Below are 144,179 nucleotides of genomic sequence, written 5' to 3'. Positions count from 1 at the left end.
AGCATATAAAATTATAAAAGGACTAGACAAGCTAGACGCAGGAAAAATGTTCCCAATGTTGGGGGAGTCCAGAACCAGGGCCACAGTCTAAAAATAAAGGGGAGGCCATTTAAAACTGAGATGAGAAAAAAATCGTTTTCACCCAGAGAGTTGTGAATTTGTGGAATTCTCTGCCACAGAAGGCAGTAGAGGCCAATTCACTGGATGAATTTAAAAGAAGGTTAGATAGAGCTCTAGGGGCTCAAGGAATAGCTCTAGTGGAATCAAGGGATATTGGTTAGAAGGCAGGCATGGGTTACTGATTGTGGGTGATCAGCCATGATCACAATGAATGGCGGTGCTGGCTCGAAGGGCCAAATGGCCTCCTCCTGCACCGATTTTCTATGTTTCTATGTTTTTTTTAGAACGACTGTTTTGTGTCTAATTGTCTCCCTGAATTTATAACTCTCCATGATTTCCAATGATCCTGAGTTGAAGGGTTTTCCAAATTCTCCAATACTTTGTAAAATAGAATGGTATAGGTTTACCAGCATCATGTAAGTCTCAGGGACTGTTCCTACAGACAAAATGAACTTTTTTGTTGTTGAACATTGCTTCTTTCTGGGCATCTTTACCTTTACCCTACATTTCATTAACAACAATTATCTGGGAAACATTTCCATTCTTTCAATGCGTGAATTAAAGGGCTCCACTTCTTTGTTATAGCCCCCAAGCAAAATAGCTCATATACCTGATCTGGTACTGGCCTGTTGCCTTATACTATCTGCAGCTCTGACAGTTATAAGGGTGGTCTGTAAATTTTTTGATAAGAAATCTCTTGCCTTCATGAGATTGTCAGGCCCAGATCAGCTACACGAATTCCTGTCTCACGCAGTGTTTCAATCCGAAATGCCACCTATTCCTTTTCTCCAGAGATGCTACGTAACCCGGTGAGTTACTTCAACATTTTGTTCCTTCCAGCATCCACAGTTCCTTCTTACACACTAATATCTGACTTGAATTCTACTTCTAAATGCACGTGGCTCTATTTTCTACTGATTAGAATTTTGGATATGGATGTAAAACAAAACGTTTACAGGATAAAACATTTGATGTGCATTCCTTAGTTACTGAACTCGACAATTTGAATTAAGTACAGCAAGAGGTCTTCTTCCTATATTTTTCAAATAAATCTGTGTTAAATTATAAATTTAAATTTATATTAGTGGATGATTGTAATTCAAATCCATTGTTGTGCATAGGTCTACCTGGAGATCCTCACCTTATTAACAGGTCTAGTTCACCTGGTTAAGTTGTGGAATTTGCAACAGACATTCATCTATTGCAAATGTAACTGTGTCTTGAAAACATGATCAGAGTTTGACATTGAATTGGATAAGGATCTATTCAACAGTCAAGGTTTTGTTCCTTTCTCTGGTTGACAGAGAAACTTGACCTCCCCGAATCTGTATTTGTCTAATATCTACAATTCAGAAACATAACCTTTTATTTATTTCCATGTCTAGGTTTTCTGCCTTTAACCTCTCAGTCTGAAATGGCAAAAATCTTCCAGCATTCTCGGCATGTGGTATCAATCATGTTTGCAATTTTCTACAACAGACTAAATGTGGCCTGGTGCAAATACTATTTTTTTAAGCACAGTTCTCAACAATGAGACTGACAGGAAGAATATTGAGAAACCTAATTACTACATCTAATGACTGTCTTTATTTGTGTTAAAGTTATACATACAGGCTACAGAGACTGATGAAAATTTTGTTGGATTTGAAAATTTGATACGTTGGAATCAGAAAGATTTTTTGTCCAGTTTCCAAATGTTAAACTTTCTTAAAATATACCAAGTTTTCAGAACTTCTGAAAATCATGATACATAAGGTGTTGGTAGGAGAGCCAGCAAAGACATCAAACATACTTTTACTTTGTTGGGTAAGTGTGTCAAAATCCATGAAAGACTAAATTGGAAGTATTGACAAATCCAAGACACCATCACTGGTTGAATGCATCTGCAAGCGTTGATAATAAATTCAATAGGTATTTATTTTTCAACAGCAGTGAGTTGAATTAACACCCAGCATGTTGCTTGCTGAGCAACATTGAGCCAAGTATTCGTATCTGATGGTTACCTTCTCATTACTTGTTAAGTAGACAGCTGCCATAGTAAAGAATCAAGTCAGACCAATGACTGATCTTTTAGTATGTGATGATGCAGAGCAACTTTGGTGAATGTATGAAGTAGAAGAGTAAAAGGGTTGCTTCATGTGGTTCAGGACATATACAGAAAAGAGACAGAGATCAGTCTCCTTTTTGCTCTTGGCTGGGGCAGTAAGGTGCACTGCTCCACTGAAGGAATGTAGAGAAAATGTTAAGAGATTGCCCCAGAAATAAGGAAACTAGGTGTTTTTTAATTGGTTCCTGGAAAATAAATATATCATGTTTGCCTTTGACACCACAGATGGATAAATAAATAAATGTGCCCTCACACATACCACACTTACATAACTAAATAAATCATGCAATTAAGATGGAGGAAGGCAACCTTTACAGTGGGATTTTTTATAGGAAAGCCAAGACACACACATGCGCACACTCTCACATTCTTTCACACTGTCCCATGCATATTCCCTCTCTCTCCCTCTCTCTCCCTCTCTCTCCCTCTCTCTCCCTCTCTCTCCCTCTCTCTCCCTCTCTCTCCCTCTCTCTCCCTCTCTCTCCCTCTCTCTCCCTCTCTCTCCCTCTCTCTCCCTCTCTCTCCCTCTCTCTCCCTCTCTCTCCCTCTCTCTCCCTCTCTCTCCCTCTCTCTCCCTCTCTCTCCCTCTCTCTCCCTCTCTCTCCCTCTCTCTCCCTCTCTCTCCCTCTCTCTCCCTCTCTCTCCCTCTCTCTCCCTCTCTCTCCCTCTCTCTCCCTCTCTCTCCCTCTCTCTCCCTCTCTCTTTTTTATCATCCTTACCATTATGATTTTTTTTCAGTAATATTTTGTAGCATCAAAATACATTTCAATTCAGGGTTTCTTTTAAACACTCTCGATCCATACTCATGTAAAAACGATTTACCCTATCATGTCTATATTGAGTCTAAACTAACAAACAGAAATTAATCCTACGTTTTGCTCTATTATTTATGCCAGCTCTCAGAATAGTCCCATCAATCCTGTTTCCCCTATTATTTCCCAGTAACCTTTCTTCTCTCTGACAAGCCCATCAACAACTGTGGAACCTTCTGCCACCCACCTACAACATGGGTAATTTAACAGCAGCCAATTAACATTGGCATGTCTTTGGGATGTGGGGGGAATCCAGAGCACCTGGCAAAACCCAAACATTTGCAGCAAGAATGTGCAAACACTCCTCACGGACACCAGGATCAGGACACCAAGGTCAAAATCATATTCAGATCCATAGAGGCAACAATTCAAACAGCTGCACCGCCATGCCACATGCAATGGTCAATTCAAAAAGCGTTGTATTCTGTATCACTATTGTTGTTGTAATTCTAATTATTAAAATGCAACACCCTATTATGCCATTTCCAACCCAGTATACACAATTTTAGCTATAGGTTCCCATGCTTATGCAAATTTACTGAAAAACAAGAAATATATTATTGACTGCTTTGATTGCTCTTTGTTGGCAGTTTCTACAAATTGTGAAGTGGATTTTGAAATTGTTTTCCCACTTACGCAGAGTATCTTTGAAAGTGAAATCAGGTCATCAGTTGAATCATTATCCTGCCTGTCTGACTTTAGCCTTCACTGATTAGCCTTTTTCATTCCAACAGTTCTACCCTTTGATGCTTCATTATCATCTTATTATTATAATATGATCTACTTGCGAACTATCTGATGTTTAGTCGCAAAAGTTCTTCTATTCTAAAGTTATATATTTGTCAATGTTGATTTCCCTAAAATATTGCTGCCTCCCTTGTTAGAAACATAGAAACATAGAAAATAGGTGCAGGAGTAGGCCATTCGGCCCTTCGAGCCTGCACCGCCATTCAATATGATCATAGCTGATCATCCCACTCAGTATCCTGTACCTGCCTTCTCTCCATACCCCCTGATCCCTTTAGCCACAAGGGCCACATCTAACTCCCTCTTAAATATAGCCAATGAACTGGCCTCAAAGATCATATAGCAGGAAGGATTTGTGGATTTTTTCAGGAAATTGTTTTCTACTTTGTTCACTTCTACCTGAAGATGGTGTATTTCATTCAACAATCACCAACAACATTTCTTTGTTGCATTTGAAATTCTCTCTATAGTTCTATAACTATCCTCATTCTATGACACAGCTTACTGACCTACAATGAATGTAAAATATTCCATTATTTCCCTTCTTTTAGAAATATGGGATGTGGTTTTAACACAACCACAACTTTATGTGCCATATCTCCTAAATATCGGCAAGCCTAAGTGCAGACTTGAAATCGTCTCGTTGAACACCTCCGCTCTGTCCACCTAGGCCTACCTGATCTCCCGGTTGCTAAACACTTTAACTCCCATCCCATTCCCACACTTGACCTTTTCTGTCCTGGGCCTCCTCCACTGACAGAGTGAGGCCCAACGCAAATTGGAGGAACAGCACCTCATATTTCACTTGGGCAGCTTGCAATCCAGCGATATGAATCTTAGGCAGCTTACAACCCAGCGGTATGAATATTGGTTTCTCCAACTTCAACTCTTGCTCTCCGTCTCACCCCATCCTAGTTCTCCGACTAGTTTCAGTGTCATCCTGATTAAATATTACTGATTGTATGCCTCGTAGTCACCTTCCCTTCAGCTAACAATGTAGCATTCTACATTTCCTTGATCATTGTCACCATTGATCTGTGTTTCCACACCTTACCCATTGATATCTCTGTGCCTCCCTCTCCCCTGACTCTCAGTCTGAAGATGGGTCTCAACGCAAAATTGCACACATTTATGTTTTTTTAAATCATTTAACAAAATGTGGTAAATTCAGAAATTATTGCTCATCTCTCTCTGTTATTGATAATGTGGCAGTTAACCATTTTGAAATACAATCGTCCTCCCAGTGAAGGTACTTCCACTTTAGGAAATGCTAGAAATATTCAGCAGGCCAGGGCACAACTGTGGGAAGAGAAACATTTCAGGTCGAAGACCCTTTGTTCGAACTGACATGTTCTAATGAAGGGTCTTTGACCTAAAATGCTAACTCTGTTTCTCTTCCTGCAGATGCGGCCTGACCTGCTAAATACTTCCAGTATTTTCTGTTTTTTATTTTATTTCCAACATCTAAATCTTTTGGATTTTACAGATGTTCCCAATATTGGGTACTGGATTCAGGGATTTAAATTCAGTGACAATGTAGGCATGGTGATATATTTTTTGTCACAAAGGTTTGTGACTTGGAGGGGACCTGCAAGTAGTGTCTTAACTTACTTGGTGCCCTTATTGACAAGAGAGGTTGCAGCTTGGAAGGTGTTTCTGGAGAAGCCCAGCCAAGTAACTGCACTGTGTTTTGTAGATCGTACGCACTGCAGCCAGGTTGAAACAGTGGTCAAGGAGTTGAATATTTAGTGTGGTGGATAGATGCCAAGCAAGTGGCTGCTTTGACCCAAATGGTGTTGATTTCCACGATTGATGTTAGAATAGCAGATATCCAGGTAAGTGGAGAGTGTTCCATCCTATAGATGGTGGGAAAACCTATCGGTGTCAAGAGTTGAATCACTCATTCATATTGCCTTTCATATTTATATGGCTGGTGCAGTTGGGTTTCTGGTCATTGGTAGCAATGAAAACATTGAAGGTGTGGGCCTTAGTAATGGAAATACCATTGAGTGTTAAGGGTAGGAGGATAGACTCTCCCTTATTGATTGTTACCTGGTAGTTAAGTAGCATAAATGTTCCGTGCCACTCATCAATCCACACTGGGTATTGCCCTGTGTATGCAGGAAAGCACTGCTTAATTTTCATGCAAATAGATTGTATATTGTGTAATCATCAGTAGCCAACCCCCCCCCCCCCCCCCCCCACCTATGACTTGTGCAAGGCAGGTCATTGATGAAGCAGTCTCTAGTCCATTTTCCAATTTTTGTCATTCAATCTTCCTTTAATTATCTATCCAACCCAGTTGTGAATGCATTCCATAGTTCTTTCCAAAACGCACCAAGTGGAATCATATCAAATCAAGTTTATGGTCACATGCACAAGTGTGGTGGGGTACAGTTAGAATGAAAATCTTGCTTGCAGCAACACTGCAGGAGCATAGGCCCCAAAAATACACAAAAACATAAATTATAGGAGGCAATGAAAAAAGACTGTGCAAAAACAAGACATTAGTGGAAAACACAATTAGGAAAACACGTCCATGGTAGTGCATAAGATGAGCTGTAGTGTTCTGTTGCTGTCAGGATTAGAATTGAGCAGATTGGTTCAAGAACCTGATGGTTGTAGGAATGTATCTGTTCCTAAACCTGGTGGCGTGGGACCTCTTTACCACTTGCATGATGGTAACAGTGAGCAGAGGGCAGTGCCTGGAAGGTGGCAATCCTTGAAGATAGATGCTGTCTTTGTGAGGCAGCACCTCACGTAGATGCCTTTGCTGGTTGGGAGTGCTGTGCCCATGATGGGCTGGGCTAAGTCCATTACTCTCTGCAGCCTTTTGTTTTTCTGTGTATTGGAATTGCCGTACAAGGCCATGATTCAACCAGTCAGGGTATTTTCTACACTTCATCTGTAAAAGTTTGTTAGCGTATTTGATGACCTCCAAATCTCTTCAAGTTTCAAAGAGAGTAGAGTGCTGGGCCCAGGACATGTCATCGGAGATGTTAACACCCAGGAATTTGAAGCTGCAAACTTTCTCCACTGCTGATCCACTGCTCTCTCCACTGCTGACCCATGAAATCTGACATGTGGCCTCCTGGCTTCCCTTCTCTGAGGGCAACAATTAATTCCTTGGTTCTGCTGATATGAGCAAGAGGTTGTTGTTGCAGCACCACTCAACAATGTGTTTAGAGTTTAGAGATACAGTGTGGAAACAGGCCTTCAGCCCACCGAGTCCGTGCCGACCAGCGATCCCCGCACACTAACACTATCCTACGCACACTAGGGACAATGTCCAATTTTAACATGCCAATTCGCCTACAAGCCTGTACGTCTTTGGAGTGTGGGAGGAAACTGGAGTTCTCGGATGTCACAGGAAGAACATATAAACTCCCTACAGACGACACCTGTAGTTTGGATCAAACCCGGGCCTCTGGCGCTGCGAGGCAGCAACTCTACCGCTATGCCACCGAGCCACCCCTTGGAGGTGTTCTTTCTCTTTCCCGTACACTGGCTTATCACCACCTGTGATCTGAGGTTTCATTTGAGGTTTCCTGCTATAAACCCGCTCCATTCTTCCCCAGGCCAGGGTGACTTCAATCTACATATAGATTGGGTGAACCAAACTGGCAGGGGTGCTGAGGAAGAGGATTTCTTGGAATGTTTGAGAGATGGTTTTCTAAACCAACATGTCGAGGAACCAACGAGAGAACAGGCCATTCTAGACTGGGTATTGAGTAATGAGGAAGGGTTAGTTAGCAGTCTTGTTGTGCGAGGCCCCTTGGGCAAGAGTGATCATAATATGGTAGAGTTCTTCATTAGGATGGAGAGTGACAAAGTCGATTCAGAAACAAGTGTTCTGAACTTAAAGAAAGGTAACTTTAAGGGTATGAGGCGTGAATTGTCCAAGATAGACTGGCGATTGATGCTGAAAGGGTTGACGGTGGACATGCAATGAAAGGCATTTAAAGGTCGCATGGATGAACTACAACAAGTGTTCATCCCAGTTTGGCAAAAGAACAAACCAGGAAAGGTAGTGCATCCGTGGCTAACAAGGGAAATCAAGGATAGTATTAAAACAAAAGATGAAGCATACAGATTAGCCAGAAAAAGTAGCATACCAGAGGACTGGGAGAAATTCAGAGTCCAGCAGAGGAGGACAAAGGGCTTAATTAGGAAAGGGAAAATAGACTATGAGGGAAAACTGGCAAGGAACATAAAAACAGACTGCAAAAGCTTTTATAGATATGTCAAGAGAAAAAGATTAGTTAAGGCAAATGTAGGTCCCTTGCAGTCGGAAACAGGTGAATTGATCATAGGGAACAAGGAGATGGCAGACCAATTGAACAAATACTTTGGTTCTGTCTTCACTAAGGAAGACATAACCCGTCTGCCGGAAATAGCGGGGGACCGGGGGTCTAATGAGATGGAGGAACTGAGGGAAATCCAGGTTAGTTGGGAAGTGGTGTTAGGTAAATTAAATGGATTAAAGGCAGATAAATCCCCAGGGCCAGATAGGCTGCATCCCAGAGTGCTTAAGGAAGTAGCCTCAGAAATAGTGGATGCATTAGTGATAATTTTTCAAAACTCTTTAGATTCTGGAGTAGTTCCTGAGGACTGGAGGGTAGCTAATGTAACCCCACTTTTTAAAAAGGGAGGGAGAGAGAAAACGGGGAATTATAGACCAGTTAGCCTAACATCGGTAGTGGGGAAAATGCTAGAGTCAGTTATTAAAGATGTGATAGCATCACATTTGGAAAGTGGTGAAATCATCGGACAAAGTCAGCATGGATTTACCAAAGGCAAATCATGTCTGATGAATCTTATAGAATTTTTCGAGGATGTAACTAGTAGAGTGGATAAGGGAGAATCAGTCGATGTGTTATATCTGGACTTTCAAAGGCCTTCGACAAGGTCCCACATAGGAGATTGGTTTACAAACTTAAAGCACACGGTATTGAGGGTTCAGTTTTGAGGTGGATAGAAAATTGGTTGGCGGACAGGAAGCAAAGAGTAGGAATAAACGGGTCCTTTTCGGAATGGCAGGCAGTGACTAGTGGGGTACCGCAAGGCTCAGTGCCGGGACCCCAGTTATTTACAGTGTATATTAATGATTTGGACGAGGGAATTGAATGCAACATCTCTAAGTTTGCGGATGACACGAAGCTCGGTGGCAGTGTTAGCTGCGAGGAGGATGCTAGGAGGCTGCAGAGTGACTTGGATAGATTAGGCAAGTGGGCAAATGCATGGCAGATGCAATATAATGTGGATAAATGTGAGGTTATCCACTTTGGTGGCAAGAACAGGAAAGCAGAGTATTACCTGAATGGTGACCGATTGGGAGAAGGGGAGATGCAACGTGACCTGGGTGTCATGGTGCACCAGTCATTGAAAGCAAGCATGCAGGTGCAGAAGGCAGTGAAGAAAGCGAATGGTATGTTGGCATTCATAGCAAGAGGATTTGAGTTTAGGAGCAGGGAGGTTCTGCTGCAGTTGTACAGGGCCTTGGTGAGACCGCACCTGGAGTATTGTGTGCAGTTTTGGTCTCCTAACCTGAGGAAAGACGTTCTTGCCTTAGAGGGAGTACAGAGAAGGTTCACCAGATTAAACCCTGGGATGGCGGGACTTGCATATGAGGAAAGACTGGATAGACTGGGCTTGTACTCGCTGGAATTTAGAAGACTGAGGGGGGATCTTATAGAAACATATAAAATTCTTAAGGGGTTGGAGAGGCTAGATGCGGGAAGATTGTTCCCGATGTTGGGGGAGTCCAGAACCAGGGGTCACAGCTTAAGGATAAGGGGGAAGTCTTTTAGGACCAAGATGAGAAAACATTTCTTCACACAGTGAGTGGTGAGTCTGTGGAATTCTCTGCCACAGAAGGTAGTTGAGGCCAGTTCATTGGCTATATTTAAGAGGGAGTTAGATGTGGCCCTTTTTGCTAAAGGGATCAGGGGGTATGGAGAGAAGGCAGGTACAGGCTACTGAGCTGGATGATCAGCCATGATCATATTGAATGGCGGTGCAGGCTCGAAGGGCCGAATGGCCTACTCCTGCACCTATTTTCTATGTTTCTATGTTTCTATGTTAGCCTCCTTCTGCAGCAATAATTTCATGAGAGAGATAGGAATGTTGCCAGGCCTCTCTCAGTGGGTGCAGAAGGAAAATTGGACTTGACCCTTGATGGGAAATGCCGCCCATAACTCTGTCCACGTGAACCTGTTTATTTGAAAATACGGCTGAGAGAGAGAGAGAGAGAGAGAGAGAGAGAGAGAGAGAGAGAGAGAGAGAGAGAGAGAGAGAGAGAGAGAGAGAGAGAGAGAGAGAGAGAGAGAGAGAGAGAGAGAGAGAGAGAGAGAGAGAGAGAGAGAGAGAGAGAGAGAGAGAGAGAGAGAGAGAGAGAGAGAGAGAGAGAGAGAGAGAGAGAGAGAGAGAGAGAGAGAGAGAGAGAGAGAGAGAGAGAGAGAGAGAGAGAGAGAGAGAGAGAGAGAGAGAGAGAGAGAGAGAATGAGAGAGAGAATGAGAGAGAGAATGAGAGAGAGAGAATGAGAGAGAGAAAGAGAGAGAGAATGAGAGAGAGAATGAGAGAATGAATAAGAATATCAGCTAACCTTAGCTGTTTCAGAGGTCACCTTCCTGTATGGGAATCAATGACTTGTGTTCATCATCCGCTGTTTAAGTAGTTGGATTTTCAGGTCACAAATGGGCCTGATCTGTCTGTAAAGCTAGATTCTCCCTGCACACACAATACCAAACAGATCACAATGGTGCCTGTAAAGGACGGAAGTTATTGCCAGAAGTGCTCAGCTGTTAAACTGAGATCATCTCATCTCTTTCTGAAGCAACGGCACAAAGCACATTGAGACAATCACTTTTTGTCAGGCTGTCAGATTAGAAAATGTGGCATAGAATAGCATAAGCAAAATGGAAACTTCTCAGTTACACCGTGGAATCTTAATTCCTATCTCATCAGCCTGCTGTCATTTATTTTCAAGTATGATGGACAGGACCAAAAATAATTTATATGCCACAAGGGAATTATAAAGAACTCTTCTGACAGGTACATTTTGTTGAACGCTGTGTAAAGAAATATATAAAGAGCCATCTCATGTCTTTTAACAGTGGCTTAATGGTCTCTACAATTGCTGCGAAGGTCAGATTTGTGCTTTCTGTGAGAAAAATAAAACATTTAATGGTGGGGTAACATTGCAAAAGGTATTAAGTTTGGTGACGGCACAACGCTGGAATTCAGCTCAGTGCTGTGTTTGGTCCTTTCTGGTGTAGCAATGTATGTATCCTCAACAATTTGAGCTTCCCAGTCCCTTAATTGCTTTTCTGGACAGTGAATTTTTGGTCAACCAACTAATGTACTTTATTGCAGGAGCAGAGAAAATGATTGCTATGCTGTTTCATTTAGCCATTGCCTTCTGGGATCATGCAGTACAAAGGCATTCTCAACCGGAGCATCCACCTTTTTCAACCTGTGCAGCTCACTACCATTCTTGTGCAGATGATTGCCCTTTGTTTGGCAATGCAGGGATGGGAGATGGAGGAAAAGTAGATTATCTTTTTCAAACAAGTTGGAGTAGCTCAGTGGGTCAGGCAGTATCTCTGGAGTAAATGAATAGGCGACGGGACCCGACTGGAAACATCTCAACCGAAACGTCACCTATTCCTTTTTTTCCAGAGATGCTGCCTGAACCGCTGAGTTAGAGTCGTCGGGTATTACAATAGGCCTTTTGGGCCATACTTTCCCACACCAGCAAAAATGTCCCAGCTGCACTAGTTCCACCTGCCCGCATTTGGTCCATATCCCTCCAAACTTGTCCTATCCATGTACCTGTCTAACTGTTTCTTAAATGTTGGGATAGTCCCAGTCTCAACTACCTCCTCTGGCAGCTTGTTCCATACATCCACCACCCTTTGTGTAAAAAAGAAATACCCTCAGATTCCTATTAAATCTTTTTCCCTTCACCTTGAATCTATGTCCTCTGGTCCTCAATTCACCTACTCTGGGCAAGAGATTCTGTGCGTCTACCTGATCTATTCTACTCATGATTTTATACACTCAAAGTTACTCCAGCCATTTGTGTCTGTGTTCGGTTTAAAACAGCATCTGCAGTTCCTCCCTACAAATGATCTTTTTCAAAGACTGTTGATAAAATAGATCTAAAGTTAAACAAATCCTGTGCGGTTGAATAACCAATTTATAGTTTTCTTTTCCAAAGACAATTCTCAGCAAGGACTAGATACCCAGGGCACCTGAAAAAGGGGTTTCAGCTTTGGTTTTCTTTCTGAGGAGCCAACTGCAGGATTCCCTCCTCTAAATGAATCTTAATAAAGCATGTTAAGTTTTCCATTTCATGTTAGAGCTACTGTGTCTGTGTCAGATCATTTTCCTCTACCATTACTAAGCTGGGGGGGTAGTGTGAATTGTGTGAAGATGCAATAAGGCTGCAGGGTGACTTGGACAGGTTGTGTGAGTGGGCGGATACATGGCAGATGCAGTTTAATGTAGATAAGTGTGAGGTTATTCACTTTGGAAGTAAGAATAGAAAGGCAGATTATTATCTGAATGGTGTCAAGTTAGGAGGAGGGGGAGTTCAACGAGATCTGGGTGTCCTAGTGCATCAGTCAATGAAAGGAAGCATGCAGGTACAGCAGGCAGTGAAGAAAGCCAATGGAATGTTGGCCTTCATAACAAGAGGAGTTGAGTATAGGAGCAAAGAGGTCCTTCTACAGTTGTACCGGGCCCTGGTGAGACCGCACCTGGAGTACTGTGTGCAGTTTTGGTCTCCAAATTTGAGGAAGGATATTCTTGCTATGGAGGGCGTGCAGCGTAGGTTCACTAGGTTAATTCCCGGAATGGCGGGACTGTCGTATGTTGAAAGGCTGGAGCGATTGGGCTTGTATACACTGGAATTTAGAAGGATGAGGGGGGATCTTATTGAAACATATAAGATAATTAGGGGATTGGACACATTAGAGGCAGGAAACATGTTCCCAATGTTGGGGGATTCCAGAACAAGGGGCCACAGTTTAAGAATAAGGGGTAGGCCATTTAGAACGGAGATGAGGAAGAACTTTTTCAGTCAGAGAGTGGTGAAGGTGTGGAATTCTCTGCCTCAGAAGGCAGTGGAGGCCAGTTCGTTGGATGCTTTCAAGAGAGAGCTGGATAGCGGAGTGAGGGGGTATGGGGAGAAGGCAGGAACGGGGTACTGATTGAGAGTGATCAGCCATGATCGCATTGAATGGCGGTGCTGGCTCGAAGGGCTGAATGGCCTACTCCTGCACCTATTGTCTATTGTCTATTGTCTATTACTAAGTGCGTGCGTGCGTGTGTGCGTGTGTGGTTGAGCATACTTTTTCTCATTTCACGATCGGCCCTCTATGCTTTTTAATCAATTGCTTACTTCCTTTCCCTATTCTCTCTCTGTTCCATCTATCTATAGCTTTAGCGGTCAGCTCGTTTAATGCTCCACTAATCTTAATAATGATGAATTAATAATGCAGAAACTAATAAAGCTCTTTGGCTAATCATTGTTTAAAATTTCACATCAAATTATCCCAGATGAATCGTGAATCAAATGATCTATAATTGTTTACGAACATATTGCCACATGGCACATGATACATGGATAGGACAGGTTTGGAGGGATATGGACCAAAAGCGGGCAGGTGGGATGTGTAGCTGTGGATCAGCCTGCATCGGTGGGAAGAGAAACAGAGTTAACATATCAAGTCATACTCCCTTCTCACCAAAGGACTTAAATTTGAAATGTTTCTCTTCCCCTAGATGTTGCTTGTGCTGCTGAATACTTCCAGCATTTTCTGCTTTTATTTAAGAGAGTAGCATTTCCTGTTTCCATTTAAGGAAACACAAAACAGTAAGATGCTTGGAAGTGCAGTGGAATCTATTGCAGTAATTGTCTATCCTCTCTTCATTTCCATCAATCTACTAATGATGGTTTCATAAAGTTTCAAAAAGCACAGTAAATTTGGATGCAAAGTTAAAAATATTGCAGCTGTCAAAGATAGTGAAGGGCAGACGTGTTTCCATGTACTCTTTAAAATTACCACCTTGTTAAACTGCTCTCCGTTATTCTTGGTATTATTTTCATAATGTAATTACTTTCAAAACCTAAGTATTCAATAAAAGCGTGTACTGATGCATCCTGGATATTATCAGTTGGAATAGCAGTGTGTCTTTGTTCAAACCCAGACTGCCAGTTTCTACTGTGCATTGAAAAGGAGATTTGAGATTAGGTTAAGTAACATTTTCCACCTCAGAATTAACATGTGCGATATTTGAGGGTTATATTTCAGATTTTTACTTGTTTTATAAGGTTGCATGGTGTCTAGCCACCTTTCTGTTGAAAATAGCAGGTAATCCATTTTCACTTCATCCTCGGTGTGAGTTACGTGGCAGCAAAGACCACAACTTCATTATGAAATTGTTAGCAACATGCTGAGGGTTTCCTTGAGGTCAGCACCCACTGTGTCGGCACAACCTTGACTGCAAATTCAGCTGAACTTTTGTTCACCCCCAGAGTTTTAATTTCACTCTATGTATTGTAAATATAAAAGTGTGGGGTTTTTTCCAAGCTGGATTTTGGATGAGAACATATTTTCTGTTAACTCCTCTTGTAGTGTAAAATGCTGACAAGTGTATGCATACGGTGCAAAATAGACTGAAAATAAACCATTTACTTGGATAAGGAAATGAAATATAATAATCCTTCAGTGTGAGCAACTCTGTTGTGCTGGGATTGAGTCCCAAGCATTCAATAAAACCCATGTAGTGAAGGCAGTTTGTTAATTCCTTGGACTAACTGATCAGTTTACTGGGTTCTTATGACTAGACAGACAGACATGCAGTTTATGTAACCCCATTACCTCTAGTCTGTCGACAGAGTCAACACTCTCACAACACACTTGCAGATCTCCAGCCTGATGACCCAGCGCCAAAGTGATACACAGAGAATAAAGAGGCTTTAGTAGTAGCCGGAATTATTCACATTGCCTAGAGCAGTCAGGGTATCTTTTTCTTAGGAGGATATTATGTTTTAAGATATTTTGCTTTCAGCACACATGAAAAAGGTCTAATTTTAGATAAATTTAACAATGAAATTGCATAAATAAAGTTATCATGAACAACAGAAAATCTTTTCATGTACAAAGACTTTGCAAAATTATAGCACAAAGTTTAACACATCAAACATGCCTTTGAAATATTGAAATGTTTGTCTTTGCGATGAGAGTGTCAATTATTTTTAAGCAATAAAAACATTGAATGTTGAAATGCCTTTTGCGATGATGACAGGATAGAATTCTTGGCACATGTGCACATGAGGAGCTGAGGAAATAGAGAGGGAAAAAGGGGCCTTGGGTACGTGCAGGGATCTCTAATGGTGGCGCCATAGATAGGTAAGTTAATGAAGAAGGCCACCACCTTTTCTACCTTGCTTTCGTTAGGCAGGACATAGAATATAAGAGCTAGGAGATTATAGTACAATTTTATAATACATTGAAAAAATACATCAAATGCCAGAGTAACTCAGTGGGTCAGGAGAACATGGATAGGCAGAGTTTTGAAGGTCGCCTATCCATGTTCTCCAAAGATGTTGCCTGACCCATCGAGTTACTCCAGAACTTTATGCCTTGTTTGATAAACCAGCGCCTGCAGTTCCTTGTGTCTATATCTTTATAAGATATTGATGAGGCTGTAGGTGAAGTATTGTGTACAGTTCTGGTCACAACAGTGGACGTTAGTCACTGCATTGGAGAGGGTGCAGTGGAGATTAGCCAGGATGTTGCCTGAGATATTATGGTTTCATTTATGAGGAAAGACTAGATAGAGTTTGGTTTCTTCAGAGTGGAGAAGGCTAAGGGGGGGAGAGGGGACCTTATAGATATATACAAAACTATGAGGGGCATAGATGGAGTGTATAGTTTTTTTCCCTATAGCAGACCCATCTAAAACCAGAGGGCATAGGTTTAGAGTAAGGGATGAGAGACAGATTTCAAAAGTCAGTTGCTTTTAATAGCAGCTGGCTTAGAGTCATATAGCACATAAAAAGCCTTAGCCCAACTCATTCATGGCAACCAAGTTGCCATATCCAAACTAGTCCCATTTCCCTGAGGTTAAAAGGGGATCTTTATCACTATCTATCCATGCTCTGGTATTTTATTTCATTCTTCACATGTTTAAATTATAATGTTTTATTTTTAATTGTCTCCTGTATATCTTGTTACTTGCGAGCAAAGCACCAAGGCAAATTCCTTGTGTGTGTACATATTTGGCTAATAACATTTATTCAATGCAATTCAATTCAATGAGTTACTCCCAGGACCTTTAAGTAGTAGTTGGACAAGCAAGTGCATCACCAAGGCATGGAAGATTACAAGCCAAGTACTAATCAATGGGATTGGCATAAATGGGGCCTCAGTCGGCATGCATAACTGCACCTGGGCCGAACTGCCTCCTACTGTGCTGAATGACTCTACTACTGGAAAGGCATTTCACTGCTGCATCCAGCCAAAGTTACTTCCCTTCCCAAGACCTGGGATACCTGAGCCCGCAGCTATTAAAAGCAATTGTCTGTTGAAATCTGATGCACCCTGCCTTAATTACATGTATAAATTACTAATCCTTGTTTCAAAAGCACGTAATTTCCCTGCTTACTACCCTGTGCCAGTTAAGGCAGAAGTGGTAATGTTCACTTCAGCATAAGGCTCTTTTCAAATGTTTCATGATTTAAGTACCCTCCCCACCCTTTTCTTGTTCACCTTGTTGAAGGCAAGGGCTTTTGTCAATGAGTTAACGTTTCATGAATGAATCTTTCATAAATCAGTAGGACTAGATTTTCATCTTAAATATTCCTTGTCCAGAGCTTTAAACTGCAACACTAGACTTTGGGAACATGAGGCATATGGCCACTTTCATGACACTCATTAATTTATCGCAGGTAGTTTACATTAGTAGGCTTTTTGCTGCGCATTCATTTTTTTATTTTGCTGATATTGTTTGTATGTGACTCAGGTTTGCAAGCTTGAAAGGAAATCTGAATGGAGTAGGTTAGCTACTGAATGGAGTGGATTAGCTACTGAATAGACCAAATCTAAAAATGAGAAATTATACCAAATCCAGTTTAGATGGATTCCAGTTCAGTCTGAAGAAGGGTCTTGGCCCGAAATGTCACCCATTCCTTCTCTCCAGAGATGCTGCCTGTCCCGGTGAGTTACTCCAGCATTTTGTGTGTATCTTCAGTTTAGATGGGTTGGTTGATTGTTCCCTCAGTCAGTTTTCTTTTCTGAATTGAGCCAGGATGGTCTCACTCCAGCTCATAATAAGATCATGTGGCGGCTGGACATGAAAATCTTTAAATGGCACCAGCCTTCAAATGTTGAAGCTTGGAAATCTGCACCACTGAAGCAATTGGAACAATTAAAGTGTTTGACCAGTCTACATTTTTGAAAGGATTAGTACATGCCAGTAGTTATTAAAATAACATTGGTTCACATTCATGCATGTGCATGTTTGCATTCACTTATCTGCAGTGAATTGTTTCACCAGATTAATTGAAATGGACTGTTTCAAAGTGTATTTATTTTACCTCCTTCCATGCACCCCATTCCTTTCCAGCTCATTAGACTTATCTTTGTGACGGCCAAAGTCTGTGATATTCAGAATTGTAGGGAAAACATTGTCAGAAAGGAAGATACTTACACCCAGTGTGGTCCTTAAGACGTTGCCATGCATTGTCTAGTATTGCTATTGCCATTGTTTTATTATTGTCACATGTAGTGAGATACAGTAAAAAGCATTGTTTGTGTGCTAGCCAGTCAAATTATTCTATACATGAATACAATTATGCCTTACACAAGTACAGCAGGTAGTGCAAAGAGAATATTACCAGAGGGTAGAATATAGTGTTACTGTATTGTGATGTTACAGTTACAAAGAAAAAGTCCAAACTCTGCATTGAGGTTGGCTGAAGGTCAGGACGACACCCTACCTTAAGGGAGGACCTTTCAGTAGTCTGATAATGACAGGGAGGAAGCTGTTCCTGAATCTGGTGGTTCATGCTTTCAAACTTTTGTATCTCAGGAATGACTCGGGTGAAAAAGGTCCTAGATTATGTTGGCTGCTTCCCAAGGCAGCATGTGAGGAAGCTTAAAATGTAGACGATGCTGATGATTGGGAGACTGGTCTGTGTGATGGACTGGGCTACCCCCATAACCTTCCGCAATTTCTTATGGTCTATGGCAGAGCTGTTGCCTAACCAACTTGTGATGCATCCCGATAGGATACTTTCTAAGGTGTATCCATAAAGGTTGCTAAGAGTCGTTGGAGACATGCCAAACCTCCTTCTGTCTTCTGAGGAAGAAGAGACTATGGTGTGCTTTCTTTGCCATAGTCTCAATGCAGTTGGACTAAGATAATTTGTTGGTGATATTTATGCTCGGAACTTGAAACTCTCCAAAAGTTGAATGTCATGTTTGACATGATTCAATCTGATGATGGTTGCATTCCTAATTTATTCTGAGTTAAATTAAACTTCAGGATCCTCTTGCTTGGTTAATGGTACTTTGAACATGCTGATCTTTTCCCCTTTGAAATGTTGGGATGCCTAGTAATTAGCCAAAAACGATTACAGACTTGAAACATGGATTCAATTATACAAATAATGACCAGCAAAAATATTTAGATTCTAAGCTTTTGTTCAATGATACTTTATTGTCACGTGTACTCGGTACAGTGAAATACTTTGTGTTGCATACAAGCCTGTAAAATCATATAGCAGACCTCACCTAGGTAGTTGTTGTTGTTTGTCCTTCGGGTTCGAAGATGACCATGACTTCATTTTCCGTTGGAGGATTGGTGACTGTGGGTCCGGAAGTAACTGGTGAGGCCAATCCGGGCCCGGAAGGCACGCCCACACGTAGGACACAAATGGATGGGTGCTGCAGTGGAAGTGGAGGTAGCCCGGGCCTTGCGCGCGGTGCGTTTCCTCTGGGCCTCTGCAGTGCGTCTGTTCTCTGCTGCACGGGCTCCTGTGGTGAGCTTGCAGCGCCAGGTTGGATGTTCCAGAGTAAGAGACTCCCAAGTGCTGAGGTTGATGTCCAAGTCTTTGAGGGACACTTTGAGGCAGTCCTTAAACCGTTTCTTCAGTCTTCCTACTACCTAGGCAGTACGTAAGTGTTGTCACATTTCTGATGCTGACAAGATTACAAAAGTAATAAAGTTACACTGAATAATAGCTCAGCAGTTCAGGTAGCAACTCTTGAGAACATGGATAGGTGACGTTTCAGGGCGGAATCCTTCTTCAATGTAATGTGTTTTTGGAATTTGATAGTTATGTGTTTTAATTTTCTTTCAAGACCCGGGTATAGCTGCAAAGGCTAATATTCAGGCAGTAGTAAGTGGCTTCCTTGATAAGGTGAAGTCTGTATTTAAAATAGAAAGAATGTTGACCTCAGAGTAGTAATAGCAGCGCATTTGGAAAGCAGTTGTAAAAGCAGCGCATTTGGAAAGCAGTGACAGGATCGGTCAAAGTCAGCATGGATTTATGAAGGGGAAACCATGCTTGACTAATCTTCTGGAATTTTTTGAGGATGTAACAAGTAGAATGGATAAGGGAGAGCCAGTGGAGGTGGTGTGTCTGGACTTTCAAAAAGCCTTTGATTAGGTCCCACACAAGAGATTAGTGTGCAAAATTAGAGCACATGGTATTGGGGGCAGGGTCTTGACATGGGTAGAGAACTGGTTGGCAGACAGGAAGCAAAGAGTAGGAATTAATGGGTCCTTTTCAGAATGGCAGGCAGTGACTATTAGAGCGCCACAAGGCTCGGTGCTGGGACCCGTTATTTAAAATATATATATATATTAACAATTTAGACGAGGGGATTAAATGTAACATCTCCAAGTGTGTGGATGACACAAAGCTGGGTAGCAGTGTGAGCTGCGAGGAGGATGCCATGAGGCTGCAGGGTGACTTGGATAGGTTGGGTTAGTGGGCAGATGCATGGCAGATGCAATATAATGTGGATAAATGTGAGGTTTGGTGGCAAGAACAGGAAGGCAGATTATTATCTGAATGGCGCCAGATTAGGGAAAGGGGAAGTGCATCGAGACCTGGATGTGTTTGTACATCAGTGACTGAAAGTAAGCATGCAGGTACAGCAGGCAGTGAAGAAAGCTAATGGCATGTTGGCCTTCATTGCAAGACGATTTGAGTTTAGGAGCAAGGAGGTCCTACTGCAGTTGTACAAGGCCCTGGTGAGACCGCACCTGGAGTATTGTGTGCAATTTCGATCTCCTAATTTGATGGACATTATTGCTGAAGAGGGAGTACAGCGTTGGTTCACCAGTTTAATTCCTGGGATATGGCAGGACTGACATATGATGAAAGAATATCTTTCACTTTTATTTCCAACGAGCAGAATTTTGTTAACCACCACTTCAATTATCAGTTAAGTAGCTAACTGAATGAAAAATGGAATTCCCTAAATGTGGTGAGTCAGCTGGACAGTGTGGTGAAGTGGTACAACATGATGCAGCTGTACCAGATATTGGTCAGACCAAACTTGGAGCACTATGTGCAGCTCTGGTCACCCTGCTACAGGAATGATGCCACAAAGTTGAAAAGAGTGCAGAATAGATTCACCAGGGATTTGTGGATGTATCATAGAGAGGTTGGATAGGCTGGGAAAATATTATCTTTGGAGTGTTGGAAGCTGAGGGGTGACTGTATTGAGGTGTTTAAGATTACGTGGGAAATGAGTAAAGTGAATGCTCACAGTCTTTTCCCCCAAAGGTAGAGGATTTAAATACTAGAAGGTACGTTTAGGTGAAAGGAAAGCGATTTAAGAGAGGCATCACGGGCAACCTTTTCACTCAGAGTGGTCTGTATCTGGGATGAGGCCAGAGAAAGCTGTAAAAATAAATAAAACTACAACTTTTGAAAGACATTTGGACAGACATATGTACAGTGCATTCAGAAAGAATTCAGAGCCCTTCACTTTTTCCACATTTTGTTACGTTACAGCCTTATTTTAAAATAGATTAAATTCATTTTTTATCATCAATCTACACACAACACCCCAGAATGAAGAAGCGAAAACAGGTGTTGAGAAATTTTTGCAAAGTAATTAAAAAGAAACAACTGAAATGTCACATTTACATAAGTATTCAGACCCTTTACTATGATACTCAAAATTGAGCTTAGGTTCATCCTGTTTCCATTGATTATCCTTGAGATGTTTCTACAACTTGGTTGGAGTCCACCAGTGGTAAATTAAATTGATTGGTCATGATTTGGAAAGGCACACATCTGTCTATATAAGGTCTCACAGTTGACAGTGCATGTCAGAGCAAAAACCAAGCCATGAAGATGAAAGAATTGTCCGTAGACCTCCGAGACAGGATTGTGTCGAGACACAGATCTGGGGAAGGGTATAAAATAATTTCTGCAGCATTGCAGGTCCCGAAGAGCACAGTGGCTTCCGTCATTCTTAAATGGAAGAATTTTGGAACCACCAGGACTCTTCATAGAGCTGGCCGCCCGGCCAAACTGAGCAATCGGGGGAGAAGGGCCTTGATCAGGGAGGTGACCAAGAACCCAATGGTCACTCTGACAGAACTCCAGAGTTCCTCTGTGAAGATGGGAGAACCTTCCAGAAGGGCAACTATATCTGCAGCACTTCACCGGTCAGGCCTTTATGGTAGAGTGGCCAGACAGAAGCCACTCCTCAGTAAAGGCACATGACAGCCCGCTTGGAGTTTGCCAAAAGGCACCTAAAGGACTCTCAGACCATGAGAAACAAGATTCTCTGGTCTGATGAAACTAAGATTGAAATTTTTGGCCTGAATGCCAAGCATCACCTGGCCATTACCATACCTATGGTGATGGTGGTGGCAGCATCATACTGTGGGATGCTTTTCCTCGGCAGGAACTGGGAGACTAGTCAGGATCGAGAGAAAGATGAATGGAGCAAAGTACAGAGAGATCCTTGATGAAAACCTGCTCCAGAGCGTTCTGGACCTCAGACTGGGGCATAGGTTCACCTTCCAACAGGACAATGACCCTAAGCACACAGCCAAGACAATGCAGGAGTGGCTTTATGACAAGTCTGTGAATGTCCTTGAGCGGACCAGCCAGAGCCCGGACTTGAACTCGATCGAACATCTCTGGAGGGACCTGAAAATAGCTGTGCATCGACGCTCCCCAACCAACCTGAAAGAGCTTGCGAGGATCTGCAGAGAAGAATGGGAGAAATTACCCAAATTCAAGATTCTAAATACAGGTGTGCCAAGCTTCTGGTGTTATACCCAAGAAGACTTGAGGCTGTAATCGCTGCCAAAGGTGCCTCAACAAAGTACTGAGTAAACGGTCTGAATATTTATGGAAATGTGATATTTCAATTATTTCTTTTTAATTACTTTGCAAAAATTTCTAAACACCACTTTTCGCTTTTTTATTATGGGGTAATGTGTGTAGATTGATGATTAAAAAAAAAGAATTTAATCCATTTTAAAATAAGGCTGTAACATAACAAAATGTGGAAAAAGTCAAGGGGTCTGAATACTTTCTGAATGCACTGTGTAGGAATAGTTTAGATAGATATGGGCCAAGTGCAGGTAAATGAGATTAGCCCAATATGCCATCTTGCTCGGCATGGACAAGGTTGGCCAAAGGACCTTTACTCTTGACTCTAAAAATTGGTGCAATGATGAACTGCATTGCATTATTTCTTGGAATGTCATACCCTGTTCAAACAGTTTATTGGTAATTGATGTGCTTATCTTCCCTGAAGAAAAGGTGATGACTGAAAAGCTTCTAATTCTGTCAGTGCTCAGATTTACGTAGTGCCTTACTAGACACAAATCTTATCAGTGCAGTTGCTTCTAGGGCATTTTGCATGAGTGACTGAAGTATATGCCTTTCAGTTAATACCACCAGAGGGTCTTTAAGTGGGTTTGTTTTCACTATTTGTAAAAATAAAAAAAAGTTGCATGTGACAGCTACCTAATACCTTACTTGCCTCCAGTGATCCGTCCAATACACCATAAATATGCAATGAATTTACCCTACTGCAAGATATCGGAAAATGTTTCCGAAAGTGTTGAAGTTACCAGTTATTTTCCAGGCCCAGAAATGCAGCATATGTATCAAAACAAAGTCATACATGGACAAAGTTTGTCTTGTAAATCAAGTGACATCAAACTCGACTTTAATTTCGACAGTTATGAGGTGTTGCATTTTGGCAAGTTAAATCAGGGCAAGATTTACATAATAAATGGTTGGGCCCTGGAGAATATTGTAGTAAAGAGAGATCAATTGTGCAAGTACTCAGTTTCCCAAAAGTGGCGACATGTGTAGTAGACTGGTGGTGAAGAAGGCGTTCGGTATACTTCATTGATCAGGGCAGTGCAGGAATTAGGACGTTATGTTTCAACTGTACAAGTCTTTCGTGAGGCTACACTTGGAGTGTGCAGCTTTTGTTGCCCCACTATACAAAGGATATAATTAAGCAGGGCAGAGTTCAAAAAAGATTCATGTGGATGTTACCAGAACTGGAGTCATCAGATGCTGGATATGCTGGGACCTATTACCCTGGAGGTTAGGAGGCTGAAGGGTGACTTCATAGAGGTGTAGCTCAGGGTAGGAGAGTCAAAAATGATGATACAAAGATAGTTGGAGGGGCAGGTAATGTAGAGAATGCAGGGGCTCTCAAGGTCAAGATCAGTTTATTGTCACCAATTAAGGTACAGTGAAATTTGAGTTACCATACAGCCATACTAAGTGAAAAGCAACAAGACGCATAACCACAAAAGTTAACATAAACATCCATCACAGTGGATTCCACAATCCTCACTGTGATGGAAGGCAATAAAGTTCAATCTGCTTCCTCTTGTTCTCCCGCGGTCAAGGCAGTCAAACCATCCGCAGTCGGGGCGATCAAAGCCACCACAGCCGACGATGGAACCCCCCGTTGGAATGGTTGAAACTCTCTCCACGGCATGGAGCTCCCGAGTCAGCCTCTTCTTACCAGGGACTGCGGGCTTCACGATGTTAAAGCCCACAGGCCCCGCAGTTGGAGCTTCGATCCTCGGCAAAGGGATCGCAAGCTCCGTGATGTTAAAGCCCCGCAGACTCCTGAGGCTTGGAATGCCCATCTGTCTCCAGGAAAGGCCACCAACTCCACGATGTCAGGCTGCAGTAGGGACTAAGATACGATACCGAATAAAAATCGCATCTCCGTCGAAGGAAGAGTTTGAAAAAAGGTTTTCCCTAGCCCCCCCCACATAAAATAAACCAAGGAACACTAAAACATACTTTTAACACATACTAAAAATAACAAGGACAGCGATTGTTGGGGAGGCAGCCACTGCTAGTGGCGCCACCTGGTGCAGAAGGACTTGGACAGGCTGGGAGCAAAGATACTAGAGGAAGATGGACCACTCCGCTGAAATCGTGTATACTGAAGTGTAGTACGCAACGGTGCCATTTTAGTAGGCAAAAACCACCATTTGCTATGCCTCTCGCAGTGTAATCAGTGTTTTGGGGAACAGTATGTGTGATGATACCATTAAAATGCAGAATATATCTCATCTATCAATTCACAGATTTTTGTTATTTTTCTTTTTAAATGTTTCTGCAAATTTCTGCCTACTAAAATGGCGCCATGACATACTACGGTTTTTAGGGTCGAGTGGTCTATCTTGTTCCTCTAGTATCTTTGGTTGGGAGTGGGCAGAGAAATGGCAAATGGAATATAGTGTAGAAAAGTGTAAAGTTACGCATTTTGGTAGTAGTAATAAAGGCGTAGACTATTTTCTAAATGGGGAGAGAATCCAGAAATCGGAGGTGCAAAGGGACTTGGGAGTGCTGGTGCAGGATTCCCAAAAGGTTAATTTTCAAATTGAACCGGTAGTAAAAGCATATGCAATGCCAGCATTTATTTCAAGAGGGTTTGAATACAAAAACAGGGATGTAATGCTAAGGGTCTATAAGGTGCTGGTCAGGCTGCACTTGGAGTATTGTGAGCAATGTTGGGCACCATATCTGAGGAATGATATACTGGCTCTGGAGAGGGTCCAGAGGAGGTTTACAAAAATGATCCCAGGAATGAGTGGGTTAACATATGATGAGCATTTGACAGCACTAGGCGTGTATTCGCTGGAGTTTAGAAGAATGAGGGGGGGACCTCATTGAAACTTACCGAAATCAGTACAGGTGTCAGGGGTTATGGGGAGAAGGCAGGAGAATGGGGTTAGGAGGGAGAGATAGATCCGCCATGATTGAATGCCAGAGTAGACCTGATGGACGGAATGGCCTAATTCTGCTTCTATCACTTATGACCTTATGATAATCTAAAACTAGAGGGCATAGATTTAAGGTGAGGGCAAAGAGTTAAAAGGGTGCAGAGGGGCAACTTCCTGCACACAGAGCATGGTGGGTATATGGAGCTGCCTGTTAAAGCCGTAGAGGCAAGTATAACTACAATGTTTAAAAGACATTTGGATAAGTAAATGGATAGAAAATGTTCAGAGGGATCTGTGCCAAATGAAGGCAAATGAAACGTTCAGAGAGACATCTTGGTTGGCATGGTTAGAATGGGCCAAAGGGTCCATTTCCTTGCTGTATAACTCTGACGCTACCACACCTGGAGTACTGTGTGCAGTTGTGGTCTCCAAATTTGAGTAAGGACATTCTTGCTATTGAGGGAGTGCAGCGTAGGTTCACGAGGTTAATTCCCGGAATGGCGGGACTGTTGTATGTTGAAAGACTGGGGAGACTGGGCTTGTATACACTGGAATTTATAAGGATGAGAGGGGATCTTATTGAAACATATATTATTAAGGGATTGGACACGTTAGAGGCAGGAAACATGGTCCCAATGTTGGGGGAGTCCAGAACCAGGGACCACAGTTTAAGAATAAAGGGTAGGCCATTTAGAATGGAGATGAGGAAAAACTTTTTGTCAGAGAGTTGTAAATCTGTGGAATTCTTTGCCTCAGAAGGCAGTAGAGGCCAATTCTCTGGATGCTTTCAAGAGAGAGAGCTAGATAGAGCTCTTAAAGATAGCAAAGTCAGGGGGTACGGGGAGAAGGCAGGAACGGGGTACTGATTGTGAATGATCAGCCATGAATGACGGTGCTGGCTTGAAGGGCCGAATGGCCTACTGCTGCACCTATTGTCTATTGTCTATGAGATCAGTAGTGTAACTACAAAAATATGCTTTAATTTGCAAGCTGAAAAATTCACAAAATTGCAAACTGCCTATTGAAAGAAATTGAACATATCAGAATTACAGTTGTACATGGAACAGTTTAAAGTTTAGAATCTTTGAGCTTGTGTGGTATAAAAAAGTTGAATAAATATGTTCAAATATCCACGTGATGAATAGTAGTCAAGCATTTTCAATGTTGTAGGTATATTATTTATTGAACTAATTTATTATATTAGAGAATAAATATTTTGCAAAGTTTTTCAGTGGTTGATGTGATGTTTTAATTGCTTAATTTTCCCACATGAAATTGTTTAAATATTTATCTCCATATTTTTGCTCCCCTGCCATTGGTAGGAGCCGTAGTGATAAATCCAACAGACCTCCAAGACACAAAAGTTTTAAGTTTCTGCTCCAGAATACACCATAGAAATGCCTGTTATTCATTTTGTGTGTGAAGGTCCGCTCCACTTTCCGTGGTGGGAGTAACAACTCCAGTGCCTTTGAAAATCCTGGTTGCCCTTCTATGCACTGTTCGGGGGAGGGAGGATTGAGTGAAATAGGATATGTGTAAATCCAAATAAATACTACATATATCCGTGTTTAAGATCTGTAATCTGACATCGGCCGGCAATGAAGCCTGGTACTTCCCTGGTTCTGCACCTCTTTGCCGTATAATTTTAAGTGAAAACTGACACTGCAATCCGCAAGAAAATAAAACTGCCCACGTGACAGTAGCACCTTTGCAAGTCCAATGACAAATTCACAAGTTAGACTTTAGAGGCCCTACTTTCAAACCAAGATTATACTCATTTTCCAGGCTCAAACTAAATAAATATGGAGAACTAACAGAAGAGAGACTTTGTCCTCTTTTATGATTTCCTGGGATTTTAAATATTTTTCTGCGAGAGTGGATGAAATTTGAGAAAGAGATGAAATTTAAGAAAGAGAGGCACCTCTTTGCCCGGGGTGGACAGAGGCCCATAGTAAGAGCAGCTACGGGGGCATTTCTTCATTGTCCTATTTATTTGAGCCCACTCACATTTTCAGTAATGAAGTGCAGGAAACTATAGAATCTACCCACTACTGAATGCTTGCTTGAGTGTAGAGTATTGGGGGCAGGCTGGAAACACAACATTTAAGTTTACATTTTAATACTGTTTTTACATTAAGTTACACTACACTTTCAGTAACCGGACCAGTTAGCACAGTTCCTGCTTTCGAATATTCAATAAATCAGGCAAGGCTGACTTTTGCAAATCCCAATGATTCTATATTTATAAGCAGAGATATATTTTAACAGCAGAAAAACGTTTCAATATATTCACATACAAATAAACCGTAAATATAATTTACAACATTCAATAGCAATTATATTCTAGTTACAATATTCAGCCTCGCAATAATTTAAGGAATTCATATTCTAGATCCTACGATGCACTGAGCAAGGTTACCTGCAAGAAACAAACAGTAAAAAAAAGCAATATAACTGAATATCTTTACACAGTATGACAAAAATCATATTAAAAATATCAAAAATATTCTGAAATAAATAAGCCTTTATTTATAATGCAAATATTATGCACTGGGTTAACAACTGCTGGGTATATCAATATGAATTATTTGTTATATTTGCATTGAATTGTATTTAATCTATTGCAAACTGATTATTGTATTGTACCCTGGTTGCAGTATTAGCAATGACTATTTTAAAGTTCATGGAAATATTTTTCATTACTGTCACAAAATTTAAATCTACAAGTGTTTAGAAAATATGCTGACATTATGATATTTGTGTTTTGCTGAATTTCAACTGGAAATTATTTGAACTGCTACCAAAAATGCACAGATTTCCCTGCTTCCACAGATTGCAAGGATATAAATTAGGACCCAATGCAAATTTCAAGACTATTTTCTTTGTTGTGCTCATTCAGATATCAATTGGAATGCACTTGAGTGTTCTGAAAATTAAACAACTAAAACAAAGTATATTTAAGATCAAAGATCTAGCCAGCAAGAGTGAAATATTTGGTGTTCAAATATGTATTTATTTGTGAATATAGAACTAAGTTATGGTTGAATTTATTAGTGCTGCTGCACCGTATTTATTTGATAATTGGCCTGTAGAAAGATATATGGAAAGTGTCAAAATGCAGTTGTTTCTTAGACAAACATGTCATTATCAATATACACAGACATAAGTCGATGATCAATTATATGATCCCTTAGTCAGTGCATTGAGTACTATTTAAGTTTTTAAAAATGTTGGAAAGGAACAAAATCTGGATAGTATTAATTCAGGCAGTTACGTCAGTGGTCTATTATTAATAATAAAGAAAAATAATAGAAACTATACAAAGGGTTTTGTTGGAGCAATCTGTGTATTTATAAATGAAGCAAGGAGGAAGTTGCCATGAGATGTACTTCCTTGATTTTGCTGTGAATGTTACATATAAACAGACCATGGAACATTCAATAAATACAAGCAATGAATTGCTTATTTATTTGGATTTTCAGAAGATTTTCAATGCCTCTGACAGAATATTGTCAAAGAAAGAGATTACCTACAAAAAACTGAAATCCCAAAATTGCAGAGGATGAAAGCAGACACCCAGTTTTGTTAGAATTCGGACCAAATCTGTTTGCATGAGGAATGTACCTCATTTGTCCAGGTCATCTTAATTCTGGAGTGTGCTGGTAGCACTTGTGTCTGGTGTGGGTGAAGTATGTATGTGTGATGAGATATGGTGAAGTTGAGTAGGTGAGAGAAATCAGGGACATGTGATATTCACAAGCAGTGGATGGGTAACAGAATCTTAAGATTTTGAAAGAGCACTCAGAAAATAAAGCCAAGCCAATAAAGAGTGAGCTGGTAAAATGGTTCAATTGATTTTCTGATTAGCTAATTCTTAACAAAATATGCTAATCAATTTAAAAGATCAAAAATAAGTTCCACTCACTAATGCCTCATAGCACTTTGGGAAGAATGATTATAGGCTATCCTGCCTGAGAAGAGTAAGGGAGTTTAGAAAGGGATCTCCAGCACTCAGGTAGGGGTTGTAATTTCCCCCACTTGATCTAGTGGTGTAGACTACCAGACTGGGGAAAAGAATAGTAATTGGCAGAGTCGTATGGGGATCTATACTTGCATCCGATTTCTAGTACATATCCTTGAGCAAAATAAAAGCCAGTCAAATTTGACTGTAATGCTGACTAAAAAGATAGAAATTGCAGATAAATATTGGCTAGTTTTACAAACTGAAATAAAATTTATTTCTGACAAAAATAAAATGCAGACCTGTCAAATAAACATGACAAATAACTGTGGCATATATAATTAGACATAAAGGTTCCTCATTCAATGAAATACAAATGCATAGAGGTGATGACTTGAACAATCTAATCATTTAAAATGGGGAGGGTTTAGAAATGTCATGAAGACAAAAAGAACTACATGACTGATTTTCAAGAAAAAGAGGGAAAGAGATAATGGGTAAGACCCAATAACCTGTAAGTCTGAAAACAAAATGATAAAAGAAAACCTCACTAAAGTATATAAAATAAAGTTAGTATAAATACAATATCTCTAGCTAAGAGAACACATTGTTGTTTGTTTGTTGTAAACATAATCATAATCTTACACAAACAGTCAAATGGTTGGAATAATTTCCAGCTGAGTAACAGAAGCAAAAGTATTTAGGTTGGATGCTGCCAGAGTAAAAGGTACAAAAGGGCTGCAAGTCAAAGGGCCAAATTAATTTTACAAGCTTCATATTGTCTTATTTTCTTAAGTACCTTTAGTAAGACTTCATAACAGTATGCTACCCTGTCCAAATTTGTTCTTAAAAAAATCAACAGTTGCAATAAAAAAATCTTTTCCCAGGTCTACAAAACATTCCCTTGTTCTTTTAAATGAAATTTCATTTAAAATACATATTTCTGTAAATGATGAAACACATTTAAATGCATTGTTGTACAAATTTGACTTTTTTAAAAGTTGCAAAATACATATCTGATGTAGTTACATCGTCATTTTAAACAAAGTGACAAATATCATTTTGTGATTCGATTTAGAAAATCATACTCAAATGCGTGGTCCAATCTTGTGGATCTCTGCAGTCGACAGTGGCTGCCTTGTGTTTCATAGCATACAGTAACTGTGTTGCAGAGATGGTTGCTGTCAAAATGAAGTTCCTGAGAAAGAATGGGCCTGTGTGAACGAAGCAGGATTGCCAAATGTACTAATATGGATATGTGACGGGATCACTGAACTGCACACAATGAACTTCTGGGAGGGTTCACAGTTCTCACCACAGGCTCCTGGCTGTAGTTCACAATATCTGCCTTCACTACGCGCTGTCATAAAAGGGAAAGCAGCCATGTTAGAGTTCATAAAACAAATTCAGCACGAAAAATAAGTCGATTAGAGAAGGAATCATTAATCATTTTATAATCTTTTTAACTATAAAACAGATAAATTATCACTGTATTGCCAAGAGCAGTGAGGCAATATCATGGGTTTAACAGAGTGCTCTATAAAAATGGCTATAACTGCTTTAATAAACTGACTCTTCCTACTCCGGTTAAGATTCAATGAACAAAGGACTGGAGGAAATCTATCAGAACATGGCAACCACAAGTTGGATTTTTAAAAAATTTCACTTAAGGTACAATATTGGTAAAGAAGGTTGCTAACAGTATGGAAGTAAATATCTGTAAAAACACAATGATGCATTTAATATTTAAAATAAATAACTATCTAATTGTTAGATATCTAGTTTTTAATCCATTGTATTTAAATATTTTCTAAAGTACAGATGGTTGTGGATTCTGCTGTGGTACCTGAATTACTGTACGACACACACACTACTTCGGCAGTGTGCAGAGCCCTGTGATAGATTCGCATCGTGTGGGTAATTTACCAACTCGGCTCTGACAATATTCTGCCAACCAGATGGTGCCAGGAAAGCAAAAGAGTAATGAAGTTGAGAAAACAAAGTGAAAGGAAACGATAAAGATGAAATTGAAATGTTTCAGAATTTAATATAAGCAACAATAAAAAGAGCTACAAGTATCACAGTAAACTACAAAAGCACTAATCTTATGTTTGACATTAGTTTAGTACCAATGGTATATCTCATATTTTAAGTTGATTAGTGCCAATGACATTAAACAATAAATTCAAGCTGAACTTTACAGCAAAAATGAAGACAACACACAGGACAGCAGATGAGTTAACCCAGAGAACACAATGTTTTCTATACAATTTGGAGTCAATCTAAACAGAATCTGAAACGTTAAATTGCAATACAGTAAACCTTCGCTTTAATGGACCCCACCCCCAACGCCAGCAGGCCAGGACCATCAACTCATCTGGATTCTAGGCCCAGTCCCAGTCCGAGAGCCTGAAGAAGGATCTCGACCCAAAACATCAGCTACCTGTTCTCCTGAGATGCTGCCAGACCTGCTGAGTTACTCCAGCACTTTGTGTCATTTTGTGCAGTTGTTTGTCTCTACTACGTACTTATACAATGATAATACCAGACTTGGTTATAGCGGACAATCGGCAATAATGGACAACATTCTTCTCCCCCCCCCCATTATGGTCCATTGTAACGAGGGTTTACTGTACTTACTTTCCAATAGCTTAATAAACTAAAGGAAATTTTAAGTACAACTGTGTTATGTGGGCAATGTTAAACAAATATTATGCACATAAAATATTAAAAAGGGAACAAACTGCAATTAAATATAATTCTTCAATATGATTACTATCGCACCTCCAGGGATGAAAACCACAGAGATAAAATTATTGTACATTATCACAATATTTAGTCCAATATGGAATAGTGTAATTGGCCACTTTACTTGAATGGAAGCAAATGTTCCACAAATTTGCAGTCGATTCAAAATTTCCAGGTGAATGCATTGATGTTATTAATGCTTAAACGTTCATTGATCTGATCAACAGGCACCTTTCCAGTGGTTAGTTGATTTAATAAAGTACCAAATGCTCCGCTTAAATTCTTTTACTGCTTGATAAGCTTTTGGTGAGTATTTTAAAGGTGAAAAACAATCAATAAAGATAAACAGCAGTTAAACATTTGAAAATACACTAAAAATCGGAGACATTTAAAAATCCTCATCTAAAATAGCATTACTTATTGGGCTTCCTCTGCCTTCAAAATATGATTGAAAGATTTTATTTCCAATAAACATGTGGTATACCTGAAACTAATCCAATTACATCCACACTTCGAGAAATGTCAATTATCTTATACTTTCAAAAAACTAAATTCCAAATGAACAAATTATGTTTATCCACAGATTTTGTTGCAGCAGGTATCACTCTACTATTTAGTTGATGATAAACAGAAAATTCTCGTGTATCTTTTATAGAAATGCCACGTCAGCTACAGTGCCCTCCATAATGTTTGGAGCAAAGACCCATCATTTATCTATTTGCCTCTGTACTCCACAATTTGAGATTTGTAATAGAAATAAATCACATGTAGTTAAAATGCACATTGTCAGATTTTAATAAAGGCCATTTTTATACATTTTGGCTTCACCATGTAAAATTTACAGCAGTGTTTATACATTGTCCCCCCCATTTCAGGGCACCATAATGTTTGGGACACAGCAATGTCATGTAAATGAAAGTAGTCATGTTTAGTATTTTGTTGCATATCCTTTGTATGCAATGACTGCTTGAAGTCTGTGATTCATGGACATCACCAGTTGCTGGGTGTCTTCGCTGGTAATGCTCTGCCAGGCCTGTATTGCAGCCATCTTTAGCTTATGCTTGTTTTGAGGGCTAGTCCCCTTCAGTTTTCTCTTCAGCATACAAAAGGCATGCTCAATTGGGTTCAGATCGGGTGATTGACTTGGCCACTCAAGAATTGGCCACTCAAGAATTGACCATTCTTTAGCTTTGAAAAACTCGTTTGGTGCTTTAGCAGTTTGTTTGGGTTCATTGTCTTGCGGCAGAATGAACCACTGTCCAATGAGTTTTGCGGCATTTTTTGAACTTGAGCAGATAGGATGTGTCTATACACTTCAGAATTCATTATGCTACCACCATCAGCAGTTGTATCATCAATGAAGATAAGTGAGCCAGTACCTTCAGCAGCCATACATGCCCAGGCCATAACACCCCCACCACCATGTTTCACAGATGAGGTGATATGCTTTGGATCTTGGGCAGTTCCTTCTCTTCTCCATACTTTGCTCTTGCCATCACTCTGATGTAAGTTAATCTTCGTTTCATCTGTCCACAAGACCTTTTTCTGGAACTGTGGTTGCTCTTTTTAGTACTTCTTGGCAAACTGTAACCTGGCCCATCCTATTTTTGCAGCTAACCAGTGGTTTGCATCTTGTAGTGCAGCCTCTGTATTTCTGTTCATGGTCTTCTGCGGACAGTGGTCATTGACAAATCCACACCTGACTCCTGCAGAATGTTTCTGATCCATCGGACAGGTGTTTGAGGATTTTTCTTTATTATAGAGAGAATTCTTCTGTCATCAGCTGTGGAGGTCTTCCTTGGCCTGCCAGTCCCTTTGCGATTAGTAAGCTCACCAGTGCTCTCTTTCTTCTCAATGATATTCCAAACAGTTGATTTTGGTAAGCCTAAGGTTTGGCTGATGTCTCTAACAGTTTTATTCTTGTTTCTCAGTCTCATAATGGCTTCTTTGACTTTCATTGGCACAACTTTGGTCCTCATGTTGATAAACAGCAATAAAAGTTTCCAATGGTGATGGAAAGACTGGAGGAAAGACAGTGTACCGAGAGCTCTCATATACCTGCATTAAGGAGGCAATTAAACACATGAGCAATTACAAATGCCTGTGAAGCCATGTGTCCCAAACATATGGTGCCCTGAAATGGCGGGACTATATATAAACACAGCTGTAATTTCTACATGGTGAAGCCAAAATGTGTAAAAATGGCCTTTTAATCAAATCTGACAATGTACACTTTAACCACATGTGATTTTTTTTTCTATTACAACTCTCAAATTGTGGTGTGCAGAGGCAAATAAATAAATGATGGGTCTTTGTCTCAAACATGATGGAGGGCACTGTATTTATGTTCTTTTTCCTGTATACCTTCAATTGGGACCAGTTAAAAAGACCATAACCGTGCTGTAGGTCAGGGTAGTAAAATGAAACCACTAAGTCTAGCATTGTTTGTAAGTGTTTCTGGAGGTTTGATCACATTATGCCTGCCTGCAGTTTGCCCCTCTATTTCCTTTACATTGATTGTGCTCATGTTATTTTCACCAGCAGAACCAAGCTTTATAAGATGGGAAAAGAAAAAGAAAATAGGGAAATGTGAGGTTAAGTCCTCAGCCCTGAGATTAAAAATAGAATGGAACAGCCATCGCAATTAGACCTCTGCATGGGTGGCATTTTCAAACTAGCTTCCTCAGCTAAACATTGTTTCAAAAAAAATAATGATGTATTGCTTTTAAACAGACCTATCTACGGATTGGTTCTTTGTGTTTTAAGTGCTCTAATTTTTCTGTGACAGATAGTAAATTAATTGAAGAACTTAAACCCTTGATGATTTTGATGAGTTGTTTCTTATTATTGCTAATTTTCAGGTTGTATTTGGGTGGCTTGGTGAAAATAATTTGGGTGTTAATTTTTCTTGGACCCATTTGTGCTGTTGACATTAGCCCCACTCTGGACCACACTGTGTGAATGCCAATGGTGCAGTCATTTCAGATTGGATTGAGATTCAGATTAGTTTATTATCTTTTTCACCAGGGTCCAATTAAATTCTTTGTTCACGAGGCTCACAGAGTAAACACAATGTATACAGGCAACAATGAGTGCAAAGCAGCAGAATGGTGCAAGAGAAAAATTCAATCCAAAGTAGTGCCCAAAAAAATTAAAGTACAATGGTGGTGTAACTAAAAAGATAGAGTTAAGAATAAGAGTATGTGGTAGCACCTCCAGGTAGGGGGTGTGAAGGAGGTGACTGGCTTAGGAATCTTATGGCAATGGGAAGAAGTTATTCTTAAGTCTGGAGATCTGGACTTTAAGCTCCTGTATCTTCTCCCATGCGTTAGAAGAGAGAAAAGGTCATTATTAGGATGGCAGGCATGCTTGATGATACTTCCAGCCTTCCTGATGCAACGCACTGTGGTGGACTGGATGGAAGGAAACGGCAAGCCTGTGATGTGCTGGGCTGTGTGCACCACTCTCTGCTGGTTCAGGCAGTTAAGAGCACAGCAATTGCATACTGGGCCTATAAGCATCCTGTCAGAATGCTATCTATAGCGCATCTGTAGAGGTTTGAGAGAATCTTCATGAACACTAAGAAATTAAATGTACTGATACATTTTCTTGATCACCACATCTGTATACTATTTCAAGAAACGCTCTTGGATGCACCACACAAATTCTGCCTGACTTGACCTAAGCCTCTGGTACAAAGGACGACCAATGGAACAGCCGGTCAGTTGCCTAGCAGGTAGGGCTATTGCCTCACAGTGCCAGAGACACGGGTTTGATCCTGACCTTGGATGCTAGCTATGTGGAGTTAGCATGTTCTCCCTATGACCATGTAGTTTTCCTCACGTACTCTGGATTCCTACACCTTGCAAAGGCATGCGGGTTTGTAGGTTAATTGGCATCTGTAAATTGCCCCTAGTGTGTAGGGAGAGAATAAGAATGTGGGATAACATAGAACCAGTCTGAATGGATAATCGATGGTCAGCTGGTGGGCCGAAGAGCCTGTTTCCATGCTATATCTCTAAATTAAACTAAACTAAAACTAAACAACATTGGGGGAATTAGTGAACAATTCATTAAATCTGGTTGTATCAATGATGTTGCTGTAAACAAATTGTCATGGATCAAGGCTGGCTGGGTTTGCCAGAGTTAATGGGTGCCATCAACAGTCTTTCAAATATTAAGGGTGACTGTAACTTAAGCTTTTCTTAATTACCGCTCAGAGACCCTAAAGATTTCTACAGGGATATTCAAAGACCGATCTTATAGTAGTGCTGTGATCTAAATGATACGTGCTTTTCCTATAGTATATTACATATTTTTTCTCTCCCTTCTTTAACAACTATGTGCAACAAATAGTTTGGGGAACAGAAGATAGACATAAAAGCTGGAGTAACTCAGCGGGACCGGCAGCATCTCTGGAGAGAAGGAATGGGTGACGTTTCGGGTCGAGACCCTTCTTCAGACTGGTCAGGGATAAAGGAAACGAGAGATATAGGCAATGACGTAGAGAGATAAAGAAAAATGAATAAAATATATTTTTAAAAGTAACGATGATAAAGGAAAGGTCATTGTTAGCTGTTTGTTAGGTGAAAACGAGAAGCTAGTGTGACTTGGGTGGGGGAGAGGGGGGATAGAGAGAGAGGGAATGCCGGGGCTGTCTGAAGTTTGAGAAATCAATGGGGAAAAGAACCTTGTTCATTATCAGCATTTGTCCCAAGCATCCTGTTAATATCGAGGACATGTCTGATAACCTCTAGGTAGCAAGTTTGACCCCTACCATCGCCTCAATGTTGCAACCAAGGGTTAGAGTGTTCAAGGCTTACTATCTACAGTGGAATGATAACGATCCAGCATTGGGGTAATTTGGAAGAAGTAAAGAAGGAGCCAAATGACTAATCAAATCTAATACATAATGAGACAAAATGATTTGAAAATGGAAGTTTGCAAGTATATATTCTGTATATCAAAATGCAAAATTTTGTATTAAGTTTTTCTTTTATTGTATTGCTCAGGAGTTGAACCATTCATACTGGGTCATTTTCAACTGGCAGCAAATTAAAATTCAGGATACAATTACAAACTTTACATTGGAAATGTTTATGTACTTATACAAAAATATTCCTGTAAATGGCAAGAATAAAAATGATGGCGTTTTAAATGACATTAAAAAAGATTTTTTTTAAAATTTCATTTCAGATTTCAACACTTACAAAAAGTATTTAAAGGAGGTCATAGTTGAAGTAACTCATTTTGTTCCAAAAATTCAAAGCATCACATATCACTAAACTTTTCCATTAATCAATGACTTCAATATTAATGGCCATAGAAATTTGACTTTTCAGGTTCTCACTCCTTTGATGTAATAATGAGTGTAGTAACATTAGATCTGTTTTTAAATCTACACAAAAAGGGTGGAGTGGCTTATAAAATATCTATAGCAGACCTTTAATTGTCTGTCTCAAATTCAACTATCCATCCAACGAAGCCATAATAACCTCATTTAGATTGATTACATTTTGACAAAGTGCTGGAAGAATGAAGTCACGGCTGTCTTTCAGTAAAGCTAATAAAAATAACCAGCACTTTGAAACGAATGAATTAAACTCAAGCACCTGCTAAAAGCATCGCTATTTTCAAGCCGCCATAGGAAATAGACCAATAATGAACAGCTCATTTCAATAATCTTAGCTTTCCTTATGAAATGCATACAAAAGTAAAATCATAGACTACTATTAAACATAAAGGATGTTAATTTCATTTGAGTTTCTCAAGCTCTATGTTAAAAGAGATGTATAGTTTAATTTGCAGGAAAGGGGTTTCTACAGAACTTCCATCAAATGCCAGGGTTGAGAAAAAGAAGCCAAAGAATATTATTCCCTCCCAACTCATGGTAACTAACTTTTGAAATTTACAAGTTATTTCATGGGGTGTCTTTGGATGCTATGAAGTATAACAAATGGATTTCCAAATGATGTGATCATGGAGCATGGAAACAGGCCCTTCAGTCCAACTTTCCCACACTGACCAACATGTCCCACCTGCCTGCGTTGGCTCATATCCCTCTAAACCTGTCCTATTCACATATCTGTCTAATTGTTTATTAAACGTTGTGATAGTCCTTACTTCAACTAACATTTAGTCTATTTTAAGGCTGAATACAAATACAAATACATGCATGAAAAAATTATTAGAACACAAAGTGCTAGAGTAACTTAGCGGATCTGCCAGCATCTCTGGGGGACATGGATAAGGTGATGTTGTGGGTTGGGACCCGTCTTCAGACCACCTGTCTGAAGAAGGATCCTAACCCAAAATGTCACCTTATCATGTCCTCCAGAAATGCTGTCTTACCTGCTAAATTTCTCCCCGCACTTTGTATTTCATGCAAGATACCAGGAACAAGGTGCAGTTCCTTATTTCTACATGAAAATTTGGCATTGGGTTCTTAGTGCCACATTACTGCGATACAGTGAAAAACTTTATTTTGTGCGTCATTCATACATGATTACTTTCAAACCATGCATAAGTACAATAGGAAGTGCAAAAAGAGAAAGGAAAAATGAGTGCAGAATATAATGTGTAGGAATGAACTGCAGATGCTGGTTCACACCGAAAATAGACACAAATGCTGTAACTCAGTGGGACAAGAAGCATCTCTGGAGAGAAGGAATGGGTGACGTTTTGGGTCAAGACCCTTCTTCAGACTGACAGTCAGGGGAGGGGGAGTCTAGACATATGGAAGGCTCAGGTGTGAAAATGACAGATTAAAGCAGATGATGCTAAGGAAATGCAGAATGGTTCACTGTTAGCTATGGGGAAGGTGACAATGTGGCATACAATGAGTAAAATCATGTTGAGATCATGTGGGCGCAGGCAGACTGTTCAGTGAAACATTTGCTGAGCCTGCGCTTGGTCTCGCCGATATATAGGAATCCACATCTGGAACAGCGGATACAATAGATGAGGTTGGAGGAGGTGCATGTGAAGCTTTGCCTCAGTTGAAAGCATTGTTGGTGTTTGGACGGAGTAGACGGAGGAGGTATAGGGACAGGTGTTGCATCGACTGCGGTTGCAGGGGAAAGTCAATAGGCAGGGGGTGGTTTAAGTGGGAAGGGATGATTTAACCAGGAAGTTGCGAGGGGCAGTCTGTGTGGAAAACGGAAAGGGGTGAAGATGTGGCTAGTGGTGGGTCCCCGTTGGAGATGGGCTAGTTGTGGGATCCCGTTGGAGGCAGAACATAATGTTTCCTAGTCTTGCAATTACAAAGGGCAGATTTAAAAAATCTACTTAATTGGATTAAAGAGCCTGCAATTTAAATAATCAAAGAACTAATCACATATTCTTAATATTTAATAAAATCATGCCACTGAAGCCATTTTTTTTTGTACTGTTCTACCACTAATTTTGCTATAATAGACCAATAAATGCTCATAAATTCAACACCAAATTAGTTGCACAACAGTATGTAAAACATTAGCATCTCAACACTTCATCCAGCATTACCCTGAAGTGCTGGTAATCAAGTGTATGAGCTGCAGTTGAACTAATGCCACAAAAAGTGCAATGGTTTGGGCATAAGCTAACTTATTGATAGTTTTGTATACCCTTCAGCCAGATGACACAAAACAGTAATTATATTTTAGTGTGGCCAAAACGTATACACTCCGGTTTTATCATAACTTTGGAATACTCTGCACAACTTCACACGATTCTGTGTGTACAAATACAAGAGTGATGTTTAGATCCCGAAAGGAAATCTAAACTTACTATGGGAAACCTAACCTCACCCAGAATGTGTGAACAAGAGTATGCTTCTTTATGGTATACCACATGCACATCAACACCTCCTCTAGCTTGGTATAAAATTATTTAAGTAGATTTTATACAAACAAACAATCATAATGCAAAAGGAAACAAGTTTGTTTGCAACAGTTCCATCATTTTAATTCTCCACAAAAGTGTCTATATACATGTGGTGATCACAGGTAGGACAGAATATGCTCTTATTTATTCCAAATTGTCATTCATAATAAATATCAGTTAGTAGTTAGTATTTATATATCGAAGTTAGTACTAGTCTAAATAATTAAAAAACAGAAAATTATTTTAGCATGGTTACAAGTGAGAACTGTTCTGTAAAATCCACTTATTGTAAATAATTATTTAATTGTTCACCTTCACTTCAACATTGTCCAAATTAACAAATGCTTCCCAGCAGATGTTATCTCAAAATGCTCTCTAGCACCAGTCGTAGTAAACTAAAGGAGGTTTTCAACAGCTTTATCTAATCCCGTTCCAGCTTGCAACTCTCACTACTAGCCCAATTAACTTCCAAATGTTTGTTTAAATTGCAAGATCTAATCACACAAGTCATATTGTTTAACAATAAAGGCCAAGCATTACCCTTTTGTTGTTTTTCTTGACAATGTATTAATGAGATAATTAAACCAAAATGCAGAGAATCATTTGCTGGTAATTTCCATGGGGTGGTATTTTCCCAAACTCCCCCATATGCCAACCCACACGTGTTTCCACTGATCTAATATCGCAAAACTCTTGCCAGTGGTACTCATTTGGATATCAATGATATTTGCTCAAATTTACATCCTTGATTAAATTAAAATGAACACCAGGCTCAAAGAAATAACTGAAGCACTTTCCTCCCATGGCATATTCAATACTGCTAATATTTCTACACCTGAGACATTAACCCAGTTTTGCTTTTGTTTAAAATACTTATAACCTGTCATGCATCATTATATTTTGCTTTATATGTGTTCGGACTCTATATGGTAGATTCTAGACTCCCTGATTCCAACACTCTCCTGCTTGAAAATGATGGTCTCCATCCCTCCTCCCATCCCACAACAATATGTCAATTCCAACTTCTGTCCCAAAACATGTCAGATCTGCCCTCCATGGGTGGTAAGACAAATCCTCAATCACCCTGTAATCACGTCACGCCACATCACATCTCAGGTCCCAGCACACATTTTGCCAGATTCCAGCAGAAATCATTGAATATTGGATTCACGTACCCCTGAATACAGCCAGAAGCCCAATGAGCCGATGACCAACCTCACAAGCCTGGCTTCAGGAGGACCAAGTAGCGCATTTTCCAAAATGAAAATGTGCAAAACCGATAATCTTTTGGATTTTTATTTGGTGGAATAATAACGGAAAAAATTGTCTCACAACTTCTTGCAGCGGCACAGTGGTGCAGCTGTAGAGTTGTTGCCTTGCAGTGCCAAGGACCCGGGTTCGATCCAGTCTACGGGTGCTTTCTTTCTTAATTTTTTTTATTTTATAATTGATTACAATGCATATAACAACAACAGTAAACCCCATCCCTCCCCTTCCCTACATAATCATGAAAACAAACAAACAAAAACAAACAAATAAATAAATAAAAATACATTAAAAAAAAACATAACTACAATGTAACAAAAAAAAGACAAAAGCACAAAAACATGAGGCAAGGTAATTTTCACAAGTCAAATATTTCAGTATTTTCACTGCTGGATTCAAAGAAGGTACAAAAGCATGTGGCATTGAGGGGATAGTTTTACTTGTCCTTAATGTGCTGCAGCACTGGGTTCCATATGTTGAAGAACTTTTGAGGGTTGCCAGACAATTCATATCTCAACCTCTCTACGTGTAATATGCCCATTAATTCTCTTAACCAAGTCTCAAACTGAGGAGCAGAGTCTGATTTCCATAGTTTCAAAATACATCTGTTGGCAATTACCATACCATAAACCAAGATTGTGCGAGCATTATGGTCTAGCTTCTCAAGCGTTGTGGAATACCCGAATAGAGCAGTTTCAGGGTGCTTTCTGTATGGAGTTGGTATATTCTCCCTGTGATTGCATGCATTTTCTCTGGGTGCTCCGGCTCCCTCCCGCATTCCAAAGACATACAGATTTGTAGGTTAATTGACTTCTGTAAATTGCCCCTAGTCTGTAGGATGTGAAACTGGGATAACATACAACTTCCCTCATTTACCAATTTTTATTTTTCCTTCCGGGGATAAATAAAGTTTGATCGTATCGTATTGTAGTGTACCAGCGAACGTTGGTTGGCATGGACTTGGTGGACAGAAAGGCCTGTTTCCATGCTGTATCTCTCAACTGAGCTAAATTAAATCATTGTCATTCCAGTTTTAACACAGTCTTAGTTCTCAAAACATAGCAAAATAAATAGCACTGAAATTCTTCATTTTAAACTAAAACATCCATTCAGATTATATGTGCATCTGCTGTCCTTAAGGGAACATTGTGCAATTATCTTAAGCAAATTATAATTATTTCACATGCAATCTGGCCATAATATTACTGCAAGCGTGCAACAATTGAAATTATAAACTGCAAAGTAACATTTTGGGGAAAAAATTCTAATTGATTTAAAGACTTTATATTTTGTAAAATGGATCGCTGAGTGCAAAATATGGAGAAAATTACATTTCTTATCTGTCGGAGGAATGCTGCTACATGGTGATGAATCAATGAATTCAGGAAGGAACTTAATAGCATGCATTTAAATAAAAGGCAAAGCTTTCTTTGAATGTTGGGCAACAACAATAAAACATGTATGCCTGAAGATCCAGATGTACCTCTGACCAACTGGCTTGAGGCCAACACTGAGAAGCCTGTCCACCCACCCACTTCGCTGCAATATACCGCACTGCAGGATGTGGTAGTGGGGATGGATGGAGTGGGAGACATATTAAACATGGTGGAATAGGGAGAAAACTGTCATTCAATAAAATTCATTAGCTCAAAAATGCAACACCATTGATATGCAATGAAAAGAGTAAAATTAAACAGATATGTAGTTTGTCATCCAAAATTAAGGTGCTGAATCTGCCAATTAATTATTGCACTTCTCTTTCTTGATATACTGAGGTCATGCTGGGTGACAATGACTGACCTACCCCCACACCTTCCAGAGTCAGCTTGTCTGCACCATCACAATCCCAGGAAGGCTAATGGACTCTTAGAAAGTCAGAGAACCTTATCATTTATGGAGTACAACTTTCTGGATAACATATCTATTTGGGAGTACATGCCTGTCACTATAACACATACCTAAAATCAACATCTCGTCAAAGTATGAGATGAGAGTTTGCCTGCTATCTACTGGAACTACATCTTTCATGCAAAACCCATTAATATGGAATCGTCTATATTTATTTATTTTTATTATGGATTCTCAGTCCTTTGCAAAAGATTGTGCATTGTGATTTGCAGAACCACATTTATCTAAGGAGCTACTTTTTTAAACAGCTGAAAATTCCTTTTCGACACTTCCTTTATCAGGAGGATTATTAAATAGCATGAAACATTTTTTTTAAATCTTGTGTTTTCTAATGTTCGCTTTTTCCCCTCTTCATGGCCCTAGACAGAAGTGACCTTGTTCGAGCAACTATTCTTCATGGGCATGTCTGGAAATTATCCTGCAAGCCTTTTAAGGATGAGAGAATATCACAGCAAAGCAGCATACTGAGCTTTAAAACTGAGCATCTGCACCAGAAGCTAATCAACAGAAGCAGAAGTTGTTTCCTTATTTGTCTGTCTAACTCAACTCCATACATCGATCAAACCTGAACCTGACCTTTCCATATTATTCAAACCAAAGTAACTTTCAAAGTTTGGATCCCTCGAGATAATTTCAGACTCATTGAAACTGTACCTGCTATAAGCAGCTATGCATGAGCATGAATTCAGGATTGGAGCCATGGATGGAGCCCTCAGCCACATCTTCTCCATTTCCTGCAGTTCTGGTCTCACCGCTCATACAAAACAAAGATTGAGATCCACAGGTCCTTACCCCATGAGCCTCCGCGTCATTCTCCAACATTTCTGTCAGTGTCAACGCTATCTCACCACCCATCACATCTTCCTGTCCGCACCCCTTACTACTTTCCGCAGAAACCACTCTCTCTGTGATTCCTTAGTTTGCCCATCCATCCCATCCCCTACCCAGGTGCTTACCCCTGCAACTGCACTCAGTCTGCCAGGGCCAACCAGAGCCTCTGTATGCTAGCCACGTCAAATTTCCTTCTCATTTGCACAGCAACTTGTCTGTCCATTGGCTTTCCACTGCCAGAATGAGGCCACACACAAACTGGAAGAATAGCACCTAATATTCTGCTAAGGTACTCTGTGCAATGGATCGTTCGCACAGCTGAGAAGGTTGTTGGCTGCACCCTTCCCCCCATTGACGAACTGTACACTGCAAGGGCCAGGAAGCAAGCGGGCAAGATCATTTCTGACCCCTCTCACCCTGGCCACAAACTCTTTGAAACACTTCCCTCTAGAAAGTGACTCCAGACTGTCAAAGCAGCCACAGCCAGACGTAAAAACAGCTTTTTTTCACAAGTGATAGTTCTACTCAATAACCAAAGTCTGTAGTCATTTTTTTGCTCTGGTTTATTTTCACCCACGTTTAGACCGTAATGGTGTATCCTTATTGTTTTGATGTTTTTATGCTTTATTCTTAATTGTTAACTGTATGTTTGTGTTGTCATTTGTGAGCGGAGCACCAAGGCACATTCCTTGTATATGCATACTTGGCCGATAAACTTATTCATTCATTCATTCATTCAATCTAACAACACGACCATTCAACTCTTCAATTTCAGGTAGCATCCCTTCTCCTTCTCATCTGCCTACCTCACTGCCCCATACACACCTTTTTTCCACTCTCTTGATCCCAGTTACCCGGTCCTTTTTCCTACACTTGGTCCCCAACTTTTCACCCCCTCCCACCCCCCCCCCCCCCCCCACCATCCCCACACCTGTGTTTGGCTCATATTGCTTTAAATCTTTCCTGTCCATGTATCTGTCCAAATGCTTTTAAATGTTATTATTTCCTCTGGCAGGTTATTCCATATACATGATGAAAAAGTTTCCTTTGCTTTCCTATTAAATCTCTCCCCTCTCACAAATCAATGCCCTTTCGTTCTTGATTCCCCATGTCTGCGAAAAGCATTCTGTACATTCACCCAATCTATTCCCCTCATGGTTTTATACACCTCTATAAGATTACCCCTCCCCCTTCCTCACCATCCTATCTACTTGTGTGCCACTTTCACTGAACTATAGACATAACTCCTAGATCCCTCTATTCCACAACACTCCTCAGGGCCCTAGCGTTCACTGTGAAAGTCCTGCCCTGGGTTGACATCCCAAAATATGACACCTCACAGTTATCTGAATTAACTTAATATGCCATCAAGTTCGCGCTGTAATTCATGATAATCAGTTTCACCGTCTATGATACCATCTATTGTAGTGTCATCTGCAAACTTACTAATCATGCCTTGTACATTCTCATCCAAATCTTTGTGCTCCTCTTATTCTTCCATCTTACCTGTAATAGATTTTAAACACTCCCCATGGCTGCTCTTTCTGCAGCTGCTGCTGTCACCACGAGCTTCAGTTGCCTATGCCCTAACTTATCCAATTTATTTCTTACATCTCCCCACATCTAGCTTTCCTTTATGAAATTCCTTTAGATCTCTCTTTGACCAAGCTTTTGATTACCTGCGCTAATACTGTAGTTGCTTTTGTGCTTATGCATCAAATGTTATTTGTTAACATGCTCTGGGAACTACATTGAAGAGCTTTATAAATGCAAGGAACTGTTGCTTGTTGTTTAATATTTCTGAAGCTATGTTATATAGCATAGCTCTCAAGATTTTTATTACTATTGCTATAATACATGACAGCTGAGAAGCATATTTAACTGCAGGAACAAAATTAGCAGTTCATCAATCTTCCTCAAATTTGGAAGATAGCCACAAAGTGCTGGAGTAACTCAGCAGGTCAGGCAGCATCTCTGGAGGAAAAGGATAGATGACATTTTGGGTTGGGACCAAACTGAAAGTAGGGGGTGAGGAGCGGAGGGCAAGTGAAGAGCTGCGGCAAGAAAAGACCAGGTCCAATCAAGCCCAGCAATAAATGTATTCAGGCAGGGAGGGGCCCTGCTTGGCCCATTGTTGGCCAGGGAAAAAGTGTGAACTCAAGAGGGATACAATGTGGTGAACTGTAGAACTGGTTAAACGACGAGGAAGGGGGCATGGGAGGAGGGGGGTGTTTGTAGAAGTTAAATAAAATTAAAGAATTCAACGTTCATACCACTGGATTGCAAGTTACCAAAGTGAAAAATTAGGTGTTGTTCCTCCAATTTGATTGTGGCCTCACTCTAGCAATGGAGGAGGACCAGGATATGCCCAGACGCCATTGTGCCGCCCTTACTTTGACAACAATTTTGTTGTGTTGTGGTCTTGTTGTGGAGAACTAATGGTAACCTTGCCAGCAATGCCAAAGACAGTGTATGAAAATATATTAGTTAAAAAGGAAAATAGTATTTTTTAGATGCACTCAACTAATTCAAAAATAGCATATCTATACTTAACGGTTTACAAAAAATTAAGCTTTTTAGATTAAAATTATTAAATCATTATTAGTAATTTTGTAAATAACAGCAAGTGGTTTCAATAATTAATCTGAACAATACCTGTGATTGTTCAATCTCTGCTTTATTTAGCTTGATGCCAATAATGTCTGCAGCAAACCTTTGAAAACAGAGGAAGACCTGGAAAAAAAAAATGCAATTTAAATCATCAGAAACAAAAAAATGTATATGTCAAAAATCTTTTCTTTTGCACAAGAGTAAATATTTAACTAGATTTACCCACATCCTATGATTTCTGAAATATTGTACATATAAAGAGGGTGGACTCTTATAAGTACCTGGGTGTTTACCTCAACAACAAATCGGACTGGACCGAAAATACCAATGCGCTATACAAAAAGGGCCAGAGCAGACTTTATCTGCTGAGGAGACTCAAGTCCTTTGGAATGCAGGGGGCACTCCTAAGGACCTTCTACAACACGGTGGTTGCATCAGCCATGTTCTATGGAGTGGTCTGCTTGAGCAGCAGTATCTCAGCAGCAGAGGGGAAGAGACTTGACAAGCTGGTCAGGAAGGCCAGCTCTGTCCTAGGTTGCCCCCTCGACTCAGTACAGGCGGTGGGAGAGAGGAGGATGATGGCAAAGTTAACGTCGATGCTGGACAACGAATAATCTAGGCAAGGGGGCTCGACCAGGGAGACCAAAGTCAGGAAGAGCCATAGTAGTGGGTGACTCCATTGTCCGAGGTACGGACAGTAGATTCTGTGGCAGAAGGCGGGACTTGAGGATGGTCTGTTGCCTCCCTGGTGCCAGGATTCAAGATATCACGGACCGGCTTCAGAACATCCTAGCGAGGGAAGGCGATCAACAGGAAGTAGTTGTGCACGTGGGCACGAACGACGTCAGGAGGAAGAGGAAGGAGATACTGCAACGTGAGTTTAGAGAGTTGGGAAGAAGACTGAGAAGTAGGACGTCGAGGGTGGTTATCTCTGGACTGTTACCTGTACCTTGTGCTGGGGAGGGCAGGAACAGAGAGATCGGGGATATGAATGTATGGCTGAGGGGCTGGTGCAGGGAGCAGGGATTTAGATTTCTAAACCACTGGGATCTCTTCTGGGATAGGGGTGACCTGTACAAAAGGGACACAGCAGGGGGACCAACATTCTGGCAGGCAGGTTTGCTAGTGCTACAAGTGTGGCTTTAAACTAAGTAGTGGGGGAGGGAGGGGTTGACAAATTGGGAATATGAAGATGGAGTTAAAGGGGAAGCGAATACAGGAGAAATTGCAAAGGACTCTCGAATAAATGGGAAGGGAAGTTCTGGATGGGATAAGAGAGTAAGGTCAGGGCCAATTGTGACCGGTGTTAGAGGGGAAGTGAATAACAAAGTTAAAGTGTTGTATTTAAATGTGCAAAGTATGAAAAATAAAGTGGATGAGCTTGAGGCTCAGTTAGACATTGGCAAGTATGATGTTGTGGGAATCACAGAGACCTGGCTACAAGAGGAACAGGGCTGGGAACTGAATATTCAGGGGTACACAACGTATAGAAAAGATAGACAGGTGGGTAGAGGGGATGGGGTCGTTCTGTTGGTAAGGAATGATATTCACTCCCTTGCAAGGGGGGACATAGAATCAGGAGATGTAGAATCAGTATGGATAGAAATGAGGAATTGTAAGGGTGAAAAGACCCTAATGGGAGTTATCTACAGACCCCCAAACAGTAGCCTCGACATAGGGTGCAAGTTGATCCGAGCTAAAATTAGCATGTCGCAAATGTAATGCTACGGTGGTTATGGGAGGTTTCAACACGCAGGTAGACTGGGAAAATCAGGTTGGTAATGGACCCCAGGAAAGAGAGTTTGTGGAATGCCTCCGAGATGGATTCTGAGAACAGCTTGTATTGGAGCCTACCAGGGAGAAGGCAATTCTGGATTTAGTGTTGTGCAATGAACCTGATCTGATAAGGGGACTCGAGGTAAAAGACCCATTAGGATGCAGTGATAAGTTTATGATAAGTTTTAATCTACAAATTGAGAGGGAGAAGGGAAAATCAGAAGTGTCAGTATTACAGTATAACAAAGGGGATTACAGAGGCATGAGGCAGGAGCTGGCCAGATTTGACTGGAAGGAGGCCCTAGCAGGGATGACGGTGGAATAGCAATGGCAGGTATTCCTGGGAACAATGCGGAAGTTGCAGGATCAATTTATCCCAAAGAGGAGGAAAGATTCTAAGGGGAGTAAGAGGCACCCGTGGCTGACAAGAACAGTCAAGGACAGCATAAAAATAAAAGAGAAGTAAATCATAGCAAAGAAGAGTGGGAAGTCAAAGGATTGGGAATCTTTTAAAGAGCAACAGAAGATAACTAAAAAGGCAATGTGGGGAGAAAAGATGAGGTACGAGGGTAAGCTAGCCAATAATATAAAGGAGGATAGTAAAAGCTTTTTTAGGTATGTGAAGAGGAAAAAATAGTCAAGGCAAATGTGGGTCCCTTGAAGTCAGAAGCAGGGGAATTTATTATGGGGAACAAGGAAATGGCAGACGAGTTGAACCGGTACTTTGGATCTGTCTTCACTAAGGAAGATACAAACAATCTCCCAGATGTTCTAGTGGCCAGGGATCCTAGGGTGACGGAGGAACTGAAGGAGATTCACATTAGGCAGGAAATGGTGTTGGGTAGACTGATGGGACTAAAGGCTGATAAATCCCCAGGGCCTGATGGTCTGCATCTCAGGATACTTAAGGAGGTGGCTCCAGAAATTGTGGATGCATTGGTGATCATTTTCCAATGTTCAATAGATTCAGGATCATTCCTGTGGATTAGAGGGTAGCTAATGTTATCCCACTTTTTTTTTTTTTTTTCACTTTTTTTTTTTGAAAAGCATATGTACAAATAGAAATAAAAGACAAATTTGTTACAAAGTTCTTACATAGCTTCAATTTTAAAATTTTTAAAGAGAGAAAATAAAAAATAAAGTAGAAAGAAAAAAAAACTATAAACTATTGGGAAGAGAGAATAAAAAAAAATAAAAAAAGGTATAACTATAAAAATGAAAGGGGGTAAATCCGGGAGACAATAACCACAGTTGTACATCCAACCCTAAACTCAAGTTTCAACTTTTAATTTAAAATTTTTATTTTAGTCCTAAAAATTCAATAAATGGAGACCATATTTAAAAAAATAACTCAGGTTTGTCAATTAAGGCAAATCTTATTTTTTCCAAATGCAGGGTCTCTGTCATTTCCGTAGTCCACATTTTAATTGTGGGGGTTATTGTTTTTTTCCAAAATTTAAGTATTAATTTTTTCGCAGTTATTAAACTGTAATCAAGAAAATGTACCTGACTTGTTGTAAAGTTTGTAGTATGTTCTGATAATCCTAATATAATTAATTTTGGATCCATATCCAATTGTTATCCCACTTTTTAAGAAAGGAGGGAGAGAGAAAACGGGAAATTATAGACCAGTTAGTCTGACATCAGTGGGGGGGAAGATGCTGGAGTCAATTATAAAAGACGAAATTGCGGAGCATTTGGATAGCAGTAACAGGATCGTTCCGAGCCAGCATGGATTTACGAAGGGGAAATCATGCTTGACTAATCTTCTGGAATTTTTTGAGGATGTAACTAGGAAAATTGACAGGGGAGAGCCGGTGGATGTGGTGTACCTCGACTTTCAGAAAGCCTTCGACGAGGTCCCACATAGGAGATTAGTGGGCAAAATTAGAGCACATGGTATTGGGGGTAGGGTACTGACATGGATAGAAAATTGGTTGACAGACAGAAAGCAAAGCGTGAGGATAAATGGGTCCCTTTCAGAATGGCAGGCAGTGACTAGTGGGGTACCGCAAGGCTCGGTGCTGGGACCGCAGCTATTTAAAATATACATTAATGACTTGGATGAAGGGATTAAAAGTAACATTAGCAAATTTGCAGATGATACAAAGCTGGGTGGTAGTGTGAGCTGTGAGGAAGATGCTATGAGGTTGCAGGGTGACTTGGACAGGTTGTGCGAGTGGGCGGATGCATGGCAGATGCAGTTTAATGTGAATAAGTGTAAGGTTATCCACTTTGGTGGTAAGAATAAGAAGGCAGATTATTATCTGAATGGTGTCAAGTTAGGAAAAGAGGACGTACAATGAGATCTTGGTGTCCTAGTGCATCAGTCACTGAAAGGAAGCATGCAGGTACAGCAGGCAGTGAAGAAAGCCAATGGAATGTTGGCCTTCATAACAAGAGGAGTTGAGTATAGGAGCAATGAGGTCCTTCTGCAGTTGTATAGGGCCCTAGTGAGACCGCACCTGGAGTACTGTGTGCAGTTTTGGTCTCCAAATTTGAGGAAGGATATTCTTGCTATTGAGGGCATGCAGCGTAGGTTTACTAGGTTAATTCCCGGAATGGCGGGACTGTCATATGTTGAAAGACTGGAGCGGCTAGGCTTGTATACACTGGAATTTAGAAGAATGAGAGGGGATCTTATCGAAACATATAAGATTATTAAGGGGTTGGACACGTTAGAGGCAGGAAACATGTTCCCAATGTTGGGGGAGTCCAGAACCAGGGGCCACAGTTTAAGAATAAGGGGTAGGCCATTTAGAACGGAGATGCGGATAATTTTTTTCAGTCAGCGAGTTGTAAATCTGTGGAATTCATTGCCTCAGAAGGCAGTGGAGGCCAAGTCTCTGAATGCATTCAAGAGAGAGCTAGATGGAGCTCTTAAGGATAGTGGAGTCAGGGGGTATGGGGAGAAGGCAGGAACGGGGTACTGATTGAGAATAATCAGCCATGATCACATTGAATGGTGGTGCTGGCTCGAAGGGCCGAATGGCCTACTCCTGCACCTATTGTCTATTGACCCACCCCATGCAGGACACTGTCACTGCACTGAGTAGCTCCTTCAGTGACAGACTCCTTCACCCCAAGTGCGTGATGGAGAGATATAGGAGGTCCTTCCTTCCCGCTGCTGTAAGACTGCACAACCAGCACTGCTCCCAGCAGATGAGTCAACAATAACAGTAAACTGATGACAATTTATCTTTGTCTTTACTTTTATTTATAATGAATGATCTCTTGCTATCCACTTTGCTGCTGTAACACTGTAAATTTCCCCGGTGGGGGACAAATAAAGGAATATATTATTAAAATATGTATTGTTTGAGAATTACAGCTAGATTTCCATTTATGTTGTCTAGAATATGCCATATACTACAGTTACACTTTTCTCCAGCTTCACTATGAGCTCTCTTAATATTAACCTGCTCATAGAGTTCAGAGTGGAATATCAACCTCGTCGGCCTGATGGACTTGGTCCAGTTTAGACTTGAGTCTGAAGTAGGGTCCTGACCCATAATGGCAGCTCTTCATTTTCTTCCACATATGCTGTATGAGTACCTCCAGCACTTTGTGTTTTGCTCTGGACTTGGTATAGGTTCAGTGAATCCATTTCAGTGAAAAGGGATGGTTCCAAGTGAGATGCCATCACCACCAATTCCCCATTCTCACTGACATTTTCTCCTCCTCTATGTCACACCATTAACAATTATGTGCAATTATTTACACGGTGTCTTGATAAAAATCATCAAATAAAAATGTCACAAATTTAACAAGATGTTGAATTACTAATTAATTGTATGTTCTGAGATTCAATTCAGAAATTCAGAAAGTAATTCAGTTGTACTTAAGTATCTTCCCTGGCTTCCAAAACCTTTGTGCCAGTCAAAATGATTAATATTTTTTTCATGCAATTTTATGCGAGTGTGATTCTGTTTTATGCATCTATAGAAAAGTGAATTACTATTTGGTTTCCATATAAAAAATATTGCCCTGGGGTCAATCGATTGCAGAATTATGCTGTAATTAGCAGACAATAATAGCAAGTAAATCGCAACGCTTTTGGTAAACTAATATGTAAATTAAAAGGAAGAAATTCAGGAAGATTCACAGTAACATCATGACTTTGCAATGCAAAAACGAGTTACCCAAAGTGCATTTTGCTATATTGGAATTTAACCCAACGTAAAATATTCTGCGAAAATTAACTTCTGACTTTTGTAATTTTGATGCAGAAGAACTATCAACTCTCTTGTGGAATGCATCCTTAAGTTCCAATGTTGGGAAGTGGGAGAGGGAGGATAATTGAAAGAGGAGTAGAACTTGAACTTCAGTGCACACAACTACAGCTGCATAACAGGGATAGAACGGTCCAAGTTCAAAGAACATCCTGTGACACAAAAATCAATGAAAAATACTTGACTCTGAATTGGGTCAGGCTATTTAACAATACAAGCATAATGCCTCATAAATCTAAAGAAGGGTCTTTATGCTTTTTTAAGACATCCATTAGAAACTGGCTTGAACTAGGATATCTCTGCTTAAGATTTTACAGAGGTGGCCGAAGCTTGCAAATACAAGGTTTAAAAAAAAATACCATTCCTTTAAAGGCAAAGGACATGTGGGACTGTTGTTCTGATTCCACACTAATCTTATGATTGAACCCCTTTGTGTCCATAACTTAACCCTCAGGCTGCTATTGGCAAATATTTGCTGAGAGCCCATGCTGACCATAATTATGAAGCTCTGGGCTAAATTTCATTCTTTAGGCCTACTGGAAATTACATACATCGGAAGAGAGCAAAGTGAATTACTACCTAACAATAACAAACACATATCTTAATAAATAGCTAAATACTTGAGTTTGGTTAAAAATCATTCTACACAGTTGTAGATGATGCCACCAAGTGGCAACAGATAGATAACAGATGGGAGAAGTTCAAAAGAAATCTGTTGAATTCAACAGTCCAAGCCAGCATGGCTGAAAATGCTCAGGATACAATTGAATAGGTAAGAATATTGAAATGAGCAAAGACAATCACACTGAACTGGACTGCTACTCGTCACAATAATTTAAGAATCTACAATGAAGATACTCTTTTAGAGACAGCTGGCATGTCCTTCAATGAGATTTATGCAGTGTGGTCAAAATCCAATCAGCTCATTATCATTTGGGTGAACAATAGAGGAATTCTGGTGGCCTTTTGCTTAGGCATCAAGGAGCTGAAAGTACATTCTGCACCTTTCTTTGCATAGTGCATTCTCTATAAGGTGGTGGGGTTGATTGGCTATCACCCCAACACTTTCTAAAGTCGTCAGTGTAGGACTTGCAATATCAGTCTCTATAACTTGGATTTTTTATTCTGAAACATCTAACCTGACAACAATTTTGTTACGTAAATACTGTACTCAGATTTGCTGTACCAATGTTACCATTCAACTGGCCATTTTCTCAGAAAGGAAATGAAGCATGTTCCAGTTTTCAAACTGTAAACAGAAAAATAAGTGGTACATCCCTAAAGCTTTTACGACACTAATTGAAATTCTAAATTTGTATGCATCAGATATGTGATATTTAAGGAGAAGGCTTTTTAAGACTGAAATGAGAAAATAAATCTTATGTTCTTTAATAAATCTAATAAATATAAATATTTATTGTTTGAGAACTACAGCTAGATTTCCATTTATGTTGTATAGAATATGCCATATACTATAGTTACACTGTCCTCTAGCTTCACTATGAGCTCTCTTAATATTAGCCTGCTCATAGAGTTCAGAATGGAATATCAACCTCGTCTGCCTGATGGACTTGATCCAGTTTAGACTTGAGTCTGAAGTAGGGTCCTGACCCATAATGGCAGCTCTTCATTTTCTTCCACAGATGCTGTACGAGTTCCTCCAGCACTTGGTGTTTTGCTTCGGACTTGGTATAGGTTCAGTGAATCCATTTCAATGAAAAGGGATGGTTCCAAGTGAGATGCCATCACCACCAATTCCCCATTCTCACTGACATTTTCTCCACCTCTATGTCACACCATTAACATCTGTGCATTCCAGACCTTGGCCTGTCATGATAGAGTTCCCACGCCAGACATCTCTGGGATGAGAGGGGATCTTATTGAAACATATAAGATTATTAAGGGATTGGACACATTAGAGGCAGGAAACATGTTCCCAATGTTGGGGGTGTCCAGAACCAGGGGCCACAGTTTAAGAATAAGGGGTAGGCCATTTAGAATGGAGATGAGGAAAAACTTTTTCAGTCAGAGAGTTGTAAATCTGTGGAATTCTCTGCCTCAGAAGGCAGTGGAGGCCAATTCTCTGGATGCTTTCAAGAGAGAGCTAGATAGAGCTCTTAAAGATAGCGGAGTCAGGGGGTATGGGGAGAAGACAGGAACGGGGTATTGATTGTGAATGATCAGCCATGGTCACATTGATTGGCAGTGCTGGCTCGAAGGGCCGAATGGCCTACTCCTGCACCTATTGTCTATCTCCATATCAGTTTTCCCCTTTTAAATCCACTTCTACAATCATGCAAGTCAGGCCTGCCCGGCAGATTCAAGGCCTGGATCTATCTGCATTCCATCCTGCCCCGTGTTCTGTGGCCTCTCCTGGTTTACGTTGTTCCATTGACCACAGTTGAGTCCCTCGAAAGGAAGATTAGTGGCTTTCTTCGCAAGTGGCTTGGCCTTCCCCGTGAGAATCTATGCTATTAGCTAATATAAAATGTATGCTTATTTTCAGTAGAAAGCAGTAAGATGGATGCTTGTGGAGTATTACGTGTGTTGTTATTCAGACTGAAGGTAAAGAACTCGGATTATCACCCGCAGCCTCAACAGTGCAGCACTGTATGGGACCAGGAAAATCTTGCAGCTTCCATTCAGTGGTCTCACTGAAGAGTTTATAGTGGCACAGACAAGAGAAGCCCTACAGTACAGGGACTCCAGGGACCAAAAGGTGTCATCGGCTGGCATCGAGGTGAGAACAGGGAGGAATTGGAGGGCGGAGAAAGCAGTGGAGGTGGCAGAGTCACGCCTAAGACAAAAGGCATTGGTGGGAGTCATAGCAACTGGGCTTGGGATACTTCCCTAAGACCCAGGTTGGCAAGGCCTAGGGCAAGGAGAGACACCATCTCATCCAGGAAGAGGTCCGAGCAGGTGTGGAGGAAGAGCGTGTGAGCAGGACGGTGGGGCTCAGGCAGCAGGGAGCGTGGACAAGGTGGGAGAGCATACCGCAGCGCAGGATTACCTGGTCAAACATCATGCAGGCAGGTTTCCAGTGCGTCCGGTTCCTTGTCCAAGCTGTCTACGATGTCCTACCAAGCCCAGCAAACCTCCACGTCTGGGGCAGGAGCGTGACACCTTCCAGCCCACTTTGCACTGGAAGGGAATCATTAGAACATCTCCTCAGCAGCTGCCCAAAGTCCCTTGGTAAAGGTCGCTATCGGTGGCGCCATGACCAGGTGCTTAAGGTGGTTGCTGAGAGCATAGCCACTGCCATCAGTAGCAGCAAACACCACCATGCCCCGAAGAAATCAATCACTTTTGTCAAAGCTGGAGAGAAGCCTCGACCACAACCAAAAACAAGGGCGGGCCTCCTCTACACGGCCACTGACTGGCAGCTGCACGTCGATCTGGGCAAACAGCTGAAATTTCCGCAGCACATCACAGCAACATCACTCTGGCCAGACATGATCATCACCTCCGAAGTGACAAAACAGCTGATCATTCTGGAGCTGACAGTGCCCTGGGAAGAGCGTATGGAAAAAGCTAGTGAGAGGAAACGCGCAAAGTACCAGGAGCTGGTGGAGATGTGCCAGGACAGAGGCTGGAAGACATGCTATGAACCCATAGAGGTGGGCTGTAGAGGCTTTGCAGGACGCTCACTCTGCAAAGTCCTCAACCAATTGGGCATTACGGGGCTGGCAAAGAAGAGGGCCATTAAATCCGCAAGTGAAGCTGCAGAGAAAGCCACTAGATGGCTTTGGATTAAGAGGGCTGATCCGTGGGCAGTTGCTGCTGGGACGCAAGTCGGGGCCTGATCAACCCCGGCTGGGTCGCCTGGGCGAGGATGTCTGATGTTGTGAGACCCGAAACACCCGATGACCGCAGGTCACATCACTGAGGATGCGTCCCAGTGGATCCAGAAGATGTATCGTGCACATTGATCAATCATCCTATGCTGCTGGAAGATAACTGGATAACCAGTCTTCAAACATGTTACCAGTGTTACATGTTTATAACAGTTTAAGACATCATACAGCAAGAGTTCTTTAGAAGATGTTGTTCAATACTGAAATATATTGCTCAACCATACATTTATGACGTCTAGAAGCAACACTTTATAACCACAATATAGGGCTAGTGGGCTGGATCCAATCTGATGGGTGGTTTTGTCCTGCCCTCCATGCTCTGCTGCATGCTTATTGATGACAATGTTCTCGCCCCTTAAAACGCCTGTTGTTGGTAGACTTGTTCAGAGGCATACAGGAAGCCACTGCTGCCCAGGAGACCACGTGTTTTGTGCCATGTCTGAGATCTTTACCTTCAAAATCTCTTTTCATCATTTAACCAGAAGCTATGCTAGTATAATGAAGATGGTGATGAATGTCACCATGACATTCGTTGAGAGATGGGTCCTGAGATGGATGAATTTTTTGAAGCTTGCAATGGGCTTTATTGTGGTGCAGAGGGGCCAAGTTGGTACAGGCCTTTGGTCTTGCAGATGTTGATTAAAAGGCCCATCCCGTCAAATATTTTGTTGAACAAGGGAGCCTCTGAACATATACATGAGCAAGCAAAGTATTACTAATGCTACTCACCAAAATTCACTGGACCCAATGTTCTCTCCCAGGCCAATGCACCAGCAGCGAAGCCCTTGTTATTCTTATTCAATTACATTGCCATATCATTTGCATGTTCAACTGCAGATTACTGAAACAGGCACTCTTTTGTAAGTTCTGTCATGGGAGCCGATTACCAAGTGGACAGAGACAAAGTAAAAAGGATATTCTCAAAGCTTCTTTGAAGAAGAACTGACTCCTGAGAACCTTTGATCCAAGTCTGCGCAAATTAGAAAAGGAGCTTTTGAGGCGGTATTGACAACCTCATGGCCATGCACCTTGGCATGTAGAAGTCCTATGTAAGTAGCAGAAAGATTGCACCCATTCACAAACTACACACCAGCCTGCCCCATCAGCTTCCTCGTACTTTATCTGTGGAAGAGGATGAGCGTGCCTGATGTCATTACCCACCTCAGAAACCATAACATCAGAATGGTTGCCCTCAATTCTGATGAACAGCCTAGGAGATTTGCAACTTTTCCCCAAATCTGATTCCTGATCAGCGAATCCATTCTGCTAAAAGTAGCAAATCCTGACCTAGAAATACTGTGACAGCCTGACAAACCATAGCCCCATACTTATCCCCAATCAAATTGTGAGAAGACTTTGAATATGAGCATTCAAAAACAATAGGAACTATGACAAATTGATTATACGAATAAATATATAAAAATCATTAAAAACGAGACTAAAATGTTTTTGATAATTAAAACCCACAGTTACATCAAACAGTTTGAAATTAATTCAAATCAATCCCATAAGTATAATTGAATATACTGAAACTTGCATATTCCCTCTGAGACCCCCCTCTCCATTCAAGTGGATTCGATGAACCCGGCACAGATGAAGCTGATCTGTGTCAGAATGATCTGTTACTCATTAAAGTTACTATAATGATATGATGATGTAATCAAACTACTATCTGAAGAATTATGGGTGACATAGCATAAAATCTCTAACTCTGGAGACACTTTCCAAATGTAAATCAACAGTTTTTATTTACAAATAACCATCTACCCATCTTCATTACTCCAAATTTGTTTATTTACAATGTTAATCCAATATATCCTGACATAACACTAGGTTTCCTCTCTCTTCCCAACTGCTCTTGGTGTGGAAGTAAGTAGTAGAGTGGTGGTGGTGGGGGGTGGGGGGGGGAAGGAGATTTTATGGGAATATGGGAGAGTAGAGTAAGATTAGAGCAGGATGAATGTAAATGGATGCTCGATGGTCAGCCATTGTAGGTCAAATACTTTATTTCCAACCTACACGAGTCTCTGACTCTTACTTTTATACACGTGTTTCTTTGCAGCCCTTTTTAAAATAGAGGCACAACATTAGCCACCTTCCATCTATCCATGTCTTCTGGCACCTCACCCGTGTCTAATAATATATCTCAGCCAGGACTCAATTTATCTTTTTTTTAAACTATTTATCTACTTTAATTACAATGGACGTCAGATGGGACAAGAGAAGTTAATATTTCTAAACAGTGATTCAAACTCACAGAATCTCCAGTTTTGGCAGAAACAAAATGACCACTGATGTTATTTTCCTGGCAAAATCGTTGATGCTTGTCTGTCTTCACAGTTCGCATGTGCTCCAGATCAACTATCAGAGTAAGAACAGACAGTTTAATTAGACTTCAGCAAACACATTAAGAATTCAACAAATTCTATTTAATTCAAAGGTAAGACCAAATCCATAACTGCACAAAATTATACAAACATTTGTATTTTTATTTGCTTTCTGTGCAGCATAATGTGAAAGCATAATTCTCACTGATACAATTATTGACATCAAAATATCACTCTATCAAGATACATCATAATTTAAATAATGTATATCCATTTTAACGGTTCTCCTTTCCAAGCATGAAAAGTCATAGATATTAAATATTTTAGCCTGGACTTATCATTAGTTGAGGTTTTTGATTCTGGACCAATTCACTCAGAATCAAACGAGAGTAAAAAATCATGAAATTCCATCCAATTCAAATCAAGATTCACGTTCATTTGCTCTGATTTAAAGAAAAATTATTATGGAACTCTGACGAGCCTCTTGAATTTGTGGTTTTGTTTGGGCACAAGGATGCCAATTAGCACATTTTAAAAATTATGTTTATTTAATTAAAAAAGAGAGCATAGTATATATATATATATATATATATATATGTGATTTGTGAATGACTTTAGTATTTCTTCCAAAGTGATTTAACATCCTTATCACAACTTGAACATAATTAATTTTCCTTTGAACCATTGAATTAGACCATAGAAGATAGAAAAGTACAGCACAGGCACAGGCCCTTCTGCCCAGTGTCTGTGCCAAACATAATGCCAAGATCAGCTAATCACATCTGTCTATACTTGATCCATATCCCTCCATTCCCTGCATACCCAATTACCTTACTCTTTGTGTCTCTACATTCTTCCTTCTTGCATCACCTCTCATACGTTTTCACCTTTCAGTTTTTGCACACTTTTGCTGAATGTCTGACACACAGCACTGAAGTCAACAAACAGAAAGGTAATTGAAGATTATGCTAAGGCTGTACAATGTAATATCCTGGCGACAAGGAACGAATGCAGATCAGCAGAACTGGGGTGAATATGAATAGGCAGATGAGCACAGATTTAAATGTATGGGTGGGAAGTCAGAATGAGGGTGATTGGAGATGTGAAGGAAGAGACAAGAGATTAGATTGTGATGGTGAGTGGATAATGGCAGCATTAAAATAAATGATTCAGAAGATAAGGAAAATATGGATAGGAGCTTCAGAAACTTGGGTATGATTCAAATTGTTACTAAGGGGTTATTAGTAAGCAATCCTGGTGGAGGGTATGGGCTCTGTAGCTCACCACTGAAAAAAAACGACTAACTTCATAGGTTCTAGTTCAGATTAATTGAGTGAGAACCCGAAGAGTGTCTGGAAAAGATGTAGAGTTATATCAATGACTTTAGTTCACTCAAAGTGCAGTTGGGGGAAGTGAAGGCTCATCCATAACCTGATATCAGACATGCAGGCAGGCAGCAAGGGAGTCATTGTACAGTTGAGGTAGAATTGAGTTCTTTCTGGACACACATATGAACTGCCAATAATGATTGGCACATATCACATCTGTACATATTATATATTGCCCTTGATATTAAAATTGGATGTTATGGCCAGGGTTTAGAAAAGTGAAAACTTATAAGTGTAAGAAGGAACTGCAGATGCTAGTTTAAACCAAAGATAGACACAAAAAGCTGGAGTAACTCAGCGGGACAGGCAGCATCTCTGGAGAGAAGGAATGGGTGATGTTTTGGGTCGAGGCCCTTCCAAACCTATAAGTATATTTTGTACATGCCTTGAGCATTCATTGCATGGTTTACTTAATTTGATCATCAATTAAAACTTTGAAAGGATCAAATAAGATCAGGCTCTATTACAACATGCCAAACCAAGGCATATCCCAAATAACTCTAATATTTACATAATATCTCAAATAAAATAGGAAGAATCTGATCTTATTTATCTGTCTACTTTTGATAATGATATCTTTTATTACTGCTATCAGGACTGGGTGTTACGTAACTGGTAAATAGTTAGAGATGCATACTAAAAAGGATTTATAAATCAACATTGGCAAATTCGATCATAGCGGTCTATTGGGTTATTTTTTATGATGCTTCAGGACTAGTTTCATAGATACAATTACTTTAAGCTTTCTATGACTGAATGATTGTAGAGGTCAGCTTGATTATAAAATTAATACCCTGACACAAATCGAACCTGCCCTGACCATGGCCAATCTGAACACAAACTTTTAATTTTTATTTATCAATCCAAACACCTCTGTAAATATAACAATTTCAAAAGTGGCAAACTTTGTATTACTAAGGAAATTATCGTAACATGTACAAAGAATTGTGCCATGCCAGCATGGCACAGCCCAAGCCAATTATTCCCAAATATTTTATTTGAACATACACCTGCCTCAAACCTGGCATATGTAATCTGGTCCTGTCAGGCTTGGGTTAGGTAGCCAGATTAACCGATATTTAAACGTGGCTAAAGGTTGAACAATATATACATATAATTCAAAGCTTTGTAACATCACCAGATTCAGAAGGCTGCTTATTTCTTTTTTAAACATATCTTGCATTACTGGCATAAATTTCATGAAATGTGTACTACTTTGGGCAGTATTTTAATATTTGGGGGACTATGACAGAAAAATAAACACATTTTGTACCGTATAGATTTGTATAATTCCACAGACATACAAATAATAAATTATATAATACTAAATTTGCTCAGTTACTGCTTCAGTATTGTTCCATTTTGAAGCTGGTCAGAGACAGATCCAATGTGTGTCAGAATGCTCATGTTTACAGAAAACTCAGCATGGTCTTGGATTCATTAGCAGTTTGTTTATGCAGCCTACTTAGTTGTGTGAAAAATGATTTGCTCTTATCCAGTCTACGCTCAGAATTGATTCTTGATGGTAATCTCCTGCAGAATGATAAACCGTCCATCTATAATGTACAATTTCAACAATGCATGAATGCATAAACTCAACAATAAGTTCCTCAAACTTTATAAATCAAATTATTTAGCATATAAACAGGCCATTAAGGTCTGAAGTTTATATTCCTGTTTTTCTTCATGAATAACTAGTCTAAATCCTCCCTCCAGTTTTCTCACTTAGATTCTATAATATTCTGGCGGTGTTTTTGGCAAAACAACTGTCCATTTTCCTTTTAAGAATATTTATGGACTCTGTTTCAACAAAGGTTAGTGGAAAAGAACTCCACATTCCAACACCTTCTGACATCTTACACAAACTCCCCTCAATTTTGTTGTACAATCTTACAGTTGTTTATTTCAATTACCACTGTACTGATGATGACATGTAAATCACTTGTTGTCTCTGACTTGCAGCTTGTACAGGCCTGGAACAATTTTTTTTAAAGCTTCCAATTGATGAAAGAGTGGTGTGAAACACATACACAAATGCAGTTCCTAGTTATAAACTAACCACCGCATCGCAACCTACACTCCCAAATTTTTAGCCTCACAGTTCCTACAGCTTTCTCTACTATTACAATTCCTCTGCTATGGACCCCCTGCCACTACCTAGTCCTCTTCAACTAGCCCAAGAACATCCAACCTTCTCCCCCTCAACCTTTCCAAAACCGTGCGTAAAATGCCTCAGTGACTAGCTACGTGAAAATTGAAGTAAATGATACATCTGTCTCTCCCAGCTGGGCACGAAAGAAGAAGAAGCTGGAGTGTGTGTTGTGACATGCGCCATTAATACATAAAGCACATCCTTTAACTATAGCGGGAAAGGAGCTGATGTCAGTGGAAAGAAGAAAGAATAATATCCGACACATGGTACTAAACAATGAGATCAAACCAACTTCAAAACTAATTAAGATTCAAATAACTGTCGATTCCTTCAAGACTCGGGCTTTACTACCACCATCCATATATAATGAACTAAGCATACATAATGTTGCAACGATAGTACTGTGGCGGTCAACAAATAAAAATAATTTAAAACAATTAGTCCTTGAAGCCCAATACATAAGAAAGTACTGTCTTTCATTGTCTCATATTGCTCCAAATAGTTTACGCCATTGAACTACTTTTATTATGTGTCAAGTTTCACTACCGAAGATATATAAATAGCAAAGTTATGATGACAGGACAATTTGTTTCCATCATCGACAGAAAATAATTTACCGAGGCACCACGATAAACCCCTCCAAAAAAAGAGGTATTAATATAGGGTTAGTGTAAATTGGGTAGTGGATGATTGGTGTGGACTTGATGGATTGAAGGGCCTGTTTTTGCATTGTATCTCTATAAATATGACTTTATGATTTTTAATGTCCAGTTAAGAGATTAGGCATGCTTCGGTTTAACATCTTATCCCAAAAGCTTGTTAGGCAATTCCTCCATGTTGTAGGTGCCAGTTTAGACTTTCTGCTCGTGTTTGAGGAAGGACATGAACTTTCAACCTACTGATTCATATGTCACTCCTTAGGCCTCATGAACACTACTGACATCTTGTCCTTCATACTACACACTCATCTCACTACAAATGCTATTGCATTCTTGATATATATTTCTCTTTCATCATAACAGGATAATACGCCCTTGGAGTTCATAGTGGAGTGGACTTTGTGGGGCGGAGGAGGCAACAATAGGCAAGAAGAGAAATAACTATTCATTGTAATTGGCTATCTTTTGTATAAAATACATCCATATCCTAGACATGAAGTAATCTATGTATGGTACATCTGACCTGTTTGGATAGCATGCAAAACAAAGCTTTTCAAGGTACCTCATTACACATGACAATAATAAACCTAAACCTTTTGACCAGGCATGTCTTAAATCTGCTGTTCGCCTTGATGTGTCGGAATGAACCGTCTAAATAAACACACATTTATTAAACTAAAGAATGGAGTACAAAATAAAAAATAGAGTCCATGCAATGCTATGCAGTGGACACTCAATAGTAATTATTAGGAGTTCTGTCATTGCTTACAAACAACATTTCATTAAGATTGATGGATATTAATATGATGGAAACCATGCCAAGAGGGGGTTACAATTGATTTCAAAATACTGGGTAGTTCCTGCAAAGCGTTTACAGCTGTATATATTTCTGCCCTGATCACATTGGTCACAATCTTTACTTCTAGAAATATGCAAGAACTTTAAATTAAATTACAAATATAAATTCTTAATGAATCAGTTAGCTAATCTCAATTTCTTTATATAGAAAATAATGTGTTGATTCTGCCCTTTCCATTATGCTTTATCAGGCAAAAATCTTGGTCACAGATCTGGTTTTGCTCATTTCTGACAAACTATGTGTTACATTAACCTCCCTCAGGAAGTAATTCCAAACACAAAATAAACTGTTTATACCTTTGTTCAGATGCCTATGACAGATTGTTATTAGCTACAAACAGTTAAAGTAGGTTATTTTAATTCCTAGTATTTGTTTATCTTGTATTTACATACAATATTGTGAAGTGAATATGACCCTAAACATTGACTCTCAATAGTGCAAACTATGTGTAAAAGAACCACACTAATATTCAGTATTCAGACATATATAAGTGAAAACTGTACTGGTAAAACTTATTCATAGAAATGTTAAGGCAAAAACTGTTAAAAGATGGGGGTGGGGGGAATTATCACAAATAACCATTTGTTACTGCTAATGAAGAGGTAACCTGCTTGTTCATTATACATAGACCTCCATATCAGAAGTCAGTTCAATTTTTTTCCGTGACAAACATGCAACCTTGTTTCTATTCTATGCATTATTAAAGTTACAGGATTCTATGGTCTGTGTTGATTTGGCACAGCAAGAAGCCTTTTGGGTACGATGCCTGTGCTGACTCTGAAAGAGCTATCCAGTTTTGTCCATGCTCTTATTTCCCTGCAGCCTTCTAAATGTGGAAAATTCAGAAATTAATCATTTCCTTTCAAAAGTCATTATTGAATCCACATCTATTTTCCATTTCGCCCTCAAATGTACTGCTGTCAATAGAGGGTACATTATTGACCCTCTATAATGGGTCAATAATGCACCTGAGTGCATTAGTGCTCCTGAAACAGAATGGAAAGCCATGCAAGGAACAGTTTAGTGACTGAATAAATTATTTATATAAACACACTGCAGGGAAACCCAGTGTTTCACAGCTATGAGCAAAAGCAAATAACTTTCCATATTTAATCACTATTTGAGACATTCTTTACAACATATTTCTTGTCAGATTAAAAGGGGCAATTTAAAAAATGATTGAAGCTGCTTACTGTAATCTTAGAATTTTTAAATTTAGTCCAAATTTGATCCAATAAGGATGCATTTTATCTATTCAACAGCATATAGCTAAACGTTTTACAATTTCACTCCCTGGTGAAATATTTATCTACTTAGTGAAACAAGGTGGTCCAGGTTTTATTGTCAGACTTGGAAGGCTAAATCTATCAGTTCACTGTGACACTGGCCTCAATGTAGAATTCAGAAACATGCACAAAAAGAACCATTGTTTTCAATGGGGATTTTTAGGCTGCCTTTATTTATGAGATGTGGAGGAGGTTAATATTTTCAAAATTATTGCAGTTATTGTTGTTAGTTATTGATGAATGTTATATGCTTATCTTTGTGTTTTAATTTTGGGGGGATATATTTTTAATGTCCCTGGATATTGGAGTCATTTAAAAACATCTAAAATTATTTCCAGCTTAGACAGTTTTGCTGCTTTTCTGGCAGAGTCAAAGGCTGTCAGTGAATTTGGGGCAGGGTGAGGGTTGGGGACTTTTGCATTAAATGCCCTGATTCCCAAACAATGTCCAGACCACGCAACTGGACCTCAAGGTTCATAAGACCACCAAGATAAGCCGTTGCATTTAGCACTCTAAAGACAAGAGCTGACACATTGTTCCATGCACATCCCACCAACCTATTTGACTCTAACATAGCTGGATAAAATGCACTGATCCATAAATAACCTGTGGAAATAAAGCACAATTCATCATTAGGTCGACCCATCATCTGTGACAAAACTTGATACAGGTTCATCATTTTGGAATTTTATGTGCTGATTTCTTACATGGGGATTCTGTTTCCTTTGCCGCCAACAGTTATCGCAGTGAGTACTAGACTGACCTAGCTCTATTCTCATTAGCAAAGTGTTGGATGCAGAGGTTAATATTGGCAAGAACGTGCAACAGGTCCTGTTCACAGTGGTAAAATTAGATATGACTTCAGAATGGTTATTTTTCAACTTCAGAAATAGCTGGTGCTAAATGCAAGCACAACTTGCAATCCCCTTAACTTTTTTGTGTAACGATTTTTCAAGAATCCATTGCCTGACAATGATTTTCTCGGATTCTTTAGTCCCTGTACAGTACAAATTGCTCTCAGAATTATTCTGCCTGGGGGTATGCAATAGCTGACATGAGCTACCAACATCACGTCAGGTATTGCATGTCTTTGCCCATCCAAATGCTGGTAGACCCTGCCCCTTGGAATCCACTCCAAAATCTTTCCCACCACTGACATCAGGCTCACCAGCCTGCAGTTCTCTGGCTTATCATACTGCCTTTCTTAAATAACGGTACAGTATTCACCTCCAGTCTTCCTGAACTTCTTTTGTGGCTAAAGATGATGCAAATATATCTGCATGGGCCTCCACACTTTCTTCCCGAGCTTCCTATAAGGTCTGAAGATCTACTTGGACAGGCCCTAGGGATTTATCCACCTTAATGCACTTTAAATCTGGTAATACTGCTCTATGATCATCCGTGAAACATTACAAATCATATACTTCAATTGCTTAGCTTCCATAAACATCTCCTCGGTAAAAATGGATGAAAGATATTTAGTATCAATAGACAATAGACAATAGGTGCAGGAGTAGGCCATTCAGCCCTTCGAGCCAGCACCGCCATTCAATGCGATCATGGCTGATCACTCTCAATCAGTACCCCATTCCTGCCTTCTTCCCATACCCCCTCACTCCGCTATCCTTAAGAGCTCTATCCAGCTCTCTCTTGAAAGCATCCAACAAACTGGCCTCCACTGCCTTCTGAGGCAGAGAATTCCACACCTTCACCACTCTCTGACTGAAAAAGTTCTTCCTCATCTCCGTTCTAAATGGCCTACCCCTTATTCTTAAACTGTGGCCCCTTGTTCTGGACTCCCCCAACATTGGGAACATGTTTCCTGCCTCTAATGTGTCCAATCCCCTGATTATCTTATATGTTTCAATAAGATCCCCCCTCCATCTCTTGCAGCACTAAACAAAGACAGCCATGCTGATCTTTAAGGTGAACTATTCTTTCCCTAGCCACCAAAGGGTGACTCTTAATATACCCGTATAATCTCTTGGGATTTTCCTTTACCTTACCTAACGGATCTATTTCATGTCCTCTTTTAAACCTTCTTAAGTGTACTCAAACGAGTATATATGATCGCTTGATCCCAAATTGCCTAAATCTGGCATATGCCTCCTTCTTTTCCCTGACCAGAGTCTCTCTGACAGCATCTCTCATCAACTGACATTTAAATAAGAACTTGTTCAGGAAAAGATTGGGAAATCATGAAATAAGTGGTGCTTGTTACAAAATAAATCTTACGAAACTCAGTGAATTACTTTAAAAATATGAACTATATAAAATAAACATCTAAATTAAGAACAGAAGTCAACCACTAAGCTCCCTCAGCCTTTTAGTAAGAACAAGACTGATCTGATTTTAATCCCAGTAACTGTGATTAGCACTCCCTTGTTTATCAAGTATCTGTCTACCACTGCCTTAAAGACATTCAAAGGCTCTGCTTCCAGTGCCCAATAACAGTCCCAAATATGCACAACTCTCTGAAAGAACCACAAAAATCACTTTACATGCCTTAAATGGAAGACTTATTTTTAAGGTGCTAAATTGAAACACCTTCTCCATAACTATGTTTCAAAACCCCTCCAGATCTTATATGTTTCATTTAAGTCGCCACTCGCTTTGCACAACTCAAACGTTGCATGCCTAGATTATACAATCTTTCATCATAAAACAATGTCTATTCAATGTATTAGTGCAATCTAATCTAACATTACCATATATTTTTATTCAGATAAGTTAAAGAATCAAATCCCTGCCACATGGTTAAAAAAAGTAACATAATATTCTTCTTTCTTATTCATCATTATTGAGGTTTGATGGATTAATGACAAAATTTTATGAATTACATTTTAGTAGATTAATGCAGTGATAAATGATTTGGTGCATTAATTGTTAATGAAGTTAACCATTTTATACATATCACAATTCATTGTGCAGCCATAAAATTGATTATCAAACAAGACTTTAAAACTGTCAGAAGAAACATCACCTAGTTATGCTCTGCAGAGATGCTGTCTGACCCACTCAGTCACTTCAGCACATTGTGCTGTTTCTTTTTGAAAACTGTTGTGCCAATTCATGATTCCATAGACCACCAATGACCAGAATGCATTTAATCCAATTCTTCCCATGTTCATTTGCCATAATAACCCTCAACACGTCTTCATTGAACTTGATGGGTACAATTGAGAATCACTAATAGGAAGTAAAATTCTTTGCTTAACATAAGTTATGCAGAAAGAGAATGTTACATGTATTTTTAGTCATTGTATTTCTCTTCAATAAACAGATTACACAGTTAAATCCATATACTAAAACTCTTGTTTGTTTGTTCCTGAACTACAGCCAAAACGGTACAGGATAGCGCGACAAGGGAGCAGGAGAGGGTGCTGCACCAATGCAGGAGAGGTTTGGGCCCAACGGGTCCACTTTGTCTAGTATTACTTTAAATCTTGATCTTGTTACATTTCAAAATAATTCAAATTATTGTTTGCAAAATATATCACATGCATTATTTACGTGGTTTACAACAATCATAAGATTGTGTAGATTTCACATATAATCCGTGGTATGGAGAAATTGTTCATCTCTTGACAAATTAGATAGCACTATATGAGGATTTTCAAATATTAAAATATAATAATTGGAAAAATTAGGCACTAAACAGAATGAATGACTCGGCTAGTTTAAGATTCTTTCACATGTCTGCACTGCAGACAAAAATATGTTCAAGACTTGTAAACATATATAATAGTGGTAAATAATTATGAAGCTGTTCAAAATCAGATCTGTGTATGCATGTACAGGAAGCTATTTGATTGCCATCAAATCTACAGAAGGTACACTGAGTTGATCAGTTTGAGTGGAACATTGGATGTGATTTTAGAAGCATTTCTAAACAAATTTTGGAAAGGACAAACACTGCACTGTTGGAACCCCATATGTTACAGTACCTTAACTGTTCCTTATAAACAGAAATATTGAAAGGATCTGCTGTAACTGCATGTGGCAATTCCTATATTGAAAACTAAAATGTCTTATTCAGCAAATATGAAATACATCATCAATTTACGAATTTGGAAGAAAAGTGCACTTGTAACAGTAAATTATGTGCAGGAATCATAATCACAAATATGTAACTGACGGAGGTAGCACTTCTTGGAACTGCATCATATAAATTCTCAGGAATATTAAACATTTTTTTTAATAGATGTTTCATCTGACTGTAACTTCTAATCCATTTATATGCTGATATAAAAGGTTATGTTAAATCTAGACCCAATGTTACCTTTTTTTTTACAGACTCACCTAAGGCTACAAAAACACTTTAGAACCAAATAGCTTGTAACACAAAAAGAGCTAATTTCTCAGTTGGATTGTCCCCATGGTATTGTATCTTCCACCATTTCACATCATTACTAAATATCCCATTAAAAGTTAGAATAATAAGGAAAGCACTTCAGGTGGACTACATGAACACTACAGTGAAGCACAAATGATTGTTCCAAACCTCAGACCTTGGTCAATGCACATGTTCCCAATACTGCTTTTGAGGGGTGGGGCTGGAGAATGTGTGTTGGTTCGACATAAATGAGGGCCTTGAGCCTTGAATCAGAAAGGGGGAGAAAGATTAGGCAGATGATAGGTGATAACAATAAAGTAATGTGGAGAGGATAGGGGGACAGACCCTATTGAAAACCTCAACATGGTATTAGACCCCACCTATAACGTAAATGTGATGTTCTATTGTAGATACAGTAAACATAAGAAATCATTGCAAGTTCCCATAAACTGATACATGATGTAATAAAACAAAGCAAATAAAACCAATTCACCTGCTTATAACCATGATCAATCTAGTACCATGCTGGTTATAGACAACTCGCAAAACATGCATAAAAAAGCGAATATCAATATTTTGTGGAAGAGTGAAACCACAATTCCAAAGGTGCAGATAATATCTGCAAATAGTCACATCATCACAACTTTGAGGTAAGAAAAGAAGGAACTTTTTTTAAGAACTTGCCATTCATGTTCTCAAATAGTCTTGAGTGAATTATTTTGCAAGAAACATTTCTGTTATGTTAGCACATAGGTTAGTTAATTATATTAGTACATTACGTTAGCACATAGGTTAGACCATACAACATGGTCCTAAGATCGCAATGAAACTTGTGAGGTACAATCTTACGAGTAGGAATGATGATGATGCAAAACTAGGTGCAGGGAGGATTCAAGAAGCCATAGGCAGAACAGATGAGGATATGGTAAAACAGAATATAATGTGGAAAAATGTGAGGGCATTCATTGGGGTAGAAAAAAAATTAAAAAGGTAAGCTGTGTGCATTTACATATAAATCATTGAAGTTTGACATCCAGATACAGCAAGCAATTAGATAGGAAACTGTACATTGGCCTTTACAATACAAGTAATGAGTGCAAAATAGTTTGTTTCATTTACATAGCACCCCAATAAGAACCCCTATGTACTGTCATGTACAAGCCTGGTCTTTCAACCCAAGTGTATATTTGTGATAATGAGAGGGCAACAAAGATTCATCAGAGTGATTCCTGGAATCGTGGAATTTGTCACATGATAAGAAATTGAGCAAATGGGCCGAGGTGTACTTGAGCTCAGGAGAATAAGAGGAAAATTGTTGAGTTGAAACATAAATTTTCTGGGGCTTTACATGTTTGATAACATTAATACTTTTCCTCACTGAGCTGCCCTAGAATTGGGGCCACAATTTCAAGACAAGGGATCAGCCTTTCCAGATATAGGTGGGCAAACAAATCTTCTCCAAAAGGATGGTGATTTTTTTGGAATTCTCAAAGTAAGAGGGTTGTGGAGGCTCAATGATTAAACATGTTTTTTTTGTTCAATAGATTTTTGGATATTAAAGGAATCAAGAAATATGGGTTTGTGCAAGACAGTGCCACCAAGGTAAAATTCAACCCTGATCTTATTGAATGGCAAAGCAGTCACGAAGGGCCATATAGCCTCCTCCTGTCCTAACAAAATCAAAATGACCCTTGGCAATCTTGTTAATTTGATCTACTCAAACAGAACCAAGCAAAGTTAATTATGCACTCATATTGCACATAAAACTATTTCCTGATTCCTGGAGCAAAGGGAACACAATATAATATCAAATACATATTCAAGAGCAATAATCATTGGCCACAATGTTGTATTTGTTCCCGAAGAATGTTTAAATTAATAATTGACCTTTTACGGCTCAAATTGTTTTGCGTCAGCCCAGGGCCACATTGTTTATTCCAGTGTGTCGAGCGCAGACTTGGGCTGGGAGCCCATTCACCACACTTCAGCGTGATGGTGTGCTACAAGAATGAAGTCTCAATACAAGCAGCTTGGTGTACTCAAGAGAATGGATGTGACAGCCATGGAGATCTATTCTCAGGCTCAATAACAGCTACTTTGTAACTGTATTTGGGGGCAGTGAATGTTTGAGTGTGTCTTTGACATTCACAAACATTCATAACACATCTGCTAAATCTAAAAATAGTTTCAAAAAACAAAATATTACATTTACATTTAATACATTGAAACCAAACTTACACATTACAAAAATCAAAAGTATTAATGCCAATTTAAATGCATAATAACTGATCACATTTACTTTCCCGCAGAAGCAGACGTGTCCTATTTAATAGTGATCGTCACGTTCATTACACAGGCACCCAAATCAGACTTCAGGAACTTTGTCACAAAGTGCTGGAGTAACTCGGTGGGTCAGACAGCATCCCTGGAGAATATGGATAGGTGACATTTCATGTCGAGACACTTTGTCAGACCGATGAAGGGTCCCGACCTGAAACGTCACCTATCCATGTTCTCCTGGTATGCTGTCTGACCTGTTAAGTTACTCCAGCACTTTGTCTTTTTTTGTAAACCAGCAACTGCAGTTCCTTACTTCTACTCAGGAATTTTGTGTTGCCCAATTCGGCTCCACCAGTGCAGCACAGGGTGCAAAGCAACCAAAGTCCTTGCTACCCTTGCGCAAGCTAGTGCTGGACACCAGAAGTTCTGTAGGAAACCACAGCTGAGTTCTGGCATCAGTGTTAGTGCAAAATCAGAAAATCTGGGCCATTAAAAAATACAAATATTCTTGCTTGTACTATAATTCAATGACATCCTGAAAATCTCAGATGAATATCCACTAAATTCAATTAAGATTAATATAAAGCAGTTTGCGCATTCCTTAAACAACCAGCTTTCAAATTACTAACGAATCTTACTGCAAAAGCAATATATATCAAAATAAACAAATGCATAAATAATAATCGAACAAAATACATGTAAATTAAATGATACAATAAATGAGGCAATATTACATCCAAAAAGGAAAGTTGACTAGAAAAATTTCTTAATTATCATGCCTTTCCACTGTTCACATCAGAGTAAGATTTTCATTTCATACTGAGGTATATAGTTTTGCTGTAATATACACTGAACACTGCGATAAGCAGCGTACAACTATGAGTTTAATTTTTTTAATGGCTTTTACCAGTGCCTTAGCAAACCATAATTTACGGGTTTGTAACTGGCAAACAGACAATAACATTTATCTCAGTGAAATTAGCATTTTGCCTTCTTGGTAACAGCACTGCTCCAAAAGTATAATATTTACTCTGCAAATTACTGGCAAAGATAATGGAATTAATCAATTTGCCTTGAAACGAAGACCCATCCCTCACAAAGATATACAAGTAAATTGTGTGCATGCTACTAATTTTACAGGTGATTTGACCTCACACCATAGCTATTGATATTGAATTTTAAATTTTGGCACATTGACCTTCATCAGTCGGACTATTGAGTTTAGAAGTTGGGAGGTCATGTTAGAAACATAGAAAATAGGTGCAGGAGTCGGCCATTCGGGCCAGCACCGTTATTCAATATGATCATGGCTGATCATCCAAAATCAGTACTCCGTTCCTGCTTTCTCCCCATGTCCCTTGATTCCGTCAGCTAAATCTAACTCTCTCTTAAATATTATCCAGTAAATTGGCCTTCACTGCCTTCTGTGGCAGAGAATTCCACAGATTCACAACTCTCTGGGTGAAGTTATATAAGACGTTGGAGAACTGCATTTAGAGTTTCGTGTTCAGTTCTGAGCACCCTGTTATACAAAAGCAGAAACGGGTGCAGAGGAGATTTACGAAGATGTTGCCAGGAGTCGAGAGCCTGAGTTATAGGGAGCGGTTGAGCAGGCTAGATCTCTATTGCTTGGAGCACAGGAGGATGAGGGGTGATCTTATAGAGGCATACAAAATCATAAGAATAGACCAGGTAGATGCACAGTCTCTTGCCCAGAGTAAGGGGAATCAAGACCAGAGGACATGGGTTTAAGGTAGAGGGGGAAAGATTTAGTAGGAACCTGAGGGGTAACTTTTTCACACAAAGGTTGGAACGAGCTGCCAGAGGAGGTAGTTAAGGCAGGTATTATTATCACAACATTTAGACAGGTACAAAGATAGGGCAGGTTTCGAGGGATATGGGCTAAACGCAGAGTGGGACGAATGTAGATGGGAACTGTTGGTTGGTGTGGGCAAGTTGGCCCGAAGGACCCATTTCCATGCTGTATTACTCCAAATAATTAATTGCAGAACTTGCAAAAGTTGATTAGAGTAGGTTGTTTCAAAGAGTCATCCAGAAAGTGGGATGTTTTAAAAAAATATAAAAGCGCCTGTTCAGGGTATGCATGTTCCCATCAGAGTGAAGGAAAGTAGATAAGAGTAAGGCACCCTTGATGAGGATAGAAACTGAGGCTCTGGTCACGAACAAGAAGGCATAGGTCAGGTATAGTTAGCTGGAATCAAGGGTATCCCTGGAGGGGTGGAGGGGAATGAGCATACTTAAGAAGCACATCATGAGGGGGAAAAGGGTACATGCAATAGCTCTCGCAGATAAGATTAAGACGAATCCAAAGACAATAAGTATAAGGCGATAAAAGTAACTAGAGAGAGAACAGGGCCCTTCACACACCAAAATGGTCATCTGTGACAGAAGATGGACAAGGCCCTTCTTCAATACTTCTCCTCTACCTTTCCCGCAGAGAAAGATATGCAGATCAGGGAACCTGCAACATTTAATGCAGATGTCTTCAGGACTGCTTGAATTACATCCTAAGACTTATGATGGTAGATAATTCTCCTGGACGTGATCAAATAGATCCAAACACACTGCAAGCATAACATCCGTAGTATGAAAGTTATTGGAGAGGATTTTGGGGGATACGTATGCATTTGGATAGACAGTGGTTGATTAGAGAAGAATCTGAAGAATGGTCCCGACCCGAAACATCATCTATCAATGTTCTCCAGGGATACTGGCTGACCCGCTGAATTACTCCAGCGCTTTGTGTCCACATTTAGCATATAATTTTTCAGCACTTCCACCTGCTGCAATGTAATTCCACCAATGGCCACATATTACACTACCCACTCCTTTCTGCTTTCCATTGGGATCACTTTCTCTGTGACTCTCAGGTTAGCTCATCGCCCATCACTTCTCCGCAGGTACTTTTCACTTGCAACCATCGGAGGTATTTCATCTCCATTCTCTCCGCCATTCAAGAAAGCAAACAACCCTTCCAGGTGAGGCAGAAGTTTATATGCATCTTCTCTAATCCCATCTATTGCATCAGATGATCTCGAAGTGGCTTCCTCTACATTGGTGAGACCGAGTGTAGACCAGGCAATTGCTTTGCCGAGCACTAGTACTCTGTCCGCTATGGAGGGCCACCTGGAGATCCTAGTTGCTAGCCATTTCAATTCCACTCCGCTTCCCCACAACGACTTGTCTGTCTTCAGCCTGCTCCACTGCCAGGGTGAAGTCGAACATAAACTAGTGGAAGAGCATTTCATATTTCACCTCACTGGTCCACAACCCAAAGGCATTAATAATGATGATCGACACAAAAAGCTGGTGTAACTCAGCGGATCAAGCAGCATCTCCGGAGAAAAGGAATAGGTAACGTTTCAGGAGACTGGGGGTATGGGAAGGTACAGAACAAACCGGAGCCTGCAGCTGCAGAGTGCTCTACTTTGTTCTGTACCTTTCCATATCTCCAGTTTTTCCCTCCCTAACTCTCAGTCTGATCAAGGGTCTCGATCCAAAATGTCACCAATTACTTTTCTCCAAAGAAGCTGCCTGACCCGCTGTGTTACTCCATCATTTTGTTTTATCTTCAGTGTAAACCAGCATCTACAGTTCATTCTTACCCGGCATGAATAATGAATTCCCTAATTTCTCCCACTCACACACTTGTTTCCTCACAAACATCCTGCCCTTTCTCACCCATCAACTCCATCTGTCCATCATCGCACACCCCTCCCCCCACTGGTTCCATCTGCCAACCCCACCTCCCTTATTTGGTCCAAAATTCCATCTTAATTTCCCAGTAGATTGCATCATCTGCAGCTCCTTGCAGTTTGTTGCTCACTGTTGCATTAAGGAGGCTCCATAATCAAGGAAAGAAGACTTCAAGGATTTTTCCTTCAGTCCACAAGAAAAGGCACATTGAGTCAGGAGATTGCTATTATACCAGTGTTCCCCAAAGTGCAGGCATTCCCATACTGGAATCATGTAGTATTACTCCTTTCAGAGGCTATTCAGGAGTATGTATCTGTGGATCTGTGTGACCTCCTTGCTCAAAGAACATGTCCTGTTCTCCATCAGCCTGTCCAGGAACTGTTGGGAATATTGTCCCTCCCTTTCCCATCATTGTGGCATGAATGATGGGGAGTCTGGTCTGCATGATGGATTGGGCTACATTCATGACTCTCTGCAATTTCTTGTGGACTTGGGCAGAGCTGTTCCCAAACCAAGCTGTGATGCAAACAAACTGTATGCTTTTCACAGTGCATCTGAGGAAGTCTGCATGAGTTGTTGGAGACATTCTGAATTTCTTCAGTCTCCTGGGGAAGTAGAGGCATTGTGTGCTTTGTTAGTTGTTACTACAATGACAATAGACAATAGACAATAGGTGCAGGAGTAGGCCATTCAGCCCTTCGAGCCAGCACCGCCATTCAATGCGATCATGGCTGATCACTCTCAATCAGTACCCCGTTCCTGCCTTCTCCCCATACCCCCTCACTCCACTATCCTTAAGAGCTCTATCCAGCTCTCTCTTGAAAGCATCCAACGAACTGGCCTCCACTGCCTTCTGAGGCAGAGAATTCCACACCTTCACCACTCTCTGACTGAAAAAGTTCTTCCTCATCTCCGTTCTAAATGGCCTACCCCTTATTCTTAAACTGTGGCCCCTTGTTCTGGACTCCCCCAACATTGGGAACATGTTTCCCGCCTCTAATGTGTCCAATCCCCTAATTATCTTATATGTTTCAATAAGATCCCCCCTCATCCTTCTAAATTCCAGTGTATACAAGCCTAATTGCTCCAGCCTTTCAACATACAACAGTCCCGCCATTCCGGGAATTAACCTAGTGAACCTACGCTGCACGCCCTCAATAGCAAGAATATCCTTCCTCAAATTTGGAGACCAAAACTGCACACAGTACTCCAGGTGCGGTCTCACCAGGGCCCGGTACAACTGTAGAAGGACCTCTTTGCTCCTATACTCAACTCCTCTTGTTATGAAGGCCAACATTCCATTGGCTTTCTTCACTGCCTGCTGTACCTGCATGCTTCCTTTCAGTGACTGATGCACTAGGACACCCAGATCTCGTTGAACATCCCCTCTTCCTAACTTGACACCATTCAGATAATAATCTGCCTTTCTATTCTTACTTCCAAAGTGAATAACCTCACACTTATCTACATTAAGCTGCATCTGCCATGTATCCGCCCACTCACACAACCTGTCCAAGTCACCCTGCAGCCTTATTGCATCTTCCTCACAATTCACACTACCCCCCAGCTTAGTATCATCTGCAAATTTGCTAATGGTACTTTTAATCCCTTCATCTAAGTCATTAATGTATATCGTAAATAACTGGGGTCCCAGCACCGAACCTTGCGGTACCCCACTGGTCACTGCCTGCCATTCCGAAAGGGACCCATTCATCCCCACTCTTTGCTTTCTGTCTGTCAACCAATTTTCTATCCATGTCAGTACCCTACCCCCAATACCATGTGCTCTAATTTTGCCCACTAATTTCCTATGTGGGACCTTGTCGAAGACTTTCTGAAAGTCGAGGTACACCACATTCACTGACTCTCCCCTGTCAATTTTCCTAGTTACATCCTCAAAAAATTCCAGTAGATTTGTCAAGCATGATTTCCCCTTCGTAAATCCATGCTGACTCGGAATGATCCTGTTACTGCTATCCAAATGCTCAGCAATTTCGTCTTTTATAATTGACTCCAGCATCTTCCCCACCACTGATGTCAGACTAACTGGTCTATAATTACCCGTTTTCTCTCTCCCTCCTTTCTTAAAAAGTGGGATAACATTTGCTATCCTCCAATCCACAGGAACTGATCCTGAATCTATAGAACATTGAAAAATGATCTCCAATGCTTCCACTATTTCTAGAGCCACCTCCTTAAGTACCCTGGGATGCAGACCATCAGGCCCTGGGGATTTATCAGCCTTCAGTCCCATCAGTCTACCCAAAACCATTTCCTGCCTAATGTGATTGGTCCACAGCAGATTGTTGGTAATATTTACACCTAGGAACTTGAAGCTTTCAAATATTTCCACTTTGGCACCATTGATGCTGAATTAACGCTAAAATGGAGCAATTCAATTCATTAACCCTTCTACAAAATCATGCCCACATCTTCTCTTCAGGTCCATTCTACATTTGGACGAATTCTTGCAACTGGCAATCTCAAATCTATTATTTCTTCTGAACAACTCCTAACTTGAAGGAAGACTATAGGAGACTTGGAATGTTTTCTCTGGAACGTCAGAGGTTGAGGGGAGACTTGATAGAGGTACAGTGCCCTCCATAATGTTTGGGATAAAGACCTATCATTTATTTATTTGCCTCTGTACTCCACAATTTGAGATTTGTCATAGAAAAAAAATCACATGTGGTTAAAGTGCACACTGTCATATTTTATTAAAAGCCATTTTTATACATTTTGGTTTCATCATATAGAAATTACAGCTGTGTTTATATATAGTCCCCCCATTTCAGGGCACCATAATGTTTAGGACATATGGCTTCACAGACATTTGTAATTGTTCAGGTGCGTTTAATTTCCTCCTTCCCGCAGGTGTAAGAGAACTCTCACCACCTAGTCTTTCCTCCAGTTTTTCCATCACCTTTGGAAACGTTTATAACTGTTTTTCAACATGAGGACCAAAGTTGTGCCAATGAAAGTCAAAGAAGCCATTATGAAACTGAGAAGCAAGAATAAAACTGTTAGGGACATCAACCAAACCTTAGGCTTACCAAAATCAACTGTTTGGAACATCACTAAGAAGAAAGAGCGCACTGGTGTGCTTACTAATCGCAAAGGGACTGGCAGGCCAAGGAAAACTTCCACAGCTGATGACAGAAGAATTCTCTCTATCATAAAGAAAAATCCCCAAATACCTGTCCGACAGATCAGAAACACTCTTCAGGAGTCAGGTGTGGATTTGTCAATGACCACTGTCTGCAGAAGACCATGAACAGAAATACAGAGGCTCCACTGCAAGATGCAAACTACTGGATAGCTGCAAAAATAGGATGGCCAGGTTACAGTTTGCCAAGAAGTACTTAAAAGAGCAACCACAGTTCTGGAAAAAGGTCGTGTGGATAGATGAGACAAATATTAACTTATATCAGAGTGATGGCAAGAGCAAAGTATGGAGGAGAGAAAGAACTGCCCAAGATCCAAAGCATACCACCTCATCTGTGAAACACGGTGGTGGGGGTGTTATGGCCTGGGCATGTATGGCTGCTGAAGGTACTGGCTCACTTATCTTTATTGATGATACAACTGATGATGGTAGTAGCATAATGAATTCTGAAATGTATAGACACATCCTATCTGCTCAAGTTCAAACAAATGCCTCAAAAATCATTGACGGGCGGTTCATTCTGCAGCAAGACAATGATACCAAACATACTGCTAAAGCACCAAAGGAGTTTTTCAAAGCTAAAAAATGGTCAATTCTTGAATGGCCAAGTCAATCACCCGATCTGAACCGAATTAAGCATGCCTTTTATATGCTGAAAAGAAAACTGAAGGGGACTAGCCCCCAAAACAAGCATAAGCTAAATATGGCTGCCATACAGGCCTGACAGAGCATCACCAGAGAAGACACCCAGCAAATGGTGATGTCCATGAATCGCAGACTTCAAGCAGTCATTGCATACAAAGGATATGCAACAAAATACTAAACATGACTACTTTCATTTACATGACATTGCTGTGTCCCAAACATTATGGTGCCCTGAATTGGGGAGACCATGTATAAACACTGCTGTAATTTCTACATGGTGAAACCAAAATGTATAAAAATGGCCTTTATTAAAATCAGACAATGTGCATTTTAATCATGTGATTTTTTTCTATTACAAATCTCAAATTGTGGAGTACAGAGTACAAAACCATAACACTTCTGAACTATTGAGAACTATTTCAGAAATAGCATGCCTGTGTACTAACATTTACAGCTACAGAATTTCCTGTTGAGTGTACAACATATGTTTGTTGCCAGTTAAACAACATCTCCAAACTAACCATTAACAGATGGTTGGCTACATGTAAAATGCTGTTCTGATCCTCAAAGGCAGGGGCTTTGCATGAATAAATACTTTGCTGACTGCCAAGCTGGCATTCAGTAACATTCACATTTTTCAAAAACTATTACAATCAAATAAATAAAATTTCAAATTCGCAAAATTACAAATAATTAAGACAAAATAAACAAAATCACTTACAAACAGATCTTAATGATTTGGAAACATCTGAGAATTTATTATTAAGAAAGTCCCACCAACACATTTACAAAACAGCAATAAGATTGAGCAAAAGATACACACAAGAAGCCTTTGAAAATCAGCTAACATAATCGAAGACTTGCCTCACCCCAAACTTTTGTTTTCCCTGCTCCTGTCCAGAAAAAGCTAAAGAAACTTGAAAGTACACAATCAGCAGACTCAGCAATAGCTTCTTCCTCTCAATTATCATGCTTCTGAACAGTCCTTCCATAAGCTAACTGTTTGATTTACCACCACTTATTGAAGTCATTGGACTTGTCCATGGAACTGATGCTCTACAATGCACTAAAATGCTGAGAACTACAGTCTACACTCTGTATCTTTCCCATTGCTCTATCTATTGTACTTGAGTTTGATTCTATTGTATTAATGTATGGTATATCTGATTGGTTTGAGTAGCATGGAAAACAAAGTTTATCACTGTACCCCGGTACTAATAAGTACCCAAGTACTAAAATGTACTCCGTAAACTTAAAATTTTGCTTCTGGACAAGAGAATGGGGGAAGTAATATGCTTATACATCTTATCCATGCAGAGATTTAAAGATTTAAAGCAGAGATAGATATATTCTTGATTAGTACGGGTGTCAGGGGTTATGGGGAGAAGGCAAGAGAACGGGGTTAGGAGGGAGAGATAGATCTGCCATGATTGAATGGTGGTGTAGACTTGATGGGCCGAATGACCTAATTCCGCTCCTATTACATGACCTCGTGCACAGTCTTTTACCCAGAGTTTGAGAACCAAGAACCAGAGGACACAGGCTTAGGGTGGTAGGGGAAAGATTTAATAGGAATCTGAGGGGCAACGTTTTCATACAGAGGGTGGTAGGCAGATGGAAGTAGCTGCCAGAGGTGGTTGTAGAAGCAGAAACTAACAATATTCAAAATACATTTGGACAGGTACATGGCTAGGAAACATGGCTAGGCTAGTACATGGTTTAGAGGGATATGGGCCAAACAGGGGCAGATGGGAATAATGTAGATGGGGCACCTTAGTCGGAATGAGCAAGCTAGGCCGATGGGCCTGTTTCCATGCTGTATGACTCTGAATCTATGACACCAGTTCCTAGCAGCCTACTTTCTGAAACATACCCAGTGTGTAAAGGAAAACCTCTTGGCCCTCACGCACAACTGAAGGCATGTCTATGATCAGGACTATAGAGAGTGCAATTTATGACACAACTTCCATGTCATATATTTAATGCTGGTCTTAATAACGTGCATCTTCACAATATATATGTTTGGTTTCCAATTACCAGACTAAAACCTACTGCTCAACACAGAATATCCATTATGCTGGAAATCAGCCACACTTCTACCTGCTTCCGTAATCGAGACCAAAATGGCGGCGCTGCCATAGCAGCTGCGGCTTACCTGCGGTCCATTTGTCTTTGTGTTTTTGTTGGTTTTTTTGTCTTAATTGTAGTTGTGATGTCGTGTTTTTGTGTTTGTGTACTATGTGTGTATGTGGGGGGGAGGGGGGGATCTGTAAAAATTGTAAATAGGTGTCCCTTCCGAACGGAGACCCGACCTTTGTTTTCTGGGCCGTGTCTCCGTTCCTGCTGCGGCCTACCATCGGCCCAACTCCTGGAGCTGGCGGCCTCCAGGGCTCCGGTTCGCAGAGCCCGCGGACCGGACTAACCATCAGCGGAGCCGGCCGTCCTCGGAGGCTGCGGGAGCGGCTGCGACTCGCCTTAGGCTCGGGCTGCGTGGATGCCGACATCAGGAGCTCCGGCAGCGGCAGCGTGTTCGCCCGCCCCAGATCGCGGGGCTTGGGTCGCGGACATTTCACCGTCCGGCGCGGCCTAAAATATGCCGCGGGATTTTTCTCTGCTGGGCGGGGGCTTCAATGTCGGGAGCCACGACCGCCCCGACGTGCAGCAACAACGGCAGCAACAGCAGCAGCGTGTTCGCCCGCCCCGGATCGGACTTATCATCGGCGGAGCCGGCCGTCTTCGGAGGCTGCGGGAGCGGCTGGGACTCGCCTTCGGCTTGGCCCGCTGCGGACCGTTCGGCGCGGCCTGCAACCACAACAACCTGACCGCGGGAGAGGACAGCAGGAGAAGGGAAAGACATTGTGGCCTTCCATCACAGTGAGGAGAGGACTGGAGGAGACTCACTGTGATGGATGTTTCTTTGATGGATGTTTCTTTTTTTTGTGTGTTTTTGGGGTTGTGTAATTTTAATGCCTATTTAATGCTTTTATTGTTGGACTGTGGGTGACTGAATTTCGTCCAATATTGGATGACAAATAAAGCTATCTTGCATCTTGAATCTTGAATTGCAGCGTTATACATCTTATCCCATTTGGACTTTCATCTTATACCACAAACTGGAGAGATTCCATAGAAGTTAACAGCAGCGTCACCTCAAATCACCATGCTATGTTGGTCAAATAAAAGCCTATTTAACTATAATGATACAGTCGGACTGCCCCAAATCGGATGGTCATTCAAAATTAATGATCAATGACACACCACAGAAGTTGTTATAAAAAGACCTCTTGTGCATTGCACGTGTAACAACATTTGCTTGCAGGTTTACTAAGTGAATGAAGACATTGAATGTAATTGTAAATATGAAATCAAAAGAAAATTTAAAAGTAACATGCTTTCTTTGAGTAATGCAAATGTCAATCTTGTCCATTAATATTTAACCTTTTGGTGTTGGACACTGACCACAATGAACACCATAAACAATTTTGCAGACTATTTCCTTTAATGTCTTAAATCTACCAACTGCAAAACTCCCAAGGATCTGATCAAGGGATAAAACAATGAACTGCCTTTCTTTTTATGAGAAATGTTTTTATTTGGTGTATTGTTGCATAAATCTTGACTTTTTCTATTACTCAGGAATACTCGATAAAAACTTTGAAACATTAATTTTACACTACTGGAAAAATAGAAACACGTTTAGTGCAATACCAAAATGAGAAATGACATGAAATTTAGAAGTACCATGTTAAATCAGATATCATGCACCTTGGCAGATTAAGTGCAGATTAAATTAAAAGTTAACTGAAAGAAAACATTAAATTGCTGACATTGACAGGTCTGCTATGTTATAATTTTATTAAATAAACAACTTTCTCAAATGAGTTCTGTGTTTTTAACTCAAAATGTGGTTTGTGAAAATGTATACTTTGTACCTCTAGGTTACGTAAGAAACTATAGGGATATTTTCATGCAAGTGGAAAGTACAAAATTTACAAGACCATCAGAATTTGAAGTGAGTATTGTTTAACTTTGCGCAGAAGCGAATCAAAACATGAATAGTTAAAATATTTTATGTAGACAGATTTCTCATGCGAAACACTAATTGTTTTAATAGTGATGCTTTCTACAACAAAAGTCTAAAGAAGCATTTGTATCGGAGGAAGCACAAGAGACTGCAGATGGTGGAATCTGTAGCAAAAAAATGAGAGCAACTGAAGAACCTCAGCAGGTCAGGCAACATTTGTGGATGGAAATGGACAGGCAGCATTTTGTGCCAAGAGACTTCATCTGGACTGAAAGAGTAGAGAGAAAGTAGCCAATATATAGAGGTTGGGGCAAGAGCTAGCAAGTGATAGGTGGATTCAAGCAAGGAGAGATTCACTGGCATATAAGTCAGATTGGAAAGAAAAGGTAGAGATAGCAACAGAGGTTGGGAGATTATAAGTGGAGACCAAAGGGTGCAGGTTCTGGAATCTGATGGGAATGGAACTGAATGAGAGATGGTGGCAGATTGAAGGAACAAAGGGTGGGGAGGAGTGATCCAATGGGGGAGAGGGGGGTAATCCAGTGGAGGAAGTGTATGGGGTAGAGGGAGAAAACAGAGTGAAAGGAGGCAGGGTAGTAAGAAGGGGGTTTGAGTGTGGATCAGGGTAAATAGGAAGAGAGAGATAAGGACAGAGGGCATGCAGATTACCTAAAATTGGAGAAGTCAATGTTAATGCAATTGGGTTGCACACTACCCAGGTGGAATATGAGATGCCATTCCTCTAGCCTATGACTGATGAGGCCAAGGACAGACAAGTTAACATGGGAATGGGAAGTAAAATAGCTGGCAACTGTGGGATTTAGATGCTGACAAAGAACAGAGCGGAAGTGCTTGGCAAAGCGATCGCCCAGTCTGCCTTCTTCTCACCAATGTGGAGAAGGCCACTTGTAGAGTATTGAATGCAATATTCGAGGTTGGGGGAGGTGCTTGCGAATCTCTCACATGCACCTGGCAGGGCTGTTTAGGTCCTTGGATGGAGGCAAGTGAGGAAATGCAGGGACAGAGTTACTCCTCCTACAGTTGCAGGGGAAAGTGCATGAGGAGGAATGAATGAACCAGGGAGTCACTGACAAGAGTGGTCCCTACAGAAAGCAGAGAGGAGTGGAGAGAGGATAGTGTAGCAGGTCGTGGGATCGCGTTGTAGCTGGCGGGAATGTCGAAAAGTGATGTGCTGGTCACAGAACAAGGTGGGGTGATAGGCAATAACTAAGAGAATTATATTACTGTTCTGTCTGGGGGAGGTCAGGTGGGGTAAAAATGTGGAATATGGAGAAGATATGGGTGAGAGATTGGTCAAAAACAGACTTCCCTATCCCACCCGACACTGTGATTGACAAAGCCCTCACCCAGTGTCACCTCTATATCCAGCACTTTTGCTCTCACCAGATGAAGGTTCTGGACTCGCAACATCAACCATCTGTTTCCTTATACAGATGCTGCCTAACTTAACTGCTCTCCATTTTTTTTACTGAAGAGACCTGACTCATGTTTATTGCAACTAATGTGTGCTAATGACAAATAAGTAATATCATGGAAAACAAAATATGCTCAGGTACATTTGACATCTAAAGGGATATATGATCATTTTAATGTTAAAAGTTCTGAGGGCAAAACGGAGTATGTGGAATTTAATGCAGAAAAATGTGAGGTTAGCATTTTGCTGCACAGTGAATGGTAGAACTCTGGGTAGTGTTGTACAGCAGAGGGATTTAGGAGTGCAGGTGCATAGCTCCCTGACGGTGGAGTGGCAGGTAGATCAGGTGGTCAAAAAGGCTTTTGGCACATCAGCCAGAGTATTGTATAGAAGTTGGGAGGTCATGTTGCAGTTGTATAAGATGGTGGGGCCACATTTAGAGTATTGTGTTCAGTTTGTGCACCGTTATAGGAAAGAGGTTGTCGTGCTGGAATGGGTACAGAGAAGATTTACGAGGATATTGCCAGCACTCGAGGGTCTGAGCTACAAGCAGAGGTTGAATAGGCTGGGACTCCATTCCTTGGAGCGTAGGAGGATGAGGGGTGATCTTATAGAGGTGTATAAGATCAAGAAAGGTATACATCAGGTAGATGCACAGAGTCTCTTGCCCAGAGTAGGCGAATTGAGGACCAGAGGACATAGGTTTAAGGTGAAGGGGAAAAGTGAGGGATCTAACTTTTTCACACAAAGGATGCATGGAACAAGCTGCCAGAGGAGGTACTTGTGGTATGGACTATCCCAACAGGTACATGGATAGGACAGGTTTAAGGGATATGGACCAAATGCTGGCAGGTGGTTCCAGTGTACCTGGGACATGTTGGCCGGTATGGGCAAGTTGGGCCAAAGAGCCTGTTTCCACACTGTATTGCTCTATGACTATACTGAATGCTTCTATCAATATTGTCAAAATGTGTACAAAAAAATAATGATAGTGCTACAGACCTACAAATGTAGATAGTGGTGTTTCATTATTTCAGAAAGTGGACAAACTACTCATGTTTCATGTCAGTGAAGACATGATAGCTGTGCGTTGGGAAGCAAGTCAACTATACAGACTCTCGACTTCCAAGGACCTCGCAGTGGATACCTAACAAACAATAACCAAGCTAAGGGTGTAAACATTACAGTACGGTATGCATAATTTGAACTTGGGTACAAATTCAGTACATTGCAGTAATAATGAAGTAATGTTCTACAGCAATTAGTTCAAACAAAAGATTTGATATTTTGCCAGCAGTGAATGCATTTCAGCGTAAATGTTGATTAATAATATCACTACATTTGGTGTTCTTTTCATATAATCATGTCAGCAGATTTAACAAAAATAATAAGTAACAATCCAGATTACATGAATTCCCACTATTAAAGCCATTTTAATATATGGAAAATATATCACTTCAGCAGTCTAATATTTTGCAATCAGTAGATCATTTCCAAGTCTATTCTATTTTATTATTTCTATGCATTAAATTATTCAAAATACTAGATTTTCTATCTTTAAAAATTCTATTGCATATCATAAAAACTGCTGCATTTTTTTAAATGAAGCATAGCATGCTCATTTTTACTGAGAACCAAGTTATAAATCAGAAAAATGCAGGCAATGAAGAAACATTTTAAATTACAATACTTTACATAATTTTATATTATGTAAATCAAATTATTCTAACTGGAAAAAAATACTTGGCTTAGAGTCAGACACAGCCCCAAATGAATACATTCAATGGCTTCTTATATTCTTACATCACACTATACTTGAAAATATCAATAATACATTTTAGTGGACGATTTTATGGGGCATACATTTCTAAAATTATAAACATTGGCTTTTTTTTCTCTCTGACCAAGAGATAATATCCTGACTCAGCACATGCTTGGATCAAACTCACTTTCTGGATAAAGGAATTCACTGGGGAACTTTCTACTTGTGCTTATAATGAAAACAATCTGGCTACCTTTTCGGACTGGAAAATTAATTCACTCCATATTCTGGAAGAAAACCACCAATGTTAACTGCATAAAAGCATTTTTTTGTTGATGCATCTGATTTCCACCCTATTCTTCTTTATGATGTTCAAAATAAAATATTAGAAGGTAATAATCAGACCAACCAAGTGTCTCTCCGTCTGCCAAACACAAAAGCCCGTTGTACAACTATTTGTGCTTAATCTAAATTTACGGTATCACATTTTGTTCACCATATGTCTATTGAAGCATAACTATTCCCACTGGTGCAATAAAGAGCTGCTTAGTTTATTAATACAACCACGGATATGCAAGATAGAGCCAGAAACAACACCAACAGCAAACCACCAACAGAAGCTGACTTACATGCCAGATCATGTGATATTGATTTTTCACAATCTATAACGTTCAATTTCCCACAGCAAGCCATTTATCAGTAATTAGGGAACTGTCCCATATTACTGATATTTTGTGTAGATCTGTAAAATGCCCCATTTTCAGAGATTTTTAATTTGCCCTGTTAATCACACTGCATGAATCCAAACACTGGGGCTTCTAAGCTTCTCACTTTACAGTTTATATCATGGTGGTAAGATTTTCAGCAAAAAAAAAATCAACAAATAAGTTTAGTGATCGGGAAATTTGGTGTATTTCAGTACAAAGGAATACCACATAACACTCACTGTACACTGCGATAGAACAAATCTGTATAAATTATTTTTCTTCTTCTGAAAAGGCATGGTCATTTGATTAACAAATGCTCTTTTTTATTTGAAGAGGGGTAATTTTTTCGCACTTCACTTTACTTTTGTCCATTCATTGCTCTCTTGCTTGCTGAAGGGACAGGCAGGTGCTTCACATCTTTCTGAAAGCCACTGCAAGGCAATTTGAATTTCCAAGAGGGCAGCAAAAGGCATACAAATATTAATTAACTAAAAAAATGTAAACATCCCAAATTATAGAAGTTAATTTTATCTCCTATTATCATGCATATTATTTTATTAATTAAAATATGTAATTAAAATGGTACCTTTCATGTAGATTTCGATCATGAAAGCCTCATTAATAGCTACACTATTCCAAAATAAATGGAATGATAAGCTTTGAAATTGACAAAGCCAATCAGTCATGGATTTTGCCTTTTCCCATTGTGTTCGAATTATTTGGAATTGTACTGTAAAACACATTAAAACTTATGTGCTGAAACGTTACGCAACTTTTTGAAACTGAATTACAAATATTCCTTGATATTTTTGGTGCCAGATTACAATTTTTTTTTATGTTGGATCAATCAATACCTCTAATTTCTCTTCCTATCTCGGTGATACAAGTATTTTGGTGCAGAGCTGGTTTTCTGTAAAATTTGCAGCCTGTTTTTGAAGACCCGACAGCCTCTCTTATTTGCAACAATCATTATCCAATATTATTTGCAATCCTCGCCATTTGATTCCTTTAGGAACCCATAAACATAATCTAATCAAGAAGCAGATATGCTGCTAACCTGATTAAATTCTTTCGTTTTATTCAAAAATATACATTCCACAAGTTATTCATTCACAGTCAGTTAAGAACAGCAAGAATAATGAGCTGTATTGAACCTACTGTCTTGAATGGCTGTTCTTAACTGACTATATTCATACCGAGCTGTCCCTCTGCAATCTAACCACAAGGTCCAAAAATCAATTGGACTACGGGCAGCAAAGTGCAAGATCCCTATCCTCGATGCACTAACAACCCCTGAGAGGCAGAGCTGGAATTAGATCATGGAGTTGCATCAAGGCTAAAATTAGTTTAATAGCTTTTAAATATTTCTGGCATTAGAGACATTTAAAAACTAATAAAATTGAAGTAAATAATTAAATAAGTAGAAAATATTTGAAAGAGAAAAAAGTTAACCAAGAACATGGGAGTCATTGAAACCATTAAACTAAGGCAAATAATAAACAATTTTAAAAAGCTGCCTTACCTACAGATCTAGAATCCCCACTGAAATCAGTGGGTGTTCAGGATCCTGCACCAGTTTAGTCTGGCATTGGACCTGAATGGCAATCCCAGCAACACAGAGCCCTGTCATGAAGCTCCATCAGGAATCTAGCAGTGTAATAAATTGGCAAATTGAGTAGAAACACAGGATAACCAAGATGGGTTAAGAACTAGGTACTTAACATAACTAACAAAAATGTAATGCAGAATTTAAAGGGATTAAAACCAGAAACATTCCTCAGACTTGCTAACCTACATTCAATAGTTCTTTAACAAGAATGGGCTGCAGTAGATGATTTAATAGAAACATAAAAGGCAACATTTTCTCACAAAAGGTGGTACATGGAACGAGTTGCCAGAGGAAGTAGTTGAGATACGAACTGTACCAACATTTATAAAAAATTGGATAGGTACATGGATAGGAAAGTTCAGAGTGATAGGGTCAAGTGCAGGCAAATGGGACTAGCTTAGATGGGGATCTTGGGCAGCAAGGATGAGTTGGGCCTAAGTACCTGCTTCCATGTAGTGTGACTAGGAATCTATGTGATAATCTTCCAAACTTCCTAACATTCTACAATAATCACATCTAATTGGACTATTCATTAAAACAGTATTATGTAAGAAAGGAAGGAATGGGGATTCTGGAACATTGGGCTTAATATTAGTTGCTAAAGATGCAATCTATTATTAAGAATATGGTGATAAGCACCAAGCAAAGTATAATCATATTTAGCAGGGGCATGACTGATAATTATTAATAAGAATTTTGTGAAGATGTAAACAGAACTATGCATAAGGGGGAAACCAGTAAATGAAATGTATGTGGATTGTCAGAAGGCATTTGATAAGGCACCATGTAAAGATATTTCATTAAAAAAGTCCACACATTTAGGGATAGCATGTTCATCTGCACAAAAGTTTGGTTAAAGGACACATTTGTTTTTTCAATGCTAACTGCCTTTCACTAGTGGGTTACTAAGATAATCAAAATCAGGCCTAGAGATTTGCATAATTGGCAAAAAGATAACATTTAAAATATCCAGGTTTGCTGATAGTACAAGCTAGATGGAAAAATGAAATGTGACTGGGATAGAAAGCGTTCTGCAAATATTGCTTAGGATACATATACATATATATAGAACATGACATAGTGAAAATATTATTAACCATTTTATCAGATGGCATAAAATGTTATTGTCTCTCCTGTCAGTTCTACAACTGCACTGAAAACAATTTATAACATGAACATACCTTCAACCAAAAAAACGATAGACTCAACTGAATAATCCAATGACATGCAGAATATATATTTAGATATAGTGTAAAATAATAACTATAAATATTACAGAAAATTACAAAACACAAAATATTCCAAAATGTGATTTAAAAGTGTTTAGCTTTCTTAACATTATGGATGCAATCAAATTAGATGGGAAGTGTTTTTTTGCCCAATTTCTCTCTTCAGCTTTCCCTGTTTTCCCAATCAACCCCAGAGAGGATGTCACAAGTGATGCAACATCTAACCAAGTGTAAACTCAACTCAAAGCTGATCATAATCCTCCCTAAGCCATGAACTATTTTCCAGAAAGAACAGCATCCACCAAATAGAAGACAAAATCCCAGATTTAAGGGTAAAACTAATTATACCTCCCCTCAATGTAATCTATCTTTCAAAGATGAGTAAAAAGGTAAAGTAAGTTTTAATGATTCAAGGAAATACTGCAAAGCACTTTTGGACTTTACAATGCAGAAGAATGAGTTTCTAAAAAAAATATTAATGAGTGCCATTTTAAACAACAAATATCATTATCATATCATATATATACAGCCGGAAACAGGCCCTTTCGGCCCTCCAAGTCCGTGCCGCCCAGCGATCCCCGCACATTAACACTATCCTACACCCACTAGGGACAATTTTTACATTTACCCAGCCAATTAACCTACATACCTGTACGTCTTTGGAGTGTGGGAGGAAACCGAAGATCTCGGAGAAAACCCACGCAGGTCACGGGGAGAACGTACAAACTCCTTACAGTGCAGCACCCGTAGTCAGGATCGAACCTGAGTCTCCGGCGCTGCATTCGCTGTAAAGCAGCAACTCTACCGCTGCGCTACCGTGCCGCAGATATGTTCATCATACAGTAATATTCATTTATTTCATTAGGCAAGCGCAGTACCTAGAGGGGCTGAGAAACGCCTTGCCCAACATATATGTTTGTAAATGCGGAAAATGGGATAGCCTTCGGGGTATTGACTCAAAGGAGGGGGGGAAACCGGCAGCCCGTGGCATTTTTATCAAAAATATTGGACCCAGTAACTGTATGATGTGGAAGGCAACAGGGGCGGTGATGGTAGATTGTGCACCTCAGTGCTCCGATTGGAAGGAGCCCGAAGGGGAGGAATTAAAGGTGTAACAATTGTAAAATGAAGTGAATAAAAAGAAGGGATTTTCCCGACCTCGGTGTGTCTTGAGAGGGAAGGCATCCAACTCTGCAGACTTGCAAATAAAATACTTGTTTCTCTAGATTGTCTCGAGCATCGTGATTGTGAGCACTCACATTTGCATCTCACAAATAGGTTGCATTTGAAAAGTATTCTTTAAAAATGTAAATCCAAGAAACAAAAACTCTGCAATGAAACAATACTAACATCTGGAAAAAGATACAATAGAGAAAGTTAGGAGGCCCAGCTAAGAGCACTCATATAAATGTGAAATGTAATTGAAAAAGATACAAAATTTAGAGTATGTAAAACCACGCTGCTGTTCACAAATGGCATCTGAAATAAGTCATTTTCAATTTCATAATAATTAATAAAACTAATGATTTATGATGTGCCAGAGGTCTATTTACTACTGACATATTAAGCTATAGTTTTTTACTGAGTACATTTTTTTAAACTAAATGTATGATGATTATACATATGCCTACTGTTATCTCTTATTGCTATCGTTCAGGAAATGAACTGTATTTAACTATATTAAGTTTATAAATAGAACCTTATAGAAATAACTTGACCAAACAATGTCACTGTAAATTCTGAATCTAATGCATCACTACCAACAGCAGTGCACACAAATTAAACATACTTTAAGATTTAACCTTTCACCGAGCAATGTATCACTGCATCATTTCCTGTGTAGAGATAGCACTCCTGTACTAATCAATCACAGCTAAAGAGAACATACAGTCAACATTCTTAATTAGAGTCTATCCACTCTCCTCTGCTCCCATCTGTCATGAACAATGTTTAAAAATCAGTGTTATTAGTCTTTATTTGGGAGTAGATCTGGTTAACATCTCCATGTCTCAACAGCAGAAATCATTCATCCATCTGAAGTACACTGGTGCCTGATAATTCATACCCCTGCATAGAAGCTGCAGATAACCAGAGCCAAAATCCACTTGAGAGTCATAAATCACAATGTACATGGCTCCCATGCAACCTGGGTTAATTTCTGTTTACAATAAATCTGTTGAGAAAGTTGGTTTGACACTTAAGGAGTCTGGTTTCAGATCAGATGGTGGGAAACGCAAAGAAATCTGACACAAACCCCAGCCACGCTAAGTGTTTTGCCTTGGGGAACTGTGCTTACTGGGATGACATTAGCAGAAGTTGACACAGTTTTAAGAGAGGGTTAACTGCTTGGCAAAACAGAATTTCTTATGTAATATACTGCATAGGTAAATATAGCCTAGTAATAATGAATGCCATGCTTCTACCCTAAAGGATATATCAAAAATAATCACAGCACTAACTTTACAACTTTATCACATCACGAGTTTAAGCTATTGGTTATAACAGTTAAAAACTGAAATACACATTGTTTTAATTTCTCAGCCATATGTAATAATCTTAACTATAGCAGCAGATTAAAGTAAACTTCAGAGAAATGTTACTACATTCAATTCTTTAAACAGTACACAAGTAATTAAACCTTTTGTTTAAACATACAAGGTAGTAAAGCGGAAATATTTTTAAACAAAAGTTAAATCAGACTTCGTTAAGCAACAACTTTTTGACTGTTTGAACAACATACTTCAACCATTAAGAAAAGAGCCACATGAATCATTTTTAAAACATGCTGTTTATAGCTTATAGTGTATAACTTACAGCTTGAGCTAAAAATAATAATTTTGGATTTTGATTGTTCTAAAAGAAAATAGGTCATTATGTCTCTGTATTAATTTGCCAAAAAATGACTTTGAAAAGATCATTCCAAGGAATTATTCTATGCAGTACTATGTTTATTGGGAATTACATTTACATACAGCCAAATTCTCTTCAATACCGCAAATGTTACCACTCAGTGTTACCTTTTTTATATGCAAGAAAATAGCAAATTGAGCACAAATTATTATTACTGAATTACAAAATATGCACAAAAAACACAAATGTAAAAGTAATATCTCCTTGGCAGGAATTACTAATTTAGTTGAAGTGTTTCTAGCACTTTAACAATAATTTTTTTAATATTTATGGTAAAATACATCTATTCATTTCGAAAAAGAATTTAGAAAAGACAAAAGAAATCCCTTTGTTGTATCAAAACTCCATTAAAAAAAATTAAATTGAATGCGTTGTTCTTGATTTTCAGTAGTTAAGTTACTATACCAGTTATACAGAGACCTAAACTAATTCATATCTCGAATTTATGAAACACAAAAAACAATGTTTGGAATCACAGCCACAAAAACTACCATAAAAATTGTCATAAAAATCCATCTGGTTCTTCAAAAGAAATCGGCTAACCTCACCCACTCTGGACAATATGAATTCCAGAGCCACCTTAAATAGTCAACTTTTATGTGTGTTTTTAAATTGCTCTCCAAGCATCTCAGTTGCACCATTGTTTTACATTCAAAGAGAAAAGTAACAAAACTAGAATCACTAGGCATGAAACACAGTTCATGGACCAACCAACTTTGCAAAATACACTCCACAAACAGCCAGGAAGTCACATCTAATTGGGGACAGCTCTCCCATAAACTAGTCAGGCAACAACCTTATATGGTCAATAACTGCAGATGCTGGTTCAAATCGAAGGTAGACACAAAATGCTGGAGTAACTCAGCGGGCCAGGCAGCATCTCAGGAGAGAAGGAATGGGTGACCTTTCAGGTCGAGACCCTTCTAAAAGAAGGGTCTCGACCCAAAACTTCACCCATTCCTTCTATCCGGAGATGCTGCCTGACCCGCTGAGTTACTCCAACATTTTGTGTCTGCCTTATTTGGTCAAATTCACACCATCATACCTTCCAGACAACAATCTATCCTCTTTCATTAGTATACCTAGGTAATCCCCTCTCACTCGTAGAGGAACCCCATTAGAGGTGGCACAAATTGAAAGGGAGAAATCCTTTGCATCCTTAATGTTGTGTTGATTCCAGGCTCCATGAAAGAATCCTGGCACCGATGTTAAACATGGGCAATCTCCTCCAAATTATTTCCTACATACATTCCCTCAACGACGAATCAGTGCTTCTCCAAGATGAACAATATTTAGAAGAAGCTCTGAGATTAGAAAAGGCACAGAATGCACGCTGGGTAATGGACTTCAATGCCCATCACTATTTCCAATTAACCAACGTAAAAGCAAAAAAAAACAGCATTGCCCTGAAGAAGGATTGCCAGACGAAGTTTGCAGCAGGTTGCAAGTGACCCAAAGCACAGGATAGACCAACCTGATCTCATGACAGATGTATCTTTCTACAAATGCATTGGTGGAAATGATCACTACACAGTCACTGTGGAAAAAAAAGTTCTGCTTTACACTAAGGACAACCTCCATTTTATTGTTTGGCACATTAATCTTGTTAAATTGGGCAGACTCAGAGCAGATCTGGCACATCTAAACTGGGCGACAATGGACTATTAACGGCAGCAACATTGTACTGTACCACAATATGTAACAACATGGCCTGGCATGTCAAATAATCTGCTTACTGAAATCCAGTTTGGGTTTCACCAGAATCACTCTGGTGCAGACCTCATCACAATCTTTGTCAGATAATGGTACACGGAGTTGAATTTGAACAACTGAGGCATCATAGAGCTCATGTAAAGCTGGTCAATGAACATGAAGAGAGAAAAATTCCAATGTATTGTGGGGATCGCTGGTCGGTACAGACTCGGTGGGCCGAAGGGCCTGTTTCCGTGCTGTATCTCTAACTAAACTTAATATCCAGACGCTACAAAACCAGCACACAGAAGATTTCATGTGTATCAACTACAAAATGTACTGTAGTTGTTAACACAGGCTCCTCTGACAGTACTTTCCAAACTCATAATCTCTACTTACCAAGGTCAGCGGCCTCATGGAGACCATCACATGCAAGCTCGTCTCCCCTCATTGGGAGCACATTTTATTGTTGGTACACACCACCACGCTGATTTGGGAAAATATTATTATTCCTTCATCGTTGCTGGTTCTAAATCCTGTAACTCCCTATTCAGTAGCACTGAGGAAGTACCTTCACGAAAAAGGTTACAGTAGTTAAGAAAGTCAGCCTACCACCACCACTTTCTCAAAGGTAAAAGGGGATGGACAATAAATGGGCAGCAATACCCCAGATCTTGAAAAGTGAGTAAATTAAAACAAGGCAAATAACTCCATTCAACTCTGAACTGGCATAAAGAATTGCAACTCATAAATAATATTTTGCATATTAAAACAATTGAACATGAGACATGAACATAACCAAAAAATATACATATAAAAAACATTAATAATTCATCTTCGGAAGCTAGATTGGCCAAATAGTTCTTGGTAGTAACAGACATTTTACTGGTACTTTTTTTTAAACTAGTAAGCCTATACATATTTAAAATCAAACAGTGCTATCTTATTTCAAAAGACTCCAGTGAAGAGTTATAAACAAGGAAACAAGCAATAAGGACGATCATACTTTTATATAAATAAGGAAGCCAAATCCAAGTTCATCCAAAAGCTTTCTGGACCAGCATTAATAATGTTTTGCATCTGGTGATCTAAAGCATTTGTACAGGATATTTTTTTCTCCACTATATAATAAAGCTCTTTCCATTCATCATAATAAATGTTACAATAAACTGTTTTAATAGCCTTTTCATAATGTCAGTTGGTCAAACTATTTTTCACAAAGTATTTGCTTTCCAAACCTTTGCTATAATGCAGACTTGAGCAAAGAATTGTGACATAGAAATATTGATAAGGACATGGTATATTCTTGTATTCAAGATAAAATATTTGAATTCATTGGTTTCATTTTTTCCCTGTGTCTCTTCTACCTTTTTATCCTTTATCTCACTTTTTTCTCAATTTTGGGCTTTATGTATATGGAATGGATTATTATACCATATGGTTCACAATATTTTATTCTGCCAATAATGGGGAACTTTTAATCTGTTAAATCATATAATATTAAATTTAGAATCAGTTTTTAAACATGCACTCAAATTCTTATATAATAGTCCTGGACAGTACATTACCTCAGCCCTTCCAATGTCTTTATCCAAATTAGATCCTTTGTGATTTTATAACAGTTTTGAGTCGATGGACTGGTCCACATTCAGGGACTCTGCGACTAACCTAAATGAATATGTCATTGCAGTCACAGACTTCACCAGCAAGTGTGCGGAGGCCTGAGTACCAAAGAAAAGGAGATGCTGGTTTAAATCAAAGGTAGGCACAAAATGCTGGAGTAACTCAGTGGGTCAGGCAGCATCTCTGGAGAGAAGGAATGGGTGACGTTCGAGAGTCTGAAGAAGGGTTTCCACCCGAAACGTCACCCATTCCTTCTCTCCAGAGATGCTGCCTGACCCGCTGAGTTACTCCAGCATTTTGTGTCTACCAAAGAAGAGGATACTTGTCTCCCGTCTGTTCAATCTGAAGAAGGGTCTCAAGCCGAAATGTCACCCATTCTTTCTCTCATGCTGCCTGTCCCGCTGAGTTACTCCAGCATTTTGTGTCTATCTTCAATTTAAACCAGCATCTGCAGTTCCTTCCTATATAAGAGGATACTTGTGTTCCCCAATAGAAACCATGGATGAACCGCAAGGTTCACTTCCAGGTGAAGTCCAAGTCTGCAGCGTTCAAGTCAAATGGCCTGAGCGATATAAGAAATCTATATTCGGCCTTTGCAGCACTATGAAGGATGCCAAGAGGAAATTCCAGACCAAGTAGGAGTCGCAAGGCAGTGATACAGATAATCGTAGATTGTGCCAAGGCTTGCACGCTATAAATTGACTACAAAGCAAAGGCGGGAACCATTGATGACACAGCAGATCCATCCCTAATTAGTGCAATGCATTCTATGCTCACTTTGAAAGGAAGATCGGTGGTGGAAACTCACCTGCCCCATCAATCTCAGATGAGCCTGCACCAATAGCAGACATAAGATTGCTCTTTCTGAGAGTGAATCTGGGGAAAGAAACTGGCGTGCCTTAATGACTACTGTCAGTGGCTCTGACATCCACCATCATGATATTTTTCGAGAGAGTGATGATGGCGCACATTAACTCCAGACTTCCAGTCAGCCTTGACCCACTGCAGTTTGCCTTCCATCAAAACAGGTCCTCATTACCTCTCTGCCACTGGATCCTCAACTTTTGGACCCACAGACTACAATCAGTGGGGATGTGGCAATACTTGCTCTACAATAATTTTAAAAACCGGTGTCCAGCAAGGATGCGTTCTCAGTCCCTTACTATACTCCCTGTACTCTCTGGATGTGCAACTGACACTGTATTGCCTCGATGCAGCAAAATCAAGCATTTGTTTTTCATCTGTCCTAGCTGTATTTCATGAATGCTTCCTTCTTGCCATGATAACCAAAAACTACAATTGCCACTTGACCAAACCAGTGCACAGCATTTGATTAATAAACCCAACTAATTTAAGCTACTTCTTATTGTTTAAGATACTGTGACATTGAATCAACTAAGATAGCTAATCAGCCATTTATTCACAAGCTAAGATAGCTAATCAGCCAGATGGCTTGTCAAGCTCTCCAAGATAGAAAATCCAAGATAGACAGTCCTTCATGTCATAGCACTCTAAATTAATCCACTTAGCAACAAGCAATCTGCTGGAACTCAGCTGTTCATACAGTGCCTGTGGAGGGATTTGGACAGTCAGCCTTTCAGGTCTGATCCTTCATTTGGACTGAAAGAGGGGAGAGTTAGTTTTAAGAGATGCAGGGGGGGGAGGGGGGGCAGGGCAACAACTGACAAGTAATACGTGAATCCAGGTAAGGAAGAGTTGTTTAGCAAATGGGATGAAATGGGGGGAAATGGGGGAGAGAAGAGTGCTCCCTGCAGATGATTGAATCCATGATGAAAGGAAAATGAACCATGGAACCAAATAAGGGGGATTAACTGTGTAGACAGGAACAGAAGAGAAGGGGACAGAATGAAGGGAGCATATGAGTGATGGACAGATGGAATGAGTGAAAGAAGCGGTTGACAGGGCAGTAGGGTATGGTTGAATAAAAATGTGTGGGAGGACGTGGATAGATCAGAAATGTAGAGAAAGAGACGGAGAGGGAGGGGGCACAGATTATCTGAAATTGGAGAATTCAACGTATATTGCCCTCAGGTTCTAAAGTACCCTGATGAAATATGAAGTGCTGTCACTCTAGTTTGCGATTGGTCTCACCCTGGAGGTAGAGGGGGGTGAGGACAGACAGGTTGGTGTGAGAATGGAAAGACAAGATGACTTGCAACTCGGAGCTCCAGATATCCATAGCAGGTAGAGCGCATATGCTCGGCAAAGTGGTTGCTTAGTTGGTGTTTGGTCTCGCCAATGTAGAGGAAGCAACATCGAATGCCAAAGAAAAGGTCGAAAGCGGTGCAAGGGAATGGGAAAACCCATTCAAGTCCCTGTATCGAGGTGAGGGAGGTGATGTGGGGTGGGGAAGGGGGAGGGTTAATGATGGAGGGTGAGGAATGGGCAAACCAGGGAGCCACCCTTCCCTTCCCCCATCTGATTCAATTTGCCAATCAATTCCTCTGCTGGGCGGGGGGCTTCAATGTCGGGAGTCACGACCGCCCCGACGTGCAGCAACAGTGGCAGCGTGTTCGCCCGCCCCGGATCGCGGGGCTTGGGTCGGCCCGCTGCGGACCTTTCACCGTCCGGCGCGGCCTGCAACCATAACAACCTGACCGCGGGAGAAGACGGCAGGGGAAGGGAAAAGTCATTGTGGCCTTCCATCACAGTGAGGAGAGGACTGGAGGAGACTCACTGTGATGGATGTTTCTTTTTTTGTGTGTTTTTGGGGTTGTGTAATTTGCCTATTTTAATGCTTTATTGTGTAATCTGCCTAATTTAATGCTTTTATTGTTGGACTGTGGGTGATGGAATTTCGTCCAAAGAAATCGGTTTTTTGGATGACAAATAAAGCTATCTTCAATCTTGAATCTCTTGAATCTCTTTAAGGGACAATTCAAGTTCTTCATGGGAGGGTTGTGTGTTAAATTTCCTCAGATTCTTGCTCCTTTATAAGGAGTAAAAATATTTGAATTGATTGTGATCCTCTGTGAGGGCGGCACGGTGGCGCAGCGGTAGAGTTGCTGCCTTACAGCGAATGCAGCGCCGGAGACTCAGGTTCGATCCTGACTACGGGCGCCGTCTGTATGGAGTTTGTACGTTCTCCCCGTGACCTGCATGGGTTTTTTCCGAGATCTTCGGTTTCCTCCCACACTCCAAAGACATACAGGTATGTAGGTTAATTGACTGGGTAAATGTAAAAATTGTCCCTAGTGTGTGTAGGATAGTGTTAATGTGCGGGGATCGCTGGGCGGCGTGGACTCGGTGGGCCGAAGGGCCTGTTTCCGCGCTGTATCTCTAAATCTAAATCTAAAAAAATCTCTCATGATAATAAAGCTTGTTAACACCACATCAGGCTGGCCAAGTCCACCGAACTACTCCTGTGGTCTTCCTTGCCCTCTCTCACATTGAGACCATCTCACTGGTCACTGCATCCCAAAGTTCAGTAGCATGATATGGATGGTATAATAGAGACAGGAGGAGGCCATTCGGCCCTTCGAGCCAGCACCACCATTCAATGTGATCATGGCTGATCATTCTCAAGCAAGGCCTGATTGAGAAGTATAGTGAGGATGCCCCATCCCCAAATTGCCCTGAACATGTCCACGCCGATATGTGGCATTTCTGACTGCAAAATTTATAATTAATTCTTTTAATTCCCCCAACATTAAGAATCATTTAAAACATGAAGTAAATATTTTGAAAACATCAACTAAGCCAATTAGATACATTTATGGATAATTAAAGATTGGTACGAAGCAAAATTAGTTGAAGTATACCACAGTATTCCTTTGTTTGCTAACATTGGTTTTGATAATGCCCCATATGGCAAATTAATCAAGACAGAAAAATGCCATGGAATCCAAGGGAAAGAGAGAGCTGGATTAAAATCTGGCTCATTGGATGCTGGTCACTGACAACATTGTTTTTGGAGATTTATACAATTTTAAATATTCAGTATAGACCTCTTGCCTTTTTATGCCAAGTAGAAGTGATTTGAACATATATTCAAGAGTCAGGATTAAGAAATATGTCAATGATACCAAAAATGACTGTGATTGATGGTGAAGATGTTGTTTTCTTTCAAATAAAGACTGAAAGATTTAATTATACATTAAATTATAAGAGAGAGTAGAATGTATTTGCCTTGAAGATAGACACAAAAAGCTGAACTCAGCGGGACAGGCAGCATCTCTGGAGAGAAGGAATGGGTGACGTTTCAGTCGAGACCCTTCTTCTGACGTATTTGCCTTTCCTGTCCACGGTCCTTGCAGGATTTCAACTTGAAATAGCAACAATTTCTTCCCCTCCCCACCCCTCCTCTCCCCCCTTCCCCTTCCCCTTCCCCCTTTAGATATTGCTTGACCTGCAGAGTTTCTCTGGCAAACCTGTTACCTTTCCTAACTGGGGATTTCATATTTCATATATGAAAAGACATTGGAAATTACTCACATGGTTCAATGGTCTTAAACTGAGATTGCATATAAATTTTTCATATTTAAGAAAAGCTATTTTGAAATACAACTAAAATAACAAGTTACTCACTTTTATTTCCAACCAATGCAACCAAAGGTTGTTGTTCAGATTCATCATTTACTTTCTTCACTGCGGCATACCAATCTTCAAGGTTTTCAAAACTCTGGTAATTTGTGATATCATATACCAATAAAATACCCTAAGGGAGAGTAAAACAATGAATCAGTTTATTATTCACTTCAAAATAAAACATCACATGAACTTTGATTGAACATAGATCAAAACAGAACAGGCACAGATCCTTCAGCTCGCCAGCTCTGATGCTATTCACAACTAATCCCAACTGCCTGCATGTGATCCAGGTCCTCTTTTCACCTGTTCCTGTGTCTGTCTAAATGCCTTAAACATTGCTATTGGATCTGCTTCTATCATCTCCTCCGGAACCTGGTTTGGATAGAGTGGATGTGGAGAGGAAGTTTCCACTAGTGGAAGAGGCTAGGACTAGAGGTCCATAGCCTCAGAATTAAAGTATAGTCTTTTAGGAAGGAGATGAGGAGAAATTTCTTTAGTCGGAGGGTGGTGAATCTGTGGTATCTAGGCTATGGAGGCCAAGTTGTGGATATTTTTAAGGCAGAGGTAGTACAGGTGTCAGAAGTTATGGGGAGAAGGCAGGGGAATGGGGTTAGGAGGACGAGGTTGATCAGTCATGATTGAATGGCGGAGTAGACTTGATGGGCTGAATGGCCTAATTCTACTCCTATTCCTTATGACCTTATGAACCACGTTCCTGGCACCTACCATTCTTTGTGTAAAAATGTGTCTTGCAAATGACTAAACTTTCTCTCTCTCACCTTAAATCTATACCCTCTGGAATTTAACACTTCCACCCACGGAAAAAGGATTTGAACTATCTACCCTATCCATGCCTCCATTAACTTTAAATATTTCCATCAGGCTGCCACCCAGCTTCCAACACTAACAGAAAACAATCCATGTTTACACAAATCTCCTTCTACCTGTAGTTACTGCATTCTAATTCAGGCAACATCCTGGTAAACCACTTCTGCACCCTCTCCAATGCCTCCACATCTTTTCGCGTGTGGCAACCAGATTTGCACGTAATACTCAAATGTAAACTAACCAAAGTTTTATACAGTTGCAACATGACTTGCCAACTTTTAGACTGAATGCCACAACCAATGAATGCATGTTGCCCCATGCCTTCTTTACCAGCATATCCACTTGTGTTGCCACTTTCAGTGAGCAATGGATTTGCACCCCGAGATATCTCTGAATCAATAATCTCAATGTCACTCACAGTTTACTTTCATTTGGTATCTAACTTCCCAAAATGCATCACCTCCCACTTGTCTGGATTGAACTCCATTCCCATTTCTATGCCCAAATTTCAAATTGACCTATATATATCCAGATGTATCTTTATAGAACCTCTCTTGCTATCCACAACTCGACCAATTTGGAGTCATTTTCAAACTTTCCCATCGCCACATGCATTCTGATCCAAAGCATTAACGTATATTACAAACAGAACAGATGGGAACATCATTGGTCGTAGAACTCCAGGCAGAAAAAAACCCACCCTCTACCATTATTCTCTGCCTATGATGACCAAAATAATTTTGGATTCAATTTACTAACTCACAATAGATCCCATGTGATTTAATCTTCTGGACCAGCCTACTATGACTGACCTTGCCAAATGCTATGCTGAAGTCCGTATAGACAACATGCACTACAAGTGAGACCAAAAATAGCAGGATAGTACCATTGAATGTGTGGCTAATGAGCTAGTATAAGAGAGAGATGTTCTGTTGCCTGAATTATTGCAATCTATGCCAGGTTAGGTTGAGCCTGTTCAATAAGAAGAGGTTGCAGCTAAACTCTGTAGGGTTTAAACTAGTATGGTGATGGGTAAAAATGGAGCAATAGGTCTCAGAAGAGGTGATTGAGCAGAATGTAGCGATTAAGTTAAGTAAGTACTTGGAACTATGACATTGTAGCCATTGCAGAAACTTGGTTGAGAGAATGGCAGGACTGGAAAGGCAAGGTATGGATCTATCAGACATGACAGAGGAGAAGTAAAAGAGGTAAAATAATAGATTAGGGAGACCTTCACAACTGCATTAAGAGCAAGTCTACATGGGTAGAACACAGGAATAAGAAAGGTGCAATCATTATGATGGGGTAACACTAAAGGCCTCCAATAACCATCAGGAGATGATGCTAGTAGATCATGGAAAGATGCAAGAACAACACAATTATTGTAGTAAGTGATTGTAATGGCCCCAATATTGACTAGGACTGCCTCAGTGCCAGGGCCTGAGATGGGGCAGACATTGTTAGATACGTCCAAGAGGTTTCTTGAAAAGATGTGTAGATAGTCGAACTTTGGATAGATTCATACTGGACCTTATATTGGAGTAAGTGTCAGTGGGGGAGCATTTTGGGAACAATTACTATAGTTTTCAATAAGGACAAGACTGGTCCTTGGATGAAAGTGTAAACTGGGATAATGCAAATTACCACAGCATTGGGCAGGAATTGGAGAAACTAAACTGGGACTAGCTGTTTGAGGATAAAGTCATATCTTGTTACAGCAAACATAAACACAATGAAAGCATTCCTAAAGTTACGTAAATTGGCGCTCTCAGTAGCAAGATCCAAGACTATTTAATCAGGTTTAAATAATTATACTGTCTAATTGTTATTGGGTCAATTTTATTTTTTTTGCCACTGATCTAATGTTCATATCTGATATTATGAACATCAGACACAACTGTCAACAAACTACAAAATGACAACAAAAACAGATTGTTAATGTTAATCCACCTTTCATTAGATTAACAACAGTTTGATCATGGAGCTGTTTCACTACAGTCTTTCGTCTCTGTTGTGGCAATCACTAATTATTACCTAGCGACTGAGAAACAAATGTTGTAATACATTAAGAGAAGCCTTTAGAAACAATTTTGCCTGCAATTTACAACTGTAAATTTCCAGATATTTTAACTGGTCGTAGACTAAGAGATTGTGGCACAAAATATTGTGGAGATTTTAAAAATGAAGGATGTTAGTAGCTACTAGACCAGGTGGACCCGTTAGGCCCATTCCTCGTAGAGGGGGAACATGGAAGGGGAGAGCGTGACTGAGTGAGCCCTGGACCCAAAGCCTCTCCTGTATTGGTGTAGCACCCTCAATCCCCCCCCCATTCAATCCCCCTTATCCCCTCTCCTCCCCCCACTGACCCACTCCATCCCCCCTACCCCACCCCCACTTGGCCCTCCCCTGCCCCCACCCCCACTCCCCCAGCCCAGCCTCCACCCCCATTCCCCCTTCCCACCCATCCCCACACCCCCACTCCCCCACACCTCCCTCCCTTCCCCCACCCCCACCCCACTCTCCCTGCCCGCATCCCACTCTCCCCCCCACCTCCAATCTTCCCTCCTCCCCACCCTCACTCTCCCCCACCCCCACTCTCCCCTCCTTCCCAGCCACACTCTCCCCTTTGCCCACCACCCCTCCTTTCCCCCCACCCCCACTCTCTCCTCCCCACCCCCTCCCCCCCACTCTCCCCTCTTCCCCACCCCCACTGTCCACCTTCCCCCCACCCCCACTCTCTTCCCCCACCACCACCCCCTCCCCGTCCCCCACCCCCACTTCCCCCCACCCCTCCTCCCCACCCCCACTCTTCCCTCCTCCCCACCCACACTCTCACTCTCCCCCACCTCCCCTTTGCCTACCACCCCCCCTTTCCCCCTGACCCCCACTCTCCCCGTCATCCCCACTCTCTCCTCCCCCACCCACTCCTCTCACACTCTCTCCTCTCCTGCCCCAACCCTCCCCTCCTCCCACTCGGCCCCCACGCCCACTCCCCTCCGTGGACCTGTTGGCGGCGAAAGCCACTTACCGAGCGTGCAGGGAGGAGGAGGGAGCACCGGACTACTCGAGGTAGGCAGCGCATCGGCGGCCTGGTCGAGCTGAGACTACTCGAGGCGGACAGCGCGGCGGCTGTGACCCGGCAGAGGTAGGAGGCGGACAGCGTGGCAGGGCGGTGGGGCCTGGGACTACTCGAGGCCGGTGGCAGCGGCGGGAGCTGGGACTACTCGAGGCGGACAGCACGGCAGCTGGGCCCGGCCGACGGGGACTACTCGAGGCCGGCGGCGGGAGGCGCGCACAAGATGGCGGAGCGTGAGGAGGAGAAGAGCGGCCGCCATTTTTCTGGAGTTGCGACGGGGCCGTCGGTGGAAGCGGCCGCTAAAGGAGGAGGAGAAGAAGCTGCCCGCTGGTGCTTGTGTTGCGGTAATGGTGCGGGGCGCTGGGCCCGGGCAGGAGTGGGGACTCGTGGACGCCGTGGGTTGAAGGGACGGATGAGTGGACCATCAGTGCGACCATCTCCCTCCTGCTCGGAGTACCCCCCGTGTGTGGGAGAGTGGGGCAAGGAGAGGGGGCAAGATGGACCCCGCTAACGGCGTCCATCTTGTTTGGTCGAGTGAGGAGAGAGGTCGTAAATGCTACATTGTGACGTCATACGCAGAGCACTTTGAAAAATTTGGTTTGAAATGAAATCAGAAATGAAATTTTGAAACTTTAAAATCTCCCTAACTTAAAAAATATAAGACCAATTTAAATAAAACTTGTTATAAACAGTCGCCAGGACAATGGTGATTAAGTTGGTGCTAAAATTGTGGCGCTATGGTTTACTGTTTTGGCTGTAGGTCCACATGCCCACAACCAAATCTCAAATTTCAAAATTTCAGAAATAGATATATATATATATAATATATATATATATATATATATATATACATATATATTTATATACATATATTATATACTAGAACAAGTGTGCCCGTTCAAAGCGGGCCCGTTGGGCCCGTCCCCACACCCCCCATTCTCTCCTCCCCCAGCCCCACTCTTACTCTCCCCACACTCTCCCCTTTGGCCCGTCCTCTTAGGGTTTGTATCCGGGAGGGGGTGAGGGAGTGAAGGGGGGAGGGGTGAGGGAGAGGGAGGTTTGGGGGAGGGAGGTGTGGAGGGATCGAGGGGGAGGGAGTGGTGGAGGGAGGGAGGTGTTGAGGATGGAGGGAGGGGGGGAGGGTGATGAGAGATGGGGTGGTATTTGTGGAGGGGGGAGGGAGGGAGGGGGGGAGAGAGTGGGGGGGAGGGGGGAGGGGAGGAGGGAGGGATGGGGGAGAGGGGAGGGATATGGACCTCCCCGTTTCCCAGTACCCCTCTTTCCCCCACCACCAAGTCCCCTCCGCACTACCCCTGTTGTCCCATTCCCCATTCTCAGCCCCCTCCCATCTTCTCTACCCCAGACACACTCTTAGCATCAGTTAAAGGCCCGGGGGGGGGGGGGGTGCGGGGGATCGGATCAGTGAAAAGTCCGGGGGGGGGGGGGGTGCGGGAGGTCGCATTATTCAAAGGCCCGGGGGGGGGGGGGGGATAGCGGGGAGATGTTCTCCCGGGTGTGGGAGAGAGGAGAGAAGCAAGGGGAGAGAGGCACAGACGCACAGCAGCGCCACGCTGAAAGCCTTCAATAAATCAGTAGGGGGGGGGGTGCATGGGCATTTTGACGTCACACGCTGAAGGCCATGGAAAAGACGGCTGGAATTTTTAAAAAAAAACTAAAACCTCTGTAACTTAAAAAATATACGACCGAATCAAATAAAAATATAATTTTCCAGCAGCGTTCAGCGTGGTGATTAAGGCGGTGCAAACATCGTGGCGCTACGGTTCACCGTTTTTGCCGAAAATCAGCCGAAAAAATGAGAGATTTAAAAAAAGACTTTTAAACCTCTGTAACTTAAAAAATATACGACCGAATTAAATAACAATATCATTTTGGGCAAGCGTCCAGCGGTGTGATTAAGGCGGTGCAAAAATTGTGGCGCTACGCCTCACCGTTTTGCAGAAATCAGCCGAAATCACTGTTACAAATATACATACAAGTCAGAGTTTTAGTAAGATTAGATATGTATATATATATATATATATATACTGGATGGATGGATGGATGGATGGATGGATGGATGGATGGATGGATGGATGGATGGATGGATGGATAGATAGATGGATAGATACATAGATATTCAAATACAACTTGTTTTGAGTACACCATCTGTGATTGGACCGATTTTATAACTGAAAATGGCATAAAACTCACAATTATTGTCACTGAAAAGTTTTAGTGATATTAAACTAAATTGTTACCCCATGACAGTCTGTAATATTGAAGTACAGCACATTCTTAACTCTACTATACTGCATCCATATAAACATCATAAGAAAAATGTCACCTATTGTAACGTCATTTATGAATAAAAGGCAGCTATCGTGCATATGGATCTCAGCTTCATAATCCATAATAGAGTCATAGTCATAGTGATACAGTGTGGAAATAGGTCCTTTGGCCCAACTTTCCCACACCGGCCAACATGTCCTGGCTACATTAGTCCCACCTGCCTTAGTCCATATCCCTCCAAACCTGTCCTATCCATGTACCTATCATACTTTTTCTTAAACGTTGGGATAATCCCAGCCTCAACTACTTCCTTGTATTTTCTGTAGGATGTACCCTTGAAACCGATCAATTTAAGAATTCATCCAATGATTTCATCAATCTTACTGTCACCATGCCTTTGCAATAATTTGAAATATTTCATCTTAATCCAGTCACTACATAACAAGTATAGATGAATGGTCGGTCCTGACCCAAAACATCCTCCCACAGGTGCTGCCTGCATGCTGAGTTCCTACAGCAGTTTGTTTTTTTGCATTAAAAATATTTATTCTCAAATGCTGTGCTGTTTATCTATCCTAGTCTCTAACAATCTAAATATCACGGGTATATATTAGTTTGCATGGAGATTAAAAAATGCATAAGTTCTCACCTGAGCTCCATAGATGTATTTATCCAACATTTTTCCTCCAATGGTTTGTCCTCCAATATCCCAGACTTGCAGTGTAACATTTAAATTGCCTGCATATGGAGAGACATGGGTCCAATTAGACATGAATTGGCAAAAGCAAAATTCCAGAAAATGCATTCAAATTATTTAGTTTTGGTTTATTTTGGTGTAACAGTGCTGGAATAGCAGTGAAATGGCATCACCATTGTTGATAAAAGCATCATTAATGGTTTCCTTAATTGTGTAATTTTTATTCTATTTATACCTGTAAATGAAATATGGTCCAAACAATAAAGACAACAAAAAAGTTTATGAAACACAGAAAAGCTACATAGAAAAGTTTCATCATTAAACTATGTAAATAGTTCATAAGTGTCTAATTATGGAGTCACAAATTAAACTTGGACCCGAAGCAAACTTTTGTGTTTATCATCAGAAAAGTATTAAGTATATAATGAGCAGAGTTATAATATTTTTCTTCACAACTGTTTAATTTTGATACAGAAGTTAACCAAAATAAATATTTTAAAGTTTATTGCAGTTTATTTTGCAGCAGTTTACATTTGGCAGAAACAGTCAACATATTAGACCATTTATCTACCATACAGAGAAGGTCTTTCTGTGAGAACTTCAATGATTGCTCCTCCTCTCCTCTCCATCACCAAATGCTAGAGGAAAAAACTGAAATAGTAGCAATGGAAGAAATAAATGAATCAACAAAGTTTGCATTACATTAAAAGAATAACAAGTTTCACACTGACCAGTTCATTCTGGGCTGAATTTAAAACCCGCACTGGGAGTTAGTATTAACCTTGTAAAATATTTTTGGCGCAGCTTTTAACCTTACTTTAAGTGTCAAAAGCCAAGGATTGAACTAAAAACATTACTTTGGCTATTTTTCATTAACGAGACTGAAATAATCCATTCAGTGGAATAGTCCTATTTACTGGATGGTTCCCAAATAACTGTTAAAACATATTTTACAGTAGATCCTTTAAGAAAAGGTTTACTCTATATTAATCAAATGTGAACATACGTAATGATGAACAACCACACACTTCTTTCAAGCTTACCTCTTGCCATGAGTGCTCTTCAACCACCATTTCTGGTGCTTTATTAGAAATATACCTCTCAGTACCACGAATCCTTTAAGCAGTCAAATTAATATTTTCATAAACGGCAGCAAATCAATCACCAATGTGTTAATTTTTTTTTAAGTGTTAAGTAGAAAAAATATTCAACGTGCTTAGAATTAAATACATTGGGCTGAATTGTCCTGGACCAGCCGGCTACACGAATTCTCTGCCCATTTTAATTTCCCAGCTGCACATATTTTTGCAGATGCAGTGGATTGATTAAGCTTGACACTGTTGAAATCCTCTCCCATCACCTGATAGCTCACCCCATGTTGTCAGACACCTATGTATTGTGTGTGGGTCTTAAGGAGGGTACACAGCAGTCTTCCCTCTGGGACGCCCCAAGTCTATGAAGGTTTGCCAAATGTCAAAAGACGTGTAAGACTTTTTAAACAATTTTTAAACGTCTCAAACAGCTCAGGAAATTTAAAACATAATCAAAATGATTTCAACAATTAATTAAAAAAAGATATTTATCATGAAAAAAAAATTCACTTTAAATCACTTTAAAACACAAACAAATAATTTTAAAGATTATGATAAAGATACATAGTTAAACCAATAGCCATCACATGTTTTTGTACTCAGTAACTAAGCCATTCATAACGAGAGGAGTTGAGTATAGGAGCAAAGAGGTCCTTCTGCAGTTGTACAGGGCCCTAGTGAGACTGCACCTGGAGTACTGTGTGCAGTTTTGGTCTCCAAATTTGAGGAAGGATATTCTTGCTATTGAGGGCGTGCAGCGTAGGTTTACTAGGTTAATTCCCAGAATGGCGGGACTGTCATATGTCATATGTTGAAAGACTCGAGCGACTAGGTTTGTATACACTGGAATTTAGAAGGATGAGAGGGGATCTTATCGAAACGTATAAGATTATTAAGGGGTTGGACATGTTAGAGGCAGGAAACATGTTCCCAATGTTGGGGGAGTCCAGAACCAGGGGCCACAGTTTAAGAATAAGGGGTAGGCCATTTAGAACAGAGATGAGGAAAAAAAAAATTTAGTCAGAGAGTTGTGAATCTGTGGAATTCTCTGCCTCAGAGGGCAGTGGAGGCCAATTCTGAATACATTCAAGAGAGAGCTAGATAGAGCTCTTAAGGATAGCGGAGTCAGGGGGTATGGGGAGAAGGCAGAAACGGGATACTGATTGAGAATGATCAGCCATGATCACATTGAATGGCGGTGCTGGCTCGAAGGGCCGAATGGCCTACTCCTGCACCTATTGTCTATTGTCTATTGTCTATTGTCTGCCACTCCTCTTTGGTAGACATCCAAAAATGCATTTCCCTCGCTCGAACTGAAGAACATATCCCCTTATCTCTGGCCTGAATGATTTTTTTTTTCTAAAACTCCTTCATACACCTCTTATAGGGAAAAATGTCAACTGAATGGTGTCATCATCATTATGGCAGTACTCTTTAAGGTTGATGGCTAACTCCTCTCTACTGAGAGTCACTGCTCCATTGCTGAACACTGATGGCATAATGGACAGTCAAGTGCTCTAGAATATAACTAGGGCATTAAAAGTCCAAGACTTTCAAAGACACCAACATTTGATTACCCAAAATTCATTACAGAGCAACTAGGTTTCAGCCAACTTGATTTAACCCAATGTTGCCGAATAGTTTTGTATTATTTTTCAGAAATCTTCTCCAAACTTAATGTTCCAACAAGCTAATATCAAATTGAATTAAACACCTTATATCTTCCATAAATGATCCATCACATGGAAAGAAGGGTACATCACCAGAGTCAGGAGTGGTTCCAGAGGACTGGAAAATTCTGAATGTAACTCCGCTGTTCAAGAAGGGAGCAAAGCAAAAGAGGTAAAACTATAGGCTGGTTAGCCTGACTTCAGTAGTTGGTAAGATTTTAGAGTGCATTAAAAAGAATGAGGTTTCCAAGTACTTAGAAGCACATAATAAAATAGGCCAAAGTCAGCATGATTTTCTGAAGGGTAGATCTTGCCTGATGAATCGGTTAGAATTTTTTAGCAGTATAGACAAAGGAGAGTCACGGGACGTTGTCTACCTAGACATTTAGAAGGTCTTTCATAAGGTGAGGCTGCTAAACAAGATGAGAGCCCATTATTAGAGGGAAGATATTGGCATCGATCGGTTAGCCGAATGGCAGAAAGCAAAGGGTGTGAATAAAGAGGGGCTTTTCTGGTTGGCTGCCAGTGATTAGCGGTGTTCGGTGCTGGCTCGGTCCTGGGGCCGCTACGCTTCAAGTTGTATATAAATGATATGGATGACAGAATTGAAGGCTTTGTTGCCAAGTTTGCAGGTGATACAAAGAAAGGCAGAGGGACAGGTAATGAAGAGAAAGCAGGGGCTCTGCAGAAAGAGTTGGACAGATTGGGAGAGTGCAGATGGAATATAGTGTAAACAGATGGAATATAGTGTAGTAAAATTCACAGTCATTATTTTGGTAGGAGGAGTAAAGGCTTAGATTATTTTCTAAATGTGGAGAGGATTCAGAAATCAAGGTGCAAAGGGACTTGGGAGTGGAGACGGCTGTGGAGACCAGGTCATTGGGTATTTTTAAGTTGGAGATTGACGATTTTTGATTAGTTAGGGAAAAGGCAGGAGAATGGGGTTGAGTGGAAAGATAGATCAGCCATGACTGAATGGTGGCGTAGGCTCGATGAGTCGAATGACCTACTACTGCTCCTATGACAGTAATATTTGAGCCTAATATCACACTTTTGGAAAACAAATAAAAATTATTCTAAGCTGCCTTTATGTGCATCATAGAAAATGCACAAAATCTAGTTTTCTAAAGTTGGATATCTGTAGATTTCTGTTAATTTAATAAAATTAACCCTCTAGTTATCATGCACTGCAGCACTAATATGCCTTTGCATTCTAAGAAAAATTGTTCACAAATGAAGCAAATCTACTTCTAATTCCCATTTTGATAAAGGAGCTTCTTAAAAACAGTGAACCCTTCCATTTATACAGCAGTTTTGATGAAGCGAAACATCCCGAGGGACATCACAAGAGCATTATCAAAACAATTGACATGGCGTTACATAAAGCCGTGGACGTATGATCAAAAGTTGTCAGTGGGACCAATAGTGACAGTGTCAAAGAAGCAATTTAAGGAACCAATTTCTGATCTCAGGACATTGGCAACTAAATTTGGGGATGCTCAAGAGGCTGGAATTAGAAGAGCACAAATATCCTGGAAGGTTTGTGAATTTGTGATCGAAGTCAGTAGGAGGGTAAAGCTGATTGATATAAAAATCTTTATTCATTAGAAGTAGACAGACTCTTGGAGACACTCTCAGCAGAATCTCCAAACTCAAAGTACACTGAGTTTATACGTGTTTTAAGCACAATGGCAATAGTAAATGTCTATAATTATCTACTAAGCTTTAATGTTTGCAGTTTGCAGAATTACATATTCATAATGGGAGCATATTGTAACTCCCAAGGCACCTGTGAATATTCAAAAAGCTTAGCTGGGACAAAGTAATTGATATGGATGGTCAAGAAACTTCTGAGAACAGAGTAGTCAGACATCCAAAATTAGTGTTGTGAGGGCTCGAGTATAAATACCCCTTCTACTGTTAGACAGACAAATATGCCTATTATCATGTTTGTTGAGCCAAATAATAAATGTCTGATTTAGATTTTTTAGATTTAGAGATACAGTGCAGAAACAGGCCCTTCGGCCCACCGGATCCGTGCCACCAAGCGATCCCCGCACATTAACACTATCCAACACCCACTAGGGACAATTTTTACATTTGCCCAGCCAATTAACCTACAAACCTGTACGTCTTTGGAGTGTGGGAGGAAACCGAAGATCTCGGAGAAAACCCACGCAGGTCACGGGGAGAACGTACAAACTCCGTACAGTACAGCATCCGTAGTCAGGATCGAACCTGAGTCTCCGGCGCTGCATTCGCTGTAAGGCAGCAATTCTACCGCTGCGCCACCGTGCCGCATAAATCTGGGCTGGATGCTTATTTCATCTCAATCATTATGGGGTAAAATAACTTAAGCTGAAGATTCTTGTTTTGATGTTGGCTAATAAACATACCCCACCATCTTACACGGTTGAGGCATACAAGAAATATAGAAACATTGAAAATAGGTGCAGGAGTAGGCCATTCAGCCCTTTGAGCCAGCACTGCCATCAATATGATCATGGCTGATCATCCAAAATCAGTACCTCGTTCCTGCTTTCTCCCCATATCCCAAGAACACGTCATGGTCATGTGAGTAGACAGCCTGCCAATTTACAAAGTTGGTCTTTTAATTTCAAACTAATTAGTGTTTTCGATGTATATTAGAACAAATATTTTGAAGACTGGTTCTTGTTTTGGATTAATGGCCGCTACTTCCACATATTTTATAACCTTTGAATAATCCCTAGCAGAAGGTACAGAGAGGTTTAATGATAGAAAAGAAAGAAAGAAGTCATATGAAAATGAAGAGAATTTTAAATTGAGGTGTTGATTAATGGGGCCCAACAAGTACATAGCGGATGAATGAATGGGACAATATGAGAAAGGACATAATATGAGATAGGACCTGAGCAGTTGAGATCCAGGCAAGCTCATGTTTGTGAAAAGAAAAGTGAGAAAAGCCAGCAAGTATGCACTAGAATTGTGGTCTAAAGGTAGCAACCATATTTATGTCAAAGGAGCTGAGGCAAGGATAGGGCAGATTCTGTCAATGTTACACAGGTGAAAATAGGCTGTGTTAGTGATGTAATTCTTGGAAATCTGAAATAGCCACATAGAATACAGGAAATACTCAACACAGCAGCAGTTAATTTTAGTTTTAGTTTAGTTTGGTTTAGAGATACAGCATGGAAACAGGCCCTTCGGCCCACCGAGTCCACGCCAACCAGCGATCGCCCCCCCCGCCACATCAGCACGATCCTACACCAACTACGCACAATTTACACACTTATTCCAAGCCAATTAGCCTACAAACCTGTACGTCTTTGGAGTGTGGGAGGAAACCGAAGATCTCGGACAAAACCCACACGGTCACGAGGAGAATGTACAAACTCCATACAGACAGCACCCGTAGTCGGGATCGAACCCAGGACTCCGGCACTGCAAATACTGTAAGGCAGCAACTCTACCGCTGCGCCACCATGCAAAATAATAATAATAATAATAATAATAAGCATTTATTTTATATAGCGCCTTACCAGAAGCTCAAAGCGCTTTACAAAAACCATCATAACATAAAAACAAACAGACAAACTATCCTAATGGAGAAGCGGCGAATAAACAGCGCCAGCGTCCTCTCACGTCAGGGTCCGGCAGTATACTCAATGTCTCAGTTCTTAGACCGTCCATCAGGTCTTCAACCCTGAAAGTCAATTCTGTTTCGTTTTCTCCACAGATGTTGCCTGATCTGCTAAAAGCTGCCAGTATTTCCAGTCTTAGTGGCATGCATAAGAGGCAATGCACTAGCACACTAATGTTACTTTGAAATTCCTTCGGGAATGATTGATTTCAACCACTGAGAAGTTCAAAATTCTATGATTCCAATTCTATGGACCAGCTCTATGGACAAAATCCAATGTCCACAATGAGGTAGAGGTGAATCGGTCAGTACCTAGTTTATGGAAGGATCTTTTAGAAGTCTGATATCAGAGCGGAAGAAACTGTTCCCAAGTCTGGTGATGCGCATTTTCAAGCTTCTGCCTGCTGGGAACAGGGAGAAGGAGGAATGACCAGAGTGGAACAAATCTTTGATTATGTTGGTTGTTTTTCCAAGACAGTGTAAAGTGTAGATGGAGTCCATGGTGGGAAGATTGTTCTGCGAGATGGACTGGGCTACATCCACAACTCTATAATTTCTTGCCATCGTGGGCAGAGCTGTTCCCATACCAAACTGTGATACAACCCAACAATATGCTTTCTATAATGCATCTGTACAAGTTTGTGAGAGTAAGTGGAGACATCCAAAGTTCCTCAGTCTCCGAAGAAAGTAGAGGCGTTGGTGTACCTTCTTAGTTATTCCTTCAATGTGGTTAGTCCATGTCAGATCTTTGGTAACCATGCTAGCAATCATTTCCACTTTGGCACCATTAATGCTGAATGGAGCATGTACTCAACCACACTTCATGAAGCTTCTGCATCTTGTTAACATTGATGGAGAGGTTGGTATTCTGACAGCATGTTACCAAGTTGTCTATCTCCTTTCTGTTCTCCATCTCATAATTATTCATGATCTGGCCCACCATAGTGATGTCATCTACAAACTTGCAGGGTTTAAGCTGAATTTGGCCTGATGGTCATGGGGTATAGGGAGTATAGGAGGGGATGTTCTCTATTGTTCTCTATCCTCATTAATGTATTCCAGGGGTTAGAAAATCAAGGATCCAGTGGCAGGGGGATGTTGACTCCCAGGTCCAGGAGTTTGGAGATGCATTTGGTTGGGATTATGGTATAGAAGGTGGAGATATTATCAATAAATAGCAGTCTAACGTAGATATCCTTGTTGTCTGTTTGTTCCAGTGATGAGCCTTTAGGGCCAGGGAGATGGCATCTGCTGAGGACCTGTTGCGACAATAGGCAAACTACAGTGGATCAAGGCTTTATGGGAGGCTGGAGTTAATGTGCGCCTTTGCCAGTCTCTCGAAGCACTTCACGGTGGTGGATGTTCGAGCCACTGGAAGGTAGTCATTAAGACACGCTATCTTCCTTTCTTTGGCACCTGAATGATAGTTGTATTTTTGAAGCAGGTGGGGATCTCAAAATGAAGTAAGGAGTTTAAAGAAGAGAAAGCAGATGCCTCAGATGCCCCAGCTTAAACTATTCTTGCTTTCCTCAACAAAAAATATATTAGTCTGCTACAGAAATTATCTGATTCATTCATCATCACATCAGTGCAGTAACATATATTAGGCCCTAGTCAAGTGTCTCAGTTTTATAAGGCATATTTTTAGTTCTCTATATGGCTTCATCTCTTCCTAGCCCTGCAATGATTTCTCTACCTCCATTAAGACATATACCCAAGGTTGGTGTCAGCAGAGAGAATAAATAGACTAAAGTATTGGGTCAGAGGATCAGAAGTTTCAAGCAACGTTGGAAGAAACAAGCAACTGGAGGGAAGGCTGTCAAGTAAGATCGGCTTGGTGCTGATGGAGGGAAAAGCCAGCTGCCTTACAAACATACTCTGCAGCCAGGCTAGAAAATCCTGTAATTTGAAATATACCATGGTAATATTGTAATTCTTAAATAATCACACTTGAACTCCTCCCTCCTCAGAGGAGCCCTTTTGACAATTCCTTCTCCCTGGGAAGGCAAATCAAAATTTATGGAAATCACTTTTAATTTGCTTTAAGTATTTATTGCAATCTTACCATCATAAATTTTAGTGGTGTAAAGTGTATCTCTCGTCTCAAGGAAGTGCAAAACAGAACAGGAAGCAGTGGGAAAAACATCAAACAGAAGGCCCCAAAACAAACATCAGTGTGGACAACAGCACCACCTGCCTTGGAGAACAAGTTTCATAATCAGAGCAGAGAATTGCTGTTTAGAGTGGAAGAATATATTCATCCTCTTGGTAAGTTTAAATGTGACAGACATGCATGATGGTATAACAGGAATACATTGCTGGAAAGGAGAGAAACCTATTGAAGTTACGCACTATATGCAAGACGCAAAAGAGAAATTAAACTCTAGTTACCAGCTATAAATTAGTTTAGTTTAGTTTAAAGATACAGTGCGGAAAACAGGCCCTTTGGCCACCAGGGCCGCGCTGACCAGCAATCCCCACATATTAACACTATCCTACAAACACTAGAGACAATTTTTAAAATATTTACCAAGCCAATTTACCTACATACCTGTACGTCTTTGGAGTGCGGGAGGAAACCGAATATCTCAGAGAAAACCCACGCAGGTCACAGGGAGAATGTACAAACTCCGTAAAGACAGCACCCGTATTCAGGGTCGAACCCCAGTCTCCGGCACTGCAAGCCCTGTAAGACAGCAACTCTACTACTGCGCCACTGTTCCGCCCATTAGTACCACCAAAAACATGAGGCACTGGCCCTATTCAGCTCCACATTTCACTTCACTAATGGGAACATCTTAACAGAAGGGAGTATATCCATTTCATACCTATGTTATTGTTGACAATGGGGCAAATCTAAGTAGGTCAGTCATTGCATTCTTTATACTGTGGTTGTTATGACATTTCCTAACAACAGAGACGTTACACACAGCACTGTACAAAACTTTAGTTCGCAATGTTAAATGATTAACTTATGAGGCCAATATGAGATTTGGTCTAGGAGGTCGCATAATACCTGCAGGTATGTCCAAAATGGTGTGTAATTAAGAAATAAAGATATCCTTTGTGATAAATTCCAATGAGGTTGAAAATGCCTTAATTAATAAATTGAGGATCTTTGAAACCAATTAGATCTCCAATAGCTACTATTAGTTTAGTTTAGTTTTAGTTTAAGTTTAGAGAGACAGCATGGAAACAGGCCCTTTTGGCCCACCAAGTCCATGCCGATCATCAATCACCCATGACTATTTCTATGTTATCCCACTTTTGCATTCTACACACTGGGAGCAATTTACAGAAGCCAAATATCTGACAAAGCTGCACATCTTTAGAATGCGAGAGGAAACTGAAGCACCCAGAGAAAACCCACACAATTACAGGGAGAACTTACAAATTCTACACAGACAGTATCTGAGGTCAGGATCGAACCCGTGTCTCCTATGCTGAAGCAGCAGCTCTACCGCTGCACCACCTATTTTTAAAGATTTAAAGCAATCGATCTTGTAGGAGAGTGTAGACTTAATATTAGAACATTTACTACCAAACTCACGCCAAGTTAAACTTTCTGTGTGCATTCAGCATTTTCTGCTTTTACACAAAAGCAAGAGGCTGCTTAAAAACATCAGAAAACGCTTAGAAATGTGTGAAAGTTTACTGCTGATCCTGGAGGTTAATTGTCTCATCAACTACTACTTTCTTTTTGGTCAAAACTGGTGCTATTTTCTACACCAACCAATCTGCAGATGTTGGTTGACAAAAAAAGATACAAAGTAACTCAGCGGGTCAGGCAGCACCTCCATAGAACATGGATAGGTGACGTTTCAAGTTATAAATGAATATGAGGCACTAATGATTACTTAATGTTATTTTCAATGTTGGAAATACTAGTATTAAGCACACAAGTGTTTTAAAAATCAACCTCAAACATTAAAGGTTACACATTTGCTGTACTTCTTTGAAAAATTGTCTTCTGGCTTTGGGGCTTCCAACAATTCAACTTGCTTTTGAGTTGGAAAGGCTGAATACTTCATAAAAGATTGGATATAGGTCATTGGGTCGCCTCCTCGAAATTTAGGATCCATCTATCACAATCTTCACACCGGGTATCAGAAATTATCAAATTGAAGTGGAGTGACTACTGATTTTGACCGTCTGTAATTGCACTGGTCAAATATGTGGCAGCAGAAAGCACTTTGCCTGGAGCAAAATACAAACTGCTGGAGGAACCCAGTGGGTCAAGTAGCATCTGTGGAAGGGGCTGTTGACATTTTGGGTGAAGCCCTGTATTTTCTGCCCCTTCCATTCAGAATAAATCTCAGATCTAACTAACTGAATTGTTGCCTTTAGCCACCTAAACAAAATCATGGCTTAAAAGCCATGATAAATGTGTGGTCTTGATATTAACGAGATTAACATTTCACTAAAGATTAGCTATCAAGGGCAAAATTGACTATCATGCTTACTTAACATCTCAAAGGCCACACTTGTACAGAGAACAGCCTAAATTCTTGTTGGCTTCAGTGGCTCATCACAATACATGTTTCAGTTGCAATTAGTTTGATTATCATTACAAGATAGAGATGACTCCAGTTTGCAAAGACTGGCCCCTTCTCAGCAACCTTCCCCCCATTGACGAACTGTACACTGTAAGGGCCAGGATGCGAACGGGCAAGATCATCTCTGACCCCTCTTTTCCTGGCCACAAAATCTTTGAAGCACTTCCCTCTGGAAGGCGACTCCGGACTGTCAAAGCAGCCACAGCCAGACATAAAAAGCTTTTTTCCGCGAGTAGTAGTTCTACTCAATAACCAAAGTCTGTAGTCTCTTTTTTGTTCTGGTTTATTTTCACCCACATGTTTAGACCGTAATGTTGTATCCTTATTGTTTTGATGTGGTTATGCTTTATTCTGAATTGATAACTGTATGTTTGTGTTGTCATTTGTGAACGGAGCACCAAGGCACATTCCTTATATATGCATACTTGGTCAATAAACCTATTCATTCATTCATTCATTCATTCATTCATTCATTCATTCATTCATGTAATGGGGAGCCCTGTAGTGATGAGCTGAACAAATGATTGGATTGGTATATTGGAAACTGTTGGCTTCAACCACAATGGTTTCATTATAAATCATTTATAATGACTGATTTGGGTTCAATAAAATTGTTGGCAGTTTTTAATACTAATTTCAGATATATTCATGTTATACTGTCAAGAAAACAAAATTGCAGATTAATTTGAGGTTTGGAAATAGCATACGGTGATCATAGCATGATCGTGCAGCACACAAACAAGCTCTTCCACCCATGGGCTCCATGCTGATCTTTTTGCCCTTCTATACTAATCCCATTTGTCCCCACTAAGTCCATATCCTTCTGTGCCTTGTTTATAAGTTCCTGTCTAATGTCTTAAATATAGTGACTCAATCTGACTCCACCACCTTCCCTAGTAACAAGTTCCAGACATAACCACTCTCTGTAAAATAAAAATATGATCTTTAAAACTCCTTCCTCTTCTCTCAAACATATGTGCTCTTCTTTTTGATACTCCTACCATGGGAAAAAGATTCTGACCATCTACCCTATCTATGCCTTTATCAATCTATATATCAAATCACCCCTTGGCCTCTTCTGCTACAGGGAAAACAAGAATAGCTTGACTCAATTCCTCCAATCCAGGTAATATCCTGGCCAATCCAGGCCAATCTCCTTAGCATTCTCTCCAGCGCAGCAGATGAGCATGAAACAAAAAATTTAAAACTGCAGATGATGGGAATCTGAAATAAAAATACAAAGAAACTAGAAACAGTCAGCATGGCAGATAGCATCCTGGAAAACTAAAACTGAGCTAATGAGGCCCTTCTCAGAAATGAGGACAGAAAACAAATCAGTTAGTATCAAGCTACAGAGAAGGTGGGCATGGTATGGATAAGATAAAAGGAATATCTCTGACATCTTGAGGCTAGGGCTGCCTTGAAGATTAAACATAAATGAGGTCATCTGGTTGAAGGTTAACAGATTAGGAAGACAAAACTTGGTCTTTTATTTATAAAAGCAGTGAGATGACAGCAGCTGGAAAGTGAGAACATGGACACAGACATTTAAGGGTGGTGAGATGCAAGACTGTAGGACATAACTGGCAAATGTGATTACGCTAATGGAGAAAGAAAAATTGAGCCAATCGCACAGAATAATGACCTAGCCCATTCTGATTCTGAGAAAGCAAATTGAATTCTTCAACTTCAGGTGCAGTAAACTCTCATTCCAATGGACCAGAGGGGCTGAATGGTGTCCGTTATTGCCGATTGTTTGCTTTAACCGATTAAGGATTCAGAGGTCACTCCATGGAACAATTAGTTGTTTTCAAATATAAAGTAATCAGACATCACTGTGTGTTTAAGAACACAGACTTAAGAACACAGTTTTAGCTGTTAAAAATAACTTTATGTTTGAAAACAACGTTGTTTCACAGAGTGACCGCTAGATGGTTGGAGTGAATCCCTTAATTGATTATAGCGGACAATCGGCGATAACGGACACCATTTCACCCCTACGGTCCATTATAACTGAGCCTGAAGTTGAAGAATTCAATGTTGAGCCTGCAGTCTGCAAATTAGTCAGATACTGTTCCTCAATGCGTGTTACGGGTGTCAGTGGGCACATACTTGACATTAGTCAGTATCTAAAACCAGAGATAGAAATATTGAGGACGTGAAGAATGAGAGGCAAACATAAGGGCGTGAAGGATGAAACTGATAACAAAGATGATGAGATTTTCCTGTCAGAACAAGAGTAGACATCAATGCTGGCAAAAGTATGTCGGTAAGGAAGTGAGAAAGAAGATCTAATGAGGAGAGAATATTCCACATATGAAAGAAAAATATAACATGGACCTATATAATTCCATTGACAACAACTTTTATTTGGTAGAAGTGAGCAAATTCAAAGAAAAAGGTGAGAAAAGGAACTCATATTCAGACAACCTTTCATAACCCCAGGGCTTCAAAACGTTCTTGCAATTAGCCATACCTAAATTGGCCAATTTGTACACATTTTCATCCCTTAGCTTCTCTCCAATCAAATTCTTGAACAAGGAGCAACATATTTATCACAGCCTAGGATGAGGAATAATTCCTCCTGCCAAGAAGTTTAGAAAGTTATAGCTAATATCTCTACTATCTCCTTCAGTGTTTTAAGCTCCACATTAACTGATCTTGATAAATCTTTCAAGCCCGTGATTTCCTTAATAATTACTTTGAAAATGGTTCCTTCTACACCTTACCCACATCTGCCACTTGCTCTGGCAGCTTGCTCAATATGCACACCAGGCTCTTGAACAGAGTGGATGTGGAGAGGATGTTTCCACTAGTGGGAGAGTCTAGGACTAGAGGTCATAGCCTCAGAATTAAAGGATGTTCCTGTAGGAAGGAGATGAGGAGGAATTTCTTTAGCCAGAGGGTTATGAATCTGTGGAATTATTTGCCACAGAAGACTGTGGAGGCCGTCAATAGATATTTCTAAGGCAAAGATAGATCGATTCTTGATTAGAATCCAGGGGATTGGGGAATATGGGGAGAAAGCAGGAGAATGTGGTTAGGAGGGAGAGATAGATCAGCCATGATTGAATGGCAGGCTTAATGGGCCAAATGGCCTAATTCTGCTCCTATCATTTATGACCACTCTCTGTATGAAAATGTTGCTTCTCTCTGCTTTCACTTTAAACCTATGCCCTCTAATTTTAGACTCCCCATGTCTATTCACCTATTTTATGTCATAATAAACCTATAAACATAACATTCAATAAAAATCAACTGAGGGATAAAAACAAGGAACATGGAAATGGAATGGAACATGGAATGAAATGGAACATGGAAACAAGGATTGAATAAGCAGAAGGCTAGCCCAAAAGATTCATAATCAGGTTCCTGTTGTGTCTCAGAAGTTATTAGCTAAAACCTGCTTTCAAGAAATGAAGAACTGAAAATTGTGCAAAATACAATTTGCTTCTGCCTCACTTGTCTTTAATGGCATTTGAAAATGTCTCCAAGGCATTCCAATTTTTTCACTCAAATCTTCCTGCAAGAACCTGCACATACCTCACTTGAAACAGATGAGGCAAACTAAATATAAATCAATAAGCAATAAAACAATCACAAAAAATGGAGGAATTTAAGAACAACTTTCAAGACAAATATTTTTTAGATGAAACAACAACGGAAATCACAAATACTTTTATTTTCCATGATGCATCATTATCTTCTCTTCTTTTGCAGTAATATTTGGGTTTCAAACTCCCAGATTTGACATGTTTTAATTCCAGTATAAATATTCAAATCTATAATTTGAAAGAGAATATTTTCCTTATTTATCATATCTTAGAAAGAAACAGGAGTCTTCAAAAAAAATTGCTGTTTCATTGATGCTAAGACCAAAAAGAAGACAAATGTTCTATGGATCTTACAAAGCACAATTTTGAAAACTAATGACCCATTGTGAGTTTCAAAGCATGCAAGATAGGAGAATTCCCAATTAAGAATATTTGAAAAGTCACATGGACTTGTGCCTGAAGTTTAATGTGTGCTTCTAGTGGGCAAGATTCCAAAGTGCAAGGTCAAGAAAATGACCCCTTGTAGGTTAACTGATTAATGCAATAATTTTACATTCCTATTTACTTTCATTTCCAGACATAGTAACATCATTGCAAACTCCCAGAGATAGCAACCTCATTGCAAATCCCCATTAGAAGGAAGGAGAAAACATACTTTTTATGAGTAAAGTACCGCTAGATTTTCTATTTGCCACAGGATAATTTCCTAAGATATAAGCAAGTATCATGTACATTTTAATTACATACTGAAAACTGGAAGAAAGGAGAAAAAAAACTTCTGTGCTTTACCGGAGATATTACTAAGCCGAAAAACATAAAAATCGTTTTTCATAGAACGAGAACTGCTGAAAGAAATCTGTCACTACACACCATTGAGTTCAGAGGCAAAGCGTGATTCTGGGCAAATCCACAACATTTATAGACAATAGACAATAGGTGCAGGAGTAGGCCATTCAGCCCTTCGAGCCAGCACCGCCATTCAATGCGATCATGGCTGATCACTCTCAATCAGTACCCCGTTCCTGCCTTCTCCCCATACCCCCTCACTCCGCTATCCTTAAGAGCTCTATCCAGCTCTCTCTTGAAAGCATCCAACGAACTGGCCTCCACTGCCTTCTGAGGCAGAGAATTCCACACCTTCACCACTCTCTGACTGAAAAAGTTCTTCCTCATCTCCGTTCTAAATGGCCTACCCCTTATTCTTAAACTGTGGCCCCTTGTTCTGGACTCCCCCAACATTGGGAACATGTTATCTGCCTCTAATGTGTCCAATCCCCTAATTATCTTATATGTTTCAATGGGAAATGGGAAATCCACTCGCAATCCCATGTGTCAGGATTCATGAGTTCATTCATGTGAATGGAAGTCTCATGGATGTCCAGAATAAAGTAAAGAACGAGGTATGTTTCATTTAATTTTATTTGTGTTTAAAGGAATGTTTTTTAATAAGTCACTGGCTTTTTCAGTTTTTAATGGTTCTCAAAATGCTTAACGATTTTAATTGATAGTATATATTTTTCATTTCGTTTTTGATGCTTTTTTTTAATGCTTCCAAACATCAGGAAGAGTGGCTTTGACTTCCGACAAAGCAATCTTGAGGCTCACATTGCCCTATTAGGTTACATGAGACCCTAGCACATACCTCTCCAACCTGATCCAAAAGGTTTTTGTTCAACCAGTTTTTCTTTCCAGATATGCTCCAGGTAACTGCATGACAACTGAGTGATGACTGATGAGTGTGGTGGAAAGTTGCCAATCAGCAATATTTTAACCAATCATTCTGTTTTTACTTTCAATTAACTTTATTTTCAAGTTAATAGGAAAATTAACCACAATTTAAAAGTGTGAAATTGGTTGAAGGAATAAGAATGAAGCAGAGGAGCAGTGGTACACATTTTAAATGCTGAAAAGTATATTGAAGTTACAGACTAATATAGGGAGGCACATTTTCTGAAGGAGTAGCATTTACAAACATATTCCATTAAAAAACAGAAATATGCAATTTTATAAATTTGCAGAAGCGAAACAAAGAACAGAACATCTTGGAAGCACTCATCAGTTCAGGCAGCATCTGTGGAAAGGGAAATAGAGTTTATGTTTCTGGTCCACGACCTTCTGGTCAGACCTGGGAATAAGAAAAAGTTAGTTTTAATGTTGCACAGAACATGGCGGAGAAAATGGATAGGCACAAGGAAATATCTCTGACAGCTGAGGCCAGTGTTGCTATGGTGCTAATTTGTTGAGGAAATTGTCCAATTAATAAGCTGGTGAATTGTGAGAACGAGAGAAAAATAACTATGAAAAGTTAAATCCAAAGGTGCAGTAAATACCCAGCTGATCAAGCCATCTAAATGAGAGAGAACATGCAGAAGAAGAGGAGAAAGAGAGAACATGCAGAAGAATATGATATACTGTTCCTCAAGGTTGCATTAGGCATCATTATATGTGCAGGAAGCCACAGATAGTTCAGAATAGGAGGGGATGCAGAAAGTGGCAGACAAATCAAGCTCACGGTGATGTAAACTCTGCACAAGGTTTCTTCAACAATGAAAAGGTCACTTCGTGAACACAAAACACAGTGCATTTGATTGGACGATGCAAGTGAATTGTTGCTTTACCTGAAGGACTTTTCAATCAATGTTGACAGATAATCAATACTGATGCAAGTAACATAATGTAAATATTACACATTCAATATGGATTTCATTCAATAGGGATTACACTTAGAATGTCATACAGCACTGTTGAATTTCCATACCTGGTAGAGATATTCTTTTTAGGAAAAAATCCAACCCAATTGTTTGCTTGTATTGTTTTCCAAAAGCTTCCTGTGCAAAACGCATTGCCAAAGAGGTCTGTAACAAAAACACATTCATTTTAAAACACATTCTCAATAGATTTAGACAATAGACAATAGGTGCAGGAGTAGGCCATTCGGCCCCTCGAGCCAGCATTGCCATTCAATGTGATCATGGCTGATCATTCTCAATCAGTACCCCGTTCCTGCCTTCTCCCCACACCCCCTGACTCCGCTATCCTTAAGAGCTCTATCTAGCTCTCTCTTGAATGCATTCAGAGAATTGGCCTCCACTGCCTTCTGAGGCAGAGAATTCCACAGATTCACAACTCGCTGACTAAAAAAGTTGTCATTGCTGGACTCCCCCAACAATGGGAACATGTTTCCTGCCTCTAACGTGTCCAACCCCTTAATAATCTTATACGTTTCGATAAGATCCCCTCTCATCCTTCTAAATTCCAGTGTATACAAGCCTAGTCGCTCCAGTCTTTCAACATATGTTGGGGGAGTCCAGAACAAGGGGACACACTTTAAGAATAAGGGGTAGGCCATTTAGAACTGAGATGAGGAAAAACTTTTTCAGTCAGAGTTGTGAATCTGTGGAATTCTCTGCCTCAGAAGGCAGTGGAGGCCAATTCTCTGAATGCATTCAAGAGAGAGCTGGATAGAGCTCTTAAGGATAGCGGCGTCAGGGGGTATGAGGAAAAGGCAGGAACGGGGTACTGATTGAGAATGATCAGCCATGATCACATTGAATGGCGGTGCTGGCTCGAAGGGCCAAATGGCCTCCTCCTGCACCTATTGTCTATTGTCTATATGACAGTCCCGCCATTCCGGTAATTAACCTAGTAAACCTATGCTGCACGCCCTCAATAGCAAGAATATCCTTCCTCAAATTTGGAGACCAAAACTGCACACAGTACTCCAGGTGCGGTCTCACTAGGGCCCTGTACAACTGCAGAAGGACCTCTTTGCTCCTATACTCAACTCCTCTTGTTATGAAGGCCAACATTCCATTGACTTTCTTCACTGCCTGCTGTACCTGCATGCTTACTTTCAGTGACTGGTGCACTAGGACACCCAGATCTCGTTGTACGTCCCCTTTTCCTAACTTGACACCATTCAGATAATACTCTGCCTTCCTATTCTTACCACCAAAGTGGATAACCTCACACTTATCCACATTAAACTGCATCTGCCATGCATCCGCCCACTCACACAACCTGTCCAAGTCACCCTGCAACCTCATAGCATCTTCCTCACAGTTCACACTACCACCCAGCTTTGTATCATCTGCAAATTTACTAATGGTACTTTTAATCCCTTCATCCAAGTCATTAATGTATATTGTAAATAGCTGCGGTCCCAGCACCTAGTCTTGCGGTACCCCACTAGTCACTGCCTGCCATTCTGAAAGGGACCCATTTATCCCCACTCTTTGCTTTCTGACTGTCAACCAATTTTCTATCCATGCCAGTACCCTACCTCCAATACCATGTGCTCTAATTTTGCCCACTAATCTCCTATGTGGAACCTAAGGAAGATTTAGCAAGAGGAAGTACAGAATAATAAAAATAAAGTAAAGGGGGGCAGGTTAGTTAATAGTGTGAAGGGGAGGTATGTTTGGCAGAGCAAGAGGGTAAAGGTATCGAATTGCTAAGGTATAAGAAAATAACTGCAGATGCTGGTACAAATCGATTTATTCACAAAATGCTGGAGTAACTCAGCAGGTCAGGCAGCATCTCGGGAGCGAAGGAATGGGTGACGTTTCGGGTCGAGACCCTTCTTCAGACTGATGTCAGGGGGGGCGGGACAAAGGAAGGATTATAGGTGGAGACAGGAAGATAGAGGGAGATCTGGGAAGGAGGAGGGGAAGGGAGGGACAGAGGAACTATCTAAAGTTGGAGAAGTCGATGTTCATACCACTGGGCTGCAAACTGCCCAGGCGAAATATGAGGTGCTGTTCCTCCAATTTCCGGTGGGCCTCACTATGGCACTGGAGGAGGCCCATGACAGAAAGGTCAGACTGGGAATGGGAGGGGGAGTTGAAGTGCTCGGCCACCGGGAGATCAGTTTGGTTAATGCGGACCGAGCGCAGGTGTTCAGCGAAGCGATCGCCGAGCCTGCGCTTGGTTTCGCCGATGTAAATAAGTTGACATCTAGAGCAGCGGATGCAATAAATGAGGTTGGAGGAGGTGCAGATGAACCTTTGTTTCACCTGGAAAGACTGTTTTGGTCCTTGGATGGAGTTGAGGGGGGAGGTAAAGGGACAGGTGTTGTATCTCGTGCAGTTGCAGGGGAAAGTGCCCGGGGTTGGGGGTTTGGGTAGGAAGGGACGAGTGGACCAGGGAGTTACGGAGGGAACGGTCTCTGCGGAATGCAGAGAGGGGAGGGGATGGGAAGATATGGCCAGTGGTGGGGTCCCGTTGTAGGTGACGGAAATGTTGGTGGATGATATGTTGGATCCGCTGGCTGGTGGGGTGGAAGGTGAGAACGAGGGAGATTCTGTCCTTGTTGCGAGTGGGGGGAGGGGGAGCAAGAGCGGAGCTGCGGGGTGTAGAAGAGACCCTAGTGAGAGCCTCATCTATAATGGAGGAGGGGAAGCCCCGTTTTCTGAAGAACGAGGACATCTCGGAAGCCCTAGTGTGAAACACCTCATCCCGGGCGCAGGTCGTAGAGTAGGAGGGCAGGAGAAATCGTAGAGTAGGAGGGCAGGAGAAATCGTAGAGTAGGAGGGCAGGACAAAGAATTGCTAAGGTGTCTGTGCAGTAAACTGAGAGGAAAGGTGAAAAGAGACGGGGGAGAAGCAGTGGGACAGGGAAGACAGGATGGAGAACACAGGATGTGGTGACGGGACAGCGGGGGAAGGGGCAGAGAAACGGGAGTGAAAAGAACAAGGGGATGGGCAAAGGGCTGAGGGAGCAGGATCAAAGTGGACAAAGGAAAGGAGCGAGGGGACTGGGAGGGAAAGGGAAGAGGGGGCAGGAAGGAATGAGGGGAATGGGAGCGGAAAGGGGTGAAAGGGCCGGGAGGGAAAAGGGACGAGGCGACTGGGAGGGGAAAGTGGATTGGAGAAAGGGGCAAGTGGACTGGGAGGGGAAAGAGGTGAGGGGGCAGGAAGGAAAGAGTGGACTGGGAGGGCAAAGGGGCATGGGAACCAGGAGGTGAAAGGGGCGAAGGGAGGTTATGGGGAGAAGGGAAAAGGGAACGAGGAGAGACAAGAGAGAGGGATCAGATGATCTGAGGCATGGGGGAGCGGGATTGGATGGGTGAAGGAAGGTAATCAGAAGGATTGGGGGGGGGGGGATTTGGGGGGGGGAAGATTGGAGGGGAGGGGGGGAATTAGAGGGGAGGGTTGGGGAGGGGGGGGAATTAGAGGGGAGGGGTGGGGAATTAGAGGGGCGGGGTGGGGAGGGGGGAATTAGAGGGGAGGGGTGGGGGATTAGAGGGGCGGGGAGGGGGGGAATTAGAGTGGAGGGGAGGGGTGGGGGGGGGATTGGAGGGGAGGGGTGGGGGGGGTTGGAGGGGAGGGGTGGGGAGGGGGGAATTGGGGGAGGGGTGGAATTGGAGGGTGGAATTGGAGGGGAGGGATGGGGAGGGGGGGAATTGGAGGGGAGAGGTGGGAATTGGAGGGGAGGGGTGTTAAAGAGATGGGGAGCAGGAGTGAAGCAGGGATTGGAGAGGTGGGGTAGAGAGTGGAGAGGAATTAGAGGGATGGGAAGTAATTGGTGCAGCTGGGTAGATGGGTGCAGGGGAGAGCATTTGGGAGAAGGGATGGGGAGCGAGAGGAGTGTCTGTAGGAGAGCAGGGTGGGCTTTGGAAGGCAATGACAGGCTGGCGAGAGGGATGGGGAACATGATTTGGAGAGAGGAGGGCAGGAGGAAGGCCGGCGGGCGGAGGGTCGGCGGCGCACAGTCGTGGAGCAGACCAGGAGAGGAGGGGAGTTGTCGGGGCCGCCGGCGCCGCCATTCACCTTCCCAGATGCGCCGTCCCCTAAGATGACGATCTTCAGCTGCCGGTCTTGAATGTCGTCCTCGGAGTCGGACATGTCGCCGCCGCCGCCGCCGCCGCCGCCGCCTGGGAGTCGCCGCTACCGGCCGGGCCGCTCGGCAATCTGACGCCGCTCAGCGTCCAGTCCGGGTCTGGCTCCGGTCCGGATCCCGCCCGCGGTGTTGACGATCCAGTTCGGGTTTGGATCCAGTCCGGGTTTGGATCCAGTCCGGGTTTTGATCCAGTCCGGGTTTTGATCCAGCCCGGGCTCCGCTCCGCCGCTGCCCGCCGTTGCCAGGAGCCATAATCCGCGGACGACATGGGGGTGGCCCCTCTCATCACCACCACTCGCCCATGGCCTGCGAAGCAAGGGATACAGATCCCAGAAAATTGACATCAACCATAGCGTATAATTTCATTCGTGCCAATATAGATGCATGTATATCTCAATAAGTTTCATCTCCAATGATGTGCAGCACTTCATTCCCCCTCCTGCCCCAGGTGGGCTCCTCCAACCTGACGCAGCCGGTCGTGAAGGGGCGCGGGGTGACAGTTGGCCGGGGTCGGGGGTCGTGGCTGGTGTCCGGGGTCTGGGGGTCGGGGGTTGGGTGTCAGGGCCAGAGATGTTGGCTCTGATATCTTTGGTCGGGACAGCGGCCGCCCCCCGTTGGGAATCGCGACCGTGCCTCGTTCAAAATGCCGAGGCGGCCTTCATGGTCATTTAGACTTCGTGGTTCGCATTTTCTACAACGAAGCGAGCATCGAGATCTCTGGCAATGTGCCTCTGCTCCGCCAGCGGCTGTGGGCAGGTTAGCCTGGCTGTAGGTCGGCGAACCGCCGAAAGCCCTTTTCATCGGAGTCCGCCCTTCATCGATTTATTTATATATTGCACCAAAAGCAAAATCATAGGCAGTCGTTAACATTGGTTGAGACCTTACAGACTTAACATGGATGAGATAACAACATATAACGAGATAGCCTAGCTGTTGGCGGTTGTGCAGTTGAAAACTTTGAAGGTGTGTGCCCAGATCGTCACCTTGACTACCCCCATTGCTGGAAACAGTTTGTTGTGTTTCCATGTTGGAACACAAGGGAAATCTGGTGTTCCCAGATTAATTAAATCCGCCTGCGTGATATTCATGTGATTTATTGAATGTCATTTGTAAGATATTGGGTAGTGAAGAAGGACATCATCTCAGTGAATTGAATTGAATACTTTATTGTCACATGTGACAAGTCACAGTGAAATTTTTTGTTTGCATACTCAAGGTAAGCAAATAGTCGCCCATAAAGGGTGCTTACAAAGTTACAAATTCCTGGATTCCAAGTACTGGATCTAGTCAGTTGCACATGTTTGTTACCCATGCTTTTCCAATTATGATATAGGAGCAGGTTTAGGCAATATGGTCCATCGTCTGCTCTACCATTTAACCATGGCTAATCTATTTTTCCCTCTCAACACCATTCTCCTAACTTCTCCCTGTAACCTTTGATGCCTGTACTAAACAAGAACCTATCGATCCCTGTTTTAAAAATGCCAAATCACTTGGCCTCTACAGGCGTATGTGGCAATGAATTCTGCAGATTTACTATTCTCTGGCTAAAGAAATACCTCCTCGTCTCCATTCTAAAACTTTTTTTAAATTCTGAAACTGTGTCCTCTGATCCCCATTCCCACTACTGGAAAGATCCTCTCCACATCTGCAGAAGTAAAGTGTTAAAGACCTAAAGTGTTTAAGATCTAACCCATTCCATTACCAACAAATTAGATCAGACCTATGAAAATCTGCTTCATCCACTCATGAATGGCGATGGACAAATAAACAGATAGAAGTAGCAAATTTATTGGAATTATTATCCCCAATGAGAAGGAACCCACCAAGTGGATTCAAAAGACAGCCTGAATTGTTTGTCGTGTTTGCAGCTCACCATAAGTGATAAGAAGATGATACAACTTATTTGCTTCCTTGATGTACCCTCCATTACAGTAGACAGACTTAAGCCAATTTTGTTAATTCCATGTGGTAAGAAGAAACAGGAAAGTATTGAATCTGGTAAAGACAATGAGCCACACAACATAATTGTTGTGCTGTTAAAGACTCATGCTCCAAAACTAGCACTAAGAGAACTAAAGATAAACTCAAAATTCTGGTGTACCTAAGCTAGTCAGGCAGCCTCTCCGGAGAATATGCTCAGTTTGAATCCAACCAGGATCTCTCAGGCCTCATAACACCATTTATCCAAACTTGAAAAAAGAGCTGAATTCAAGAGGCTGTGTGTATGTGCCTGCTCTTGACATTAAGACAACATTTGACTGAGTGTGATGTTAACTCAAGCAAAACTGAAGCCATTCATATTGTAGGGTGTGGTAAAGTCCTCAGAGAGCGGAAGATGGTTGTGAAAGCCAATCTCCGCTCCAAAATGTTGCTTCAAGAATTTCTTGAGTTAATGTCCTGGGTGAACCGTTTTCTTGTTTTATCACAAATGTTCCTTCCAATGTAGAGCGTAAAATGAGAATGTTTGCAAATGACTGGACAATGTTCAGTCATACTAACAACCCCAGAAAGAGTGAAGCGTCCTTGCTTTCTACCTGCTTGTAGAAAGATTTTGGCTTAATAAGTGGCAAGTAATATATCTGTTGCAGATGTCAAAAGAACCCTCAAAATTAACATTGTTGAAAGCATCAGAAACCTAACTGGACTAGATTATAAACCATGAAAAATGTCATTCCCCATTGACAAATTCATTTCCTCTATCAGGCTATTGCTTGAAAAATGAATCCAACTCTTCACATCCTTCAGATCCTTGTAGTATTTGATCAATTATCCATGATATTGATAAAAGTGTGTTTTTTCACCTCTTAACATTGCCCAACATCACCACTGCCTTAGCTTATCTGTAACAGAAATCATCGCTCACCAGAACAGCAATTTGTATTTATGAAGCATTTAACATAAAGTCCAAGGTGTTTCACAGAGATAATTTCAAACACAAATGCGATATGAACCACATAAAAAGAAGCAAATAATAGAAGAGTTCACCAAATCTTTGATCACTGAGATGGGTTTCGAAGATTGTTTAAAGGAGGAAAAAAAGACAGGTTTAGGCCACCAATTGCAGAACAATTCCAGGTCAGGATGCCAAACTTGGAGAAGTTGATCTAAAGACTTGTGAGCCTGATTAGATTACAGTTGTGCAGAATGAAAGAATTTAAAAATAAGGATGAAAATTTAAAAACTGATCTAAGTTGGTTAATTAATAGTTGGATGAAAAAGACTGCAAGTGTGGACAGCCATGTTTTCAATCACCTCAAGTTTACAGAAACTAGAATCTGGGAGAGGGTGGCTACAACCTGAATTTATTTGAGAGCAGATAAGGTGAGGTGGTCATCAACTACATTAACACTTCACCACTCTTACATTGTGTTGACAGAGACATTTTGTATCTGATGCTACATAAAGGGACCACAAATGCTACCACTCCCTTACAGAAAATCATGGCTCAAACTTTTGCAGTATGAATCAAGGCTATCCCATCTTAAACTTAGCATGCATCTTTTCTTCCAGCCCTGGTAATGAAAAAAGATGTCTTCTAAATATTCATCAGTCTTCTTGTGCAGACTTCGACATTAAGTTTTCGTTTGAGTAGAATGCAGAAGTCATGCAACATAACCTTCCAAGGAGCTGACATTGAGTTGCCCTTCTTTCTCGGCTGCAGGGCAGTTCTGCCCAGCTATTCACTGCAAGTAGATCCCATCTTAAACTGTCTTCTAATTGATGTATTGATATCTAAGCTAGAATTTGTGAGTATCATGTTGAATGAAAGTTGCAAGGCTTAAGGTTGGATGAAGAAAAAAAAGGCGGATGTGACTTTTTGCCATTTTGAATCAAAAAAGATTTTAACCTTTCTGAGAGAACCAATGTATTGACTGATTAGTGTATTTAGCTGATGTGTCTGTTGTGTTTAGCTTAGAGATACAGTGCAAAAACAAGCCCTTTGGCCCACTGTCCATGCCGACCAGTGATCCCTGCGTACTTACACTATCCCACACACACCAGTGACAATTTATAATTATACCAAGCCAATTAGCCGACCAACCTGTATGTCTTTGGAGTGTGGATGGAAACCGGAGATCCCGGAGAAAACTCACGCAAGTCAATGGAAGTACTTACAAACTCCGTACAGACAAGCACCTGCAGTCTGGATCGAACCAGGTCTCTGGCGCTGCAAGGCAGCAACTTTACCGCTGCCCCACTGTGCAGCCCATTGTGGTTAAATTGCAGCACTGCATGGTACAAGCTGTAAAATTTGCCATGCTTGGAGTTGTAATAATTATGGAGCATGCACTGCTACGTCTCAGTTCGAATTCATGGCAATTGTAAATCCTTGAGTGGCAGGGTACCATGTATTGAAAAGTATGTAAAGGCCAGCAATACAGCAGATTGGAAATGGCATTTGAATATTATTCACTGACTTTGATTATGTATGGTAAGTCATTGAACTACTTTTGGCATTGCATCCGGCCTCTTAGGACTACATTCCTAGCATTGACCCGACAGCCGTCTCATCCTATTAATACTTTGGTTAGTCCTGTTAGTTGAGGAACTCTGTTCTCTTGCCGCCAGATTTACCAAAGTTTCAATAATGCATTAGAAAATTCAGGTTCCTGCCGTCACTCTTGCTCAGCCATGACTTCCTGCACACTGCAGGGTCTGGAATAACCTCCTCCACCAGCTCCTGTCATGAAGCACTTCATTAAAGGTGATTTTTAAAAAAATGTAGATGTGAACAGTGAGGAAGGCTGTCAAGTTTACAGTGGGATATAGATCAGCAACAGAAATAAGCTGAGAAATGGCAGATGCAGTTTAGTCTGAGCAAGTGTGACTTTGCATTTTGGGAGGTCAAATGTAAGGGGAAAGTATACAGATAATGCCATGACCCAAAACAGTATTCATGTACAAAGGAAGTCCAAGTCCATACCTCTTGCTCCCTGAAAGTGGCAACAGAAGTAGATAGAGTGGTAAAAACAAAAGGCGTATGGTTTATTTGCCCTCATGGTCGGGGCAAGAGTAAGAAAGTTATGATGCAACTTTATAGGACTTTGGTTAGTCCATATTTGGAGTACGGCGTACAGTTCTGGTCATCCCTTTTCAAGAAGGATGTGGAGGCGTTGGAGTGAGTGCATTGGTGCCTGGATTAGAGGGCATTAGCCATAAGGAAAGAACAAACAGACTTAGATTGTTTTCTCAGGAATGCCAGAGAGGAGACCTGAAGTTTATAAAATTATGAGAGACATAGATAGAGTAGATAGAATCTCTTTCCCAGGGTGGAAATGTCAAAGACCAGAGGACAGCTTTAAGGTGAAAGGGGCACTGTTTAAAGCAGATGTGCGGGGTACATTTTTTACTCAGAGAATAGTGGGTGCCTGGAACGTACTGCCAGAGGTGATGATGGAGCCAGATGTGAGAGTTGTGTTTAAGATGCTTTTGGAGAAGCACAGGGAAATGCAGGGAATTGAGGAGGATAGATCATGCACAACAGATGAGATTAGTTTAGCTTGGCATCAAGTTTGGCACTGACATTGGGGGTTGAAAGGCCCATTCCCATGCTGTACTGTTCTATGATCTATGATCTGAAGCTAAAGTGAAAACAGAAAAGCTAGAAATAGTCATCAGGTCAGGCTGCATCCTTTGGAGGATAAAGAGTGACTATTTCAGGTCAAAGGCTCTTTGCAGGATTATTACCTTGCTGACTAGGTTTTGCGAGCTTCCTAGCAAAAATTTGCAATAATTACTGATACATATGAAGCAGCATGCACCCCATGGATTAGATCAATGTGAGCTGGAAAAGAAACGTGAGGATTGAAGAATTTAGATTGAAGAATCTTCACTGAGTCCTGATCTAATCTAGAAAGTATCAACCAGGAAATATAAACAAATTTCAAATCACATTTATAAACAGAAATAACACTTCAGACAAATGAGAACACGAAAGAAAGATACAAGTGAAAGACGGAAAAAGTTTTTTTAAATTTGAAAATCGTTTTTAACACTAGTAATCGATGAAGAAATAAAATTGAATACTTGAGACGTTAAATTTTCAGGACCAAAGAAGTAATTTAGCATTAACTATAATTTATCATTGCATTAAAATATAATTTCATCCTGAAATCTAATCTAGATTTTCCAGACACCTCAAATGGGGAAGTTCCCTCACATTCACTGCAGGGCAGTAATTTTATTCCAAGCTTTATTGTCAACCATTGAAGCAGCATACTCTGGAAAAACAGGGGTCTCTGATAACATCTTTTGGATTTCTGTTCCTAATAATGTATTTGTATACTCAGGAAGTTGGTATCATTTTTCCTCCATTGTAATCATGAATGCTGTTAGTGATATCCATCCTCAGCACATCTCTGCCCCCATCACCGAAAGTTTTGTCACTAAAATCCCACCAAAGAATATAATAAGATATGTAACGTCAGAAGGAATGCAGACTGAGCTAGTTTTAGAGAGACAGATAAATAGACGACTGAGGGACCAAAGTATTAAGCAAGTAAAATTAAAAATTAAATTATTTTTGAATGGAACATAAGTCGCCAAAAGATCATCCATGTCAATAGAAATGAGTAATGTTGATTAATGGTCACCTAGAAAAGCTTTGCTTCATTTCATCTGGAGCGGCTTGAGCCAGAGGATTCCGCTGTTACTGTATCTCAATGCATCTCTTGTCAGCCAGAAGAAAGCTTGCAGACCAAACTTCCCCCCAAAGGGATTACTTTCTTACACAGTACTTTCACAGCGTTATTGTATCCTTCATGCTGTTGGCTGTCACCCATAAGTCTAATTTCCTTTCCAGAACTTCATGAACAAATTTTATTTATTTAGGAGAATAATGTTGCCAATTTTCTCACCTCCTTTCCTCTCCTACAGTCACTTGAGCTTTTTCTAGTTAGCTTCTATTCCTCATTCAACCGGCTATCATATTTTGTTAAGAGTACTGTCAGTGATAATTAACAGATTATTTGAGTATAGAGGCGCCGCAACTAAATCCTCGCCTTATCCATAAATCCCACACTTCATGCATTGGTTGGTGAAAAAGGATTGCTTTCAGGAATGAAAAGCTGAGTAATTCTTCAAACCAGGGGATTTTAAGGTCAGTTGTAACAAGCCTACAAATGTTCTACCCCCCCACCCCACCCCACTTCACTTCAACCTGATAAATATGAATCATCGTTAGACATGGGTGAATGGAAGGTGGCTAATGTTGTCCTGGTATTTAAGAAGGCCTGCAAAGAAGGACCTGGGAACTATTTACCTAAAATCAGTAGTAGGAAAGTTACTGGAGAAGTTTCTGAGGGATAAAATATACGGGTATTTGGAAAGGCAAGGGGTTGATTAGCAATAGCATGATTTTGTGTGTGGGCAATCGTGTCTCACGAATTTGATTGAGTTTTTTGAAGAAGTAAGCCAAGGGTAACGAGGGCAAGGCCGTAGTCATGATCTATATGAACTTCAGCAAAGCCTTTGATAAGGTTCAGCATGATAGGTTACTATCGAGAGATAATTAACCGAATATAGAATGGTAGGAAAAAGAGGGTGGTAATGGAAGGTTGTTTTTTGGATTGGAGGCATTAAACTAGTAGTGTGCCTAATGGATCCAGGCTGGTCACATTGCTGTTTGTCATCTATAACGACGATTTGAATGAGAATGGAGAATGGCATGGTTAGTAAGTTTGCAGATAACACTAAAATAAGTTATATCGTAGTCAGTGAAGTTGCCTATCAAGAATTACAACAGAATATTGAACTCCAAGTGGGCTGCAGAAAGGCAAATGGTGTTTAATTCAGATAAGTTAAACCAGGGCAGTACCTTCACAGTAAACAGTAGAAAGTGTTATAGAGCAGAGGCATTTAGGAGTACGTACATAGTTCCCTGAAAGTGGTGAAGTAGGTAGATAGGATGATAGGAAGAAGGCTTTTGGCAGGCTGGCCTTCATCAGACGTGAGTATAGAAATTGGGACGTTATGTTACATTTGTACAGGATGTTGGTGTGGCCAAACTTAGAGTATTGTGTTCAATTTTGATCACCCTGCCATAGGAAATATGCCATTAAGCTGTAAAGAGTGCAGAGACAATTTACAAGGATGTTGCAACGATTTGAGGGTCAGAACTTCAAGAAGAATTTATACTCTATAAAATGTTATTCCTTGGAGTGCAGGAGGCTGAGGGGATCTTATAGAGGTGTATTAAATCATGAGGAGAATGGGTAGAGGTGTAGAGGGAAATACAGTCTTAAACTAGAGGGCACGGGCTTAAAGTGAGTGGGGAAAGATTTCAGAGGAACCTCAGGGGCATCTCTTTCATTCAAAGGGAAGTCCACATCTGGAATGGACTGCCAGAAGGAGCTATAGAAGCGGATACAATTACGAATGAAAAGACATGACAGATGGATTGGAAGTGTTTAGAGGGATATGGAACCAAGTCCAGGCAAATGGGATTAGCCCATATGCCAACTTGATCACTAGGGACACTGGAGGTGCTCCCCAAGGATCAGTGCTTGGGCAGCTGTTTGGAATATGTATAAATGATTTGGATGAAAATGTAAAATAGTTTGCAGCTGGCATTAAAATTGGTGAAGTTGTGGATAGTGAAAATGGTTGTCAAAGGATACAGCAGGATATAATTGTGCTAATTAGCCAGCACGGCTTTATACACAGCGGGTCGTGTCTCATTAACTTGATTGAGTCTTTTGAGGAGGTGACAAAAGAGATTGATGAAGGTGGGGCGGTGTATGTTGCTTACATGGATTTTAGCAAGGCTTTTGATAAGGTCCCTCATGGTAGACTGATCCAGAAGACTAAGATGTATGGGATTCACAATGACTTGGTTATATGGATTCACAACTAGCTTATTCATAGAAGACAGGGTTGTGGTGGAAGGTAGATATTCTGGCTGGAGGTCTATGAACAGGGGAGTTCCGCAGGGATCTGTGCTGGTACCTCTGCTGTTTGTGATATATATAAATGACCTGGATGTAAAGTCTGAAGAAGGGTCTCGACCCGAAACGTCACCCATTCCTTCTCTCCTGAGATGCTGCCTGACCTGCTGAGTTACTCCAGCATTTTGTGAATAAATACCTTCGATTTGTACCAGCATCTGCAGTTATTTTCTTATACTGGATGTAAATGTAGATGGGTTGGTGAGTAGGTTTGTTGACAACAACAAAAATTGGAGCAGTTGCAGACAGTGAGGAATGCTGTCAGAAGATACAGTAGGATTTAGATCAACTGCAGAAATGGGCGGAGGAATGGCAGATGGAGTTTAACACTAACCAAGGGCGAGTTGTTGCACATTGGCAGGTTGAATGTTAGGAGAGAGTATACATTTAATGGCAAGACCCTTAACAGCATTAACATAGAAACATAGAAAAATAGGTGCAGGAGTAGGCCATTCAGCCCTTCGAGCCAGCACTGCCATTCAATGTGATCATGGCTGATCATCTAAAATCAATACCCCGTTCCTGCTTTCTCCCATATCCCTTGATTCCTTTAGCCCTAAGAGCTAAATCTAACTCTCTTGAAAACATCCAGTGAATTGGCCTCCACTGCCTTCAGTGGCAGAGAATTACACAGATTCTCAACTCTGGGTGAAGAAGTTTTTCCTCATCTCAGTCCCATTGAAGTGCAAAGGGTTCTTGGGGTCTAAGTTCAGAGCTCACTAAAAGTGGCAGCACGTGAATAGCGTGGTAAAGAAGGTGTTTGGTATGCTTGCCTTCATTGCTAGGGGCGTTGAATATCATTAGACCCCATTTGGAGTATTGCGTGCATTCTGTTTAACCCATTACAAGAAAAATGTGGAGGCTGTCGACAGGGTGCAGTGGAGGTTTACAAGAATGCTACCTGGATTAGAGGCTTTCAGCTACAGGAGACCTGGAATGTTTTCTCTGGAACGTCAGAAGCTGAGGGGACTTGATAGACGTACAGTGCCCTCCGTAATGTTTGGGACATTTATTTATTTGCCACTGTACTCCACAATTTGAGATTTGTAATAGAAAAAAATCACATGTGGTTAAAGTGCAGGTTGTCAGATTTTAATAAAGGCCATTTTTATACATTTTGGTTTCACCATGTAGAAATTACAGCAGTGTAGACCTCCCAGCCCTTCTGAATTTGGCAGAAAGTTTCCGCTTTCTTACTTAATTTCCACCATTCCGATTTCACCTCACATTTTAACGCAAAACACATGCCTCGCCACTCGCCCTGCCTCTCGCCCCGCACCGCCGCTGGCCTCACGCCACTGGCCTCGACTCGCCACTGGCCCCGACTCGCCTCGCCGCTGGTCCGGTCTCACGTCGCCGCTGGGTAGCATTGCGTAGCGCGAGGCCCGTTGATGTTGAGAGGGGATGGGGAGGGGGGCAGGGGAGGGGGGAGTGGGGGTCAGGGGGTGGAGGAAGGGAGGGGGGGAAGTGGTGGTGGGACGAGGTGGGAGGGAGGTGGGGGAGGATGGGATGGGGAGTGGAAGTGGAGGTGGGTGGAAAAAGTGGGGGGGGAGGGGAGTACGCGGGAGTGGGGAGTCGGGCGGGAGTCAGGGGGAAGTGGGGGGGAGGGGGTTGAGGGCGGGTAGTGGGGAGGGGTGGGGGGGACATGGACTGTTGTGATTTGCTGTTGAAGACCACTGGAGCAAGTATGTCTTCAATTAAATTAGGTATGTGCAGTTTTAAATGAAACTCTTCATAACTTAGTCATACATTTTGTGTAAGGAAAAGGCAAAATAGAGAAAACAAAACAAAACAATTTTTTCTTTGTGTTGTAAAAAGTATTTCTGTTCAATAACCTTTCCATAAATAGCAGAAAATACTCATGATAGGCCTGACATTGTACATGTAGTCCAAGAACTACAGACTGTTGAAAATAATAGTCGTTATTCATACATGAATGTAGCGCAACGCATAATCCGGAAGATGCAGGATCATCTCATTCCAAAAAGGAAGAAAGATTCTAAGGGGAGTAGGAGACAACTGTGGCTGACAAGGGAAGTTAGGGATGGAATAAAACTAAAAGAAAAGATGTATAACACAGCAAAGAGTAGCCAGAGGATTGGGAAACTCATAGGACAACAGAAGGTAACAAAATGGGCAATATGGGCTGAAAAGATGAAGTACAAGGGGAAGCTGGCCAAGAATATAAAGAAGAACAGTAAAAGCTTCTTTAGATAGGTTAAGAGAAAAAGAGTAACAAAGTCAAATGTGGGTCCCTTGAAGGCAGACACGGGTGAAATTATTATGGGTAACAAGGAAATGGCAGAAGAGTTGAACAGGTACTTCGGATTTGTCTTCACTAAGGAAGACACAAACAATCTCCCAGATGTACTAGAGGACAGAGGATCTCGGGAGACACGGGAATTGATAGAAATTTGCATTAGGCGAAAAATAGTTTTGGGTAGACTGATAGGACTGAAGGCTGATAAATCCCCAGGGCCTGATGGTCTGCATCCCAGGGTACTCAAGGAGATGGCTCTAGAAATCGTGGATGCATTGGTGATAATTTTCCAATGTTCAATAGATTCCAGATCAGTTCCTGTGGATTGGAGGGTAGCTAATGTCATCCCACTTTTCAAGAAAAGAGCGAGAGAGAAAACGGGGAATTATAAACCAGTTAGCCTGACATTGGTGGTGGGGAAGATGCTGGAGTCACTGAAAGCAAGCATGCGGTGCAGCAGGCAGTGAAGAAAGCTAATGGCATGTTGGCCTTCATAACAAGAGGATTTGAGTATAGGAGCAAGGAGGTCCTGCAGTTGTATAGGGCCCTGGTGAGACCACATCTGGAGTATTGTGTGCAGTTTTGATCTCCTAATTTGAGGTAGGACATCCTTGCTATTGAGGCAATGCAGCGTAGGTTCACGAGATTAATCCCTGGGATGGAGGGACTGTCATATGAGGAAGATTGGAAAAACTGGGCTTGTATTCACTGGAGTTTAGAAGGATGAGAGAGGATCTTATAGAGACGTATAAAATTATAAAAGGACTGGACAAGCTAGATGCAGGAAAAATGTTCCCATTGTTGGGGGAGTCCAGAACCAGGGCCTACAGTCTAAGAATAAAGGGGAGGCCATTTAAAACTGAGGTGAAAAGGAACTTTTTCACCCAGAGAGTTGTGAATTTGTGGAATTCTCTGCCACAGAAGGCAGTGGAGGCCAATTCATTGGATGAATTTAAAAGAGAGTTAGATACTCTCAGGGCTAGTGGAATCAAGGGATATGGGAAGAAGGCAGGTACAGGTTACTGATTGTGGATGATCAGCCATGATCACAATGAATGGCGGTGCTGGCTCGAAGGGCCAAATGGCCTTCTCCTGCACCTATTTTATATGTTTCTATGAATGGGGGAAGGCCATTCCCAACACTAAAAGCCACAACCGACTCTCAAAAGTGAAATAGTTTGGGACCAATGTTTTTCTGTAAAGGTGAAAGATAAGGAAGGCAAGTTCAGGCAACCCTGATGTGAATAGATATCAAGGTTTGATAAAAGGATATGGAGTTCTGAACATACTGAGGTACTGAACATACTGAGGTACTTCAGGAGTATGGAATGTGTGGGAGGCAACCAACACATCAGGCGATCATTCTTCTGTTTTCAACTAAGTCACTTATATAAATTGTTTAAAAAGTTGACATCAGCACTGATCTTTATTATTAACTAACCAATTATTACAATTCACAAACATGAAAAAGACGTGAATACCCACCATTTCCATTATCCATGCCAATGAGTCTCCTGTATCATGAGATTTGATTTTTGCCTCCCTCCAGAGAGATAATGATAGTCCACTAGGTCCTCGCCTTTCACCCATCAGTCTTCTCATCCAGCATTTTATTCCTTGCCATCTCTGGCAGCTACAGCACAATCCCTTCACCATGTCATTCAGCTTTCTCTGTTATTCTGGTTTGTACTGCGTGACATGGTTGAGTTGTGGACTACTGAGTTGAATGAGGTGCTGATCCTCTCGTCTACCTTTGCCCTCTGACGGTGGAAGAGGCCGAGACCAGACAGCTCAGAGTGGGAATGAGGGGAATTGAAATGACTTGCAACCAGCAGCTCCAGGTGGCAATGCAGACAGAACGCAGGTGCTTGGAAAAGCTTGGTCTCACCGATGCAGAGGACACATTCAAAGCAACGAATACAAAAGATAAGGTGAGAGGAGGTGTTTCTTTTGCATGATTGTTGTGCTTTTTTTTTCTCTTGCTTTTAAGTGCAGTCGTGATGGCAGTTAGAATGGTAGAATGTTCCTCCTGCAGGATGTGGGAAGTCAGGGAAACTGCTCATGTCTCCAACTATACCTGAGGGAACAATTTTCCAGTCTTAGTGCATCATTCTTAAATCTTTCGATGCTTGAAAGATTATACCCAGGTCCTCTGCAACCTAAAAGCATCCCAGGATTTTCAATGCCTTGAACCCCAAACTTCACTTCCTCTCATCTCAATAGCCAATTCTACTTCATCCAATGGTTTATTCTTAACCTTGCTGCTTGTTAACCTCTCAGAAAACCTGAGAGACACTTGCCCAACCCTTTTGGAAGACTGCTAACTGACATCTTCAACAATAGTTTCTTCCTTTCATGAACTGCAGACCTTACATTTAGCACCTTCTAATCAACCGACCGTTGTAGAATCTAAAGAATTCTGGGGAACCAAAACTGCTCTTTCTGCAGCTTCCTCTTTTAAAACCCTATGGTGTGGTCGAGGGAGGAGGGGTGGGGAGAGGGGATGGGGGGGGGAGTAGGATTGGGGGGAAATTGTGATTTGCTGTTGAAGACCACTGGAGCAAAGTATGTCTTCAATTAAATTAGGTATGTGCAGTTTTTTAAATGAATCATAACAGTCGGACATTTTATGACCATTGTTCTTTTATTCAATACCAAGAGAATTGGGATGTGTAAGGAAAAAGCAAAATAGAAAAAACAAAACAAAACAATTTTTTCTTTGTTGCAAAAAGTATTTCTGTTCAATAACCTTTCTATAATAGTAGAATATACCCATGATAGGCCTGACATTGTACATGTAGTCCAAGAACTACAGACTGTTGGAAATAAGTCGTTTTTCACACATGAATGTAGCGCAACGTGTACGCGCATTTGGCGTGCATCCTTTTTTTTGCTGAAAAGTTACATTACGCGCTATATTATGAATTTTGATGTAAAATTATGAATTTTGGACATCAACATTCTGAATTTGTAAAATCAAATGTTGGGAGGTCTGGCAGTGTTTATACATAATCCCCCCCATTTCAGGGCATCATAATATTTGGAACACAGCAATGTCATGTAAATGAAAGTAGTCATGTTTAGTATTTTGTCACATATCCTTTGCATGCAATGACTGCTTGAAGTCTGTGATTCATGGACATCACCAGTTGCTGGGTGTCTTCTCTGGTGATGCTCTGCCAGGCCTGTATTGCAGCCATCTTTAGCTTATGCTTGTTTTGGGGGCTAATCTCCTACAGTTTTCTCTTCAGCATATAAAAGGCATGCTCAATTGGGTTCTGATTGTGTGATTGACTTGGCCACTCAAGAGTTGACCATTTTTTAGCTTTGAAAAACTCCTTTGCTGCTTTAGCAGTATGTTTGGGATCATTGTCTTGCTGTAGAATGAACCGTCAGCCAATGAGTTTTGAGGCATTTGTTTGAACTTGAGCAGATAGGATGTGTCTATACACTTCAGAATTCATTATGCTATTACCATTAGTAGTTGTATCATCAATGCAGATAAGTGAGCCAGTACCTTCAGCAGCCATAAATGCCCAGGCTATAACACCCCCACCACCGTGTTTCACAGATGAGGTGGTATGCTTTAGATCTTGGGCATTTCTCTTCTACATACTTTGCTCTTGCCATCACTCTGATATGTTAATCTTCATCTCATCTGTCCACAAGACCTTTTTTCCAGAACTGTGGTTGCTCTTTTAAGTACTTCTTGGCAAACTGTAACCCGGCCATCCTATTTTTGCGGCTAACCAGTGGTTTGCATCTTGCAGTGTAGCCTCTGTATTTCTGTTCATGACGTCTTCTGCGGACAATGGTCATTGACAAATCCACACCTGACTCCTGAAGAGTGTTTCTGATCTGTCGGACAGGTGTTTGGGGATTTTTCTTTATTATAGAGAGAATTCTTCTATCGTCAGCTGTGGAGGTCTTTCTTGGCCTGCCAGTCCCTTTGCGATTAGTAAGCTCACCAGTGCTCTCTTTCTTCTTAATGATGTTCCAAACAGTTGATCCATGGATATTATTCAATTTGTGTTGCTGGATAAGAAGGAACAACTCAGACATCACAAATTTCAGCTCTTAGTCTTTATACCTAGGTTCCCCACGTCAAGTCAAACAGATTTTATAAATGTAAATAATGAGGATTTTTGCCTTTTTAACCTTTCAAGCTGTGAGCGCCAGGCCCCATTATTCTGAGTGAAAATTCCTTCCTCACCATCTCTCTAATTCACCTACCTATTATCATAAATTCATGTCCATTAGATATTGACCTTTTCCTGAGTGAGATAGGCCC

At 40.9% G+C, this 144,179-nt stretch overlaps 1 protein-coding gene across 6 annotated transcripts; it reads right to left on the bottom strand.

Annotated features, from left to right (window-relative positions):
* Positions 1–23,827: 23,827 nt before the first annotated feature.
* rab28 (RAB28, member RAS oncogene family) lies at positions 23,828–128,838 on the bottom strand. 6 transcript variants are annotated; one of them, XR_013547405.1, is made up of 9 exons: positions 128,611–128,838; positions 124,599–124,695; positions 107,300–107,388; positions 100,455–100,584; positions 58,358–58,461; positions 46,284–46,361; positions 30,859–30,959; positions 30,101–30,372; positions 23,875–24,012 (listed from the first exon to the last, which is right to left on the bottom strand). XR_013547405.1 is itself a non-coding variant. In XM_078401260.1 (8 exons), exons 1-8 carry the CDS (start codon positions 128,683–128,685, stop codon positions 23,851–23,853), a joined length of 780 nt encoding a protein of 259 aa, XP_078257386.1. In that variant the 5' UTR covers positions 128,686–128,838; the 3' UTR covers positions 23,828–23,850. The 6 variants fall into 6 exon arrangements, 4 of the variants coding, with proteins under 4 accessions (XP_078257386.1, XP_078257396.1, XP_078257420.1 ...); XR_013547406.1 differs by lacking the exon at positions 23,875–24,012 and adding an exon at positions 26,838–27,470 and having other exon boundaries at positions 30,328–30,372; XM_078401260.1 differs by lacking the exon at positions 30,859–30,959 and having other exon boundaries at positions 23,828–24,012; positions 30,328–30,372.
* Between the last annotated feature and the right edge of the window lie 15,341 nt (positions 128,839–144,179).

This window comes from Rhinoraja longicauda, chromosome 1 (assembly GCF_053455715.1).
Source record: "Rhinoraja longicauda isolate Sanriku21f chromosome 1, sRhiLon1.1, whole genome shotgun sequence".
In the NCBI taxonomy this organism is placed as follows: Eukaryota; Metazoa; Chordata; class Chondrichthyes; order Rajiformes; family Arhynchobatidae; genus Rhinoraja; species Rhinoraja longicauda.
Note: the sequence above shows the minus strand (reverse complement) of the source record. Positions and strands in the feature narration are given on the sequence as shown.

What these genes read in the sequence shown, in the direction of transcription:
- rab28 (XM_078401260.1), bottom strand. Translation starts at nt 128,685, where the DNA reads ATGTCCGACTCCGAGGACGACATTCAAGACCGGCAGCTGAAGATCGTC. An exon ending in GGGACGGCGCATCTGGGAAG is followed by an intron (nt 124,696 to 128,610) that starts GTGAATGGCGGC and finishes TTTTTGTTACAG; the next exon opens with ACCTCTTTGGCAATGCGTTT. An exon ending in ACTACAGCCAGGAGCCTGTG is followed by an intron (nt 24,013 to 30,327) that starts GTGAGAACTGTG and finishes ATCGTATCTTAG; the next exon opens with TCCCTACTGCAGCCTGACAT.